At 34.2% G+C, this 144,179-nt stretch overlaps 1 pseudogene; it reads left to right on the forward strand.

Moving 5' to 3' along the window:
* The first annotated feature begins 24,011 nt into the window (after positions 1-24,011).
* Positions 24,012-116,053, forward strand: LOC103236716 (pescadillo homolog pseudogene; annotated as a pseudogene).
* Positions 116,054-144,179: the final 28,126 nt, after the last annotated feature.

A 144,179-nucleotide genomic window follows, 5' to 3' on the forward strand; every position in this document is an offset into this window, starting at 1 on the left:
ATAGTTTTTGTCTCTTATGTCCCTGGTCCTTATGGTTGAAAATTATGGATTCAAGTAGAGTGTGATTGGGGAAAGGTGAATTTTTAGCTCCAGAATCGATACACAGCAATTCTGTAGCAAAGGAAAGAGAAGAACAAACTCAGTACCCAGGAAATATCTCATAGTTCGGAAATTATAGTGAAGAAAGGAAGATCAATGATAACTGTCTTTCAGAATCACCCTGAAGAGCTGCTCATGATGGGAAAAAGAAAAAAAAGAAAAAAAAAAAAAAAAAAGTACTCCTTGGCATGCCTCTCCCAAACTGTGGAAAGTGCTTTCAATTTAAGTGACGGCAGAGTCTTTCATCCTCTATCACATGGAAATATGACCATGATTTGAATGCTGCTTTCCTAAAATTCACTGTGAAGTCAACTGGAAAACAGCAGAGGATGCCCTAGTTCCTGCATTCCCCATGCAAAATAACTGTCAGCACCTTGGATTGTTTCTTGCACTCCACATTCCGCAGATATTATTCAGTTATTCCATATAGTAGATGAATGCCACCTTGCTGTTGGCACAGACAAAATACTATAAGTTGTATTATAAGATACTATAGAGTTGTACTACAGTATCTCACACTATCGTACTATAGTATCTTATACTACAGATATACAATCAATACTATATTCTTATAGTATAGATACTATAAGAATACTATAAGATGTGTCAGGTAAACCCTCAAGAAACTGAGGGAATTTGAACTGAATTGAGAATTCTAAAATGTGCCAGCCAGCTGGAAGGACACATCAAAGGCACTATCAACTTGTGACCCTCATGATATAAGTCCCATGTGGGGCACAAAATTTGTAATTATACTTTTCTCTATGGATTCTATGTAAATCTGTGAGATTGTACTTCTGCTTACAAGTCAGGCATTAACTTGACTACCCTCTGAACACATGGTAACTTGCCTTTTATGAATTATCATAAAATATCTTCAAGTATTTAACAAAATTACATCAGTATATCATGTAGCTTTGAAATAACTATGGAGAGTTCCCCGAAATGAGGCAACCCTTTGGTGATTTTTCCAGAGATAAGTGACTTATTTATGTGAAATCTGTATACAATTATTCCTATAATGGAAGTTATATAATTTGAAATGGTAATATGAAATTTGCTCCTGATTTTGTCTGAAGTGACCAGTAACACTATTTTGGCCCTGAAAGATATTCAGGCCTCACTTCACTGTCCAAAGTTGTTATGGAAGAAAGAATTACCTACACTTTGTTCTTGCAAAGCAAGACAGTTTCTGTGCAATCTCACATATATTCTACTGCACTTGGATTAGTGCCTCAGGCCAGGAGGAAAGGTCAACATGGAAAAAAAAAAAAAGAAGAAGAAATTTTTTCTTCATCTCAGGTAGACCCTGGTACTTAAAGGAGTTGTTGAGTTGGTTGGCTCTAGAACCCTGGTATACAAGGTTGAAAGTGATACCACAGGTTTACTTCATCCTGTTACTTGAAGTCCTGTTGATAGTAACCTTTCTATCAACAATAAATATGGGACAAACTGAGCAGCCTGAATTTTCTCCCTGCTTCTGTTACTTAGAGTGGCCAACAGAGTGTTGTACTCATAGGAAAATTTGCCAAAATACAAGATAATATAGAAATAAGAGGTGGGTATTAAAAGGGAAAAATTCTCCATGGTTCTTTTGTGTTTCTGTATGACTTATGAGCAGAATCACTGACTTCATTTTTTTTTTTTTTTTTTTTTTTTTTTTTTCAGATTGTCTTTTCTAAGATGGTTTCATGGTAAACAGTCTGGAAAGATTGATGGTGCCTCCATCTAAAGAAAGAACAAATATTTTTACTATTCCTTATAAAAGATCTGTGTTCCCTAAACTTAGGTTTCCCTCTCTTAACGCAGCCTACTAAATAGATAGGTGTCATCTGGCTCTCTTCACATGGCCTTTTGAAAATTGTGCTTGAGGAACTGGCACAAGAAAATACTTATATTCTGGCTTCCATTGTTGCTGTGAGTGATGAAGTTCTTTGTCTCTGACTCAGAAGTCTCATGTCTCCCGGCAGTATCCAGGCTAACTTGGTAGTTGGTAAGTAGGGTAAAAATATCAAAGTCTTCACAGTTCTTGACATTGAACAAATAAATGAATGAATTAAGGATAATCTCTCATGTTTAGAGCAGAAATCTCATGACGTTGAAAGAAGATCACATTTATTTTACTGGTATTATTTTCTCTTTCTTCTGTATTACCGTTATATCTCCACATCCTCATACTACACTTAGCAGTACTCCTGTATCCCCAATTCTGGAAGTAGTAATGGACTTAAGATTTTATCAGTAACACAGGAAGCTGCCTGGTGTGCAGCCTATTATCCCTCTTTCTTTTGTAAGTTCCCCATATCGCAAGTTTAACTAGTTTTTTAAAACTTCCTTTGTTGCTATTGCTCTTAGTAAAATTATCTTTAGTCTGACAACAAAATTAAAAACAAATTGGATTTAGAGAGCATTCTTGGTGTTTTCTACTTCATCAAAAACTTACATTAGAGCAGTCAAATATGATGTTTAGCTGTCTACAACAGTCTAAGAGAAAGACTTGAATGTCTCCATAACATTCTTGTTTTATAGTATCTGGAGCACTTCATTTCAGTCTCTAAAGCCAAGTATCTGCTAATACGCCCTGTAAAAATTCTGGACTTTTGCAATTGGATGACATCAAAGAATGTCTGGTTGCTTATCCTATTTCCTTCCCAACACTGATAGCAAATGATCCCTTGGTGAATGGGGTACAATCCAGAGTTAACTGGAATTCTTCCGTTAGCTCTATCATTGCCTACATGTCACTTGTTTCTTTTCCCAGGAATGAGACATTGGAATGTCTTTAATGTCTGTAGTCTTAGCATTACTCATCGTGGACTCCCTCTCCAAATACATCATGCAGAAAATGTACTTTATGGCTCATCCTAATAAACAAACTAAAAGGTACAGTCTTGGCTGGCTTTCTAGTTAAAATCTAGTTAGAAAATCCTTTTTTAAAATCTACATAACTACATCTGTCCTAGTGCTAAGATATCTGCTTTTTTAGATTCCTCTTTCCTAAAGAGTCAGAGATCATACTTTCTAAGGCCTAATCTACACCTCATCCTATGCATCATTATTGTAATAGTTTCTAACAATTGTAATTAGATTCAGGACAATCACTTACTGCATCAGAGTTTAACAATCCCAAAAGGGAGACCTGACAAATACCAGCCTGCCTTTATGTCATACAAGTCCAGTATATTACCAGAAAAAAAACGTAGTCATGTCTATAACCAATGATAATCGCCTTTCAGGAAACACAGAGTCAGTCTCAGAAGGAAAGCCAGAAGTCGACTTTCTCACTGATCTCTCTCTCTCTCTTATTTCGTATCTATCTCTATTTCTTCAGAATCCCAGTTTATCCTGTACAACTGTTTGTCAGGGCCAGAAAAACCTGTTGTGCCTAGATCCTGATATTCCTCCAGGAGGAACACATGTGAAACAAAACAATTTTTTTTCATGCGAATGTTGATTTACTCTTAATATTATAATATCTTTTAGACTAACACAATGTTTCTTCATTGTTAAAGACTTCACCATACCAGGGGTGAGGATGGGAAGAACAAAATCCTAAAGAGATATAGAACCTGGGCCAACCAGTCATTTGGATAATGATTGATAAAGGCCTGAATTAAGGCAGTAGCAATGGAAATTAAAATAATTGGGTTGCATATGCAAGAGTTAAAACTGGTATATAATCTGAATTTGTTTCCTAAAATTACCCTGCTAAAGTTGTAGTATTTAACTAAAAAAAGCAACTACCTATTGAACATCATCTATGTCCCAAACACTGTCATATAAAGTATTAAACACAGAGTAAGTACTCATACAGCACTATTAAAACAGTATTATATTGTTATATCAGTTTTACATAGTGATATCTACTCATTTCTGGCAACAATCTTAGGAGATTTTAGTCTAACTGTTTTTGATTTGGACATCAGACTCAGAAGCTTTAACTTGTCTAAGTAATCAGAATATTTAAAAAAGGCAAGTATTTTAGTCTATGTCTCTCTAATTTCCAAAATCATGCTTTTATACTCATGCTTTTGTTTATACTGCATTCACTTTAAGAATACCTGTGATGACTCAGTGAATATGTCTTTCTATTTTTAACAATATCTAAGCTGCCTAAGCAGACATTTTCACAACAAAGCCAATAAAACAGTTTCAAGTAATTTTCATAGTTTCTGCCACCATTCTGATTTGTATTCCCACTTGTTGACTCAATCCAGTTGACATTTACAATGTCCTGTATTTATTCTTTATACTTTTATTCTCAGTATTTCTCTAATTTATCTTCCTCTTATATCTTGACAACACATCTCTCCCTCTCCTCAGATAGCTAATTAAAAATTTGCAAGACTAAATAATATGAGTTCCCAATAGACAGTGTGTCAAGGAGACACTGGAGGCCATGGATGAGGTGTAGGAAAATTCTGGGAAGACCTGCCACTTTGATAGACAGGCATTTTGAGCTAATAAAGTCCTTAGAGATCTCCCTGACCCTTTGGAATGCACATATGGATACAGCTGAAATCCTCTCCAGCTGTTGTGTTCCCAGAAGAGATATGGGCTAACTTTAAATGACCCACAAAAAGTCCTCTACTCAGGAAAATTTCAGAGGAGACGATCCAGAAGGAGAAAGAGTGTGTGGGAAGAAAAATTTAGAACAAATGGGCATGTTTCAGAAATACAATAAATGGACATGAAATATTTTAGAAGAATTTGGGGAAAAGGTTGTTTCTCTAGTAATGTAAGTCTAACCATGTTTATGAACTTCTCTGGGATTTTTTTTTTTTTTTTGCATTTGTGAAAAGGAAATTATGACACCTATATTAATGTAAAATTACCTGATATAATTATGAAAGCCAACAATTGCTGAATACTTACTAGGAACCGTACTATCTTATAAGCACATTACATTAATTATTGCATTTAATTTTTAATAAAATAGTATATGGCAAATACTATTACTAGCTCCACTTCCAGATGCAGGTAGTGAGGTTCAGAGAGTTTGAATAACCTGTCTCAGCTTATATGGATAACCTCGACAGTCTTACCCCAGGGTCAGATCTCTTCTCAGCATCATTGGTGAGAAATGTCATAGCAGTTAACCTTTCACTTCAGACACTGCTGATTAGCCATTCATTTTTATTTTATTTTTTCTCACAGAGGAATTTCTCTCAAGGGAATTCCTTTATGGAAGGATAAAGAGTGGACACCAGGGTCCCACTCTATCATCCAGGTTAGAGCCAGTGCAGTGGCACAATCACGGCTCATTGCAGTGCCAAATAGGCTCAAATGATTCTCCCACCTCAGCTCCTGAGTAGCTGGGATTACAAGCACATGTCACCACACCTATTTGTTTATTTTTATTTTTGTAGAGATGATGTCTGTCTATGTTGAGCAGGTTGGTCTGGAATTCCTGGCTTTAACCGACCCTCCCATCTTGGCCTCCCAAAGTGTTGGGATCAGAGGTGTAAACGATTGTGCCTAGCCTGATTGGCCATTCTTAATGGCTATTTCTGGAGAGGTAGGGCGGTGATAATGTCCACTATGCCCCTGGTTCTTTTACACTTTAGCCAGTATTGGCTAACAGGCTCTGACACAGAATCTACCTAGTTTACTTACCTATTTGCCTTCTACCCTCTCTCTGGTTTTTAAACCCTCTTTAGTATTCTGACACCCATTATTTGACTGGGGTCTTCTTTCTTACACTGGAGAGTCATTGAATTTTTGCCCTGGTCTTAAGGACAACAGTTTTCCTTCTCTAAGGGCCATCCTCTCTGATCTTTGCCCATCTAACACTCTTCAGCTCAACATTCATTGCTCTCTATTTCCTGAGTTTCAATTTTATCTACATTATCCTAATTCCCCTTGCCCACCTCAGTAAACAATGCTAACTAGGCCAGGCCAGACACTCAGGTCCTCTTACAGCACAGGAAAAAAGGGTAGTTAGAAGATTTACAGACAGTTTCAGTTGGCAGACATTCTAAGTAGTGACAACTTTTTTTAAAATTAGAGTACTTATTGATTTTTTTATGTCATGTGCATTTTAAAATGTCATCAACAACCCTCCATCTCATCTTTCACTGATGTATTTTGTCTTTAAAAGCATTTCAACCTCTTACTTTTCCTCTTGTAAACTACACTTTATTTTATCTTCTTTTATTGATACTTTGTAGGTACTTTTTGTTTTATCGATAATTTAATCCTTTTACGACCATTAGAGTATTTATTTAAATTGCTGTTTATTTCTACTCACTTAAATAAAGAAACAAACAAAAATATGCATTACCTGATCATTGACTTACCTCACTCATCCTGCATGCCACAGTCTCATTTGTGAAGATGTAAATCCCTTCTAGTAACTCAGCTCAAAGAGAAATTCTCGAATGGTTCCTATCACATTTTTATTTTGCTAACAATCATAAAATTACCTATCCTTTCTGTGTTTCTGAACTATGATTTATGTATTATCTAAGGGCTTTTTGCAATAACAATTCATTTAGCTGTTATAAAGCTCAAAAATTCTACAAAAAAAGCACAATTTTGGAAATAATAGTCTAATTACTGCAGTTAATATTTGCCCATTTTAAGCATTAAACAGTGATGAGTTTTTTCTTCTTAGAAATATTAATCATTATGACTTATTAATAAGTGAGAGTAGAACAAGATAAAAATGAGACTTATCATAAGAAAAAAAAATTGGGGGAACAAGAGATTTTAGCTTGAAAACCAGGAGATTAATGGGTAATCTTAAAATTGTCTGGAGAAATAAGTTTTGACTTAATATCTTTGTGTTAAAGGACAGAACTAGTAACTGTTATATGAGGAACATTATAGCATAATTTGAGAAACCACTAAAAATTAGAAGAGTTTAAACATGAAAATTAGCTGATTTTTTTATAGTAACAAGTTTAAATATTTGAGACATATAAATATATAGCAGAAGTATGACAAAGGGAATTCCTTTGTGGCACGCTAAATAGATAACCTTTGAGATTGATTCATCCTTTCTTGTTCATGACATATTTTACAATGTTATAGAGGCATGATATGAAATAATTAGAATCAATCAAAATTTGTGGAAGTTTAAACTGTGTACAGGGTTGATTCATTTCTATGTGATGTTTTGAATAGTTACAGTAGAAAGATATTTTTAAGAATGTTCAGTATGTAATCAGTACATATTATTTTTGTTGTTAATTATACCTATTTATCTGTTTATGTCTTTTTAGTAAAGATGAGCAATAGATGCATATTCATAATTTTTCTTAAAATATCTATAAAAACAATAGCACTGATAACTATCATTAAAATTAAAATATGGTAGCAAAATTTTATTTCTATTTTCTCTTCATTTTCAGATATACCAGGAAGGAATATCAACATCTATAATTCTCAGAACCTGCATTTAAATATCTACAGATTACTTGAGTAAATATTGATTTTGCAAGGACAATTAATATATTTCTTCTCTCAAGTATAGATTTTGGGTTTAGAAGAGCAAAAGTCTTCAAAAATGTATATGCATTTTTTTATTATGGATATTTATATGTTATATATAGCTATATGTTTGTATGTATATTTTTACATTGAACAGGGCAAAAAATAGGAAATGTACAACTGTAGTTGAATGTCAAATCCCCTGTTATTTGAGGATATGTTATTTAAAGTGATTTTTAATACATATGTAAAGTAGTTTTAATCAACTCAGGCAAGCTTCCAACAATGTTTGGTACTTGTCAAGAATTGTATTAAATACTGGAAAATAATGATGCTAGACACAGTTCTTACCCACAGGTACATATAGCCTAGTGAAAGGAGGGAAACAAACATAAATACCTAAATAAGTAAGTTATAATAAAATATTAATTAATATTTCTGAATTAGTAGTACTTATCACCCATTCACAGATAGTTTAATATGCTTCCATTTGTATTCGTCTATTGTAATCATCAGTGCTCAATTGAGTAACCTAGGCAAAGTAGATGTCTAAGTAAAATTATTGATTAAGTTAACAGCTAAGTTATTCAAGTTGTACTTTTTTTTATATTCAGCAAAGCTGATAAAGAGTATTGGTGAATAAAAATAAATAAATAATATAGCTTGATCAGTTAATGTGTTGTAAATTATTGGTAAAAACAGGTTTCTTAAGGAGGACACTTAGATTTCTCATTTAAAAATTTTTGTCTTGCAATACTAAATTAGTCTCAAAAGCTACAATGTAGTACAGTATTAGTTGAAAAGAATTGTGAGCAGTTTATCTTACATAGAATAGGAAAATGAAAGTTTATCTGTAGGAAAGAAACATGAATGGATTTAACTTACAGTAGCTAACTCTGGCTGAGAAACAAACAACAAATTCCAAATATTATTCTGTCTACTGCCATGGAAATCTATTATCCTCCAGCACCTTTCCCCAATCCACTCTGTTGAAATTGTCTCTTCATAGCCCTCTGATACTTATTTTATAAAAAGACTGAAGATTCCAATGACTGACAGTAACATAAAAGGTTAAAAATAACTTATATGAGGGGTGATGAAATTGTGGCAACAAAAATATGTGACTTTCCAAGCAATTTAATTAAAAATGTGTTTTGTTTTCCCTGAATGATAAACTGTTAGTTCAAAAATGCAGTCTTCGAAATCGAAATGTCCACAAAATAGCAGGGATTGGTGTATTAATTTAATTTTTCTCAATTGCTGACTCTCGTACATTAACTAATTTAACCCTTCAGCTCTTATCAGAAACAAATAAGTATATTCAAGATTTTGAATATGCTTTGTTGACAATAAGTAGCTTTTTATGGCAGGAGAAAAAAAAAGAAGACATGGTATTTTGGGGGTTCATTTCAGAAGATAAAGGCTTTGAAACCCTAAAAGTTTTTAAAAGTTCTTAGTCTGCAACTCAACTCAACACTTGTGAGCTATGTAACCATTGGGAAGTCACTTTACTTTTGTAAGCCTCACATTCCTAATTTGTAAAATTAGGTTAGTGTCAGCCCTTCTTATCTCATGCACTATGTTTGTCATGGATATCGATATAGATCTAGACATAGATATAGATATAGATATAGATATAGATATAGATATAGATGTGTGTGCTTGTGTAATGCTATATAGGAACACACACACACACACACACACACATATCCATATGTATATGCCAAACATAGTGCGTGAGATAGGAAGGGCTGAAACTATCATAATTTTACAAGTCAGGAAGGTGAGGCTGAAAAATGTAAAGTGACTTACCAATGGTTACATAGCTCACAGGTGTATATACTGTATATATATAGCATTACACAAGCACACACACATACACACACACATCAATATGTTACATTTAATCCTTTTTACTTGAAATGTGCCTCATACCCCATACTCTCACTGAAAATCTAGCCACACAACAGTTAAGTACAGTGACTAACAACACATTGAGTGCTTCGTACGTAGAGGAACTAGGAGTCTTTACTGAAAGCAAACAGTGACGTAAATTTATCAATGTCAGCCTAATTATCTGGCTATACTTCAAACTAGTGAGTTAGGACTTGGATTTCTAACAAACAGAATAAGAATCTATTCAGAATTCCACCATTTTTCTTTTCTTATAGAACAAATAACATAAAATGAAAGGTGCATATCTGTCTTTTTAAGGGAGAGAAATGGTAAGAAAGTAAATTTAAAAAGAAAGAGGAGGAGAAGTGAGAAAAACAATGATAGAGCGAAGTGGAAATGACCTTAACGGACCAGATGATTTATGGGGATTTCACTGAAGCTGTACAACAATTGGGACATAGTCAGGAGACCAGGGGGATGGAAAAATCACAGTAATTGTACTTCATAAATAAACTTGAAACATGCTCTTTTTTTATCTACCGGGGTAAGAAAATCAAATCAAAACTTAAAGAAAATTGTATATACTTGGCAGATGTACTCACTAATATGCCAACAACATTGTCTAAGTTTCAAAATCAAAAAACAAACAAACAACATCAACAACAAAAACAACTCTCCTTTCACAGGGCTTACTCTAGCCATCGTAAATATTTTCAACTTCACGAAACCAAACGCTCACACCAGGATGGTTTGTAAAAACCGTCTTCACTTCCACTCTCCTAAATCTATGCACTGAATACTTCACTACAACAAAGTAGCAGTTGGTAGTAGTAGTTGGCCTTTTAAAGGCTTTCATACTTCCATCACACAAATTCTATGGTCAGTTTTCAGTTTTACTTTTCCTCGGTCTCTCAGTAGCATTTCATACACTATTTTCCATTCCTCCAGCCCAAGTTTCTGTTTCTGGTTTCTTTTCCTTTGTCCTACCTCTAGTAAAATATATTTTTAAACACATTTGTTCATCATTTATTAAATATGATCAATAAGTAAATATATACTGAATGAAATTACAAGTGAAGCTAAAACAATTGAAATCTATGAGTCCATGTTGTATTACTCACGATAGGCCAGATTACCCAAGATATCCACTGTAAATCAGTTATCTCACATTGTCTTAATTCTTGGGTGTATCTAATAGAGTGGCCTCGATCCAGAGCATTCTATAATAATTCCTTCAGCTAAGAAAAATATGCCACTAGCTCATATTTCATTGACCAAAACTAATAATATAGCTCTCTATGAGTTCCACAGGGAGAATATATATAATCCTCCAGCAGGAGGATTTGGTGAGCAATAATACAATCAACTAACATATATGCATAAACAATGTCCAGTAGAGATAATTATTACAATATTTTTCCCCTGAAACTTGGTAATTCAAAAAAAAATCAATAATTTCTCTTCCTTTTAGGACCAACTGTAAATTATCTTCATTGTTGGAGAAAAACTCCATTACAGAAAAATGCCTGTTAATAAATGCAGAAGGAATATTTGCATTTCAATGACAGATTCAGGCAAGGATTACAAATAAATACTAAACGGAGTAGGTCATGTTGTTAGGAAACAATATATGTTCAGTTCCAAAGTAAGGCCTCACACATCTCTTAATAAATTCAAAGTGAAACACTGTATCTGTAAATTAGAGAGGTTTGGATGTTAGTCTGAATAATCCTAACAGCACTAATAAAAGGACACTCAATATTACGTTTCTCTCCTATTGTGTTGCAAAATGAAGAGGGATCATAGCATATGAAATATTTATGCAAAAAAATGTTTAACCTGAATAAAGCCTTGAGGCTTAACTTTTAGTTTACAAGAATAAAGTTTTAAAGGAACATGGAATGACACCACAAAGGAACACTTAGATAAATTCACTGTGTGAGGCATTTTATAGAAAAACTGGCTAGGACTTTTCAAAGAGTTAATGTCATTTTAAAAATGTAAAAGCTAACAAGATTTCCCTCCATCAAAAAAGACAAAGAAGACACACATGTGAATATGTTATATGAATTTTCATTGGACCCTTATTAGAATTATACAGTTATAAAATACTACTTTGGAAAAAAATATTTTCAATACATATTTGATATTAAAAATAACTTCAGTAAAGTTTCAGGATAAAAAAATCAAGGCACAAAAATCAACAGCATTTCTATAGACCAGCAATGTTCAAAATGAGTGCCAACTGAAGAACACAATGCCATTTACAACAGGCATAAAAAAAATCTAGGAATACATATAACCGAAGAGGTAAAGATCTCTACAAGAAGAAATACAATCACTTCTGAAAGAAATCAGAGTTGACACAAACAAATTGAAAAATGTAGTCCCAGCTACTCGGGAGGCTGAGGCAGGAGAATGGCGTAAACCCGGGAGGCGGAGCTTGCAGTGAGCTGAGATCCGGCCACTGCACTCCAACCCGGGCGACAGAGCGAGACTCTGTCTCAAAAAAAAAAAAAAAGAAAAATGTTTCATGCTCATGGATTGGAAAAATCTGTATCATTAAAATTGCCATAGTGCATAAAACAATATAGAAATTCAACAGTATTCCTACCAAACTCCGTCCTTTCTCACAGAATTAGTAAAACTATTCTAAAATTCATATGGAACCAAAAAAGAGCCCAAACAGTAAAAGCAGTCCTAAGCAATAAGAACAAAACTAAAGGCATCACATTACTTGACTTCAAACTATACTATAAGGTTACAGTAACCAAAAGAGCATGGTACCAGTAAAAAATAAACACATAGACCAATGGAATAGAACAGGGACCTCAAAATAACACACTTACAGACCTCTGACCTTTGACAAAGTCTACAAAAAATAGGCAATGGGGGAAGATTCCCTATTCAATAAATGGTGCTGAGATAGCTGGCTAGCCATACGTAGAAGAATGAAACTGAACCGCTCTTTCATCATATACAAAAATTAATGTAAGATGAACTAAAGAGTTAAATGTAAGACCACAAACTACAAGACTCCTAGAAGAAAACCTAGGAAATACCATTCTGGACATCAGCCATGGAAAAGAATTTATGACCAAGCTCTCAAAAGCAATTGCAACAAAACCAAATTTGACAAGTGGGGCCGAATTCAAATAAGAGCTTCTGCATAGCAAAATAAATTATCAACAGGGTAAACAGACAACCTACAAAATGGGAGGAAATATTCACAAATTATGCATACAACAAAGGTCTAATATCCAGAATGTATAAGTAACTTAAACAATTCAATAAGCAAAAAACAACCCCATTAAAAAGCAGGCAAAAGAAATGAGCAAACACTTCTCAAAAGAAGACATAGAAGTGACCAACAAACATAGAAAAAAATGCTTCACATCACTAATCATCAGAGAAATGCAAATCAATACTACAATGAGATACTATCTTATACCAGTTAGAATGGCTACTATTAAAAAGTCAGAAAACAACAGATGCTGGTGAGGCTGCAGAGAAAGGGGAACACTTACACACTGTTGATTGGAATGTAAATTAGTTCAGCCACTCTGGAAAGCAGTATGGTGATTCCTCAAAGAGCTAAAAGCAGAACTACCACTTGACACAGCACTCCCACTACTGGGTATATACCCAGAAGAATATAGATCATTCTACCACAAAGACACATGTGTGTGTATGTTCATTGCTGCACTGTTTTCAATAGCAAAGACATGGAATCAACCTAGGTGCCCATCAAGAGTGGATTGAATGAAGAAAATGCAGTCCATATACACAATGGATTACTATGCAGCAATAGAAAAGAACCAAAGCATGTCCTTTGCAGTAACATGGATGCATCTGGAAGATATTATAGTAAGTAAATTAATGCAGGAAAAGAAAACCAAATACTGCATGTTCTCATTTATAAGTTAGGGCTAAATATTGGTAAAAGTGCACATGAAGATGACAACACTAGACACTGGAGAGTGCTAGAAAAGGAGGAAAGGAGGAAAGGAGGGAGGCAAGTGATGAAAAATTAATTATTGGGTACTACACTCACTACCAGAATAATGGTGTCAATTGTACTGCAAAGCTCAGCATTACACAATATACCCATTTAACAAACCAACACATGTACCTTACAAATTTAAAATAAGTTGAAATGATTTTAAAATGGTATTATTGTTTATTTTCTCTTGGAATTGAACTGAGATCAAATCCTGATTATTATAATGTCATATTGAAATATTTGTAGATGAAGTTCTATAAATTTGCACTAATTTTCATATTCGTTTTAAAATAAATTTTAAAAATAAAAATAATATGGAAAAATAACTTGAATTTAGGTGCTAGATCTATAAAATTTCATTTTATTATTTGATTACTTTTAGGTATGATTAAACATTTCAACAGTAAAAAAATAGAGAACAAACTACAGTGAGATGTCACCTCTTCTAATAAGACTTGAACGGCTTTGAAAAATCTCACCTTGTCTAGTTATGGGAAGAATGTGGCCAATAGAGCAATTCTGTATATCAATAGCTGGATTATACATTTTCACGAAAAACAATTTTTGAAAATCTTGTGAAAACGATTTGATAAGAATATTCATTTCTGCTTAATTTATACTACCAAACAATTAGAAATAACTAAGATATCCACAAATAAAAGGATGCTTGAATGCGACATGATCCATTCATATGATAGATAAGGAAAAATACACATTTTATTAGTAAGTAAAACAAAAAAAACACACATGTTTAAGATTAATACCTCTATTGTAATACTAGGGATAAAAGTGTTGGTATAAATAAGTCTATATATTTTGGGAATGGAAGTCTAGAGAGAGGACAGTTTTATTTTTATATTATACTTCTTTATATATTTGAAAAAATCAAGCCATGAAACACTGTATAATAATGATCACATGCCAATCTAAGGGTCAGAACTGGAACGATGTCAAAGAATATCTGCATCTTTTTTTTTTTTTAATTAAAACAAAACTATGTGAAAATAATAATAAAACTTAAGCCCAGATTTTTTATGTCTTACTTTACATTGCCTTGCTAGAGTTTTACAGCACAAAGAAACCAGGTCCTATGATGCTTATGCTTTTATTGTGACATGATAGCAGTCTGCACATAACATTTCAAGCTGCACAGCTAATTACAAAATAAAGTTCAAGATAAGATGCTTTTGTCAACATCAGTTTAAAAAATTTACATTCTGATTTCGAATATGCTTGCTAAAATAAGCAAGTTTATTAAAATATAATACTTTAGAGTTTCTATTTAGTATTTGAATACAATTTTAAAATTGAATGACATTTTTAAAAATGTCAAGTTTTATTTTAAATAAGTAGAGATTAAGGTTTTTTTTTTTTTTTTTTTTTAAGGGTTTTCTTTCAAATTGCCTAGCTATTTATCTTTGTTTTTATTGCATTTGCTTTTGGGTTCTTGGTCATGAAATTCATGCGTAAGTCAATGTCTAAAATGTTTTTCTGATGTTATCTTCTAGAATTTTTACAATTACAGGTCTTATATTTAAGTCCTTGAGCCATCTTGAGTTGATTTCTGTATAAGGTGAGAGATGAGGATCCAGTTTCATTCTTCTACATGTGGCTAGCCAATTACCCCAGCAACATTTGTTGAATAGGGTGTCCTTTCCCCACTTTATGTTTTTGTTATCTTTGTTGAAGATCAGTTGGCTGTAAGAATTTGCGTTTATTTCTGGGTTCTCTATTCTGTTCCATTGGTCTATGTGCCTTTTTTTATACCAGTACCATGCTGTTTTGGTGACCGCGGTCTTACAGTATAGTTTGAAATCAAGTAATGTGATGCCTCCAGATTTGTTCCACCTCCCTGGTTCACACCATTCTACTGCCTCAGCCTCCCGAGTATCTGGGACTACAGATGTCCACCACCACGCCTGGCTAATTTTTTGTTGTTGTTGTTTAGTGGAGACAGGGTTTCACTGTGTTAGCCAGGATGGTCTAGATCTCCTGATTTCATGATCTGCCCGCCTTGGCCTCCCAAAGTGCTGGGATTACAGGCGAGAGCTACTGCACCCGGCCTGTTCTTTTTGCTTAGTCTTGCTTTGGCTATGTGGGCTCTTTTTTGGTTCCATATAAGTTTTAGAACTGTTTTTTTTCCAGTTCTGTGAAGAATGATGGTGACATTTTGATGGGAATTGCATTGAATTTGTAGATTGCTTTTGCCAGTATGGTCATTTTCACAACATTTATTCTACCCATCCTTGAGCATTGGATGTGTTTCCACTTCTTCATGTCATCTATGGTTTCTTTCAGCAGTGTTTTGTAGTTTTCCTTGTAGTGGTCTTTCACCTCCTTGGTTAGGTATATTCCTAAGATTTTTTTTTTTTTTCAGCTATCATAAAAAGAGTTGAGTTCTTGATTTGATTCTCAGCTTGGTCACTGTTGATGTATAGAGGAGCTAATAATTTGTGTACATTAATTTTGAATCCAGAAATTTTGCTGATTTCTTTAATCAGTTCTAGGAGCTTTTTGGAGTACTCTTTAGGGTTTTCTAGGTATACAATCATATCATCTGCCAACAGCAACTGTTGGACTTCCTCTTTACCAATTTGGATGGCCCTTGTTCCTTTCTTTTGTCTGATTGCTCTGGCTAGGATTTCTAGTACTATGTTGAATAGAAGTGGTGCAAGTAGGCACCCTTGTCTTGTTCCAGTTCTCAGAGGGAATGCTTTCAACTTTTCCTCATTCAGTATAGTGTTGGCTGTAGGTTTGTTATAGAAGGCTTTTGTTACATTGAGGAATGTCCCTTGTATGCTGATTTTGCTGAGTTTTAATTACAATGGAATTCTGTCAATCTTTTTTTGCATCTATTGAGATGATCATGTGATTTTGGTTTTTAATTCTGTTTATGTGGTATATCACATTTACTGACTTGCTTATGTTAAACCATCCCTGCATCCCTGATCTGAAACCCAGTTGATCATGGTAGATTATCTTCTTGATATGTTGTTGGATTTAATTAGCTAGTATTTTGTTGAGGATTTTTACAACAATTTTCATCAGGGATACTGGTCTGTAGTCTTTTTTTTTTTTTGGTTATGTCCTTTCCTAGTTTTGGTATTAGGGTGATACTGGCTTCATAGAACGATTAAGGGAAGATTCCCTGTTTCTCTATCTTGTGTTTTACTGTCAATAGGATTGGTACCAGTTCTTCTTTGAATGTCTGGCAGAATTCAGCTGTGAATTTATTGGTTCCTGATCTTTTTTTTTGTTCTTGGTAATTTGTATCATTTCAGCCTTGCTGCTTGTTATTCATCTGTTCAGGGTATCTAATTCTTCCTGATGTAAGCTAGGAAGGTGGCATCTTTCCAGGAATTTATCCATCTCCTCTAGGTTTTCTAGTTTATGTGTGTAAGGGTTTTCATAGTAACTTTGAATAATCTTTTGTATTTCTGTGGTTCAGTTGTAATATCTCCTCTTTCGTTTTTAGTTGAGCTTATTTGGATTTTCTCTCTTTTTTTGGTTAAGATAATATATTAATATTGAAAAGAGTTTAAAGTAACATTTTCTCCATAACAACACTTAATTGATTAGAGCATCATGCTGTTTTAAGTGTGTGTAGGGGTGGGGAACAATTATCACCTTTATTGTTTGGAGTAGGGGGAGTAGATGCCATTCTTCAGGGGGGTGCCATGACGGGTTTGGAATTCTCTATTCCTTTTCCACACTCTCCCTTATTTCCTCTTGTGAAAAGAGAAATTATTTATCTGATTGTGGAATTGTCAAGATACGGATATCCACTGAGTCATACCCATGGTATGTAGTGTGCATATCACTACATGAGTAGTGTGCATACCTATGGACACTAATTTATAATTTGTCTGAACAGCAGAAACAGCCACGACTCTGTTTCTTGTCCTACAGTACCACCAGAAGTTGTATGCATCAAGTCTGTGGAGCCTGCTAGGACTCTGAGAGGCACTCACCAGGCTAACCCTTTCCTTTTCTGTGCTTTCTGCTGTTACTTTTGTTAACTGCTGAAATCCTTCATAAGTTGTCTAGGTAAGTGTCTGCTATTCAGGTCCAACATTTTCCAAGGAGATAATTCCATAATTGCATTCACTTGGGTTTGATCATTTGGTAGGAGAACATATATATTGAAGGAAGATCTTCTTTTGAGTAGAATCCAAACTGCATTCTCCACTTTAGCTATAACAGGAAGCCCTTGTACTTTTAGTGTTATTGAGCTCTTACATTGTGTATTAATGTCACTAACAGAGTATACTATTCAATATTCTGCCCTAGTATTCATTTTTAGTTTGTAGAAATTTTAAAGGAAAGAGGAATTGATTCTTGAATAGTCACATAATTCTGCCTCTATGTAATGTATCTAAATATTCACCCTTCTTTTCTTTTCCTCCATCCTGAATATAAAATAAAAATCAAATTTCAGAATTTAGTATTTTATTAAGTAAGGGAGTAATATAACATTGGGAGAGTGATCTTTTTATTATTTATTCTTAAAACTTTAAAAATGTGTTATGAAGCTGACATTTTGATTTGTTGGATTGAGGGAGGGGATGGGAAGAAGGTACTATTCAATATATTTTGGATAATATTTAAACCTATTTATTTTCAAAATTTTACCCACATTTTTCTTAGGTTGATTTGTGATCAAAAGGAAAAAAGGCAAGCCAGAAAATAAAATATCCTTACAATTTTAATATCAAATATTTACATAGTCTAACATCACTCCATGCTAGCTTAAAGTGTAGAAACTCTTCTAAAACACCAAAACAATTACTGGTTTAGTTTTTTATATTCCAATAAACTGTGTAGTACATAGGAGCCAGTGGTGTTTTACAACTAGCAAGCAATTTCTGTAAAAGTAGGGTAAATGTTTTAGACAACATAAAACATAATTTTCAGATTAATTGGAATATGGAGGTGATATGCTCAGATAACACTAAAAGGAAAATAAGGTTCAAGAATCAGAAAATTCAATAAAATAAGTGTCTTATCTCTAGCAAACCATACAGGACCTTAAGCCATGAATCCTTAGGTGCTAACTTTACCTCTTGGTTTACTGAATTTATTTATTTTGCTTCATCAGAAACTTCATATTTTTCTATTGTGTGCATTTTCATAAATCACATCGTATTTTTTTATGGAATAGTATAAAGTTTAGTTGATTAAATATGTTTCCAATTTTAAGGAGTTTAGCTTGCTTTTAGAGGAGCTTTTTATGCTTTACACAACAAAACTAGTGCTTCAAAATTCAATCAACTTTACTTTGTAAAACTGCTTTAAATACTTGTTGTTTACACATTTTTTTCTAGAATCAATTATGTTACAGGTCTTTATATATGATTTACTCAGTAGTATGAGTAGAATTTTTAAGAAGTATAGAAAATATTTATTTTATTAGGTAAATAGAGCCGGCTTATTGATTCAAGTAATAGTACATATTTTCAATTTTTAAAGGGATTCTAGTGATTTTTTTCACTTAAGATTTTAACGATGTCTTCACAGAAAGAAAAACAGCATACAATATATCACAAACAGATTAACTTAAATATTGCCAAACAATGCTTACATCTTTCTAAAATGACTACCTTACAGAGCAATCTACCCAAAATTATATATAAATACATATTCTAGTTGTAGTATAGTTGGTATGGAATTATATTAGATAAAATAGCCGAGAAATGTTGTTTTATAATAAGTTTTCCTTTGTTCCAGGAAATTTCCAAATCAGAATTTCAGAAACATGATTCTCTTAACTTATTTGTTCATTTATCTTCCACAGAAGTACTTCCAAAATATGTGAATTTTCAGGATGACCCAGAATGAGAGAGATTTAAGATACAATTCAATTTGGGGATCTGACCTTGGTTTTCATAACTGAAGTGTTTGTCTCCATACAATGTTCTACCTTTGAAGAACTGGCTTTAAATCTTTCTCTCTCTCTTTTTTTTTTTTTTTTTTTTTTGAGATGGAGTTTCACTCTTGCTGCCCAGGCTGGAGTACAATGGCACAATCTTCGCTCACTGCAGCCTCCACCTCCCAGGTTCAAACAATTCTCCTGTCTCAGCCTCCCCTGTAGCTGGGATTACAGATACGCGCCACGATCCCTGGATAATTTTTTTTTTTGTATTTTTAGTAGAGAGGGGTTTTATGATATTAACCAGGCTGGTCTAGAACTCTTGAACTGGCTTTAAATCTTTATACTGAGTTAAATAACTCATTTGGAGTCAAATTACTCAAAGAATATAGACATGTTATTGCTAAGGGAATGTATGTACTGAGTTATTACTGTTTGAAAAATATATATAATATGAAACATTAAAAATAATTAATTACTGTTCTTTGAATAATTTTACAGAAATGGAGAAAAAAACTATTTGAATAATCCCTATGGGTCTGAGGCTCAGACTTCTGAGGATAGGATGCTATCCAACTGTTGGTATCTCTGAAAAGACAGGATAGGGTGCTTCTAGGTTTGACTCTAATTGCTAATGTCAGGGCAACACTAAGAGGAATATTAAGTGGAAAAGAGAAAGTCCCTTCTCTCATTCTCAGCTTTCATTTTTTGAGAGACATTTACTGGCAAAACCTAACAGAAAGTCAGTGCTCCAGCATTACCGAGCAGATAGAGGCAATGGTAAATAACTGATCTAGGACATCTCCCTGCTATTCAGTACCCATGGATATTCTTACAAGCATAATAAAACGTCCATCCAATATTTACTTTATGCTTCTATCTAACAAGATGTGATGATTCTCTGACAAATGAATTGTTACCATCAAAAGGTATAAAATATCTATCTCTGCATGATATTAATTCTTGTTCTAGTTTAATCATTATCCCAGTGAATCTCTATTAGAGTTTGAAAAAATTTAGAACAATATTGCCAAGGAAGTATTATTACAATCATTAATTTTTTAAAGAATGTCTATAATAAAAAAATTGCAAATCATCAGTAAGTCTTTTAGAGTTTTGGATGGGTGCCATCATCTATCACATTAAGTCCATATTAAAGTTTAACAGCTTAATGGAGTGGTGTTGAACTACTGGACATACAGATCTGTGCCTATTAACCATTTACCTAATTATCTATCTGTTTACTCTGCCTTCCCTCACTCCCTCCCTACATTGCTCTCTCATTTTTATTTTTTTCTAACTTTCTCACTTGCTGGTTCTTCTTCTAGTAGAAAATCTTAAACACTTTAGGAATTGATGAGAACAAGTTGAGGGGGAAACAGAGATAGAGTTAGTGTCTGCAACAGCTGAAAAATAAGAAGTTGACCAAATTTGTAGACTGTATGAAGAACATTAGACCCAATGTCAGCAACATACTCCTTAGCATTTTAGATACCTTATAGGGATTTTACTTGAATCATTATTTTTTGTAAAAAATGTATCAAATGAATAAATTTTAAATTACCTTCTCATTTTCCTTTTTGTATCACATTATGAGGCAGGGTACATTTAATAAAGGTATTAGAGTTGTAAAGGCAAAATAGAAACCATGTTTTAAATAATATCACAGCCTAAGTTTTTGTTCCTCTGCAGATGAATTACTGAGGTTCTAAAAAAAAAAAATCTAAAAATTAAATCGCATAATATATAGAGAGGGATTCTGGTTTCAGCTGGCAGATTTATAACTTCCATTTGCAAAAGGTCACGTTGAAGTCGTAGAAAATACGTAAAAAGAACTAAGCAAATAAATGTAAAAAATCATGAAGTACAAAAAAATAAGAAAATACAAAAGTTTGGAGGTATTCCCAGAAAAAAAGGCAGATGGTAGTTGATCCAATTAATCTAATTAGCCTTTACAATTAATAATATTTTTATAATTCTAATAAAGTAAATGCTACTTATCAATTTTTAATTTTCAAATGTAACATATAGAAAAATCCCAATGAACTTAATTATAGCTAAAGCACAGAATGTAAATATTGTAACCTGTAATTAAAAAGTAAAATAATAATAAAAATATAGTACAAAAAGAAGTAATATTTTGAATATCCCCCTCTTTTATATTTGACAGTCAATGTAATCTTTAACATTTACATAAATCAAGACAAGCATGTAAAGAATTATTTGTATACTAACAAAGATAGTAAATGAAAGAAGCAAAGTTTGTCAAAACAAAATAAGGGATGAAGACATTGAAAATATACTGATAAATGAAGAGAAAACTGAATATCATATTTGTACTTAAAATAATTACCACTTAAAGTATTAAAAAGAAGTATTTTATGTGGAAGAATTTGTCACTATCTTTTGTCTTCTTAACCCCCTTATGTTTGAGGAATACAGCAAGCTATTAAGCAGAATGACTCCTAATTATGGTTTATTGATGTGTCCTTATATTTAGATTCGGGTACCATTTTGAGTAGAATTTCCCCAGAAATACTATGTCATCATTTTAGGAAGTAATGTCAAATTTGTGTACAATTTGTTGCAGTATTATTGATGGTAATTTTAATCACTTATTTAGGGTGGTACAAATTAAGGTTTTCAACTGTGAAATCACTCCCTATTGTAAGAAATAAGTAATTTGTGGGTAGATACTTTGAGAATGTGCACTGTGAATTTGATAATACTGCATTGATGTTAAATTTCTAGATTTTGATAATTGTATTGTACCTATATATGAGAATATGTTGCTGATAAGAAATACATGTAAAGTAGTATATTAAGATGCAAAATGATACAATATCCTGAAATTAATATCAAACAGTTAAAAAACAATGTTTTATATGTATTAATATATATAGAGAGAATAATAAAATATCGATGTTGTAAAGAGTTAGAATCGATGAATCTGAGTGAAGGATACTTGGAATTTCCTTGTACTGTTTTTGAATCTTCTTTGTAAGTTTGAAAACAATATAAAAAACTACAAAAATAAGATAATAAAATAATGGTGACCTCTCAGATTTGAGACATTGTGTTGAAGATGGTAAAAGGGAAATTATCTCATTTTTTTTCTTATTACATGCATTGCATAATTCTTTTTTTTTTTTTGCTTTTGCTTGTTCTTTTTTGTTTTGTTTTGTTTTTTTGAGACTGAGTCTTGCTCTGTCACCCAGTCTGGAGTACAGTGGCGCGATCTCGGCTCACTGCAACCTCTGTCACCCAGGTTCAAGCGATTCTCCTGCCTCAGTCTCCCAAGTAGCTGAGACTACAGGCACACGCTACCATGCCCGGCTAACTTTTTGTAGTTTTAGCAGAGATGGGGTTTCCCCGTGTTAGCCAGGATTCTCTTGATCTCCTGACTCTGTGATCTGCCCTCCTTGGTCTCCCAAAGTGCTGGGATGACAGGTATGAGCCACCACGCCCAGCCGTATAATTCTTTTAAGTAAGCAAAACAATTTAATAATATGAAACTTTAAGCATTTAGCACAATACTTAGCACATAGTGAGGACTTAACGAGTGGTGTATGAGTAGTGTGCTATTCCTTGAAGGAATACAAAAAGAAATATTTGTTCTTCACATTTTCTAAATGAAGAACTCTAAGGTTGTATATTAATGGTTGCTTTGTACAAAACTGTACTCTCAGGCTCTCTGAACTAACACAAACCTTTTGACTGGTATCATTTCACAGGTCACACGGCAGTAACCTAAACACATTATTGGCATATTAAAATTAACTGTGGGAAATCTCAAAAGGGCTGCCAGGACAGGTTCAAATCACTGAACAAAATGAGGGTTTTTATTTGCATTTCCCTGATTAGTGATGTTAAGCATTTTGTAAATGTTTGTTGGTCATTTGTATATCTTCTTTTGAGAATTGTCTATTCATGTCCTTAGCCCACTTTTTGATGGCATTGTTTGTTTTTTCTTGCTGATTTGTTTGAGTTGTTTGTAGATGCTGGATATCAGTCTTTTGTCAGATGTATAGATTACAAACATTTTCTCCCGCTCTGTGGGTTGCCTGTTTACTCTGCTGATTATTTCTTTTGCTGTGCAGAAGCTTTTCAGTTTAATTAAGTCCCATCTATTTATCTATGATTTTGTTGCATTTGCTTTTAGGTTCATGGTCATGAAGTCTTTTCCTAAGTCAAGGTCTAGAAGGGTTTTTCCAATGTTATCCTCTAGAATTTTGATGGTTTCCAGTCTTAAATTTAAGTTTTTTATTATCTTGAGTTGATTTTTTTTTTTATAGTGTGAGAGATGAGGATCCAGTTTCCTTCTTCTATATGTGGCTTGCGAATCATCCCAGCACCATTTGCTGAATACGATGTGCTTACCCACTTTACGTTTTTGTTTGCTTTGTTGAAGATCAGTTGACTGTTAGTATTTGACTTTGTTTTAATTCTCTATTCTGTTCAATTGGTCTACATGTCTATTTACATATCAGTACCATGCTGTTTTGGTGCCTATGGCTTTATAGTATAGTTAGAAGTCCAGTAATGTAATGGCTCCAGATTTGTTCTTTTTGCTTAGTCTTGCTTTGGCTATGTGGGCTCTTTTTTATTAATTCCATATGAATTTGAGGATTGTTTTTTTCTAGTTCTGTGAAGAATTATGGTGATATTCTGATGGTAATTGCACTGAATTTGTAGATTGCTTTTGGCAGTATGGTCAACCAACATCTATTTACGATTAAAGCCCTCAGTAAAATCGGTATAGAAGAGACATACCTCAAGGTAATAAAAGCCATCTATAACAAACCCACAGTCAATATTATACCGAAGGGGAAAATTTTGAAAGCATTCCCCACCTGAGCCCTGGAACAAGACAAGGATACCCACTTTCACAACTGCTGTTCTTACCCAGAGCAATTAGACAAGAGAAAGAAATAAAGGACATCCAAATTGATAATGAGGAAGAAAAACTGCCACTCTTTGATTATGACATGATTGTAATACCTAGAAAACCCTAAATCCTCATCTGAAAAGCTCCCTGAACTGGTAAGTAGCTTCAGCAAAGTTTCAGGATACAAAATTAGTGTACACAAATCAGCAGCCCTGCTATACACCAACAGCCACCAAGCTGAGAATCAAATCAAGAATTCAACTTCTTTTACAACAGCTGCAAAATAAATAAAATACTTAGAAATACACTTAACCAATAAGGTGATAGAGTCCTACAAGAAAACTACAAAACATTTCGGAAAGTAATCATAGATGACAGAAAGAAATGGAAACACACCCCATGCTCATGGTTGGGTAGAATCAATATTGTGAAAACAGTATTTTAAAATGTAAAATGATCACTTTTTAATTTTAATCAAGGGTTATTGAAAGTGTATATTTAGTAAAGGTAAATATGCAGGGGAGATTAACAGGAGGTTTGTCATTTTTAGAGCCCATATCTGTTTAAATAAGTCTGACTGGGTTGAGTCAGGTAATACTGGTATGATAGAATTAAGACACAAGTGAAACTTGGTATTTATGGAAAGTAGTCATCATTTGTTTTGGTGAATGCAAAAAGGAAACCAATAATAGGACAGGAAATTATGTCTTAAAAAGCCCAGAAAATATGTAACAAATAAATTCTCACATAAGCTCTTATAAAGATCCATTTCTAGATTAAAGTTAGTATTACATGTAGTCCCAGCTACTAGACAGGCTGAGACAGGAGAATTGCTTGAACCCGGAAGGCAGAGGTTGCAGTGAGCCAAGATCGCCCTACTGCACTCCAGCCTGGGGGCCAGAGTAAGACTCCATCTCAAAAACAACCAACCAACCAACAACAAAAAAGTTAGTATTCCTTGGAATCACACATACATAGGCATAATGTAAGTAAATAAGGTTTTATTGGCTTTTTCAGAAACATCCGAAGACTTATACGCCACATGAATATTTCGTATCTCAATATACATGACCTGATAAGCTTTTTGCTTTTCCTTGTGAAGTATTTCAGAAACTATTTTAGGAGTGTTTTCAAAGCTACAGCATTTTACCTTTTGTAATATTTGAGTATTTGATATTTGTAAATAATTTGAATATACTAAAGGCTGAATTTAGTGATTACAATCTGAATGAATAAAGAATAAAAGTATATATCATAATTTGAGATAAAACATTATGTAAACATATAGTATTAGGATGGAATTTCTTGTTTAATTTATGAATTGAGACTAAAAGAAAAAAAGTCCTAATTTATTTTATTGTAATTTTGTGGGTGAATAAATACATTTTATTGCAAATCACTGCATGAAATTAAAGTGTTAAATAGAATATACCGTATAAACCAGTACATTTTTGAACATATCACTCTGGCATTTTATAGTTTATTCATTTAGTCATTCACAAATCATAAATTACATACCTACTCATACCAAACTCTGTACTAGTGGTGATTAGCTTTTACCTATTCCTTTCTTTTCTACATCAGACATTCTATTAGAAGCCTGTTTCTTCACACACATGAAGACTGAGATTTAGGTAAGTCATTTGTCCAGGATCGCATAGAGAGAAGTGATATAAAACAGATTTGAACCCATGCAATTTAATTTCAGAGTTGACTACATATAAACATTATATATACTTTCTAGGACTTGACATAGTCTCTCAAAAGGCTTACTATACTGAAGTAGAGAATAGAATTATAAACCAGAAAATCCTGAAAATAAGGGAAGTATGTACTAGTAGCACATCTTAATCAATTTTTTTTTAAACGAAGCACAAAGAGAGAAAGAAATTTGCGGGTATTAGTGTAGAAGTGATGAGTATTCACAGAGTCAGATTTGAGTTCCATCTTGTATCAACCACTTACTTGATGAGAAATTTTGGGCAAGTAATTTAACATTTCTAAGCCTCATTTTTATTACCTCTAAAGTGAGAATATTAATACCTACTCCATGGAACAGATTTGAAGATTAAGTAAAATGACACACAAGGCCAAAGCAGCATAGCAAAGACTTGGAGAACTGAACTAAACTATGACATAGACTACTGGCAATATCTCAGATTAATCCCTGAGTGGAATAAGTATGGGGCACACAAAACACAGCACAGGAAAAGCTTTAAAAACTGAAAAGTTATTGGAAACACAAATAGCAAAACATCAAAACAGCGTATGTAGTCTGAGTTGAACAATGTTGATTTCCTGCTAAACAAAACCAGGAAACCCCACAGCAGTTCTTCAGAGAATTTGGCAGGGCCAATAATCTCACCACATAGTGTTAAAATTTACTCAAGCTCTAAAGAACAATAAAAATGTTATTTATTCCAAAGTTATTTGCAAAAGGAAAGACCACAATTAGTTCAAAACCCTAACCCCAAGATAAATCAGATGCTGAAATTATCAATGAAGGCTTAAAACAGCTATAATAACCATATTCCTTGAGATAAAAGTAATAATCTTAAAATAAATGGAAGGATAGAAGTTCTCAGCAGAGTTAGAAACTATAAATTACAAATCGTAAATTTAGAACTAAAAAGAAATCTAATATATGTAAATAATTTTTGAATGAGGACCATATCAGAATGATGATCACAGTGAAATGTCAGTGAATTCAAAGAAAGATTAATAAAAATTATCAAATCTGAAGATTAGAAAGAAAATGCATGGAAAAGAAGCATAAATGAAGCTTCAGGAGTCAATGGGACAGCATAAAATGTATAGTATTTGTGACTTTGAAAATCTAGATGAAGAGGAGAAAGAGAATAAGGCAGAAAAACAACAAAATCTGAGCAAAACCTGGCCTAATATTTCCAAAATTTGGTGAAAGAAACAATATACAGATTTACTTCTCGGTGAATGCCAAAGAAGAAAAATTCAGAAAGACTATGGTCATACATAATGTAATTAAGTTGCTGAAAAACCTAATAAACTTTGAAAATACCCTGAGAAAAACAAGAAATTAAATATAAGACAACAATGATGTGAAAATCTGCAATTTCTCATCAGAAACCACAAAGGCCAGAAGACAGTGAAATAATAGGTTCAAATGGCTGACGTATAAGAATGCAAACCCAGATTTCTATATACAGAGGAAAGATCCTTTACTTAGAAAAGTAGAACAAAGATATTTTTTTAAGGATGAAAATTTTTTAGGAGATATGCTTTAATGAAGTGCTAATGAAGGTTCTTCAACCAAAATGGAAATGCTACCAGAAAGAAAACAAGCAACGCCAAGAATGAAGGAAATGATAGTGAGCAGATGTGGTAGATAATTTCTTTCCAGAAGTGTTTATTAACATATGTAGAACAGTTTAAACCATAAATTATATCATCAAATAGGGGGAGGTTTAAAATGTATGTAGATACAATACTTATGATAACTATAACATAATGAGGAGGTAGTAAAATATAGAATAATATCATTGTAACTCTTCTATATTTTATGTAAAGTAGTAAAATGTTAACTCTGTGTAAGTTTACTTATACGTATTTTAATCCATAGTACATCCATTAAAAAATAATGCAAAGAGATATTGTTAAAAGTCAGTAAATACGTTAAAATTGTTTACTAAAAACATCAACATAATCAAAAAGAAGGCAGAAAAGAGAGCAAAATACCGAGGATACAAACAGGAAACAAACCTAAATCCAATATTTCAATGTTATGTTAAATACAAATGATCTAAAACATCAAATAAAATCTATTATTAGATTAGATTTAAAAATAAAAGCTATGCATATACCTTAAATATAATGATATAGAGATGTTAAAGTACAAGTATAAAATAAATTACATTTTAATATCAAAGTATATTTCAGAGTAAAACTAATATGACCAGGTATGAAGGTCATTTCCTAACAATAAAGGTTTCAACTAATCAAAAGGACATAACAATTCTAAACACATATACCTTTAATAACATTACTTAAAAATACATAAAAAATTTGATAGAATTGCAGAAGATTTAGACAAATTCACAGTTAACAAATACTTCTTTCTCAAAAATTGACAGAGTATGTTGTCAGAAAATCAACAGAAATATAGTAGACTTGGATAATACTATCAACAAACTTGAGGTTATTGGTATTTTTAAGTATTTGCAGAACACTGTACAAAATAACAGCAGACATGAATTATTTTCAAGTGCAAAAGATAGAATATTTGCCAAGATAAACCATATTTGAGACACAAGACAAACCTCAATAAATTTTAAAAGCTTTGTCAGACAAATTACCTTTTCTGACTACAATGAAATTAAACTCGAAACTGGCAATAGACAGACCTTGAAAAAAGCACACATATTTTAAAATTTAAAAAAACTTCAAATAAAATATGACTTAAAAAGAAATATTAAAAAAAAAATTGAGCTGAATAACAATATGAATGCCCATACTAAAATTTGAGGGATGCAGTTTAGCAGTAATTGGAGTAAAATAATAGCATTAAACATTTATTAGAAAAGAAGAAAAGCCTTAAGTCAGTAACCAAAGTTAGGCATTAGCAAATTTTTCTGTATAAGTTCAGATGTTAAATATGTTAGCCTTATTGAGTCATATGGTCTCAATCACAGCTACTCAACTCTGCCATTTTAGTACAAAAGAAGACATAGACAATACATAAATAAATGTTCATGACTAAATTCCAATAAAACTTTATTTACAAAAAGTAGGCAACAGACCAGATTTGGGCGTAGTTTGCCAATTGTTGACACTCACCTTAAAGACCTTTTCATGCCACAGAATGCAGAAGGTAGTGAAGGCAGCGGCGGCCCATCTGGAGCATCCACTGAGGATGCCGGCTCCAGCATGGGAGGCCTAGCTGGGGCTGCATGCTCTGTGAAGCAAGTGGGAGCCAGGAGCAGGCGACAGTCCCGCCCCCTTCTGAGTTAGCAGTCAGGAGCCCAGAGTTCCCAGGCGCAGCTGCAGCCACTCAGCTTCAGCTGCAGCCACTCAGCATCCCCGTGCTCTTAGGGGCCCGGGAAGCCCACCTGCCCCTGCAGGCTCGGAAGTGCCTGTTTCCACTACTTGGCCTCTCCCTGCTTTTGGCGCCCAGTCCAATTTTGGAGCAAAGTTGAAGCCAAGCTTGGGTGTTGTTGCAACCTGGCTGAGTGTGCATGTGCTTGAGGGTGGTGCTGACACGCCAGCCTCCGCCCCCATGCCTCAGCCCCCTCTGGACTTTGGGCACCAACAAGCAGGAGGGAGGCTGAGGAGGACTAGGGGCGGCAGCGTGGTGCTAGCCTGCAGGCGGCCCTCAGCATAAACGGCCCTCCATTGACCCAGTGGACAACATGATTGATGGCAGCAGGAGGCAGACAGGTTCCTGGGTGGTAAGGGGCCGCCCTGGGAGAAGCCCCACCTTCAAGCCAGGTATGGATGGGCTGAAGCCTCGGGACTGGGCTGACAGTTCCAGGTGAAGTCTGAGGCCTAGGGTGCTTTGCATCATGTTTGTATATAGTAAAAGCACAGTTCATTTTACTTGAATTAAATGTCTACCTCAGAGATATTTTACCATAATAAAACAGTGTGCTTCACTCAAAGTTGGTTCACTGCATTCATTAACACATTATGTTTAAGAGACTCATTTGGAGTTGAAGGTGAGGAACAATGGCGAGTTGATTTTACGATGAATCTTGTACTCTGATGATGATGTCTAGGGTAGGCAAGACATACTAACTGAAAATTAAAACTATTAATATAATGAAGGAAATAAATAACAGCGAAACAACCATATAGACTAGAATTCTACCCAGGTTCATAAGAAAAATACTATAGACTTCTGTAGCCAAGAAATATTTTTTGAGGTTCTTCTGACACTATAGTTCTTCTGAAACTTTTAGAGTAAGTGTAATTTGTATAATCATGCTGAAGTTAAGAAAGAAAAATATATTCAAGGTTGGAAGAATGGAGTGAGTTTGAGAATAGTGAGTGCTATGGAGAACGTGTTTAGGGTGTTTTCAGTGGGTAAATAGGATTATTCCACAACCGTGTTGTAGTCCTCATTTTGGTTATTATACGACTTTTGAAGATCAGGGACAAATTTCACACAGGCAGCATCAGCAATTTAATTTTTGGAAATTAACCTCACGTGATAGGAAGGAGAGGAAGCATTTGCCTATTCAAAATAATCCCTCTAAAAACTCCATTCTCTTCAATGGTGGGCACAGTTGAACAGAGCAGTGACCAATAAACATTTGGTGAATAAATAAATGGTAAACATAAAACACGTATAGCAAACATATCTATTGCTTATCAAAATTCTAATGACATAATTACAAAAACATTTATTTTAAGTTAGTACTCTGTGGAAATGTAAGCTCCCATTGGAGCATGAATTTATTTTTCTACTCTTCAGCACCATACAACAATGTTTAGTGCCTCATCCATGATAGGAACTCTACGAATATTTCCAACATGAAGAAAAAATGAATGGCTGAGTAAAGGAAAAAAACAGTACTGTTCAGACAATGGCACCAGATAGAATTAAATTTATTTCCTTTCTTTTCTGGTGAAGGGGTTGTTTTGTTTGTGATTTGTTTTAAATTAGAATAAAATATCCAATAATTAATAAATACAACAAAGGCAAATGGAGAGAAGTACATTTTTTACCCTTTTTAAGTATTGTAAACAGTTTTGCATTTAAGATGTATACACAATACCACAAGAATAAAAGAAGGGAAGAAAGTGGAAATGAAAAGAAAATAATAACTAATATTTATAATAAAGGAAGGGAGACTTAAAATTTAAAGAGGTGACAAATTTTCTTTCTTCTGTTTTAATTCTTTTAAGCTATTACTAGCTGTATTGGTCACAGGCATAAATTGAGGTAATGATAAATGACACATATCCAAAAACCTTTTTAAATTGAAAAACATATTAACTTTAGATAAAATATGTAAATGTACCAATATTTTTGTAACTGTTCACTATATTGTATTTCATTTGTTCCTGTCTACAAAAAGTAAATATGAAGTATTAAATAATCTAAGGAAATAATATACACAATTCTCTATCAGCAAGGGTGGGAGATACATGAATTTTTTCAGATTTATCAGAGTAAATAGACGGAAAACTATAATTTCCAGGTAATTAATTGCTAACATAATGACCTGGAAAAAAGTTTATAATTTGTTCCTCTAGAAAAGACACATTTTGTATCCGCTCATAATGAGAGAAAATTTTACAAGTTTTAAAAACTCTTAACAAATTCTCACAGCCTAAATATTTTTCCCTTTACATATTATTCAGCTCCTTCACATTACCAAGAAATCCCCAACATTTACCAGTCTCTCATCTGAAAATGATTATTGCTATTGGCTTAAAATTAGCACTTAGAAATTTTAATAAGTAAAATTGAGTTTAAATGTGAAAACTTACTACATAAATATTAAATAAATATAAATGTGGACTCTATCAAGAACCCCTAAAATGTTAAGTATTTTTCTGAAGATAAGCTTTGCTTATTTTAAGATATTTTTTAAAAATTAAAAATATAAACAAGAGAAAGATCTGTCATTCACTATAAAATCTTAAAGTATATTGCATATTAATTTCACTCTTTGTATCTATGAATATACATATATACTATACATACCTATATAGATATATCAGTTTTTCATATCCTCACAAAGAAATGTTGTCAATATTTTAGGACAAAATCAATAAGCATGAGCTTATTGGTCCTCCGTTTCTTAATTATGTGTATCTACCATGTGTCCACTTTTATATTTGATTTTTAAACATTTTCTTATCCATTGTAATTTAGTAATATAAAGGGTATTATATCAAAGATTAACTCTTAAAAATGATCATAACTAATATTTACCAAATTTATTATGTGTTTTGCGATTCTAACTTCTATATCAAAGGAACACTACAACTTAGTGACTTAAAATCATCATTTAAATTTGTTCATAATTGCATGACTCAAGAATTCAAGGAGGACTTAGCTATATATTCAACTCTGCTACACATGAAATTAGCATGGTACCTGGGACTGGAGGACCTACTTCAAAGTTGGCTTCTTCACTCACAGTCTCACACTCCCATGCCCCTTGGCCTCTATATTTTCCCACATGGTGTTTCTCTTCCAAGACTTCTTCGTGGACTTGGGCTTTTCACAGCATGGCAACTTCATGTCAGTTATGTATATTGGCTTAATTTCTTTAGAGCTAACATTTCAATAACAACTATTACAAGTTGCCTGGACAGAAATTGAATCACTCATATATTGTTGGTGAGAATAAAAAATGGTATAGACACTCTAAAAAGCAGGTTTGCAGTTTCTATTATGAAACTAATAGTCAATTTTCATGCAATCCAGCACATTCACTCTTCAGTGTTTAACCCAGAAAAAAACGAAAATTTATGTTCACACAAAAACCAATGAAAATAAAAATTTATGTTCACACAAAAACGTTCATTGAAGTTTTATTCATAATAGTCAAACACTGTGTATACACCACATATGCTGTAGTACATTTTTACCATGAAATGCCCTTCAACAATAAAAAAAAAAAATTGACAAATGATGCAGAAACTTAGAAGAATCTCTAGAGAATTATGTTGTGGGTGAAAAGATCAGTATCAGAATTTTACATACAGTAGAATCCAATTTATAAAACATTATTTGAATGACAAATTATAGAAATGAAGAGCATATTAGTTACAGGGCTGAGAGATGAGGAAAGAAATGGTATGAGAATTTGTTATGAAAAAGTGACAGAAGAATCGTTGTGATGCTGGAACTGTTCTGCACCTTAACTGAGGTGGCGGCTACACAAGCCTGCACATGTTTTAAAATTTCATAGAACTTAATAGAAAGTTGTGCAAATAAATCAGTACTTGTAAAACTAGAGAAAGCTGAATAAGGTCAATTAATTTTGCTAATATCAATATCCTGGTCACGGTACTGTACTGGTGTTAAAAGGTGTTACCATAGGAAAAAACTGAATAGGATGCATTGAATGTCTCTGTATTTGTTCTTAAAACTGTACAAGTCTACAGTTATTTCAAAATAAACATAATTAATTTTAAAAAGCAAAGCCAAAATATACAAAAATATATATAAATGTTTTGTTATTTTAAAATAATGAATTTTAATATCATAAACAATAAAAGGATATTTCTTCTCAGCCTTTACATCAATATAAAATTGGTTGTTTAGCCATAAACATAGGAAAATATAAGGAAATAAAATTGATTAGAAATGAAAACAAAAATATCAATGTTCCCAGATGTTATGATTCTAGACAGAAATAAAACTCAAGTTTACAAAAAGTTTACACAAGCAAGTAATTAAAATTAATAAAGTTAGGCAAGTTTGACATACACAAGGTCAATATACAAAAATCAAATGAAGTTTGAACTTTAAGAATAGCATCACAAATAAATTATTAATAAATCTAAGGTTCTACAAAAACCTCTTAAATCAAATTATACCATATTTTATATTGAAAGACATGAAACAGGATATAAAATGTAGTATCATATTCATAGGAAAAAATACTACAAAGATGATGAATGTCTCTAAATTGAGATATAGATTTAATGTGATTATATTCATAACAACGTATTTTTTCTACTTGACAACTTTATTCTGAATTATTTGGAAAAGTAAAAGGTCAAGAAAAACAGAAGAATTCCTGAAAACAGACAAGGAAAAAGTAATTCTAGTTTTAAATATAATGACTTACTCAAAAGCTATAAATATTTAGGACAGTGTGGAAATAGCACAAAAAAGGCAAATAAAAAAAGGAGAACCGAATAGAAAGTTACGGACCTATATATTTATGGAAGATGGCTTGTTATAACAGAAGTGTTTGTGCAAATTAGTGGGACTGGATAGACTATTTAAATAATTGTAGATTACTTCATTATATAGATTTTTCAATTTAAAATAACATTCATGCCTTAAGCAAAATTAATTTCACATGGCTTAATGGATAAAAAATGATACATTGAAATGCATTAAATTTAAGTACTTATATTCATTAAAAGACTCATAAAAACAAAATGAACAACAAATCCCATGAATCTGAAAAGATATTTGAGAGACATTTAGCAGTCATGAATTCAAATTTAGAAAATATGAAGGACACCTAAGAAAAAACCAAAAAGGTAAATATTACAGTGGAAAAGTGGACAAGGAAAACTGAGAAAGCATTTCATCAAAAATAGAAGTACAAGTGGCCCATAAACAGCGGGAAAATGGCCAATTTTATCATAAAAATGAAATACAATGAAATAGCTTTTCATGCTTATCACATTGGTTGAAAAGGATGTCGAACAACGGAAGCTCTTTTTTTCAATTTTTAAACTGATACATAGTAATTGTAGATATTTATAAAATGCATATGATATTTTGATACACACATATAATCTGTTATGATCAAATCAGAGTAATTAGAATATCCATCGCCTCAAACATTTATCATTTCTTTGTGTTGAGAACCATCTAAATCTTTGAAATATGTAAAAAATTATTGTTAACTATGATTACCCTACTGTGCTATCAAACTCTAGAGCTTACTCCTTCTATTTAACTGTATCGTTGTGCCCATTAACTGGCCTCATCCCTCTCTTCCCTACACTCTCCAGCCTCTGGTTACTATAACAGAAGGTAGATCATTCTACTTCCCACTTCCAGGAGATCAACTTTTGTAGCTTCCACATATGAATGATAATATGTACCATTTGTCTTTCTCTGCCTGACTCACTAAATATAACATAATGACCCGAATTTCTAATTACATTGTTGCAAATGACATGATTATATTCTTTTTATGGCTGAATACTATGCCATTATGTATTTATACCACATTTTCTTTATTTATTCTTCTGTTGATGGATACTTTGGTCAATTTCATATCTTGGCTATTGTGAATATAGCTGCAGTAAACATAGGAATGCAGATATCTCTTCACTATAGCAATTTTTTAAACATATATCTAGCAGTAGGGATTGCTGGAAAGATCTATTTTTAGTTTTTTGTGGAACCTCCATACTATTTTCCATGGTAGGTGCACTAATTTACATTCCTACCAACAGTGCACTGGCATCTCCCTTTCTCTGCATCCTCACTAGACTCTTCTTTCCACAATGTTTATTTTCTTGGCGCCTTTGATATCTTTACAGAAAATTCACTGTTAACTATTTTGTATGTGGATTTTATACTATGAAACATTATGGGATTGGTTTATGTGTTGTTAACAGTTATATGTTTGACTCTTTAGTTTTTTTCTGTGTATGAGATCATGTCATATGCAAACAGGGACAATTTGACTTCTTTCTTTCCAATTCAGATGCCTTTTGTTTCTTTCTCTTGTCTAACTGCTCTAGGTTGAATTCCAGTACGATGTTGAATAATAGTGAAAGTGAGCATCCTTGTCTTTTTCAAGATCTTAAGCAAAGTCTTTCAGTTTTTCCTTGTTCAGTATGATATTAACTGTGGGTTTGTTACATACGGCCTTTATTGTTTTGAGGTCTGTTCCTTCTATACCCAGTTGAGAGTTTTTAATCATGAAGAGACGTTAAATTTTACTGAATGATTTTTCAACATCAGTTGAAATGATTACATGATTTTTTCTTTTTCATTCCATTAACATAATGCATCACAATATATAACATAATATATTGATATGCAAACTAATGGTCAGTGATATTTTTATTGTGTTGTTGAATTCAGTTTGCTAGCATTTTGGTGAGAAGTTCTGCATCTGTGTTCAATAGGGACATTGGCCTGTAGTTTTCTCTGAGTTATCTTCTTTTCTGGGTTTAGTGTCAGGGTAATTCTGGCCTTAAAAACTAAGTTTGAGAGTATTCCTTCTTCCTTAATTATTTGGAATAGTTGAGTAGAATTATTTTTCATTTTTATTCAATAGTTTGGTAGAATTTAGCAGTGAAGCCATAAGGTCCTAGGCTTTTCTCTGATGGAGGATTTTTTTACTACTACTTCAATCTCATTAGTTTGTATTGGTTCCTTCAGGTTTTCTGTTTCTTTGTGGTTCAATCCTGGGTGTACTTGTCCAGGAATTTATCAATTTCTTCAGGTTCTCCAATTTTTTGGCACATAGTTGTTCATAATATTAGCTAATAATTATTTGTATTTTTATGATACCAGTTGTAATGTTTCCCTTTTTTTGTCTCTGATTTTATTCGGGCATTCTCTTTTGTTTTCTAACTACTTGTAACTATCTATAGGTATGTCAATTTTGTTTATCTTTTCAAATAATCAAGTTTCGGTTGATCTTCCATGTTGTTCTTTTAGTCTCAATTTTATTTATTTCTTCTGTGATCTTTATTATTTCTCTCCTCCTATTAATTTTGTGTTTGATTTATTCTTGTTTTTCTACTTCTAAAAGGTGCATTGTTAGGTTATCTGAAGGCTTTCTACTCTTTTGATGTAGATGGTTATTGCTAAAACCTTCCAAGAACTGTTTTTGCTTGTTTTGATATACTGTGCTTCCATGTTCATTTGTCTCAAATAATTTTTTAAATGTCTTTTCTAAATTTCTTTAATGGTCCATTTGTTGCCCAGAAGCATGTTGTTTAATTTCCATAAATGTGTACAGTTTCTAATATTCCTTCAGCTATTGATTTATAGTTTATTCAATTATTGTCAGAAAAAATAATTGATAAGATTTTGATTTTTAAATATTTTTAAAGACTTGTTTTGTTACCTCATAGGTGGTCTAAAAGTTCTATGTGTTGACAATAAAGTGTGTATTCTGCAGCTGTTGGGTGAAATGTTCTGCAAATGTCTGTTAGGTCATTTCGTTCATGATACAGTTTGATTTTTCTTTCTTGATTTACTTTCTAGATGATTTGCCCATTAATAAAAGTGGGCTAATGAAGTCCCTCCCTTAGTATTATTGTATTGTGGTCGAATTTTCTCTTTATGTCTATCAGTATTATTTGTTTTACATTTTTGGGATGATTTGGGTTGAATGCAATATATTCATAATTGTTATAAGTTCTTGCTATATTGACCCCTTTATCATTATGTAATGGCTTTCCTTGTCTTTTTTATTTTATTTTATTTTTGCCATTCTTTTCTTAAAATCTCTTTTATCTGATATGGGTATAGCTACTCTTGTTCTTTTTTGGTTTCTTTGTATGGAGCTATTGTTTTTGTATCCTTTCATTTTCAGGCTGTGTGTTTCCTTGCAGGTGAAGTGTGTTTCTTGTAGGTAGCATATCGTTGAGTTTGGTTCTTACAGATCTATTCAGTCCTTCTGTTTTTTAATTGGATAATTTAATCCATTTCCATTCAAGGTTATTATCTATAGGTAAGGGTTTACTGCTACCCTTGAAGATCTTTTCTTCCTTTTCTCTTCTCTTTCTGTCTTCTTGCATGGTTAAGTGATTTTCTCTAATAATATGTTTGGATACGGTGCTGCTTATTTTTAATATGATTTTTATAGATTTTTGCTTTGTGGATACCATAAGGCTTACAAAAGGGTCCTATGGTTGTTACAAGTTTTTTTAAACTTATAATGACATAACTTTGATCTCAAAGAAAATAAAAGTCTTAAAAATAAACTCTATAACACAATTCCCTTCTCCATTGGGATTTAGCAGTGTTCAATTTACAAGTTGTTATATTGCCTATCTCTTAACCAATTGCTTTAGTTATTGTTGTATTTAAAAGTTTTGCCTTTTAGTCTTTCTACTTAATATATCAGTAGAAACTCTGGTTTATTTATCATGATTACAGTATCCAGAGTATTCTAACTTTATTTCTCTACTTTTACCAATGAGTTTTATACCTTCAGATGTTTTATTATTATCATTTATTCATTTTTAAAATGTCACCTTTTATTTTATATACCAAAGGGTACTTGTACAGGTTTGTTGTATGAGAATATTGCATGATGTTAAAGTTTGGGATACAGATCTCATCACCCTGGTGGTGAGCATAGTACCCAATAAGTAGTTTTTCAACCCATGCCTTCCTCTCTCCTTCCCCCATCTAGTAGTCTACAGCATCTAGTGTTCTCATATTTATGTCCATGTGTACTAAATCTTTAGCTTCCACTTATAAATAAGAACATGTAGTATTTGGTTTGCTGTTTCTGCATTGATTTGCGTAATATTATAGCCTTCAACTGCATCCATGTTGCTGCAAAGAACACAATTTTATTCTTTTTTATGGCTGTGTCACATTCTAAATGTGAATGTGTACCACATTTTCTTTTTTTCTTTTTTTTTATTATACTTTAAGTTCTAGGGTACATGTGCACAACGTTCAGATTTGTTACATATGTATACATGTGCCATGTTGGTGTGCTGCACCCATTAACTCATCATTTACATTAGGTATATGTCCTAATGCTATCCCTCCCTGCTTCCCCCACCCCACGACAGGCCCTGGTGTATGATGTTCCCTTTCTTGTGTCCAAGTGTTCTCATTGTTCAATTCCCACCTATGAGTGAGAACATGCGGAGTTTGGTTTTCTGTTCTTGCAATAGTTTGCTGAGAATGATGGTTTCCATATTTTCTGAGGGAGATCTGGTATTGATGAATTACCTCAGTTTTTGCTTAGCTAAGAAAGTGTTTATCTCCCTTTCACGGCTTTGCTAGATACAGTTTTGTTGGTTGGCAGAGGTGTTTGTTTATTTGTTTTGTAGTTTTATTTTCTCCCTTCAGCACTTTGAATGTAGCATTTCAGTCTCTCTTGGCCTACAGCATTTCTGTGGAGAAATTTGCTCAACACCATGTTGATTATCTGTTGAAAGTAAAATGTTTATTTTCTCTTGCTAGTTTGAGTACTTTTTCTATGTATTTGAGTTTTGCTAATTTGATTATAATGTGCTTTGTGGAACCCCACTTTTAGTTGAATTTGGTTAGTGACTCCTTAGCTTCCTGAACCTGGATACTGTCATATTGCTCTTGATTTAGAAACTTCAGCAATTATTTTCTTAAACGTACTTATAGGCTTATTTGTCTCTCATCTTCCCCAAAAATTCCAATTATGTGGAGATTAGTTTACTTGATGGTTTCCCATAATTCTTGTAGACATTCTTCATTATTTTTTAATATTTATTTCTTTTTGCTTCTCTGATTGGGTAATTTTATATATTCCATTTATAAGTTTACTAATTATTTCTCTTTTTGATCAAGTCTGTTGTGAAAACTTTCTAATGAGTTTTTCGGTTCTGTTATTTTAATTTTTATTCTTCGGACTTTTAATATTATTCCTATTTTTTTTTCAAGTTTCTCATTTTGTTAATTGATTGTTTTTTAATTTTTATTTAGTTTCTATCCACATTTCTTTGTGATTTTCTAAACTTTTTTAGAGGTTCTCCCGATTTGGAATGGCTGAATTTCCAGCCATTATTTACTTATATAAAGAGAGGAAGACTTTTTTCTGAATGCTCTGTCAGACATCTCACAGATCTTTAATTATTCTGGATCCATTGCTGGAGCCTCCTCGTTGCCTTTTGGTGATTTCATATCTCCCTGAGTTTTCACCATTCTGATGTGCTTATGTTGATGCCTGCACATTTGAGGAGACACCCACCTCTTCCAGTTTTTGCAGATGTTCTTTGGTGATGTTAGGGGTTCTGTCTTAGTATTAAATTTAAACACTTGAAAGTTGTTTTGATTCCTCGGAAGGACTTATAGTGAACGTCAGAACTAAAATACTGTACTGAAACTAAATTATTGAATTATTGCCTGTCATTTTTTTCTCAGTCTGAGGATGATTTATGTTAAGCTGAGCACTAGATCTTACATACTGCCCCAAACTACATTGCTGCCCTGACATTATTTCCCAGTCTAGGGAAATTTTATGGGGACACTGAACCATTTAGTTGTTTCTAGGCAAGGGTAAGGCTCTATACAAGCACCTGGGCTTTGTAGAAACTCCAGCTAGCAATGTGAACCTTCCCTAAAATTGGGCCTCCTGTGTTGCTATGGCTCCTACCAATCACCTCAACAGGGTATCATCACTGCCTACAGTACAGAGTAGCCATCAAGATCCATGCACCAGTCACTGCAATCAGCATGCTGCTTCTTCTTTTCAATTCACCTCAGATGGTTAGGCCTCCTGGCACTCCCATTAGTTTCCACAGGACAGGACTGAAGTAGATTACCTGTGAAGATTCGCAGAGCAATCGGGAGATTGTACTTCCACTTTTAATTCCTTCCTCTCACCTCAGAGACCACAGGTCTAGAGAAATTATTATTACATTTTTTAATTTTTGTTTTTTAGATGGAGTCTCACTCTGTCACACAGGCTGGAGTGCAGTCACACAATCTTGGCTCACTGTGACCTCTGCTTCCTGGGTTCAAGCGATCCTCAGTCTCTTGAGTAGCTTGGATTACAAGCACCTGCCACCATACCCAGCTAATCTTCTTTTTATTTTGTATTTTTACTAGAGATGGGGTTTCACCATGTTGGCCAGGCTGGTTTCGAACACCTGACCTCAAGTGATCCATCCACCTTGGCTTCCCAAAGTGACAGGATTGCAGGCGTGAGCCATTGCTCCTGACTGGTCTAGAGAAATTCTCTGTTGGAGGTTTTATGCCAGTTTTGGGGAGAGGGTAGCACACTTTGAAAAGACTGTTTATCTTACTATTCACGGCTTCTGTCAGTTCTATGAACTTAAAAGCTTTCTTGGCTTCTCCGCTGAGTTCCGGTTTATTCAGAGTTTATTTTGTCTTTAAATAGTTTCTAATTGTATTTTTGTTGGGGAAGTGATGCCAGGAGATTTTCTGTTTTACTATCTTGCTACATCACTAATGAAACTGCATCAGAAACATTTATACACTATTACTTAAAGGGTAGCATGCTAAAGGCACTTTGAAAAAATATTAGAATTGGTTTTGTGGAGTGGAAGACATACAGACTCTATGGATCATAATTTCCATTTCAGATATACATCTTGAAGAAATTCATTCATGTGTAACTCTTCATATCGCTCATGCTTTCAATACTTATAAGTATATAACAGTAATCCTTTTTTGGCACACTTTTAGACCCTGGACAATATTGTATAGTAAAATTTTGGATGTGAGCATATAATATTTTTATTGGGTAGAATGAAGAAGGCATGTCTTCAAAGCAGAGCTCTCAAGGAATTTTAAAATAGAATATGTATGGAAGTTTAGAATAAGGAAGAAAAACATTTTATTAAAATCCTGTGCCTATAAAACACTGAAAATTATTTCATTTATCCAAAATCACTCAAAATGAGTACTCAAAATTACTCATTTTTTATTTTTAAAGATCAATGTTCTAGGACAACCCTTTGGTTTTTTAAGCATCCCTTTCTTCTCTACCAAGATAAAGTAAACTCCCTGATAATTATGTTATAATCATTGATTTGTGTATTTAAATTGGGTAGAAACAACCTCTCATAGGTCCATGAGCACTGAAGAAATCTTAGATTTCATCAAACTAGTTTACTCTTTTAATTCCTAAAGAAAGTACCTTGTGAGGAAACATATATCTAACATATATCTAAAGGGATATATTAATGAACACATACAGTATTCTTTTCCTATTTTTTTCATTATTTTATATTCAAACTTATATAACTCACATCTTCTTCTTCTCACATCCTGAAACAAATTCTGCCTCTTAAGCAAAACAGTTTGATCCTCAAAAGGAAATGAAGTTATTCATCAAAACCTTGGCACTAAAAAGCTCCCAGAAATCCATAAATACTACATTCATTCTTACTTCATTCTTTTTACCATGTTCCCTCTTACTTTTTTCCCCTTTTTTTAACTTTTTTTTTAATTCCTCTTACTTTTTTACTCAAGAGAAATGGTTGAAGAAATAACTTCTTTGTCCACTTTCTGATCCCAGAGTAGATAATATCCTGCTTATAATATATATGTATTTTATTATTGTTAATTTGTTTTTCAAATTTTCATAGTAATCACATGCATAGTTTCTTCTATTTTAAACAGAATTTTAATTTTAACGATTTTTAAAAATATAACTAATATAGAGACACATACTCTGTATCCTGTGAAACATGGATAGATTTGCCTAAAATTGCCTCTTTTGAAGAAGTTAATGACTTCCCTGGATTTCTTTGGATTAACATAAAATCATGTTCTTGGAATATACTCTGGCCTCAAGTCTCCACAATCACATATGTCATTTTTATTTTGTGACATAATCATTGCAGAGAAAAAAACTCATTTTATTCACTAGTATCAATCAATACATAGGTAGCTAGCTAGATAAATAGATACATGATAGATACTTTTCAGACCAGAGTAGCTCAGATTTAAATAAAAGCTTACAGATACAATGAACGGTTTGTATTACCAAAACTCGAATATACTTCTCTCTCTCTCTCTCTATATATATATATATGTGTGTGTGTGTGTGTATGTGTGTGTGTGTGTATAAATATGTGTGTGTGTGTGTGTGTGTATATACATATTTTAGTTTGTCAGGTTTCATCATTACTCTGAATTCCCAAGGTCTGTTTTCCATGTAGCTGGGTCCTCACAGATTTTGCTACTCTTTCTCTTTCCTTCTGTTTATGCTCCATGTTAAAAGCAAAATTTACTCTTCTTGCCCCATACAGCAACTCCCCAACTGCTGACAAACAGGTCTTGGTGGAGGAGTTATTAGAGCTCAAGTTCACATTCTATCTTTACCATCACAAAGCAACCCTTTTGATAAACAAATATAAAAAAGGTAAGATAAATTCTGGTTCTTGTAGATAGAATATCCTTTCCTTTGTTGTAATTGTAAAAGTGATACTTGCATTATTTGAATTTTAACATATATCTAAAGGGATGTAGAATCATAAGTGAATATTTTCCTCCTCAGCCACTTTCTTTCTACCATATTATGACTATCCAGCACTTAACAATTTATTGTATTGTTGCATAAATTTTCAGTGCATATAAAAACATTTTGCAAGTTTTTTTTTTTTCCTCCAAATATGTATCTTGGATATAAATTTGTATCTACATCTAAAATTTTAGTGTTTAACAGTGGCAGAGTGTTAAATCATTTAATGAAACAATGACTAATGTTTACCATTATCCTATCTCCCTGTCCTGCTCTCTCTATTTTACTGTCTCATTATTTGGCAAAATCATGTGAATACTTGAAGAATGTCCTTGTGTGTCTGTGCATGGGTGTGTGCACATGTGTGTGTGTCTCAGGGAGAAAAAGGTCTATAAAGAGCTTGTGGCATAGGAGGATATCCCCAGAACAAAATGCTTTTTTCCAAACACAACAGACATTATTCATTAATTTAATTGCTTATCACAGGAAGATAAATATTGCAATTCCAGATCACTTCTCTGAAAGTTTCAAGTTCCCTTAGTACATCCAATTCCCAACTTCTCAAGGACAGAATTCCAGCTTTTGGCTCCTAGACAATTTCTGCCAAATCCTCACTAATTCAAAATAAAATATTTGGATGGAAAAAGTAAGGAAATAGCTGAGGGAATAAACGAATCAAGTTCGACTCTGCACAAAATCTTGAATGCCCGATATCATTCAGTACTTACAACACTCTGTGATACAGCTATTTTTAAACCAAATCTAGTGCAGGTGAGAAACTAGCCTTAGAGAGTTTAAGCAATTTTCTCAATGTCTGTGCATGTACTGTTTCTGTTACATTATATCATTTTCTTTTCAAAGAAAGAAAAACATCTCCTAAAAGTTATACCTAAAAATGCCTGAAGTTGTTGCACTATGTGATCTTCCCTTGTATTAGTCCATTTTCATATGACTACAAAGAAAAATCCAAGACTGGGTAATTTATAAAGAAAAGGAGGTTTAATGAACTCACAGTTCCACATGACTGAGGAGGTCTCATGATCATGACTGAAGGCAAAGGAGGAGCAAAGACATGTCTTACATGGTGGCACACAAGAGAATCTGCATAGGGGAACTGCTCTTTACAAAACCATCAGATCTCATAAGACTTAATCACTATCATGCAAATAGCACAGGAAAGACCTGCCCTTATGATTCAATTACCTCCTACTGGGTCCCTCCCTTGACATATGGAGATTATGGGAGCTACAATTCAAGATGAGATTTAGTTAGGGACACAGCCAAACCATATCATCCCACCCCTGACCCCTTCCAAATCTCATATCCTCACATTTCAAAACCAACCATGCTGTTCAAAAGTTGCCCAAAGTCTTAACTCATTTCTCCACTAACACAAAAGTCCATGGTACAAAACCTCATTTGAGACAAATTCCTTCCACATATTAGCCTGTAAAATCAAAAGCAATTTAGTTACTTCCTAGATACAAAAAGGGTACAGCCATTGGTAAATACACCCATTCCAAATGGGAGAAATTAGTCAAAACAAAGAGTCTACAGTTCCCATGCAAGTCCAAAATCCAGCAAGGCAGTCAAATCTTAAAGCTCCAAAATGATCTCCTTTGACTCCATGTCTCACATCCAGGTTAGGCTGATGCAAGAGGTGGGCTCCCATGGCATTTGGCACCTCCTCTCCTGTGGCTTTGAAGGGTACATCCCTCATCACAATTGCTTTCATGGGCTGGTGTTGAGTGTCTATAGCTTTCCTAGGTGTACGGTGAAAGCTGTTGGTGGGTCTACCATTCTGGAGTCTGGAGAATGGTGGCCCTCTTCTTACAGCTTCACTAGGTAGTGCCCCAGTGGGGGGACTTGGTCGGGGCTCCAATCCTCATTTTCCTTCTGCACTGCCCTAGCAGAGGTTCTCCATGAGTGAGAATCTGAAGCACAACTCTGTCTGGACATCTAGGTGTTCCCATACAACCTATGAAATCTAGGCAGATGTTCCTAAACCTCAATTCTTGACTTCTGTGCACCTGCCAGCCCAAAACCACATGTAAGCTACCTAGGTTTGGTGCTTGCACCTCTAAGGCAATGGTCTGATCTGTACATCGGCTCCTTTTAGCCAGTGGTGGGACACAGGGCACCAAGTCCTGAGACTGGACAAAGCAGCAAATCTTTGGGGTCTGGCCCATGAAAGCACTTTGTCCTCCTAGGCCTCCCAGCTTGTGGTGGGAGGTGCTGCCTGAAGACCTCTGACATGCCCTGGAGACATTTTCCCCATTGTCTTGGTGATTAACATTTGATTCCTGGTTACTTATGCAAATTTTTGCAGCCAGCTTGAATTTCTCCTCAGAAGATGTTTTTTCTTTTCTACCGCATTGTCAGGCTACAAATTTTCTGAACTTTTAAGCTCCGTTTCCCTTTTAAACATAAGTTCCAATTCCGAAGTATATCTTTGTGAATGAATAAAACCCAGCACTTTCAAGTTATGTCTTGAATGCTTTCCTGCTTAGAACTTTCTTCCGCCAGTACTCTAAATCATCTCTCTCAAGTTCAAAGTTCCACAGATCTCTAGGGCATGGGCATATTGCCACCAGTCTTTATGCTAAAACATAGCAATAATCACCTTTGTTCCAGTTCCTAGTAAGTTCCTTATCTCCATTTGAGACCACCTCAGCCTGGACTTTTTGGTCAAAACAATTCAAACAGTCTCCAGGAAGCTCCAGACTTTCCCCGCACCATCCTGTCTTCCTCTGAGCCCTCCAAACTGTCCCATCACCTACTTGTTACCCAGTTTCAAAGTCACTTCCATATTTTTGGGTATCTTCATAGCAGTACCTCAGTCTACCAATACCAATTTACTGTATTAGTCCATTTCTATACTGCTATGAAGAATTACCCAAGACTGGGTAATTCATTAAAAACAAAGAGGTTTAATAGACTCATTATTCCACATGGCTGGGGAGGCTTCACAATCATGGCGGAAGGTAGAACAACAAAGGCACTTCTTACATGGTGGCAGGCAAGATAACCTGTGCAAGGGTGTTGCCCTTTATAAAACCATGAGATCTCGTGAGTTTTATTCACTATCATGAGAGCAGCATGGGAAAAACCTGTTCTCTGATTCAATTACCTCCCACCGGCTCCCTCCCATGACATGTGGAGATTATGAGAGCTGTGATTCAAGATGACATTTGGGTAGGGACAGAGACAAACCATATCATCCCTTATACTAATTCAATACCTACATCATGGTTGATGAGAATGTTGGAGTAAACTGCATGTATAACTTTAAACGGTGCTTATCATGAGGTGGCCAAGACATTGACCCTCATTGATGTACTCAACAATACTCTCATTTGGTTTATGACAAGACTTAAGGATTGATAATGAAGTTTTGTTATCTGAAAATGTCATATAATGGAATCTTCTATTTTTATAGACAGGAAACTGAGTATCAGAGATGATGCGGCGCATCTATTTAAAGCAGACGTATTATATGGTGAAACTGTGATTCCTCTGTGGTCTTATAATATTTTCTCTGAGCAAAACCATGCTGATGAACTAAAATATCTACAAATAACCATGTATCTCATGGGATCAATCCTATAGAAACAGTGAACTGCATCAAACAATAGTCTAAGGTAAATCTAAATATGGAAAGATTGCAAGACTGAGAGATAAAGCCATCTCGTCTTCACTGTTTATATTTGAAGGATTAAACTGAAAGGACAATTAAATATGAAGCACTTGTTTCAACCAGTTTGTTCTCTCTTGTCTGGATTTAGTTTTTCTGCTAATCAACATTAGCTCTCAGAGATAAAACTAAAACAAAAGTAGTAACAAGTAGATGCTTGCTAGTATTCAGGCCATCAGGAGCTTTAAGAATAAATTTCTATAGTTGATACAAAAAACAAAGTGAAACAGGAAACAAAACATATGTTTCATTATGAAAAATAACCAAAGTAAACAATTATTATATTGCAAAAATGGTATGTATTTTATGAAAGGGCTTTTCTATCAAACTCCAATTATTACAACATATTTTTAATATTTTATTGTAATTAAGTTTTAACATATGTTAAAGTGATTTGAAGTGATTAACAAAGTCTGGTACTGCAATGTTTTATTTTTCCTTCCCATGTTTATAAATAGATTTACAAATCTCTTTAAATTATGGAAAATTTGGGAAATAATTGTTTATGTGCTGTGTAATGTGCTTTCTTTAGTGAAATCTTCACATAATGCCATGATCATGCAGTGATTTTATGTTGCAGACAAAAAGCAAAGGAGAAAGCATGGTAGCATTATTTTCCAAGGTGTTAGCACAGGCTTATTTTCCCATAATAATGGAGTCCAAGTAGCTGGCAGAAACATTATAAAATGTCAACTTTCAAATGTGGCTGCACAGATTAAATTCAGTCATATTTCACATCTCTGTTATGCAGTGCTGTCCTAACGGGGGTAGAATCCAGACCACAATCTGTGTTACAATGGCCTTGAAAGTAAAATGAGAGAACTCTTCACCTACCCACTGATGTTCTTTCTGCTGTACACAGAAGCAACAAACTCAGGTTCAAGTTGCTGAAAACAAACAATTAGAAATCAAATCAGAGCCCCTTTGGCTTCACAATTGAATGCTGAGATGCAATAGGAATCGTAACAATGCAAAGTAATAGCCTGCCGAATTCAATGAATACGGCTTAATACCTTTGGACCATAGCAAGACTTGGGTAAAATTAAAAAGTAATGTAAAGCTCTTTGGTATGCTCTACTAAATTAGTATTCTGAGGCATGTGTCCACACACCATCCATAATGAGGACTGTTGGTTTCATTTACAGACACTGGCTACATTAGCTAGCACTAATGTGTAAAAATGTATTGTATTCCGGTCTATAGACATACACCAAATTTTCATTATGTTTTAGTCAAAAAGTGCTTGTTTTGCAGGATCGAGTCCATGTCAATAAAATGGATTGGGTGTCACTTGAACCAAGTGACATGCTAATCTTTTAGAGGCCTCTGTCCTTAATCTCTACAGGACATAAGTCAGTTTAGAAGTGTGAGCTGTTCTCACAGGTAGCAACTATTGAGCTCTTTAATGTAAATTCTAAAGCAAAGCTTATCAGTGTGTTTCAGAAATTGCTTCAATGTGGGTTCCTGTCTATGAAAAAAAAAAAAAATCCTCCTACTTCCTCCAAATTCATGGGCAACTTCCAAGTTTTTATAGTGCCTGAGAGCACCATTTAATTATAAAGAAATTGGTTTTGGTGATAGCTGCCCTGTGACCAATTGGATTAGAGGCATTTCTTCTGGCTATTATTAAGGTAACTTTACTATTGCCTTGTATAGTTAGGCATGATCAAAATATTAAGCAAAGCAATGTCTCAATCCAGAATTTCAAGACCCAGTACCTAGATATTTTTAAAGTATAGCTATAACTAGCCATTTAATAACAAAAGAACAGAGTAATGGGATTGGGATTAATAATCCTTTAGTTTGTAGAGAGAGCTACAAAATGTGGGAAATGACACTAATTTAACTTCTAATATTTTAACATTGCATTTGTTATATCATGGGAAAGCTAGAAAAGCTCCAAGAAAAATGGAAAGACATTTCCAGAATCTAAGAGCTAAATTAGTTGACAATAAAATCTTTAAAACACAAAATTAAATAGAAGTCTCCATTCTGTAATATATATATTTTATTTTCTAAATACCGAGTAATATACATTTTCTGCTCACTTGCTCTAAATAGAACAAAATGCAATCATTACTGCAAGTTATTACTTCAGTAGAGTACCTTGGAAAATATTCTACTCCAATATAACACTTCCCACAAAAAAGTAAGAGTCTCACATCTATTATTTCTGGTATTACATGAAACTCTGTTCATAAATACACACATGAAATTTTGAAGGCATGCATTGAACTAAAATTAGAACCACTCACATAAAAAGATGTAATCAATGAATAAAATGATCAAATATTCCATTACTTCTGAGAGCAAAGCAATAGGCTAATAGCTAATAAGTAATGAAGTTAATGAGTATACTAGAATGCAGGGATATTTTCTTTAAATTGGAATTAGCAAATACCTTTTTTAAAATTTAAACTTTATTTTTAAGAGCAAATGTGCAAAATACATTTTTCACTGTTAGGAAATAAATATGCTGATTCAAACTTTATTTTTATTGGATAATTTCAGGAGTCACTGACTTGCCTTGTTGATGTAAGTATCATTTCTTTAAATTGCTTACCTATAAACACTGAAGGATATTGAATAGTATCTGTAATGATTCCAGGATAAAGTAATCCCATTTCTCTCTTTAATATATTTTTCATATTAACTTGTTTTATTCCCACATTCTTTGAATAAATAATGTATGTGTTGTTAAATAACTCAATGTGTATTGTGAGCTCTAGTTAATGAAAAATTAGATTTCCAATGATAAATTAGTTTGCTGGTAGCAGTAAAACACAGATTATTTTTACTTAGTTGCAAAATGATGACAAGTTAAATTTTTGAAACCATTGCCAAAGGATTAGTACTCTCAAAGCCATAATATAAATGCATCGTAATGACACATTTAAGAGGAAACATCTTTAAAAATCATTTTGAAAATAATACTTTACACAGCTAGAAGGATGTTGATTTTGTTGCAAGTATAACATTTAAGAAATATTTAAACACCTAAGTTAGTATGTCTTAATGAAATAAAAATATAAGTATGTGTAGAATTAAAATTAGTCAGCTTTGAACACTATACACACAAAATATTCCTTCACATAATTGAAATTGTTATGTGTCAGTAAATATATAAGTAAACATGAATTCTAACATAAGTTATGTAGTGTTTTTCTTGATTTTTATCCAGTGTTCTTAGGCAAGAACACTGAAATCTTTTTTATCTATTTTTATAGTAAAACACTTTATTAACTACATATAAAATACCCAATTGGTTTTGGTTTTTTGGTTTGTTTGTTTAAGGAAGATGATTATGATAGAATTGTTTGTGTTTCTTAAAAGAAACTTGGGATTAACATTTGTCTCTAAAATATATGAAGTTCATGTGATTCCTTTGATGTCTCCAAACTGACGTTCAGCTGTTGGAAAATGTTCTTTGTTTTGTGTGACATTTGCTCACAGATGCTTCTGCATGATTCTGTCCACAACTGTTTGTTCTTTTAAGTGTCTGCCAAACTGAGAGCATCAGTATATGTAATGCATGGCTATATATTAATATAAACAAATACTTAAATGATAAATAATTTAAAAATAGTTTGAAATAAAGTATACAATAATAGTTGCTTTCTACATTCTGTGATTAGAGTTTAAGGGATATTTAAAATGTGTGAGCACAAAAAAACATATATTTAAAGAAAATGAAGAAAAAAGAGAAGAAAAAGCAAGAATTGAATACAAAACTATATTTCCAGAGGAGACACTTTTTTTTTCTTTTGGAAACTACTTACATAAATTTCTTTTCTTTGTATAAACAAATGAAGAAACACCAAATTAGGAAATAAAGAAAAAATAATAATACTGGGTAATTAACCAAAAAAAGTCATAATAGAGTGCTGCAAAATGATATATTTACATTGCAAGTTTATATATGTATATAAAATAGTGTAGATAAGGAGTATATTTATTTATTTTCCCTATAGGTGTTACAGTTTTATTCTGGAAACTATTAGGGTAATTCAGAAAACTATCCCTCTGCGTTGCTACATCAAAAGTATCATTGTTCTGGAATAGACCTTGGGGATAAGTAGAAAAGGTAGTGGAATTGAAATGATATCTCCAGCTTACTGAATTGTGATATATCAATATTGCTTTTCTTAGTTTGAAAATGTATCATGGTAATATAAGATGTCAACATCAGGGAAAATAGTGAAGACTATATGGAAAACTGTTGTAAATCTAAAAATATTCCAAAATCAAATGTTTATTTAAACATATATCATATTTTGTTGTATTAGAGATATAGCCTTTAGCCATTCCTTTAGCAGAGATTGATTCAATGGCTACTGGTGCTGGTCCCTCAATTTGGCACAAAGTGGGCAGTGAGATAACTAAAACCAAACTACATAACTTGGAAAATACAGAAACCAATCTGGGTGCAGTGGCTCATGCTTGCATTTCCAGCGCTTTGAGAGATTCAGGCAGGGGGATTGCCTGAGACCAGGAGTTTGAGACCAGCCTAACACAGTGAGACTTCATCTCTATTTTTTTTTAATTAACTTGTCACAGTGGTTCACACCTGTAGCCCCAGCTACTAGGGAGGTCAAGGCGGGAGGATTTCTTGAGGCCAGGAGTTTGGGCTGGGTAAAAAACAAAAAAAGAATTAAGAAGGAAAAGAAAATATAGAAACCAAGGTTACTGCCCTCATGAAACTTACAGCCTCATACAGGAAAGATTTGCTAATCATATGAAAAAATACAGATATACAATGATAAATTCTAATTATTTCAGTGTTAAATTTTAATGATAATTTTAAAATGGGAAATGCTTGTTGTTGAGAGAGAAAATTAAAAAAGAAGTGCCACTGTAATTTTTAAGAGATTTTTTGAATTGTGGTAAAATACACACAACATAAATTTAACAATTTTTAAGTGTACAATTCAGTAGCGTAAGTGTATTCACATTGTTGTGGAACCATCATCCGTATCATTCTCCAAAACTTTTTTAACATTGCAAACTGAAATTCTCTACTCCTTAAACCATAACTCCTTATTTCTTCCTCCACACAGCTCCTGGTCACCGCTATTCTACTTTCTCTATTTACCTTACATAAGTGGAAATATGTAGGATTTGTTCTTTCATGTCTGGCATATTTAATTATCAATGTTTTCAAGATTCATCCATGTTGTAGCACATATCAGAAATCATACCTTTTTAAGGCTGAACAATATTCTATTTTATGTATATGCTATACTTTGTTTATCCATTCATATGCTGATGGGCATTTGGGTTGCTTCTACCTTCTGCTTATAATAAAGCTGCTATCAACATCAGTGTACAAATATCTGTTCATATCTCTGTTTCCAATTTTTTGGGGTACTCAGAAGTAGATTACTGGATCATATTCTATGTTTATTTATTTATTTATTTTTTTATAAATTGACACGCTGTAATCCACCACTGCTCTTTTTAAGCAAAACCAAAAGTGTACAATGAGAAGGTTAATTGAGTATGTTAGATAGTGATGAGGGGGTGAACGGCATTGGAGGGAAGAGAAACTTTGCAACAGAGGTGACATCATGATGCAGAGGCCCTGAGGCCACATTGGCTAGTTCTGAAGATGCTGAAGGCTTAAAGAAGGACAGCATGTGGTTGGTCATGAAGACAAGAAAAGAATTGGGTTAAACATGAAGTGCAGACCTGGTTAGGTGGCAGATAAGACAAGACCATGTAGGCCACTGCAGTATGTTTTCATTTTATTCTATGTACAAAGAAAACACTATGACAATTTTTTAAAGTAGGACTATCCTAGGGCTTAAATTTTATCATGTGAAAAATAGAAGTAAGGCAAGAACATATGAAGTGAGACACCTTAAGAGGCTATTGCCAAAGTTCTCCAGGTATGACTATATTATTGTCTTGCATGAGGAAGGTGGGGTTTGTGATATGGACTTAGGAAACTTGGTGATGAATCCAGTATAGGAAGTATAGGATGTAAGAGAGAGAGAGGTGGCAGGAATAACTTACAGCTTTTTATTTGTAACAGCTCAATGGATGTTTGCATCCCTTACCAATGAGGAAAAGATTGTGGGGGAACATGTTGGTTTGGGAAATTTCAAATTAGAAGTGCCTATTAGAGATATGAAAATACTATAATTTAAAAAGTCTCTCCTTGACTTTAGAGTTACCTGAAGAGGAAAAACTTTAGAAATTATTACTTTTTTTCAGATTTGACTTAACCTGCAGATATATAGTGATCCTATAGAGTAAGCGTTTTTCTTTATTATTATTTTTTTTTCTGTTTTCTTTTTTTGTTCATTTTACTCTGGAAGTCAAAGATGACTCTATTATTAAAAGGAAAGAGAGAAAACAAAATGTACCTAAAACCTTCCTTCAAAAATGATTTTATTTCATAGAGACATTCAAATTTGTTTGTACTACCTTTTCAATATATTAATACAAAGTAACCTGACTATATGAAACTAATTCACTGTATATATCTGGAATCTCACAGTTGACTTTGTTTTATAGATTTCTTCTCAATTTTACTATCCTCTGCCTTAGTAGAGTCTTCTCTGTATATTACTTTTTAGTCATTATTACTGTTTGGTTGGACTTTGAGAAGTCTTTTTTTTTTTTTCTTTTTCCTCATGAATAGAAGTGTCGTGGGAAAGGAAATCAATTTGTCAACCATTCTTAGTACTGTAAAACTGTTGCCAATTGGTCACTTACAATCTTAGTGTGCTTTGAATATATTGATTTTATTCCACCTCACAAGTAGCTCTTTGTCTTTGATATTTTATGATACAATTATATAATCTGGTGATACTACTTCATATATTTCTTCTAGAATACATTTCAAAAAAAAAAATCAGCATAGGAGCTCAGAAAGATATTAAATAAGGCTAAAATATACCGTAGTTCTCCTAGGATTCTTGTAGGAAAAAATATAAGATAGTTTACATTTGGTAATTTATGTGCCATGTTATCATTACTAGAAACATTAGAAAAAGCATAATTGACATTGCACTAATATGGTAGCAAGGACAAATTATCACTTTGATTTTAGGGCTATGATTTTTTTTTCATATTTTTATGGTTATATGAGTCTATCATGTGTTTTGTTATGTGTTCCTCCAACTATGCACTAGCCAGGAGAAAAATAAAGCTATTTAAGGAAAAAATATAGAAGAAGAAGGAGAAGAAATGAAAGAGGAGGAAGAGGAAGAAGAGGATAACTTGAATTAAATTTGACAGTCATATGAAACTGTTTTCACTGGTTATAAATATAATATATAATTCATAATAATATAATATTATTTCCAAAAATTAGAAAATAGAAAAAAATAGAAGAAGGTAATGCCAATGGTAATTCTTCTCACAAGAAGTAAACATTGTTAACATATTCCTGTATATTCTCCAGTATTTGATGCATAATGAGATTCAGCTGATTACTTGTCTTTTTTCATTGAAAGCCAATCATAATTTAAAAAATAATATAAACTACTTCCAAATACTGTTTCACCTAGTGTTGAATAGCGTTGTTATTTTCATACATTTCTGGTAAATTTGCATTGTAAAACTTGTCAGTCTTGATTATTGACATAAAATTTTTGACTCTCTGCATTTACCTTTAAAAGTGGCATGCTTATACCGATTATTTTAGACATTGAGAGGACAAAGATGACCCATTTCAGATAGAAATAAAGGGGCAAGAGATGGCCATGATGACCCTGCCTAGACTGAGTTGGCTGGACAATAACAGTCCTCTGACAAATCTGTAAAAATTAATTCATTGAGAATTAAGAGTGCTAGCAGCCATTTAAAGAACAAAAGAAAGATATCTAAACACATATGCAAGATTGTAGAAAGATACAAAATATATTTCTTGAAAAGAGTCAAAGGTAGACAAGTTGACCCTTAGTAGAGGTTTCTTTAAAATATTCTAATATTAATGATATGATATACATTGTGATAGGAATGTACTTGTAGTCATACAGGCTTGTGTTCAAATTTTGAATTTACTTCTTATATTTGTATAAATTGCAGCATGTCATTTAACTTCTCTAACTTGGCTCCGTTTACTCATCATTAAGATGATATTAATTATAAGATTTCTTCATTGGATTCTTGTTATTATTGGATGAAATTTGTATAAACAGCTTAATACAGTGAGTGACATATAGTAAATGATTAATTAATGGTACAAGTAAATGGTAGCTATAGAGATATTTCTTTCATCATTGATTTTTTCTCCTACTTGAATTGCTATATTACCCAAATAAACAGATACCATATATTGTATTCATATTGCTAATGTTACAGTAAAATGTATAACATATTTAAATTATACATGATGCTACAAATGTGTAAAGAATATGCATTTTCATCTGCTCTATGTTGTGATTTTTAAAGAATACAGGCATGTCATGTTTTATCGAACTTCACAAATGCTCCTTTTTTTTTTTTTTTTTTTTTTTTTTTTTTTTTTTTTTTTTTTTTTTTTGAGAGGGGTTCTTGCTTTGTAGCCCAGGGTGGAGTGCAGTGGTGCGATCTCAGCTCACTGCAAGCTTTGCCTCCTGGGTTCAAGCGATTCTCCTGCCTCAGTCTCCTGAGTAGCTGGGGCTACAGGCACATGCCACCATGCTGGGCTAATTTTTGCAGTTTTAGTTGAGACAGGGTTTCACCACATTGGTCAGGCTGGTCTGGAATTCCTGACCTCAGGTGATCCACCTGCTTCAGACTCCTAAGTAGCTCGGACTACAGGTGCCCGCCACCAGGCTTGGCTAATTTTTTTGTAATTTTAGTAGAGACGGGGTTTCACCATATTGGTCAGACTGGTCTCAAACTCCTGACCTCAGGTGATCTGCCTGCCTCCGCCTCCCAAAGTGCTAGGATTATAGGCGTGAGCTGCCACGCCTGGCCAAATGTTGCATTTTTAACTAATGGAAACTTTGTGGCAACCCTGTGTGGAGCAAACCTCTCCGTACCTTTTTTTTTTTTTTTTTTTTTTGAGACAGAGTTTTGCTCTTGTTGCCCAGACTGGAGTGCAATGGCATGATCTTGGCTCACTGCAACCTCCACCTCCTGGGTTCAAGCGATTCTTCTGCCTCAGCCTCCTGAGTACCTGGAATTACAGGCATGCGCCACTACGCCCGGCTAATTTTTGTATTTTTAGTAGAGACGAGGTTTCACCATATTGGCCAGGCTGGTCTTGAACTCCCAACCTTGTGATCTGCCTGCCTCAACCTCCCTAAGGGTTGGGATTACAAGCGTGAGCCACCACGCCTGGCTGGGCACCATTTTTTCAATAGCAGGTGCTCACTTCCTGTCTCTGTGTCACATTTTAGTAATTCTTACAATATTAAAGTGTTTTTATTATTACTGTATCTGTTATGGTCATCTGAAATCAGTGATCTTTGATATTTCTATTGTAATTGTTTTGGGGCTCCATGAACTGTGACCATATAAAGTGGCAAACTTAATTGATAAATGTTCTTAATTGACATATGTTCTCACTACTCCACTAACCAGCCGTTCCTCAGTCTTTCTCCCTCCCCTTGGGCTTCCCTATTCTCTGAGACACAACAATATTGAAATACACTGAAATATTTAAATTAGTCCAATTAATAACCCTCTAATGGCATTTAGGTGATCAAGGGAAAGGAAGAGCCACTTTAAATGAAAAGCTAGAAATAATTAAGCTTAGTGAGGAAGGCATGTCAAGATTGAAATGGGCTAAAAGCTAGAGTTCTTTACTTAAACAGCCTAGTTGTGAATGCAAAGGAAAAATTCTCATAGGAAATTAAAAGTGCTGCTCAAGAGAAGACACAAATGATAAGAAAGTGAAAACAGCCTTATTTCTGATATGAACTAAATTTGAATAGCCTGGATAGAAGATCAAACCAATCACAAAATTCCTTTAAGCCAAATCCTGATCTAGAACAAGGCCCTAACTCTTCAATTCTAGGGAAGCTTGAAGAGGTAATGAAGCTGAAGAAAAGTTAAAAGCTAGGAGAAGTTGGTTCATGAGGTTTAAGGAAATAAGCTGTTTCCATAATGTAAAGTGCAAAGTAAAGCAGCAGGTGCTGATGAAAAACCTTGAGCAAGTAATGTGAAGATCTAGCTAAGATAAATACTGAGGGTGACTATACTAAACAACAGATTTTAAATGAAGCTAAAACAGCCTTTTATTGGAGGATAGTGTGATCAAGGGCTTTTATAGCTAGAGAGGAAAAGTCAATGCTTACCTTCAAAGAACAGGGTTAATCTCTTGTTTGGAGCTAATGCAGCAGGTGACTTCAGGTTAAAGTCAATATTTGTTTGTTCTGGAAATGGAAAAACAAAGCCCAAATGATAGCACATCTGGTTACAGCATGGTTTGCTAAATATTTTAAATTCACTAGTGAGACCTGCTGCTCAAAAAATAGATTCCTTTTAAAGAATTACTGCTCATTGACAATACCCCTGGTAGCCAAGAGTACTAATGAAGATGTACAAATGATGAATGTTGTTTTCACACCTGCTAGCACATCCATTCTGCAGCCCATAGATCAAGGATTAATTTCAACTTTCAAGTTTTGTTATTTGAGAAATATCTTTTGCAAGGCAATAGTTACCACAGAGAGTGATACCTTTGATGGATCTGGACAAAATAAACTGAAAACCTTCTGGTAAGTATTAGCTATTCTAGATACCATTAAGACTATTTGTTATTCATGGAAGGAAATCAAATATAAATAGAGTTTGGAAGAAGCTGATTCCAACCTTTGTGGATGACTTTGAGGGATTCCATATTTTAGTCCAAGAAGTAACTACAGATGTGGTGGACATATCGAGAGAACTAGAACTTGAAGTGGAGCCTGAGATATAACTGGATTGCTACAATCTCATGATGAAATTTAAATGGATGAGGAGTTGCTTCTTAGAGAAGAGCAAAGAAAGAGGTTTTGTGAGATGGAATCTACTTCTGGTGAAGATGCTGTCCACATTGCTGAAATGCCAACAAAAGATTTAGAATCTTGCATAAACTTAGATGTGATAGAAGTGGCAGGGTTTGAAGGATTAACTCCAATTTTGAAATAAGTTCCATTGTGGGTGGAATGCTATCAAAAAACCTTGCATGCTTCCAATAACTCTTTCTTCAAAAAAGAGTTAATTGATATGGAAAACCTTACTGTTGTCTTTTTAAAAAAAATTTGCCACAGCTGACCCCAGCCTGCTACAATCATCACACAGACCGGTCAGCAGTCATCAACAGTGAGACAAGACCCTCCTGTAGCAAGAAGATTATAACTCGCTGAAGGCTCAGTTTATTGTTAGCATGTTTTGGTAATAAATTATTTTTAAATTGTTATGTACTTTTTTATACATAATGCTGTTGTACACTTAATAGAGTACATTATAGTGTAAACGTAACTCTTAAATGCACTTGGAAACCAAGAAATTTGTGTGACTTGCTTTATTGTGACATTCACTTTATTGTGGTGGTCGGGAACTGAACTTGCGATATCTTCGAGGTATGCCTATATGCTGCAGAAGATACTCCCTGTAATCCAGTGACTGCTCTTTATATCCAGGGACATGGCCCTTTCATGACAGACTTTGTAAAGAAAACACTTTTTCCTCGACTGCTCTTGGGAGAAAACATACTCACTAATAGGAAGGCAAGTATGGTTTAGAAAAGGCACTAACCGATGAAATGAAATTTCTAGCTTCAGACCTTGTTCTGCCATCAATAATTATACATTCCCTGACAAATTATTTATTCTGTCTGGAATATAATATCTTGCTTGGAAGTGAATGGGTTAATTTATATCTTTCCATTTATCTCCAATATTATCTTCTCTGTTTCCCGTGCATTGCCTTTCTCTTTGCAAATATAGAGTTCACGTAGCAAACTTTCTTAAACATTAAAAGGCTAATGTTGGTTATAAACTGAGTACAGAGATAACAAAACTAAATACATGGTAGAAAATGACACTTTCCTTTATTGAGATGTATGAGAAGCGCAAGGACAACATTGTGAAACTATCAAAGATAGATCAATGGGGAAGTTTTATTACCAGAGGAAAGAGATTTGATTTTTGGTTGCCAAAGTACTGTGAGAGCTGACAGAGGAGCCTGGACAAAAAGCAGATGAATAACTTCTTTCCGTTCAACGAACAGATTTCATTTGGACCTTGATGTCACATGCTTCCTTCTCACATGTGTTTTTATGCTATTTCCATGACTTAATTCATTTCTGACTAAGAGTGCTCTGTACGCCTATAATGGCCCTTTCCAATTCTGTTCCAAGTAGATCTGAACTTGGTAGAATGGGAATGAGGGATGGGTAAAAAAATGAAACTTATTGAATGTAGAGTATTGCCAAGGAATTTCCTAAGGAATCAACACTCCGATTTAATCATAGACACTGTCTGAAGCAGTTATCCTCATCAGCTCCATTTTTACAGATGTAAAAACTGAGTGTCAAAGAAATGAAATTACTTACCCAATATAATAGAGTTAGTAAGTGTCTGTACCTGGATGTGAGCATCTATTTTAAACAAATTAAACCTCACACCTTTAAATACAATATGCAACTCAGAATTGGTGCCTTTGATATGTTAGAAGTATGCCAAAATATTTTTCTCTTCAGTCAGTCCCTGGAGCTGTCACCTGTGCTCCAAGCCTGTTTGCTCCAGCCTCCAAAGGCCTTCTCCATTTTCTCCTGCACATAGTGCTGACATCATTTTCCATGTATGCATGATGTGATAAAGTTGAGAGGCCCAGCTCCACCATATGACTTGAACAAACACTGGGAATAGAAAGATTACACATGCTAAGTGACATACTTACGGCTTTTATCAGTTTTTTACTAACAAGAAAATAGCATGGGTAAGAAATTAAAATGAGTCCTAAGAAGGAATGTATACATCTGTGCCTTACAACACTGTTAAAATATGCCAAATTCATACCTGTGGAAAGAAGTTGGAGATAGCATCTTGGTGACTGTCTTTTCGGAAGTGCCGAAGAATGGAAGAGTGAGAAGATTAATGCGATACTTGGTTATATAAAATTATACAGTAACAGCTCTGACAATATTGTCTGTTAAATTATTTATTTAACATTAATACACTGTTTATGTCAACAACATTCAGATCTAAAGACTGCCTGTCATTTCTCACATATAATTTCAATGTTTTAAAATGTCTTTACAAAGAAACACATTTAAATCGAGAAATTTTTATAAGTATATTAGTACAGTCCAAGTTTTGAATTTATTGAGATATCTGGTTTCTAATATATATCTATTCTTTTTGGCAATTTTCAGAACTATATATAATACACTGACAGAAAAAAAAAACAAGTACACAGGAAAGATAAAGTACAAATAGTATGTTGAGTCACTAGGAGAAATTAGTTCTGAAAAATTGGGGGCATCCTAAAATTTTCTAATGGCTCGGTTTCAACTTCTTTCTTTGGCATATACATTAGTTCTCTCAAATCTGCCTTCTCTTTATTTACCTTGATATATCACAGTTTCTTCATTTAGAACACAGTAACAAAATTTCCCTTGCTTATTTGACAAAACTTTTGTACTGTCACACAAAGCGACAGATCACAAAGTTACAAATCTGAAAGTAATTATAAACACCTGTAAAACAATATTAATATACATTTGTAAGCTCTAAGGTATTAAATAGGTATTATAGTAGTTGCATATATACCAATTGTGTAATTTTTATTATAACTAAATCCAAAACTTTATTAAATTTAGGTTCTAAAAAATAAACAAAACCACATTATTCTACTAAAATGAATTCCAAAGAAAATCTAAAGATGTAGAAGACACTATTAATTTTTAAAATGTAATTTTCCCTTTAAAAATTTAATTTTTTGCTAGAATTTGTATAATCATATATGGTGATAATTGCCTATAATATACATTTAACCTTGATTTAACTTTGAAGGATAAACAATAAGAATATGCTCACCTGGATTTTGGGCTTCACACGTAGTTTTCCAAGTAGTTTAATCCATAAACACTGCTTGACCCTTTGTCTATATTTAACACCTCAACAATGTTTAAGTACAATTGACCTTTGAGCAACACAGGAGTTAGGGGTGGAGTCCTTCTAGCTCACTCTCCTACAGTCAAAATTCAGCATAAAATGTTAGACTTTTCAAAAATGCAACTGCTAACTGCCTACTGTAAACCAGAAGCTTTACCAATAACATAAACAGCCAATTAACGTATCCTTTTAATGTTATATGTATTACATACTCTTATAACAAAATAAGTTAGAGAAAATAAAATGTTATTAAGAAAATGATAAAGAAGAGAAAATATTTGCTATTCATTAAGTAAAAGTAGGACATCATAAAGGTCTTCATCCTCATTGTCTTCACATTGAATGGGCTGGGAAGGCAGAGTGGGAAAGAGGATGTTTTGACTTTGTTGTCTCGGGGTGGGAGAGGTGAAAAAGAGGAGTCAGGAGAGGCAGGCACAGTCACTGTCACTTTATGGAAATGCATTGTAATTTCAGTCTGATTTTTTTTTTTCATTTATTTATAAATGTTTCTATATAGTACCAATCCTTCTTCCACCATTTGCTTTAATTTTAGTATCCATCTAATAGAAGGATCCATGTCATAAAAGAAGTAAAAAGAAATCCTGAAAAATCAAACCGTCTGTCAGATTGTCTAATGCCAGTATGTTTTATGACACTGCTTCTTCTACATCTTCTTCCTCATCATCTGACTCTGGTTTGGAAGCACTCACTTTCAAGTTGTTTTCCTCGAATTCCTCTGGTGTGGTGTCTATTAGCTCTTGCATTTTTCTAAGAAGTCTATCTGGAAACACTTCAACTCCTACTTTTTTGCCATAGCCATAATCTCTTTCATAATTTCCTTAATTGGTTCTGTAGTAAATCCTGTGAAGTCATGCAAAACGTCTGGACACAGTTTTCTCCAGCAGAAATGTATTGGTTCAGGCTTGATGACTTTTATGGCTTTTTCTATAACAATGATGGAGTCTCAAGGGTGTAATCCTTCCAGACTTTCATGGTGTTCCCCCTATTGGGGTTCTCTTCCACATCCTTGATAAGCCTCTTCATAGAGTAATATATGTAATGAGCTTTAAATATTCTTATGACTTCTTGGACCAGAGGTTGAATCATAGACTTTGTGTTTGGGGGTAGGTAGACCACTGTGATGCCCTTAGTGTTGAACTCATGGGGTTCTGGGTGGCCAGGGGCAATATCCACTATTAAAAGAACTTTAAAATGTAGTCCCTTACTGGTAAGGTACTTTCTGACTTCAGGGACAAATAATTAATTGAACCAATCCAGTAAAAGCATTCTCATTGTTCAAGACCTCTTGTCAGATAGATAAAAGATTGGCAGCTGGTGTTTATCTTTTCCCCTTAATTCGTGGAAATTAATAGCTTTATAGATAAGGGCTGAGCTCGACAACATTTGCATTAAACAGTAGAGTTAGCCTATCCCTTTCTGCCTTAAATCCTGGTGATCGCTTCTCTTCCATACTAATAAACGTCCTGTGTGGCATATTTTTTTCCAGGATAGGCTACTTTAATCTGCAATAAAAATTTATTGAGGCAAGTATCTTTTGCCCTCAAGGATTCCTTTAGTAGTGTCTGGGAACTTTCTTACTGCCTCTTGGTCAGCAGAAGCTGCTTCTCTTGTTTTCTTGACAATAATTAGAGTCAAATCTCTTACTAAAATTATCAACTCATCCTTCGCTGGCATTAAATTTTCCAGCTTTAGATCCTTCACTTTCCTTTTGCTTTGTCATATAATGACTTTACTTTTTCTTAAATTTCGTGAGTCTACAGGTATGCCTTTCTTATAGCAATGTGCATCCACATAAAAGCTGCATTCTTAATACAAGATAAAAAGGCACATGTTTCACAAGAAGTACAAAGTTTTGTGCCTGCTGGAGTAATTGCAGCAATGGCTTTACAAATTTTCTGTTCTTTTTTACAATGGTCCTGATGCTGAATTTGTTTATCTTGAAATGGTGGGCAACTGCTGCAACTGCTGCAACTGCAGACATTCTATGGTACATATGAAGAATTCAACTTTTTTCTTATAAAGTCTTGACATTTCTCTGCATCCTGGAAGCACTTCTAGCATCACTGGTGGCACTGCATATGGATCTCATGGTGTTAAGGTTTACTCTATTGCACTAAACACCACAGAAAATACATGAGAACTATGAGAGATCACTTTTTACTGCAGTATGCAATTTGTTGGAGAGACAAGTTGCTCACAGGGAGATGATTAGCATCACATGGTGTTTTAAGTGGATACAACAAGAGCTCACTGCAGTAACAGGAGGTGGCTACAAAATTGTTACACTAGTATAATATTATTATAGTTAATTTTATACAGTTATTATTTAATACAGTATTTTTACATTTTTTTACATTTCTCTCAATAGCCAATGGCACCATTACTATCTGTAAGTGTCTGCACAAGTTTAGATTTTAACTTTTTGTAATTGATTTATGTATACTTTATGGTAATAAATGATAAAATATATGCATGAATATTTTATGCATTAATGACATATCTTACTTTTTCTTAATTTTTAAAAATATTTCTAGGCTATGTGGATTCATCTATGAATTTTTTCAAGTTGTTGAAAATCTTCAAAAAGTTGATATATTCATTGAAAAAAAAAATTGTGAAAGTGGACCCACACAGTTCAAACCTGCATAGTTCGAGTCAACTATTTTAGTCAAGTATTTTAGAAAGTTTACCGATCTTATTTCTTCAAATAGAATAATAACACTCACTCATGACTTTGTCAAAGGTAGATAAAATAACTAATGGTAGAGTTTTTTTTTAGTGTATACTTTTGTAAATTTTCTAATTGTTAACAATGAACAAGTTTTACTGTGTGAATTAGAAAGGAAAAAAGTAAAAAGTCAAGACAAAGTAAAACTTTGTAATGTGTTTTAAGTAAAATGATTTGGTCATTACTATAATTCTTAAAGATCAGAATAACAGTAAAACACTCTAAATGAGTCATTCTTTAAAAATCATATTAAAATGTTTGGATTTAAACTGATAGCATCTCTAAATTGAAAACTTTGATTTACAGCTTCATACATTAGAAGTTGTTTTGTGTTTAGCCTTTTGAGATACAATGGCAGTTGTTCCATGGAGTCGGATAGACAATTTATAATATATAGAGACACAGAGACACAGATAGCACTTTTGCACTTCCTAATAAGGATGTCATTTTACTCAAGCTATCTACTTGTAAATTTTAAATGAAAGACCAAACTAGCTAATAGAAACTGTCTTATATGAATAATGTTTAAATTTTATAAGGATGATTTCATTACATAGACTTGTGCTTTCCAATAGGCATTTAATTTCCTTTAGATTTGTGGTGATAAAGCATTGTGTATTTCATTTTAGCAACTGTCCACTTTCCTAACATAGAGTAACATGATTTAAAATAAAGCAAGTGTATATATGTAATCATTTTACTCATTTTTGATGTTGCATATTAATATAAGTATTAAAATTCATTGAAATATTAAAAAATAAGCTACTGATTATACTGTCAACACACATTTGATATAAAATATTGATATGCTAGTCACTTTGTATTTATAATCTTTCCATGGATAAGCATTTTCCTATTTCTTTATACATGAACATATTAAGAGATGTGTGCATATATATAGCTAGTGCAATGGTACTGGAACCAATAATATTGATAATAACAAACATTAGTAACAATAATAATCATGTATTGAGTGCACCTATGTTCTAGTCACATTACAGGGGTTTTTTTAGCCCTCATAGTAGCCCTGCAAAATACAAATGTATTTACCCATGAGGATGCTCTTGCTCAAAAAAGTCAAACAACTTACACTCTTTTTCTTATCTCACAGCCTCTGATTCTACTGTTTCATTATAATATCGGTGCATTTTCTACTGCATGAAGTTTGTAATCTATTCTCCACAATAAATAGATTACAGTTTATTTTAACTATCCTACTTACTAAAAGGTATTCTATGTATACATTATGTGCCTTAAATTGATGTGTTGTTTTAATACTTAAATTTTATGAAGACACCTCATTATTTATACCCGTGCATTTAGAACCATAAGAGCAATTTTATTCTAAATTTCCAGATGATAATAATCTTTATAACAAAAAGCCTTAGTTAAACAGATATGATGTAGTGGCTGGCAAAATAGTTCTCATATCTTGGCTTACAAAATGAGCATTTTCATTTCAAGATATCACAATGTTTATTTAAATTATACAGTATTAATTAAATACATACTTAACTGGAATATATTTTCCATGTAACCTGTTTATATTTAATTCACTACTCTAAATACTTATTAAGGATATACTATGAGTAATGTATTGGAAAGAAAGCCTAAAGGAGTGAAATGTACATACTGTCCTAAAAGAAACTGATCTAGTAGCAAACAAATAAAGTAAACGTAAAACGTAACCATAACATGTATTATATTACACATAAATAAGGAAGATGAAACAATAAACATAATTTAAACAAAATTCACATAGTTTTAATGCTTACAACTGAGAAAAATTAAGGTTAAAGAAAGTTTATATTTGAGGGGAATTTCACTGATGGATTTATAGATACTGCATTCTAAATCAAGGAGAAAAGATTAACTGGCTATTCAGGGAATATCTGATTTTTCATTTGCACTGTAGCATATAGTATGTGGAAAAAACTCGGGGCAGATAAGATTTGAAAGCCATGATGTAGCCTGGAGTGCCAAAGAGTTTGTATTTCATATGGCATTAAAAAAATAAAACAGCCAAGGTACAACATAATCTGAGTTTGCATAACAAAAGTGTATCTTACAACAATGTTGACGCTACAGTCAAGTGACAAGAGGCTCTCACTGAACTTTATTCTCCCCCATGGTCTCTGGAAATAGACTAGACACATTTACCGATTTTTAATGCCTATTTCATATAGCTCCTTATGTCAGACATTATCAATTTAAGATTAGCGGTCAAATTCTTTTCCTTACTCTGCAAAGTCAATTATTCTTGAGGAAGCTTGCTCACGATATTCACTTGACATTCAATTGTCTACTGAAACCTCAATGTGCCCAAAAAGAGATTCATTTTCCAGGATCCCAGATAAGATTCTTCTCTTATTCATTCTCTTTGATTAGTATCTAGTTGCTGAGAAAACAAATCAGGCCATCATCTTAAGTATTTTTTTTTTTTTTAATTCACAGCCCAAAGCCAATATTTATTTCTGCTTTCAGTTCAAGTCCATTTCTTGTCTCTCATCATCACCAGCTTCTATGTTTGCTACACCTTCTAGGTTGTTTATATCTACTATGACTTTCTAGCAATTTTACTCATTATGCTGTCATATGAATACTTTTTTCAAAGCAGTAATCTGATACTATCATTTCTGTGTTTCAAATCCTTCAAAGAGTGGTAAAAAAAGAACAAACAACAACAACAACAACAACAACAACAACAACAACAACAAAACACTCTTTAGCTTTACACAAAAACCATGGGATTTCTTGGCTTTCCCGGCCTCTATGTTTCTTTCCTGCTCCTGCTCTTCTTAAAGTTTGCTTTCCAACAACGGTGAACTACTTTGAGTTTCCTGAAAAGCAACACCCAATTTCTTATCACCATTCATCTGTCTTTAGAAAGCTTTTATTTTTTGTTATCTGTCCTCATCCTACAAAATGCTGCACCTCCTTCATACCACTCATAATCTCTTTGACTTGTATCTCTATGACCTCAGTGTAATTAAAAATTAACTCTAAAATCTCTTCGACTTGTATCTCTATGACTTCAGTGTAATTAAAAATTAACTCTATGAACTACTTCTTCTTGACATATTTTTATTTTTAAGCATGTCACAATCTAATTGGTAGCATATACATGTTCTTCTTCTTATTATTATTATTTTTTCTACTAGACCAAAGCAACATGAAGGCAGGGAGTATGTGTGTTTTTTCTTTATTTCCATAGCATCTAGCACAATACCTGAAATAAAAATGGTGCTCACATAAACCCTTCTGTAAGGAAAAAAAAAAAAGGCTTTGGAGAGTAGACTTGAAACAGGAAAGACAAGAAAGAAATAATAACATTGTAAATATACAATGAATTTTATGTGTAGTCTTGACTGTAATTTCTACTGTAGCCCAGCCTGCAATAAAACCTTAGCAAAAAAATATTTAATGACAGGAAATGTTTTTCCTATGTAAAAAGAAATGAGAATTTGAGTTTTTCACTATATACTGTTTTGCTTCAACTTCACAGTTAAGGTTTAAGTGCAGATAAAACAGAGTCAAATGAGAGATCAAAGAACAGTGGAGTTTTTTTTTGTTATTATAAACATTAAGAATTCACCCATTAAAATTTGGGTATATTATGGATTTCTTATCACCTGGTAAGTTAATAAATTATGTATTTGGTGACATCACACATTCTCAATACAGACTTACATTGTTACCTTATGGTGACATCACACATTCTCAATACAGACTTACATTGATACTAGTATTTAAAAATAAGAATATCTAAACACACTATAATGAGTAGCCTTACTGTGTAATGGAAGTAGAATTATCATTGAATATGGGTAAACACTAAAGCAGTCATATGACAAAACATTTTTTAGGCTTTTAAATTTTATTTTAATCTCACTTTAGAAACAGAAGAAAGAAATAATAATCAATTAATGCTATATCAAAATATATAAAATATTCACATAAAAGTATGGTTTATATTAAGAATAGAACAATTTTGTCTCAAAAATGTTCCTTGTTGAAAGAAGAAACAAAATGCATCTGAAATTTATTTCTTTAGCTTAATTCATAATATCTATTCTGAATCAATTCAGCAAATTAAAATCATCAGGAAGGTATCAAAAGTACAAGCCATAAAATGTTAAGAATTGAACATAGATAAAATGCTCTTTGAGGAAGATCGCAGATCTTTAGACTGATTATTAAGTCTTGTTAAATAAAACTGTAGCCAAAAAGCAAAATTTGAAAAACTGAAAATAAATCAATGGCATTTAGCTATTATTATTGTGACTTTAATCCCAAATTTGAAATTTCTGTACTATTATTAATAAGAATATGTCAGTACTTTTTATTATGAATGTCTATAATATTAAAAAGAAATTTCCATTTTAAAAATTTTACCCATTCATCTCATTTATATATATATATATATATTTCTCATTATCTATCTATCTCTTTCTTTCATAAATCAGATACACAGGCCATAGATTTATTTGGAAGGAAATTTACATGTGAATTTCTTTCTCTATTATGTGAGATGGAATAATTATAATTTCTGATATACTAAATTTAATTATTTAAGATAACATTTTAATTTTTGCACCATACTTTAAAATTTTAATCTTGAAAAACAGTTTGTAAGCTCAAGCAATACTTCCTGAGTTGACTGATTTTACACTATAAAGATTTCTTAAAAATCAGTATCAGTTATGTCTTAGTAACAAGTCACAGATCACCAGATGTAACAAGTCGCCATCTTCATGAGATCAGATTATTGAATATTGAAAATCATGATACGCATTATTTTACCACAAGATATACAAGAAAGCGAACTCAGAAAAAATGAAACTGTCAATTCAAGGAAGAACTGTGTATATAGACTTGATCACAATAAGTCTGAAGTATATTATTAAGAAAGAAACAAAGAGATAAAGTGTTGAACACTTTGCTATGTCAAGTCAGCAATGCAAAATTAAGCATTCACTCTATTCATGCTTCTGATAGAAGATGATTTCAGAAATCATAGAAATAGACTTGCAAGAACATTTTTTAAACTAAATTAGGAGAATTATTGCACAATATTTTAGGAGATTCTGAAATACCAAAAATCTATAAAGGAATTCAAAGAAAATATAAAAAGCATAAATAAGAAGAGAGTGGTATGTAGATTTACATCCACTTTAACTCTGTGATCTTAGGCTTGCTGAACTTCTTGGGATTCAATTTTTTTTTTTTTTTAATCAAACAGAAATTTTATTTGTTGTGTAAGTTATTCCAAAACCATAGTATGAATACACCTGTTGAGATTTCTATGATGATTTAACTATACACACTGTATTATCTTTATTTGGTCATGAAGAAGTTCAACCCTCTCTTACAATTTACCTGGAAGGAAAGAAAATGTTCTATGTGAAATATGTAACACAATACCATCCATGTACAAATGACATCCTATGACAACGTAAACAACAATTATAAATGCATCTAATGTGTTAAAATATCAAAGATAGTATAATATAATTAATTATGTTATTAAATGACCCACAAGGTAATAATTAGACAAATAACACAGAATTGAGGGCAATTCATAAAGTGATGAATCTAATATACGGGTAGCTTTTAGGAAAACCACCAATGGTGGTGTTTTATTCATCATGGGCTAATAAGGAGAGTGAGGAGAGCTGTAACTAACCCTAAGTTTGAAGGGGAAGTGGGAAAGTGATTACTAAAAACCAAAAATGGGAGCTATATGAAGAGGGATATTTAAAATGCACTGTGAACCTAGATCCAGTCAACTAATAATGACCTGACAGAAATTGAACAGAGGAAGTGAGTATCTTGACCTCACTGTTCATCTATTCTTTTATATTCTTCTAATAACTGTTGGCCAAATCCTTTTGCAAGACTGAAGTGATACAGTCTATACAAGACAATTTTTTTAGACCTAAATCAGTGGAGAAGGGTAGAAAGTGGATCTAGAGAACTAATCATTTCAGGAATATATTATATATTCATCACATATTTTTCCAAATATTTAAATCTTTAGCAGTATACACCAGCGGAAAGAATGAAGATTGCAACCAACACACCTATATTTGAATTTAAATTCCATTGTTTTCTAGCTGATTTACATTAGGCAAGTTAATTATCTTTTCTATATTAGTATCCTCTATGAACTAGGAACAATAGCACTTTTTAATATGTGAGGTCACCATATTCTGCTTGTAATAGGTTATAAATAAAAACCATCTACACAGAATTTGGTACGTAGCAAGCACTGGAAAAAAAATATTTTATCTTTCTTTTTCCCTACAAATCAGATTTTACTTAGATTACTCAACTCCATGGCACATTGCTTTAAAAAAAAATTTGGATAACAGCTAAGTTCTGAGAACATTATATTCAATCAATTTCACATTCTTTGAAGGCAAGACAGAGTCTGATGCATTTGAAAATTCTGCTATAGTAAATATTCTTAGGGAAATCAGAATTAATTTAACATTATAGGACATTTATTAGTCATATACTATAATTTTATTCTGGATTTTATGATACTTCGTCTTATGGAAATAATTCTCAACAGAGGAACAAAGCAGACTAATATATGATAACCATGGCTGTTTGATGTCATCTTGAATATGTATTCACAAACTCCATAGAAAGCAGGAATTGGTGCTAGGTTTGAAAGAAGTGGTGAATCATCTCTTTGACAATGATTGCATTACAAATTCAAAAAGTTATCAAAAATTGTCATGAATACGCAAGAACTGGTGTCTTCACCCATTTTCTTGTTGCTAAAAAAGGAATACAATACCTGAGGGTGTGTAATATGTAAAGAAAAAATGTTATTTGTCTCATGGATCTGCAGGTTTTATTAGAAACATGGCACCAATTGCTTCTTGTGGGAGGCTCAGACTACTTCCACTCATGGCAGAAAGCAAATGGGAGCAAGAGTGTGCATAGATCATGTGACAAGAAAGAAAGTGAGAGAAAGAGGGGAGGGAGGTGCCAGTCTTTTTTTAACAGCTAACTTTTTTGAGAACTAATAGAGTGAGAACTCACTTATTACTGAAGTACAGCACCAAGCTATTCATGAGGGATCTGCCTCCATGAACAAAACATCTCCAATTAGGTTCCACCTCCTAAATGATCAAATTTCACCTTGAGATTTGGAAGGGTCAAATATCCAAACCATAGTAACCGGTAAAAACAATATTGACAAATGATAAAACTTTGTCCTAAAACTAAGTGTGCAGTATATAGTGTTTGTAAGTGTCCCATATTTTAAAAAAATGCATATTTAAAACTGTAAACCTTAATTAAGTCAGGAAATAAACAAGAATCACACTTTTGTCATAATACTTTAACTTAAAAGAATGTCATTGATTACTTAAGTATTCAGTTGTGTGAAGAAAAACATCTAACTTTCAACTTCAACTGAAATCAACAGCCATAATGCATTAAATTTAGAAAACCATTAATTGATAACCAATATGCAGTATAAAGAATTATCTTAATAGTAACTTAAATTAAGTATACAACATTTGAGCACATTTTGAGTGCTCATTCTCTGCCAGGTATTCTGTTAAATGTTCCAAACAAATTACCTTATGTGATCCTAATCTATATGCTATTCATTATTCCCATTTTATGAATGAGGAAAGTGACTCCTAAGGGAGGTTAAATAATTTGCCTAAAACATTAGGATCGTAAGTTTTGGGGTCAGAATTTGTATTCAATCACCATGACTCTGAGACTCTACTCTCATTCACTATATCACACTGCATTTTTCATGCATTTTCAAAGTTTTACATGATAAGCCTGAAATAACTAATGAAATTCTAAAAAGTGTAAGTGCCAAAGATGTAGTAAAACAATATATATAGTAAAAACAGAAGATGACAGGATACAGGTCACAGGGAGAAAAAATATTGATGGCACATACATTCAACTGAGATGTTCCTGAGTGAACTACTGATGTGATAAGTCAACAATGACAACAAAATGCAAAAAGGAGATATATAATCAAGGTAAAAAATAATGATCTTATGATTTTCTGTTTGGGAAAAGTCCGATAAATAACATAAGTTTTCTACCATGTCCAATAATAAGTTTAGAAGTTTCTGATCACAGAGGGTGAAGTACTTCTCTAATTGATGTTGTTACTCTTTCTTTTTTGAAAGATTGTAAAACAGGTTGTTTAAGAATGGAGTTTGAGGCCGAGCGCGGTGGCTTATGCCTGTAATCCCAGCATTTTGGGAGGCCGAAGCGGGCAGATCACGAGGTCAGGAGATCGAGACCATACTGGCGAACACGGTGAAACCCCGTCTCTACTAAAAGTAAAAAAAAAATTTAAATTTAAATTTAAATTTTAAAAAAAAGTGGATTTTGAGGCTGTGTGGTTCAAGGCTATTTATTTTTTTAATTATTATTATTATTATTATTATTTTTTTTTTTTGAGACGGAGTCTTGCTCTGTTGCCCAGGCTGGAGTACAGTGGTGCAATCTCAGCTCACTGCAAACTCTGCCTCCTGGGTTCACGCCATTCTCCTGCCTCAGCCTCCCAAGACGCTGGGACTACAGGCGCCAGCCACCACGCCCGGCTAATTTTGTTGTTGTTGTTGTTGTTGTTGTATTTTTAGTAGAGACAGGGTTTCACTGTGTTAGCCAGGATGGTCTTGATCTCCTGACCTCGTGATCCGCCCGTCTCGACCTCCCAAAGTGCTGGGATTACAGGCGTGAGCCACCGGCGCCTGGCCTCAACGTTATTTTTGCTTTTGTTATATACAGGTGTATTATGTAAACTATGGTGCAGATCTATATTACTCATCCGAAATTGAGGGAAAGAAAAAAAATCAGTGGTTAAGGTGAGATAATTTACTAAAACTTAAAATAAACACATTACAGGTTTTGGAGGTAATATCCCCTGTAACATTTGTGAGGCAAATATCAGTAGGTTTAACTCTTTGACTATATCAAATATGATATTCTTATGATTATCAGAAGATTTTTATTATAATATTCCATAGTGGTTAAGAAATTAAAACCTGGAATGACTACCTGTATGATTTAACTGTGTCTCACTTTCCTTATCTCTAAAATGAGGGAATAATATTAATATTTTACAGACCTTTAGCTATACATTGATGAATCTCAAATTTATTTCTTTCAAATTTATCTCTCCAGCTTTGACTTCTTCTTTGAGTTCTAAAACATATACATAATAACCTATTTATGCCACTTAAAATATTAGTCATTTTAATCTTAACATATTTATTATTAAAGTTTTTATTTATCACCTAAGTTAGGTACTTTCAGTCTCTCCTCTCTCTGTATGCATCATACCATCTGACCTTCTGCTTAAGAGTCTTAAGCGTCATCATTATTACCTCTCACTCTCTCCTTCACTCACCATAATTCATTGGCAAATCAGCTCCTACTTCTCTCCATCTTCTTTGCCACTACTTTGCTTAAAATCATCCTTTGTCTTGACGAAAATATTACAATATCCTCCTAAAAGCAACATTGCTATATCTCAATGTTAGGGACAAAGAAAGAAAAACTAACCGAATGAGAAGGTGATCTACAGAGAAAATATTTGCAAACTACACATTAGACAGAGGGTTAATATCCAAAACTTATAAGGGGCATAAACAACTCAAAAGCAACAAACAAAACAAAACAAAACACAAAACCTTCAAATTATGTAATTAAAAAATGCACAAAAATACTCTAATAGAAATTTCTCGATAGAGAACCTACACATAACCCACAAGTATATGAAAAAATGCTCAGCGTTACTAACCATCAGGGAAATGCAAATTAAAGCCACAATAAGAGATACCATCTCATTTTATTAGAATGGCCATTATAAAGAAGATCAAAGAAAACAATTGGCAAGGATGTGGAGAAAAATAAACATGTACACAGTTTTGGAGGAACTGTAAATCAGTACAACCATATGGAAAACACTATGGAGGTTCCTTAAAACACTAAAAATAGAACTTCCATATGATCCAAAAGTCCCACTACTGGGTATATATCAAAAGGAATGAAATCAGTATGCCGATGATACATCTACACTCTCATGTTTGTTGTGGTACTATTTACAACAGCCAAGTCATGAATCAACCTAAGTGTCCAACAACAGATGGATGAATAAAGAAAATGTGGTATATATACACAAAGGAATACTATTCAGTCATAAAAAATAATGAAATCTTGTCATACACAATTACCTGGAGGATATCATTCTAAGTGAAATAAGTCAGATATGTAGACAAATACCACACAATCTTCTTTATATTTGAAACCTTAAAAAAAAAAAGTTCATATCATAGAGGTAGATTAGTTACCAGAGACTAGGGTAAGGGGTCAAGGAAGAATGGGGAGAGGTTGATCAATGGGTGTGACATTACAATTAGATAAGATGAATAATTTATCGCATTCTATTACTATGGTTAACAGTAAGGTATTGTATATTACAAAATAGCTAGAAGAAAGGCCTTTGAATGTTCTCACTATAAAGAAATAATAAATGCTTGAGGTGATGGATATGTTAACCACTCTGATTTCATCATTATACATATATGTATCAAAATCCCAAATTGTATTCCATAAATCGGTACCATTACTATTTGTCAATTTAAAAATTTAAAAATTAATATGTACCCCCTCCCTCAAATTCTGACGTAAAATAAATAAATAAATAAATAAATAAAATTAGGGGTATGTGAATTAAAAGTGTGTGCTGCTAATTGCTGTGCTCTAGAGATTGTAACTTTAATGGTTGATTTCAGAGACAATTGTCAGTTGGAGTAATAAGGGCTAAATCCACAAAGATTCCACACAGCTAGATGTCAAAGGAAATATTAGCTGATAAAAGAAAGGAAGGCACTTCATTTTTGGTGAGATTACAAGAGCAAAGACCTGAAGGTAGAAATGGTCCCACTTCATATAAAGAATAACCAAGTGCTCTAGTTGGAGAAAAATGAGGGAAAATTAATTAAATGACAAATCCATTGACTATTCTTTGCACTACTTTCAGAAAAATTTCTATATGTTGCTAATATAAAATGCTATGAGTGACTATTATTAGGATTTCAGGAAACAACTAAAATCATAGCAAATAAATGTTATTCTAAATCTTAGATCACTTAAGACTACAGGTTCAGTCTGTGTTAGAGCACATACATATTACATTTGAAAGAAGGGAATGAGACAACATTATACAAACACATTGCTCCAGACTACTTTACATTAAAAATTTCAAAATATTTCAGTTAGAAATAGCAGTTTCAGTAGAATTTCAAAGTCCTTCTTTAACAAAAGTGAAGTTTCTTTTGAGCTATTGTTAACTGAACATGAACAAAGTAATGAAAACATAAGCAATTAGTATTTGTCTTTCCTCAATAATCCTCATCAGACTTTCTCAGTAATTCCTTTTCCTGCTCTCAACCAAAGGGTTGTGCTACAGGGAAAATGATTTATTTCAGACTTCAAAATGTAGTAATAGTGATTGTGAATTAAAAATAGATAAGAGCATAAACACTTTGCTAGAGACTGTTTATTCTTCTTTACATTTATTTTTATAGTAACCTACTGACAGATTACTTTAAATGTGTTAAAAGAGACGTATCCAATAATAAAACTTAAGAATTTCCCTATCTAAAATATAGTATAAATTTTCAGAGAAAACAAGGAAAAGGAAACTTCCAGCTAGCACATTCACACTATGATTTTTTTAAGGTGAATGACTCTTATGAACTTCTTATGCAACAGACAAAACACAGAATGAGAAATATACGTTAATTTAGAAAAATGAAATATAAAATAAGACATTGATTAGTTGTAAAATTTTAGCTTGGTTAGTGCTAATATTCCAATGTTAATGTACCATAATTGTGTAAAATAAAATATTAGTTAAGTCTTTCATGAATTATTCAATATATCGATTTTGCTATATGCAATTTAGAATCAGTCTGGCAATATAGTGTTTTAAAATGGTTTTAATACATTATAGAAAGACATCTCCATTTAACTAGGACAAATTTTCTAATAACTTCTACTACAAAACATTGTTCTTGCCTATATTGCATAAGACTATGAATGAGAAAACCATTGTTTTTAATTGCATTGTTTCAACCGGGAAAATAAGTTCCATTTAACTTCTTTATTATATTTTAATTAATCTTTTTTCAAAAAAGATAGAATAACTCATTTTCAATGCTTTATTAAACAATTTGAGAGACAGAGATATTCTGGTTTTAAATGGACTTTGGTATCAATTTTCAAAGTACTTATAATTAGTGTAAAATAATAGAAGTCTATGACACGTTAGATGTTCTTGCAAAATAACCCACCATGTGTTTTGTATTTAATTTATAGCTGGGAACTCACTAGGGTCTATTTCAATGTTTCTATATGAAGCATAATATAGTGATTTTGACCAATAATGTTTTGTTTTTAATAATTTTCATCATAAAATAGGTTCTCTGGGAGCTTTCAAAGAAGTACATATCCCTATCCTCAATATTTTTTAAACATAGATCAAAGATAAAGACCTTGCAAAAATTTCAGTTTGACCACAGCTTTCAAATAATTAAAAGAAAAAACATCGATTTCTACTGAAACATATAGTGAAAAATAAGTAATGGAATTTACACAAACACTTCTAAAATAACTAGGCTCAAATGAACATCTTTTTGGGTTTCTAACTTCATGAATTATTTGCTTCTGTCCAGTTGCTTGAGAACTAATTATTTATCATTTCAGAGACTTTGTCTTAATTTTTAAGGCCTAGAGATTTGTGAGTAAAAGTTTTACACATAAAAGAATCCTATAAAACTGTACTAGATACTATAATGTTTTACTAAATATATACTTAACAGATAGAAACAATAGCCATGACTTACTTATTTTAAGGGTGGATATTACTGGGGGAAAATAGACTGCATGTTGAATTAGACTTGCCTTGCTTTTAAAAGATTCCAGTCTAAATTTGACTATCGTTTTAATTAAAATATATATTCATTGGAAATTATTCATTCCTATTTCGAAAAGTAAATATCGTGAGAATATCATATTCAATGTTAATAATCATTTAGTTGGCACTTAGCACAGTTCCTAGCGGGCTTTGTTTTATAAAATATGGGTAAAGGTGAATAAGGCATAATAAACTCAGTTTTCTGAAAAAGTAGGAATATGTACTCTGTGAAATGGGAAAATAATTAAGAAATGTTGTCTAATAAGGAATTATTGAAAATATAACCAAAGCATATCCAGAATGGCATTATGGAGAATGGCTAGGGGTATTTCAGAGGTGGAAACAGTGGAACATCATGACTAAATGGAAAGGAGATAGTGAGGATTTCCATAGAATGTGGGATATGTAACAGCCTTAGATCTACCTCCGGTTTAGTTAAGAATAAAACACAATGGCAGGTTTTTAGGTCTGGAGGAGAAGGGATGATACACAGTATGTAATTTTTGTAGATTTTGAAGTTAAGTTGCTTGTGGAACATCTAAGATTTAATGCTCAGAAAGATCTAGGTACAGAAGAGAACAGCTACATGGATTAACGCCAGCACATTTTTAAAAAGGCAACATGGAAGTTAGTGACTTTTTTAATATCAGTAAGTATTACTCAGTAAATGACTATTTTGTATTAAATCTAATTGTGTGTAACCTAACACCAGCCTCATCCAAACTTAAAAACAGCCAAATATCAGGATAAGGTACAGTTTTCCCAAGGCAAATATTCAAATATATTTTGGTTTAAAAGGCTATTGTCTTAAACTTGAATAGAAAACTAAAGGGAAAATTCAAGAAGTTAATCATAATAATATATAATAGATAACCAAATTAGAAGAGTCTGCAGTGATGATGATGGTGATAGATAATATTTATATAGAGATCAAAACAAATACAAATATTTTAATTGACTAAAAATATCTACGAAATCCTAATAAAAATTTGAAACTATTTGTTCATATTTGAGATCATTCTTGATATTTAATTTTAAAATATTTTAGTAGGATGATATTAATATAAAGATAAAAATAATCAAAGTTATACACCTTAAAAATCAAGTTAGAAAAGTTATATGGCTGTTAGAAAATATGTATACCTCCTATGTGCTAGGAACATCTATATAATGTTCCAAGGACTTCACATAAATTAGTTCATACATCCTCAGAGTATGCTTATGAATTCTTGCTTTACTAAGCAGACATTGAGGCTGAAAAATGTTTCCATTGGAGTTGGAATTTCAACTCTATTAATATATTTTATCAAGAAATGTTATCTTAAAAGGACTTTGAAAAATATGAGTTTTCTTATCTGATCACATAACACAATACTTTTGTGTTTTTGGCTAGTATTTATGAAACCTAATCTACATTTGAAGTGATGTACCAAGAAGCCTAATCTAGTACACACAGCTACCAGGCAGGATCCACCCCACCTCAAACCCCTGGTAACAGGCCTGTGGACCTCACTGCAGACTCAGCAGTAGCCATGTGAACTGGCTTCAATTCTATAAGACCCCTATTCTGGAGGTAATCCCATCAGCCTATGGACCCAAAAGATCTTTACCCACCAAAACCAGTCTGTAAAGACTGGAAGAGGTGTTTGCTCCTTCAAACGCACAGACACAAATGCAAGCCTATGCAGGTCATAAAAATTCAGGCCACTGTCACACAATCAAAGGAAAGCAATAAAATCGTAGCAGCCCACTTCTACTAGATCTCTATAGAACTACAGATCTATGAATTGTCAAAAAACAAAATAATCATCTTAAATAAGCTGAATAAGATGCTCAAAACAGATAGACAACTAAATAAAATTAGGAAAACAATGCATGGGTAAAATAAGTTTAATAAAAAAAATGGAAACCGTAAAAAGAACCGAATAGTAATCTTGAAGCTAAAGAATGCAATAACAGAAGTGATAATTTTATAGATAATTTTACTGGCAGATGTATTCATGCAAAATAAATTATTTAAATTGTTAATACTATGATTTTTTTCAATACCATAGAATACTAGAAAACTTGGAAACAGTACAAAGTAGACTTTCATTGACTGAAATAATAGTAACATATAAAAACCTAAGAAAAATTGGAAACTCATTTTCTCATATTTTGAGATCATTCTGGATAATATTTAATGACTAAAAACATCATTTTAAAGTGTCAGTTGAGTGGTAAAAATATGAAAATAGGAAGAGTCCATATGATATATAAATGATATGGCTTATATAAATGCTATGGCTATTAGAAAATATGTCCAAATGGAAGCTGAGCACATTGGCTCATACTTGTAATCTCAGTGCTTTGGGAAGCAAATGTGGGAGGGTTGCTTGAGCCTAAATCACAACTAAAAGAACTTGAGAACCAAGAGCAAAGAAACCCCTAAGCTAGCAGAAGACAACAAATAACCAAAATCAGGGCTGAACTGAAGAAGATAGAGACATGAAAACCCTTCAAAAGATCAATAAATTCAGGAGCTGGTTACAGTGAGCTATGATCATGTCACTCCATTCTAGCCTGGGTAATAGAGCAAGTCCCTCTCTCTCTTAAAAAAAAAAAAAAAAAAAAAAAAAAAAAAAAAATCTGTAAGACAGTAGCAAAATAACTCTCAAAAGAATCACATTGATTTCAGGTAACAAAGGAGAGTTAAACTTTGTATTATGTATTCCTGTTCAAATCATAGTCCCCTTAATATTAGTCTAGTTCCCTAGTATGAAAAATTTGCATAGCAATCCCTCAAATAATTGAAACCTATAGAGTATAATTCATCCAATTTTTGTTATAATATTTCCCACCAATAGTAGAAAAATATTCCTAGTGAAACTAACAAGTAGAAATTACTTGGAGCTATTAATATCTCATTAAGTTTATGTTTTACAAGTACATATCAATATTAACAATTTCAATCAATATTCTTTAAAGAGCAGTTTAGGCCTTAGCTATCAATAGTCAGGAAGACTAACGAATATTTTTTTCTCCAATGCCCACACTGAATTGTATAGTCCCACAAACCATTAAAAAAAAAAAAAAAAAAAAAAAGGGATTAATAGGGACAGAAAGTGAAATAGTGGTTACCAAGGACTTGGGGAAGGAGGAATGGGCAGTTATTGTTTAAAGGATACAGAGTTTCTGTTTGGAATGATATAAAAGTTCTGGAAATATATAATGGTGATGGTTGCACAACATTGTGAATGTACTTAATGCCATTTAAATATATATTTAGTAATTTTTTAAATGCTATATTTTATGTCATGTATATTTTGTCATAATGAAAATACAAAACATAAAACACCACACACAAAAGGAGCATTTCTGGAGTTGTTCCAAAATATTCCACATGCTAATAAAGCATGAAAATTGAATAACCTCCTCTTGAATGACTTTTGGGTAAATAATGAAATTAAGACAGAAATCAAGAAGTTCTTTGAAATTAATCAGAAAAAAAAAAGATACAACATACCAGAATCTCTGGAACACAGCCAATACAGTTTTAGGAGGGAAGTTTATAGCACTAAATGGCCACATTAAAAAGTTAGAAAGATCTCAACTTAACAACCTAAAATCACAACTAAAGGAACTTGAGAACCAAGAGCAAACAAATCCCTAAGCTTGCAGAAGACAACAAATAACCAAAATCAGAGCTGAACTGAAGAAGACAGAGACACAAAAACTCTTCAAAAGATCAACAAATTCAGAAGGTGGTTTTTAGAAAAAAATTAATAAAACAGACAACTGGCTAGACTAATAAAGAAGAAAAGAGAGAAGATTCAAATAAACACAACCAAAAATGACAAGGGATATTATCATTGACCCCATAAAATATGAACAGCCATCAGAGAATACTATTAAGACCTCTCCGCACATAAACTAGAAAATCGAAAACAAACACATAAATTCCTGGACACATACACTCTCCCAAGACTGAGCCAGGAAGAAATTAAATTACTGAACAGACCAAAACAAGCTCTGAAGTTGAATAAGTAATAAATAGTCTACCAACCAAAAAAATTCCCAGGACCAGAGGGATTCTACCTGATGTACAAAGTAGAGCTGATATCACTCCTGCTGAAAATATTCCAAAAAATTCAGTAGAAGGAACTCCTCCTTAACTCATTCTACAAGGCAAGCATCATCCCGATATCAAAATCTAACAAAGATCCAACAAAAAAAGAGAACTTCAGGCCAATATTCTTGATGAACATCAATGCAAAAATCCTCAATAAAATACAGGTAAACCAAATCCAGTAGCACATCAAAAAGCACATCGAAAAGATTTTCTCCATAGATGCAACAAAGTCTTTTGATAAAATTCAGTACCTCTTCATGTTAAAAACTCTCAATACACTAGCTATTGAATGAGTATACCTCAAAATAATAAGAGCCATCTATGACAAATCCCCAGCCAAAATCCAACTGCATGGGCAAAAACTGGAAACATTCTTGGCAAAAGACAAGGATGCCCTCTCTCACCACTCCTATTCAACCATAGTATTGGAACTCTGCTCCAGCGCAATCAGGTGAGAAAAATAATAATAATAATAAAGAGTATACAAATAGGAAAGGAGGAAGTTAAACTATCTCTGTTTGCAGATGACATGATCCTGTATCTAGAAAATCCCATCGCCTCAGCCTAAAAGCTTCATAAGTTAATAAACAACTTCAGCAAAGTATCAGGATATAAAATCATTGTGTAAAAATGTCTAGCATTACTATACAGCAACCACAGTGAAGCTGAGAGACAAGTCAGGAGCACAATCCCATTCACAATTGCCAGAAAAAGAATAAAGTATGTGGGAATATAGCTAACTAGGGAGGGTGAAAGATCTCTACAAGGAGTACTACAAAACATTGTTGAAAGAAATCAGAGATAACATAAACAAATGGAAAAACGTGCCACGTTCATGTATAACAAGAATAAATATCAAAAAAATGGCCATGCTTCCCAAAGCAATTTATAGATTCAATGCTATTCCTATTAAACTATCATTGACATTCTTCATGGAACCATGCAAAACTATATTAAAATTCATATGAAACCAAAAAAGAGCCTGAATAGCCAAGACAATCTTAAATAAAAAGAACAAAGCTAGAGGCATCATGCTACCTGACTTCAAACTGTAATTCAGGGCTACAGTACCAAAAACTGTATAGCACTGATACAAAAACAGGCACATCAACCAATGGAACAGAATAGAGAGCCCAGAAATAAGTTCACACACCTACAACCTACTGCCTATCTGATCCTCAACAGACCTGACAAAAATAAGCAATGGGGAAAGGATTTTTTATTCCATAAATGGTGCTGAGATAACTGGCTAGCTTTATGCAAAAGATTCAAACTGAACTCCTTCCTTGCACCATATACAAAAATAAACTCAAGATGGATGAAAGGATTAAATGTGAAACCCAAAACTATAAAAACCCTGGAAGACAACCTAGGTAATATCATTCAGGACATAGGCACAGGCAAAGATTGCATGATGAAGACACTGAAAGCAATTGCATCAAAAGCAAAAACTGACAAATGGGGTCTAATTAAACTAAAGAACTTCTGCACAGAAAAAGAAACTATCAACAGAGTGAACAGACAAACCTACATAATGGGAGCAAATTTTTGCAAACTACGCTTCCAACAAAGGTCTATTATCTAACACCTATAAGGAACTTAACAAATATACAAGAATAAAACAACCCCATTAAAGAGTGGGCAAAGAACATGAATAGAAACTTCTCCAAAGAAGACATACATACAGCCAACAAACAAGGAAAAAACCTCAAAATCACTGATAATTAGAGAAATGCAAATGAAAACCACAATTAGATATCATCTCACACCAGTCAGAATGGCTATTAATAAAAAGTCAAAAAATAACAGCTGCTGGCAAGGTTGTGAAGAAACATGAATGCTTATGCACTTTTGGTAAGAGTGTAAATTAGTTCAACCATAGTAAAAGACAGTGAGGTGATTCCTCAGAGACTTAAAAATAGAAATACCATTGACCCAGCAATCCCATTATTGTGTATATACCCGAAAGAATATAAATCATTGAATTACAAAGACACATACACCTGCATATTCGTTGCAGCACTATTCACAATAGCAAAGACAGAATCAACCTAAATGCCCATCAATAGTAGACTGAATGAAGGAAATGTGGTACATATATACTATGAAATACTATGCAGCCATAAAAATATAACAAGATCCTGTCTTTTGCAGGGACATTGATGGTGCTGGGGGCCAATATCCTTTACAAACTAATGAAGGAACAGAAAACCAAATACCACATGCTGTCACTTATTAGTGGGAGCTACATTATGACATGATAATACAACATAGGGGGAACAACACGCACTGGGGCCTGTCAGAGGGTGGAAGGTGGGGGGAGGGAGAGGATCCGTGAAAACATGGGGTCCTAGGATGACGAAGAAATCTGTATAACAAACGCCCATGGCACAACTTTACCTATTTAACAATCCTGCACATGTAGCCCTGAACTTAAATAAAAGTTAAAGAAAGAAAATTTCAGGGAAGTTTTCCAGAATTGTCTGAGCAATTACTCCAAGCCATTGCTCAATAAGATTTCTGTTTAACCTCTGCTTACTATCCAAATGCAGCTCCACTTTTTAATACAGACCCATATCTAAAGAAGCCCATTAAATCCCACTATAAACCAAATTTCTTAACAGCTAGCTGTGAGAATCAGTTGCAGATAGCTTGTTTTTCAGTGGAGTTAACTGCTCACAATCAAGAGAATTTCCAAGAATCCCAAGTTCAAAGGTAAACACCTACTTCAGCTTCATGCTATCTAGAACTTGATAGAAGAGAGCTAGGAGGCTTTTATGATTTTCCTGTGCACAAGAAATAAACTGACAGGCTTTAAAATGTATAAGTGAAACTTCAGAGGGTTATATAGCTCTGAAGCAATGGTAAAAGACCTAGCAGGGGAGGTGAATGGTGAAAAAAAGGGATGATTCTAAGGGGATCTCTGGTAACTATCGCATAAACTGACTTGGCTGCTGAATTACTTGCTGTGTCTGAACATCAGTCAAGAAAGGCAAAAAAAAGAAAATGCATTTTGATTTTTTTGGTTAAAGTACTGTGTTTAAAATTGAAGACATCTAATGTTATTCTAATTCACATTCTCATTGTTTCTTCACATATCCTAAAAAATACTACAATTGAACATTTAGCTCTTTTTAACGAAAAATTATAAAGGGACTTGTTTATAAGCACAATAAACTATTCTGTGTGTGAATTATGGGGTAATAATAATTCACACCTTCTGCATTAAATGGAGCTCAGTATGATCTTATGTCTAACCATGCAAAGGATGTGAATTATTACATCATCATTCACATCCTGTTGTGTTGTGTTTCTTAAATATCATCTTTTTGCAGAAAAAAATGCTTTATATTTATGTGTTTTAGTTTTAAATTTGAGTTTGGATATATGGCCTTGGAAACTGTACAAAAATGCAAGGCAAACACTACTTTAATGGTTTATGAGAGGCACTGTTTATTTTACATTTGAAATATTGTTGTTGGCTAATTTTCATCAAGCTCTATCATCATACTAGCAAAGGCACTGCATAGGTATTACACATTTCTTTTACAGAGCAGACATATTCATCTGTTTGATTACCTTGATTATTGTCTTTAAAGTTAAATTTGTCTATTTGCCTCTTATCTTGTAAATTGAGGCAAGAGTTGTAAATTAATTATTTAATGTTATCCAGATGGTAGAGATTCTTTCACATTTAGGGTTCCATCTAGGCAAATACTTCAAAAATTTCTTTTACTTGTTATTTCTAGAAGTAGAAGTACACAAATTTGGTAATTCTACCAATTTTGTTAAATATTTTTTTATCCAAATATTTAGTAATGAGATTAAAAAGTGAAGATTAATTTTGTTGTGGAAATTCTTATTTATATGTGTCTGTGTTTATCTTAAACAGAAACATATGATTTCAAAATTGAGGCTTGTTAGATGTTTCATTTTATTAGAATCTACAGAAAGCAGCAGACCTAGAATTTGCTTGGCCTCACCTGCTTTTTGTCTAATTATTTACTTGTTTAACAAACTAACTTAATCCTAGGGAGATTAAACTTAACAAATTTGATAATGGAAGATTTAAACATTTCAATTTTTCAATTGTAAGTTTTGTAAGATTTTTTAACAGTGAAACAGCAAAGTAACTCACTCCAGTTTTGTTTAAGGGGCCTTTACTCATTTCTGCAGATAGGCTAGTATAATTTTAGAGCACTAATATGTAAAAACAGTCATTATGTAGTTTTTAAAACTAACTCTAACATTAAAGGAGAAGTATATAAACAACTATGTTTTGGGAAAGACTTACAGGAGCATTATGACTTGACCAAGGGCAAACATGTTCCCGGCCTCCTCAGACCCTCCCTGGTGCCCAGATGTCTGTGGTTGTCAATCACCTCTTGATCCCAACCCATTCTTCTTCCCCCTGCTAACCTTAACATTAAAAAAGCCTAAAATTTGTTCTGACTTAAGATGGTATTTTAGTATACTAGTCCGCCGTCTTCTTGGTTTGCTGGCTTTCTGAATAAAACTGCCTTATTTTCTCACTCATTATCTCCTCTTGTGTTTGACTTTTAAGTGGTGAGCAGTTGAACCTGGACTTGCCTTATTCTGTTGTAATATGAACCTGCGATTATACTGTTTAGTATCATTAAATATATATATATATATGTGCACATATACATATAAGCATATACCTGTACATTATATATAAAATACCAACATAAATTTAGATTATTTATGTACATTTTATACATAATTACATACACCAATTTATAGATAAGCTTTGCTCTCCAATATGATATTCACGAACTCCATCTGTTATTTAAATTCAAATTTTGGTTGATTTAAATTAAATTAAAATTTCAGTTACTCAGCTACACTAGGCACATTTTAAGTGCTCAATAGTCCTCATCATAGAAAGTCCTACTGAACTGCACTTAATATGTATGTACACACACATACACACACACACACACACAAGATATATATATATACACACACACGCTTATATATATGCTGTTTAAATTTAAATATAATCCATACATACACATGCATACTACATAAACATAAGCTTTATAGCAGATTCTTTATTTATTGACCAAATTGAGTAGGTCACAAGAAATTACTAGAAGCTCTACCAAAAAAATCTGTAGCTCTCTTGAAGTCAAATTTTATTTAAAAAATTATTAAAGAATTTATATCATTTGCTAGTATATTGCTTTTGTAAGTTTGTTTCCTTGTTTGTGTTTGAATACTTCTTTTTAACCCAAACTACCATTGAAAATTTTTACTGTAAACTCCAAATTATTTACTTTTAGAAAAAGAATCTGAAAAATATTTAGTGGATGATTATCTCTCCTAATTTATGTCAAATGTAGTCATTTCCATTTTCCTTGTCTTTTTGTTGTCTAAATATTTTTATGCTATTATTATATAAATTTATTTTTGTTAATTTGTAAATATGTATTATAGTTTTGATTCCATCACTTAAGTAGGCTATGATGTAATTGAATTTGATGGCAGTTGTTTTTATAATTAATTTTCATGTTTATTTGCTGAATGTATTATGTACACTTTTGAACGGTGTGCCACATGCAATTAATTGTAGAAGATTTGACTTGGTATGCTCTTTTTCATTTAATTAAAACTCCAACTTAATGCTATGATGAAGACTGGCACAATAGGAGAGGCAAATAATCTAGAAAAGAGTGAAAAGTAACAAGCTTCAATGAAACATATGCAGTTTGGAAATAAGTGAGAAAATGTTAATATCTCTTATCTTGTGCTCTAGTTTATGAAAATTGTCGTGGCATATATTCATTTAAGCACCCTTCACTAATCACTTATTTAGTACCTACTATGCATGAGGTACCATGTTAGGTTAAATTAGGTTGAATGCAAAACTAGAAAATCGTGGTGCCAGAAGAAATCCAGAGAAGCACAAAGTTATTAGAAGAGAACTCTTTCCAGACCATTTTCAAGTAGACATGTTTTGCTTAATCAAAGGAAAACTAAAAAGAGGCAAATTTTTAAATGTATGCTTAGTGACTATTCTCCAATTGTTGATGCCTGCTACACAGTGAGTCTCGTTCACATGTACAGACCTGAATGCAGCTGATTGAGAGGTGCAGAGAGATCACTGTTGTAAAACGGGATGTGTATAAACATCTCATGAACAAAAAGCATTTGTTATGTTGTGTATTCATTTTCTAGGGTTGCCATGAAAAGTACTGCCCCACTGAGGAGCTATTTTCTCACAGTTCTAGAGGCTAGAAGTCCGAGATCAAGATGTCAGTAGGGTTAGTTTCTTCTGAAGACCTGTCTCCTTGTAAATAGTTATATTTTCCATGTATCTTCACACCATCTTTCCTCCGTGTGTGTGTATCCTAATCTCCTCTTCTTATAAGAACACTAGTCCCATTGGATTAGGGCCCACACCAATGACCTAATTTAACCTTAATGTCCTCTCTAAATACATTTTCTTCAAATACAGTCACATCCTGAGGTAATGAGTGTTAAGATTTTGACATATACATTTCAGGGCACATAATTTAGCCCATAGCACACTGACAGACTATATATATTTTATGTGTGTGTGTGTGTGTATATATATATTTATTTATATTTATATATATATATATAAAATATATAATCTTATTAGATTCTTCCTAGTCTTACCATCAAGTCCCTGTTCCATGGTTACCTCGGCCCTGCATCCTCGTTACTCTTACTTTGTGGTACTTTTACCTTCAGATTTTAACTTAAATCTGATTCTCCCTGGAGCACAGTGCTTTTTATGTATCCCTCAAAGTGGCAGATGTTTGGGCCATCTGACTAAAGCCTCTCTCCCACGTTAGGCACTCTTCATTTCACTAGTGAAGTGGCAGGTAACTGGCAGTGTTCCCTTTCAATATAAGTCTCATCTCATTCTTGCTAACTGTGCTGTCCACGTGGGCAAGATAGCCAATGATTTATTTCTTATTCATTGAACTCTGCAACTCCAAAGACCTCATCTACTTCAGTTACAAACTCCCATGGACTTTCATCACCAAAATTACTGTGTCCTTAAAGTTACAAATTCTGTTCATAGTCCCCCTATATCTTTCTCAGTAGTTATTCACTTAACAAATTAAGAGTGAAATATCAAGGTTAGGCTTTATTCCAGGGTCTTAAAAACATTAAAGGATATATTTATATCTTACAAAAGTAAACTGCCCATAAAATACTATACTATGCTAAATAAAATGTAGTACTTTACAAACAAGAAATTTATGAAACATTGACTATTCACCTTTCTAGTGTTTCACATTATGGGAGATAAGCATATTAAGAATGAGCAAAACTAAAACTCTAGCTATCATAAAATTTACATGAGGCTATTAATTTTTGAAACTTTTTAATGTATCTATTTATTTATATATATATATATTTATTTATTTATTTATTTTGAGATGGAGTTTCACTCACTCTGTTTCCCAGGCTCAAGTGCAGTGCCACGACCCCATGTTCAAGTGATTCTCCTGCTTTCAGCCAACAAGGTAGCTGGCATTACAGGCACATGCCATCACACCCAGCTAATTTTTGTATTTTTAGTAGAGACAGGGTTCTGCCATATTGGCCAAACTGATCTCAAACTCCTGGCCTCAAGCAATCCTCCTGCCTCAGCCTCCCAAAGTGCTGGGATTACAAGCATGAGCCACCACACCAAGCCAGACTTTTTTTTATCTCAATGGCTTGAAGGGTGCAAGTGATTTTTTGGTTACATGGAAAAAATATGGGATTTTAGTGTACCCATCACCTGAAGAGTGTACATTGTACCCAATAAGTAGTTTTTCATCCCTCACCCCGCTCCAATCCTCCATGCTTCTGAGTCTCCAATGTCCTTTACACCACTCTTTAAAATAGAATCTTGCAATAGTTGGTGAGCCTTGTTCTTGCAAGGCAGTACAGAATTAGGTTACTTATTTACATGGGAGTCCATCTGCAAAATGTATCCCTTTCTGCTGTGCATGTTTTTTGCTACCACCCTTGGCAGATGGATGACTGTAAGAGCCACAAATGCTTCCCTGCTCCCTTGTTCCCCAGCTGACTCCCATTTTTTCTCTACATAGCAGGAAGTTGGTCTCTTTAAATCTCATATATTTGATTGTTTCCCCACACTACTTACAGAAGTTCAATAACTTTCAGTGGTCTTCGTTTATGAAAATGTATTCTATACAATGAAAGGGATGTGTTACACAACACCTAAATGTCTCTCTTTTTTAACTTTTGTTTTAGGTTTGGGGATACATGTGAAACTTTGTTACATAGGTAAACTCATGCCACACAAGATTGATGTACAGATTATTTTGTTAACCAGGTACCAAGCCTAGTACGCAGTACTTGTTTCTTTCTGCTCCTCTCCCTCCTCCCAACCTCCACCGGCCAAAAGTCCCCAGTGTCTGTTGTTCCCTTCTTTTTGTTCATGAGTTCTCATAATTTAGCTCCCACTTATAAGTGAAAGCATGCAGTATTTGAGTTTTTGTTCTCTTGTTAGTTTGCTAAGGATTGTGGCCTCTAGCTCCATCCATGTTCCTGCTAAAGACATGATCTTGTTCTTTTCTATGGCTGGATAGTATTACATGGTGTATATGTACCACATTTTCTTTATTGAATCTGTCATTGATGGAGATTTAGACTGGTTCCATGTCTTTGCTATTGTGAATAGATAGTGCTGCAGTGAACTTTCGCTTTCATATGTCTTTATAATAGAATACTTTCTATTCCTCTGGGTATATGCCTAGTAATGGGATTGCTGAGCTGAATGGTGGTTCTGTTTTTAGCTCTTTGGGGAATCACCATAGTGCTTTCCACAATGATTGAACTAATTTACACTTCCACTGACAGTGTATAAGTGTTCCCTTTTCTCCACAACCTTGCCAGCATCTGTTATTTTTTTTACTTATTAATAATAGCCATTCTGACTGGTGTGAGATGGTATCTCACTGTGGTTTTGATTTGCATTTCCCTAATGATCAGTGATACTGAGCTTTTTTTCATATGCTTGTTAGCCACATGTATGTCTTTTTTAGAAAAGTCTCTGTTCATGTCTTTTACCCACTTTTTAATAGGGTTGTTCATTTTCTTCTTGTACATCTGTTTAAGTTCTTCACAGATTCTAGATACTACACCTTTGACAGATGCATAGTTTGCAAAAAATTTGCTCCCATTCTGTAGGTCTGTTTTGTTAATAGTTTATTTTGCTATGCAGAAACTCCTAAGTTTAATTAGATCCCATTTGCCAATTTTTGTTTTTGTTATGATTGCTTTTGGCACCTTTGTCATGAAATATTTGCCTGTTTCTATGTCCCAGATAGTATTTCCTATGTTGTCTTTAAGAGTTTTTACACTTTTGGGTTTTATATTTAACACTTTAATCCATCTTGAATTTATTTTTGCATATGGTATAAGGAAGGGGTTCAGTTTCAGTCTTCTGCATATGGTTAGCCAGTTATCTCAGCACCATTTATTGAATAGGGAATCATTTCCCTATTGTTTTTTGTTTTGTTTTGTTTTGTTTTTTGCTCAACTTAATTGAAGACCAGGAGGTTGTAGGTACGCAGCTTTATTTCTGGGCACTCTATTGTCACCACTGCTGTTCAACATAGCTATGAAAGTTCTTGTCAGAGCTGCCAGGCAAGAGAAAGAAATAAAGTGCATCCAAATAGAAAGACAAGAAGTCAATCTATCCCTCTTTGTAGACAACAACTAGACAACAACTTTCTATATCTGGGAAGTCCCACAGTCTTGGCCTAAAAGCTTGTTAAGCTGATAAACAACTCCGGCAAGTTTCAGGATACAAAATCAATGTGCAAAAAGCACTAGTATTCCTGTACACCAACAACAGTCAAGAGACAAATCAGGAATGCACTGCCATTCATAGTAGCCCCAAAAAGAATTAAATACCCAGAAATAATGCAAAAGGTCTCTGCAATATGAATTACAAAACACTGCTGAAAGAAATCAGAGATAACACAAATGGAAAAACATCCCGTGCTTATGGATAAGTAAAATCAATATCATTAAAATGGCTCTACTACCCAAAGCAATTTATACATTTATTGCTATTCCTATCAAACTATCAATTACATTCTTCACAGAACTAGGAAAAGAAACTATTTTACAACGCACATGGAACCAAAAAAGAGCCCAAATATCCAAGGCAATTCTATGCAAAAAGAACAAAGTTGGAGGCATCACATTACGCAACTTCAAACTATTCTACAGGGCTACGGTAACAAAAACATCATGGCACCGGTACAGAAACAGACACATAGACCAAAGGAAAAGGTGTCTTAAATTACTGTATTTGTTGACCTACATATATGAATTTTTATGTACTATGATTTTCAATTTTGATTTATAAATACCAGATATCTATTTTTTGAATAAAGTACTCAATTTCAACTAACTTGGTTAGTTGTTGCTTTGTAATTTGTAGAAAACCAGTTTATAGAGAAAATGAAAATATACATACTTGCACTTATGTCATTCTAACAACAATTTCATGAACTAGGTATTACTATACCATTTACAAATGGAGGCACAGAAAGTCTCAGCAACTTATTCAAAATCATACTGCCTAGGATGGAGTATTATCCAAATGAGGCTAGCCCACTTTTGGGGCCCATAACTTAACCTTCATGCAACGATCATGGAAGAAGATTTAAGAGCAGTTTGTTTCTTCTCCTCCATTTTTCTCTTTTTCAGAAAGAAAACTTTAGTATTCTTAAGAAAAGTATCCACTTCCAAAATTACTACAAGAACATTACTGTAAGAACAAAATAGAATGATATAAAATATTATGTTTTATATAATTAAATTGAAATAAATATGCTTCTTTAAGGCCATATATATCTTAACCCACTTGCACTCATGTTTTCAAAGGTGTATTTATCCCATATTACTATTTATGTTCAAGTTTATACATTTCTTAATTATGTGGACTCCCTAAACATAGTGCATTTAGTTTATTAATATAAAATGAGAGCTGGTACACTTTATTGCTTACTTGTCTTCTAATATAGCAACCTATCATTCAGGTAAAGAAAACATGTCTAAGATTAATTTAGGTCACACTAACCCAAGTATTTTGATATTTTTGGAGTAAACAGAACCAAAAAGTAAACAGGCAAAAAGTCAATCCTTAAGCCAGCAAAGATAACAGGATATGTGTAAATGAATGGTTATTATAACTTTTTTTTTTTTACATCAAAAGAGGCAAAATAAAAATTTCAAACCCTTTCATAAGGCCATGGGCCAGATAAAGACAGGAGAAGTCTAATTGCAATATATCCTGTAACGGAATCACTGTCTGTGTAGAGGCTGATTAAGGTTAATTTGAATCACATCAATTTGAATTAATGTGGCCTTTGCAGAATGAACAACACCTTCGTGCCAACATGATCAATTAGTACTTTTAACTCCATACATCCGCCTAGAAAGGTTAGATTTATTAGTTTTCAAGATAACATTTTAGAATGCAAATCCATGTTACTTCATTTTTCTCCATCCCACCTCACCTGAACACCTGGAAGTTCTCAGGACAGATGTGTCTTAGAGTGAATTCATTTATAATGTGAAGCAAACAAGAATGTATGGAGAAAAACAGCCCAATAGTTTTGCCTCTCTTCCAATGCTGGACAAACAAGTTCAAGTTACCAGTTAAGTCAAAGATCATAGTTTAGAGAAGAAAAAAATAACCGGTTATATTAGATATAGAGTCATGTGTTACCCATATGGATTTCAAATCTTAGAGCTCAAAGATCCTTTAAGGTTTTAAGGATAATTTATTTTAATTCCCTTATTTTATGGATTAAAACATACTGCAGCCCAGTAAATTTAAGTAACTTGCTTGTAGTCGCACAACAAACTGGACCAAAAGTTTAGGCCACACTTTACACTTTATGATCCCTGCTGAATTGGATGTTTTACATTATTTGCACACACATGCAAAAACATGTTACTGGCAAGATACAGTATTTCTGTCAACTGTTGTGATATCAGCAACAATCTTAGCAATTAAATTTTCAGAGATGAGATATCATCTCTTTACTCCTAGAAAATTTAGTTTTTGTTTTTTGTTTTTTTTTTTTAAAAAAACAGCCTTTTCAAGTTAATCATCGTATCACTAACCTCTTTGACTAATAGGCTGCTGGAATGTATTCAGGCATATAGAGTAGTTTCCTGTTTCTATGCCTTTATTTCCACTCTTCCCTCTGGAATGTCCTTTATCATTGTATCTTAACTGTCTACTCTCCCTATTCCTACATGGAATATTCACATTTTCACTGGTCTATTGTTACATAACAAATCATCACAATCAATTCCTTCAAATGGCAAAAATATATTTGCTCATGATTTTTCAGCTTAGGCAGATAAGCATAGCTCATGCAGGTCTGCTTCACATGGTGAAATCTGAGACAACCCACCTAAAGCTAAAGGATGCAAGATGCTTCATTGGCAGGTCTATTGCTTTACCTGGTATTAATGAAATGGTTGTGGGACTGGCCGGGTTTGTCTTCCTTACTTCTTAATCTGTTATTATACAGGGCCTCTCTGTTTCCAAAGGCTAGCTCTCAATCAAGATATTCAGATTTCTTTATGATGACTACCTTCCAAGAGAAAGGAATAGGCCTCTTAACTTCTAGGCCTAACAGTCATACAGTATGAACTCTGCCACTTTCTATTTGTCAAAGCAAGACTGAGAACCAGACTGGGTTCAAGGGAATGGAAAATCAACACCCTGTCTGGCTGGAATGAGTGGCATATACTTTTTGGAATGGGAGCATTTGATTATGGCCTCCTTCTGATCAGTTGACATCAGTTAGACTAAGCCGAGTCCTTTTCCAGAAGCATCCCTAGCATACCCATCGTCAACTGAAGGTAAGCCAAGAGTTCCCCATTTTGTACCTTTTAATCCCTTATCATTGTACTTATCACATTCTTATATGATTTAAATAATATAATTTACATAATATAATGATTTGTGACTGTTTCCTTGCAAAATGATAAGAAACCAGAACATGATCAGTTCTTAATCATCCTGTGTCATTGGTATTTAGAGTATGTCTGGCAAAGCAAGAGCCCAATAAAAGATTGCCAAACATAACTCAAAGTTTTAAAAGTACTGAAAGGGGAAGAAGCATGATTCTCCAATATATTCACATGGCTGAGGAAAGTTGAATTTGAGAATAGGGATACCTAAAAAGATGTAACAATGTAACTGGAACATTTTATGAAAAAATTTCATAATAAAAAGAAACAATGAGACAAAACGTGCACAGAAGTTTGTTTCATAATAGTTCATTGCCCTATGTGGTGATAAACAAGACATTAGATTCTGTTTATTTTATTTGTATCTTCTTTATTTTTTACCTTTTTTTTTTTTTTTTTTTTTAAGACAGAGTCTTGCTCCATCACCCAGGCTGGAGTGCAGGGGCGTGATCCCAGCTCACTGCAACCTCTGCTTCCTGAATTCAAGCCTCCTGAGTAGCTGGGATTATAGCTACTCAGTGACGTAGCACCACCACGCCCAGCTAATTTTTGTATTTTTAGTAAAGATGGGATTTCACTATGTTGGTCAGGCTGATCTCCAACTCCTGACCTTGTGATCTGCCTGCCTAGGCCTCCCAAAGTGCTGGGATTCCAGGCATAAGCCACCATGTGTGGCCTATTTGTATCTTCTTTAACTGAAATAATTCATATTGGTTCATTAAATATGTGTATCTGCATTTGACATTTGTTTATAAGTATTTATTCTTATACTGATAAATTTTCACAAATCTAAAAATTTTGGGAAATCTAAGAAAGGTAAATATTGCATAGAGTGAAATTTTCCTGAGGGCAAAATTCCAAGATGAAATGTTTAAGGGAAAATTATTTATCAAAATCCACAGCCTGAATTAGTGTATATGAAATATGTGGAGGCTTCCTCTCCCTCTAACATTTCCATCTGTCTCTTATTTCCTTTCCTTACTATTGGTTATAGCTGTGAACTTGTTGAAACAATCCAAATGGACTATTTCAAAGCAGTGAGCTGACTCTGCATAAAGCCATTTCTTGAAAATGCTTAATAAACACCAATGCTTTTATTTCCCCTTTTTAAAAGGCAGTAGAGGATTTGTTAGAACCCAGGGGTGGCTCATACAATGTTATTACTCTGGAAAACCATGATAATAATGGATATTATATGGGTACATTTAAAGAATCTTTTATATGTCAAAATTGCTTAGATAAAATAGAAATTTTGTTTGCAACTAGGAATCACAATGAAAAATAGATAAGTCATTACTCTCCTTCAATGGTAGCTTTATTTATATTCACCAGGATTTAAGTTGTTAGTTTGTCAATTAATTTCATTAGCTTTGTATTTCTGTTCATTATGTTGAAGGCTTTGAGAAAGGTCTATTTGAAATGTGTCTCCAGAGATATCTTTTTTTTTTACTAGAAAATTAATGTGACATTTATCTACTAGACACAGAATCACAAACACAGTAAATAAACTTACAATTTTCTTCCAAATATTCCTATGTCTAAGTCACATGGTTAGAAACTATAGCAGAAGTAGGACAAAAATGGAGAGCAGAAAAGTGTGTGTCCACAGATTTTATTAGTAAGGCAGGAATTGTTACGCAAGCTAAAAGCAGAACAGGAGGGAAGGCTGGGTAGGCCCTTCCCACACAGTTGGTACAAAGGTTGAGATGAATGAAGCAGCTAAAAGCACAGACATTTTTTCTCAAAACTAGTCACTAAAAGCAAAATGGTTGGCCGGGCGCGGTGGCTCAAGCCTGTAATCCCAGCACTTTGGGAGGCCGAGACGGGTGGATCACAAGGTCAGGAGATCGAGACCATCCTGGCTAACATGGTGAAACTCCGTCTCTACTAAAAAAATACAAAACACTAGCCGGGCCCGTGGCGGGCGCCTGTAGTCCCAGCTACTCGGGAGGCTGAGGCAGGAGAATGGCGTGAACCCGGGAGGCGGAGCTTGCAGTGAGCTGAGATCCGGCCACAGCACTCCAACCTGGGTGACAGAGCGAGACTCCATCTCAAAAAAAAAAAAAAAAAAAAAGCAAAATGGTAAATGAGAGAGACTTGACTATAAGGAGACTATTTTCTGAGACTCACCCCTGTGGTTGATATAGGAGAAAAATACACGGCTACACAACAATATGAATAATATTACTCTCTCTCAAACACAGCTTTTCTAGCGTTGGTCATTACAATCAGTCTCAGTGGTCAAATGCCCATCTTTAGAAGCATCTAAGCATGTAATTACTTAATAAAAAACAAAACAAGTTACATGATTATAACTGTTTTTTACTAACATTACATGTTTTATTACATTGCTTAGCAGTGAATGTGAGTGCTATAAAAATATCATGAAAATATCTTTTAGCAAACATTGGTCTGTGAGTTTAAAATATTGACATCTAGTGTTAAAACATGTTGACATAAACTTACTAAAATTAAAAATATAACAGATATTCATCTGCATTTTGTTTAATTGAATATGTCTGTTTTCTTTTTAACTTGTGTCCAAATAAATTCTGGAGAGTTTTACAAAATCAATTTCCGGTCATTTCCATTTAATCATTATGTTTTGTGTTTATTCCTCTTAGCATATTTCCTATTCATCAATTAAAGTAGCCTGTTTTTATTTATGGAATTCTAAACAATGTTAGAGTAAACTATTGGGTGCTCCATTCCAATTAATAAAGGATTGCTGTGCATATGTCTGCGGTTAATATCCTATTTGAACATGTACAATTTATATGTGTGTATATGCATATTGAGTCGTATGTCATTTCACAACAGAGATATGTTCCAAGAAATACATTGTTAGGCGATGTTTTTGTTCGAGCATGATAAGGTGTGTTTATACAAACCCCAACATTATATTACTACACACCTAGGCCACATGGTCTAGCCTATTGCTCCTAGGCTATGAACTTATACAGCATGTTACTGTACTGAATACTGTAGACAATTGTAACACACTATTAAGTATTTGTGCATCTAAACATAAAAAAAGAGTAAGAATGCAGTATTATAATGCTATGGGACCATGAGCACATATGTGTTCCACTGTTACTGAAAAGTTATTATGTAGCACATGACTATATACATAGATATTGTGTATATATATACACATATATACACACACACTTATATACATTTTAATGTATTTGTGTTCTGTTTTCACAATTTGCATTTAGCATATACTATTTGGTATATTATGATTTGATATAGCAATACTGTAATAGTAATGTGAAATATTTGGAAAATTTAGGATGAAATGAGAAAATATTTGATCTTATACAAAAACTTTAAAATTAACCTGGAAAAAATAATAAAATTGAGAAAGAGAACCAACTGTGGTGTTCAAGACAGTTGTTAAATTTGTCAATTGTATTAGCTTAAAAAGTGATTTAAACTCTTGATTCTAAATAATCTTTAGATTCGAGAATATAAAATTGTCTCACATGCTTCTGTGATTAAATTCATAAGAAAATTCTGGCAGATAGGAGATGCTCAATAAGTAGCGGCTTCTTTCCTCAGCAATTTTTCAAAATTGATACAAGGCTTTGCTCATTATTTTTAATCTAGGAAGAGAATACAATCCAGAGGACAGGAATAAGAGTTTCTATGTTTGGGAAATATAAATTGAAATCTCAGTCTGTGCTTAGGATTTAATGTGAATTATTTATATGGTTAAACTGAGTATCAATTTGATTGGATTGCAGGATACACAGTATTGATCCTGGGTGTGTCTGTGAGGGCATTGTCAAGGGAGATTAACATTTGAGTGAGTGGGCTGGGAAAGGAAGATCCACCCTTTACCTGGGTTAATCTGGGTGGGCAGAATCTTATCAACTGCCAGCTAAGCTAGAATATAAGCAGACAGAAAAATGTGAAAGGGAGACTGGTATAGCCTCCCAGCCTACATCTTTCTATCGTGCTGGATGCTTCCTGCCCTTGAATATCGGACTCCATGTTCTTCAGTTTCGGAACTCGGACTGGCTCTCCTTGCTCCTCAGCATCCAGATGGCCTATTGTGGGACACATATATATGTATACATATATGTACATATGAATATATATGTATACATATATATTCCTTTAGTTCTGTCCCTCTAGAGAACCTTGACTAATATAATGATCTTTTTAAGTCTAATTTCCATATCTGCAAAATGTATTTCAAATTTTCTGTTATCTAAAAATGCAATGATGGTCAATGGGGCAATATATATCATCCAAAATATAATTTGACACATAATTGGCAATAACCATATGTATTATATATACATATATATGTACACATATACAGCTTTTGCTTTCTAACCAACACTGTACTAAGTACTTTAAATGCATCACCTAGTTTATTACTCAATAATTTAATTATTATTATCTTTATTAGTTTCACAAATTTTAAAGAATATTTAAGCAAGTTCAATAGAACTTTCTTCAATAATAGAATTTTTTTTGTCTTTTCTGACATGGTAGCTACTAGTTATATGTGGGACATAAAATATGACTAGTACAACCAAAAATTTGTTTTTAAATCTAATTTTATTTAATTTGAAACTAAATAGCTTCATGTGACTGACACATATTGGACAACATGAACATAATCTGTATAGATATAATACTAAGTATATAAATAAAAATTAAATTTAACAGTATCTCTGTTGGCTAGGCTGGAGTGCAATGACATGATGATAGTTCGCTGTAGTCTTGATCTCCCAGGCTAAAGTCATCCTCCTTCCCCCGCCTCCCAAGTAGCTGGGACGACAAGTGCACATTACAGGACCTGACTTTTTTTTATTGTTATTACTTGTTTTGTAGAATTGAGCTCTCACGATGTTGCCTTTGCTGGTCTTGAACTCCTGGGCTCGAGCAATCCTCCTGCTTCAGCCTCCCAAAGTGCTAGGACCACAGGCATAAGTCACCATGCCTGACTTTGGAGTTGTTTTCTAAGATGAGAAATACTTAAAGTTTGTACCATAGAATTCACCACCTCATCTTACATCATTCTGTTGAATATTTTTTAGTGTATGTTAGTGTATGTCCCCAGATTGTGAGGTGAATTCCTGGAAAGCAATAGCTATGCTTTTTCTTTTTTCTTTTTTTTCCTGATACATGCCTATGCCAGAACGCCTTTGTACAATCCTGCCCAGTTAGGCTGAAAGTGCTTCCTTGTCCATTTGCCATATGACAATGTTTCCCTCATCGGTGAACATCTGGATTGGTAAAACTACCATGGTTTAGGGTATTGATTTACAAGAGGTTATTTATAACAAAGAAGGAGATCAGTTATGTGAGATTTTATTTATACAATGACATAAAAATGTTAATAGAATGTTTACTTTTTTTGTTTACTTTGTAATACTTTTTTCAAGAAATAAAAAAAAAAAAAAAAAAAAAAGAAACCCTGATACTCAGTGGCCCAAATAAGAAAAGCAATTAAAAAGTTAAAACTGGGTGGCATCACTGTTGAACATTTCATGTTTGAAGGAGCATGATATCCTAGGAAAGAGAAAATTGAGGAAAGAAATATTGGTCCAGAGAGCTTGTCTGGGATCAGATCCTCTTTTTGTTTATCGAAGTTGGGGAAGGTGTCAAATATCTTTGATTCCATTAAAGAAGAGTGAATTTATGAACAGAGCAAAGAAAATACAATAGAAACTATATCTTGTATAGCAGGTCACAATTATAATGGTGTTTTGTTACAGAGTCATTCTAATTGATGCCTTCCTCTTAAGACATTACTCACTGTCCACTCATGGTTTTAAAAATAACTCACAAGCCTAGGGGAGAGAATTGTCTAGCCAAGAAAAGTACTTGTCCCTTCATCTTAAACCAAAATTTACCTAAGATATTTTAACTTTTACTTAATGTTTAGAAAAGCTTATAGAAAAATAAATTTTTAGAATGGGAAAAATGGTAGGAATTATTCAATCCAAACTCTCTTCTATTATACAGAATAAACTATGATCCAGAAAATACAGACTTGTTTAATGTAAACAAAATGCTTAGCATCAGAGTCAGAATAATACTTTTTTCTTTGTCTGATGTTCTAAGTAATAGTGATGAATATTAAGATTACACTTGAAACAATACTATCTGAAGATTATAGAACTTTTAAAATACTCATAATATACAATAAGTAAGCAAGATGCACTGGAATTTGCTGCAAGTTATTTGAAAGACTTATCAACTTTATTCTCACTCAAGATGGCTATATGCTCTAAATATAGAACATTACAATCCTCTGACCTTAAAGTTATTATAAGACATGCTATGTGTCACTATGGAAGTGTTTAGTCAAGCATATAAAACTCTTAGAAAATCCAATTTAATTTTACCAGCAAATTATTAGGCCTACTAAAGTATGTTTTTACTTTTCTCAAGAGCAATCAAATCCAACAGCATATATCAAAGTTTGATCAACACATTTTTTTTTTAACTACAATACTGCCAATAGATAGAAAATGGGAGACTGACTTCTCTATCATTCTGAAAGCTTCTTGCGTCTGCTCTCCACGCTGTGTTATTAGGTATCACAGAAACACATAAAACCTATGCTAATAGGTGTCATGGAGACACAGAGTAAAAAGTAGATCGATTGCTCAAATGAGACTTCACAGCTGCCTGAAGAGGCTTTAAGGCCTCCCAGGCTATGCAGGTGAAACAACTCATTTTGCCAAGCAGTTTCCCTGTAGGGTCCTCAGCCTTGTATGACCGTCTAATCTGATTTTATCTTCAGCAGAAGTTATTGATTCAAATCAGACAAACCATCATATATGGAACATGGGCCAGGGAACACCTGCGTCTGGCTAGATAGCACATTTAAATTTCATTCTTGGCAGCAAGAATCCAGGATTTTTTAATATGTTTTTATAAATTTATAAGGTGTGACCACACATAACATTTTATATTATGGGAAAATATCTGGAAATAGCCATGTTTTCAAAGCCCATAGGGACATTGTGCTGTGACATTTATAATTCTCATTTAGATATAAATAATCAAGTATCTATTTAATAATGTAAATAGAATAATTCAAAAAAAAAAAAAAGAAACTAAAAGTTCCTTTTTGCTTTGTTTTTGTAATTTCTACCAATTATGGTTGTTACTCTAAGGAGAGTCCACAGAGCTCCTGCTACTACCATTCCAAAAATACTGTCTTTCTCTATCAATATTGTATACCAAAATGTAATAAGTGTTATTTCTTAACATGTTTCAAGTTGAATTTATTTTGTGCTCTAATTTAGGGTCACCCTTTTACTTTGTGCTCTTTCTTTAATATCATTACTTGATAAAATATTATTTGTTTTCTAGATGAAGTTTAAGCATTATTTTCTTTAAGGAAGGTTCTTGATTTCTCAACTTGGTGTGCTCTCCTTAATATCTTAATCCATAAACCTTTTATTTCAAATATGTCCAGTCACTTACCTTTGCTTTAGTTTGTTATTTTTTATTGTTTTCCTTGCCTTTGATTTTAAGTTCCTCCGGGAAATAAGTTATGTTTTATCTATCTTTTTATTTTATTTTATTTTTATTTTTATTTTATTTTTTTTACATTTTAGCATCTATAACAAGTAACATCTAAATAGTTGTCAATACATACTTAGTTGTAGAAATAAATTAATGAATGAACAAAATGAAAATAGCTCACAATATGAAATACCATATCATAAAACCACACAGTTAATCAAACTGCATCTTACAAGGTTCCATAACATATTATTTTAGACTTCTTTTGTCCTAATGTCAGCTTAGCAACATTCCATATTCATAAAAAAAGTGAGCTGAGAGAAAAATATTACTACTATAATGTATTTAGCTTGGCCTTAATGTAGGAGGGGATTATTAAGCTATTAGGAAAACATAAAATGTTAAATTTGTATTTAATAGTTCAAGTGAAAATCAATCAAGAAGTTTAATAAGATTTTCCAGAGAAAGATATTAAATGGTACAACAGTGCTCAATGTTTTTAAGTGAGGCCTGCAAACATGTATTTTAAGTTATATTAGAATATTTTGAATTTATCACTGAATATTTCCCTCGGTTTTATTTATCACCTTGGAAATGACTCAAAACTTTAATCTCACAAAAGGAAGGAGAAGGAAGACAAGGAAGAAGAGAGGAAAGACTAACTTTTTTATTAAGTCTGATATTATGAAAAAGACGAACTGAGATATTGTGATTTCAGATTCAGACCACCACAATAAAACAAATATCACAATTGAGTCATTTTTTTTTTTTTTTTTTTTTTTTTGATTTCCCATTGCATATAAAAGTTATATTGGCCGGGCGTGGTGGCTAATGTCTGTAATGCCAGCACTTTGGGAGGCCGAGGCGGGCAGATCACGAGGTCAGGAAATCGAGACCATCCTGGCCAACACAGTGAAACCCCGTCGTCTACTAAAAAATACAAAAACATAGCTAGGCGTGGCGGCGGGCACCTGTAGGCCCAGCTACTCCGGAGGCTGAAGCAGGAGAATGGCATGAACCCAGGAGGCGGAGCTTGCAGTGAGCCGAGATCCGGCCACTGCACTCCAGCCTGGGCGACAGAGCTAGACCCTGACTCAAAAGAAAAAAGAAAAAAAAAAAAAAAGTTATGTTTACATTATACTTTATAATAAGAGTGCAATAGCAGTATGTCTTAAAAAAAAGTACATACCTTAATTAAAGTGTATTTTATTACTGATAACACTAATAATCCTCTGACCCTTCGGCCAAGCCTAATATTTCTGCTGGTGGAGGATCTTGCCTTGATGCTGATGGCTGCTGACTAATCACCATGTTGGTTGCTGAAGGTTGGGGTGACTGTGACAATATCTTAAAATAAGACAGTGAGGCTGTCACATCAATTGACTTTTCTTTCATGAAAGATTTTTCTGTAGCATATCATGCTGTTTGATAGCATTTACCCACAGAACTTACCTCAAAGTTGGAGTAAATTCTCAAACTCTGTCATTGTTTTATTAACAAAGTTTATGCACTATTCTAAATCATTTGCTGTCATTTTAACAAGGTTCATAGTGTCTTCACCAGTAGTAAATTCCACTCATGAGATCATTTTCTTTGGTCATCCATAAAAAACAACTCTTTATCCATTAAAGTTTTATCATGAGATTTTAGGAATTCAGTTACATCTTCTAGTTCTATTCCTATTCCCACCACATCTATACTTATTATCATATCCTCTACCGAAGTTTTGAACACCAAAGTCAACTCTGAGGGTTGGAATCGACTTCTTCCAAATTCCTGTTAATGTTAATATTTTGTCCTTCTCCCATGAATCATGAATGTTCCTAATGATTTCTAAAATGGTGAATCCTTTTCTGTAAGTTTTCAATTTACTCTGCCCAGATCCAGCAGAAGAATCACTCTCTATGGCAGGGATAACCTGAACCAAGGGCATTTCTTGAATAATAGGAGTTGAAAGTCAAAATTACAGCTTAATACATGAACTGAAGGATTGGTGTAGTGTTAGAAAGCTTGAAATCATATATTTATCTTCTTATACATCCCAAACAGAGCTCTTGGATGACCAGATGCAGTGTTGGTTAGCAGTAATATTCTGGAAGAAATCTTTTTTTCTGAGCAGTAGGTCTTGACATTGGATTTAATAGATATGCTGTCTTTCAGGTTTTGTTATTCCATTTCTAGAGCACAGGGTAGATTTAACATGATTCTTAAGGGCCCTAAGATTTTCAGAATGGTAAATGAGTATTGATTTCAACTTAAAGTCAACAGTTGTATTAACCAGTAAGAAAAGAGTCAACCTGTCCCTTGAAACTTTGAAGTCATACACTGACTTTTCCTCTCTAGCTATGAAAGTCCTCAATGAATTCTTCTTCCAGTATTAGGCTGTTACATTCACATTGAAAATTTGTGGATAAGTGTATCTACCTTCATTAATTATCTTAGATAGGTTTTCTGAATAACTTGATACAGCTTCTACAACAGCATTTGCTGCTTCACCTTGCACTTTTTGTTATAGAGACTATTTCCTTAAACTCATGAACCAACAACCTCTCCTAGCTTCCAACTCTTCTTCTGCAGCTTCCACACCTCTCTTAATTTTCATAGATTTGAAGAGAGTTAGGGTCTTGCTCTGGTTTACAACTTGGCTTAAGAATTTAACACTAAATCTTTCTTCATATCAGCAATAAGGTTGTTTCACTTTGTTATTCGTGTGTTCACTGGAGTAGCACTTTTACTTTCCCTCATGAGCTTTCCCTTTTCATTTACAACATGGATAACTGGTGCAGGAGGACTACCTTTTGGTCTGTCTTGGCTTTCAACATGCCTTCCTCACTAAGCTTAATAATTTCTAGCTTTTGAATTAAAGTGAGAGATATGAGACTCTGCCTTTCACTTTAACGCTTAGAGGCCATTGCAGGGTTATTAACTGGTTTAATTTCAATACTGTTGTGACTCAGGGAATAGGGGGGGTCTGAGAAGAGTGAGAAAGATGGGGAGAACATCTGATCAGTGGAGCAGTCAGACCACACGTAACATTTATCGATTATTTTTCCTGTCTTATATGGGCGTCGTTTGTGGCTTTCCAAAACAATTACAATAGTAACATCAAAGATCACTTATCAAAGATCATCATAGCAGATATAATAAAAACTTTTGAAACATTCCAAGAATTACTAAAATGTTATACATGTTAGGCAGGGATCTAGACCCAACATGGTGGAGTTACCCGGCGTAGCAGGCCTTTTGTTAAAGACTCCCTTCACCCTCGTACACACCCGCAGACTTACATGCGTCAGAGTTCCGGCTGGGCAACCACACCCCCATGACCTGCAGCTCACCTGCATTCCCCAAGTTCGTAAACAGCAGTTTCAGTTGACAGTTTCCAAAGACCCCTTCGTCATGACCCTTACTCAACTCCTGTCCTAGTAGTTTCAAGACCCCCCAGGCCCTGTTTGCACAACCAGCTTCCGTACCTCTCGGGCTATACAAAGCCCCTACCCTCCTCCCTCAGTGCGACTTCCTCGGCCCACGCCTTTGGACCCCCTCGCCCGCAACCCCTAATAAAAGCTATTCTCACTGCCATTTGCCTTGTGTCTTTGTTCCCAGTTCGGCTCCAGCCTCAGTTTACCTTTACAATACAGAGATACACAGTGAACACATACAGTTGAAAAAAATGATGCCAACAGACTTGCTTGACACAAATTTGACACAAATCTTGAATTTGTGAAAAATACAGTATCTTCATAGGGCAATAAAACGGGGTATGTCTGCATTCCCTACAATCAAGTGGAGCAGAGAAAAATGAGTATTCTCTGTGTAGTTGTAATATCATATATAAATTGAACTATTCATAAATTTTAATGTAGCATCAGCAATACGAATGGGATAGATGCAACCTGTTTATGAGGGTGGTGTCATAGGAATTCAAGTAAGAATAAGAAACAACAGTGTAAGAAATACTGCTATAGACACTATTTACTTATATCATTCATTTGTCATTTTCTATATGTATTATCTAAGACTCTCTTCACACAAAATTAGCAGAGTTGTGTAGCTGTGACTAAGATTTTACGGTCTATAAAGCCAAAAACATATATTATTTGACCTTTACAGAAAAAAAATTGATGACCCCATCACAGAACATGTGCTCAGTGAGTCAGATAAGTAATGCTTTATGAGGACTCTTCACAGCACCAAACCAAGAGAGAACACAACAGAAGGTCTGAGAAAGGGCTTTGTGCTCATATGCTGTATATTCTGTTTGATGATAAAAAATATGCATATTGCTTACTTCAAGAAGTAATAACACGTATCTAAAAACTGAGGCTGAGACAGAGATTTGGGTACTAGTTGAAGGTACTATATTTGGGTACTATGTTGAAGGATAGCTTTTAATAAAAAAAAAATAGTCTGAAGTGAGCGAAAGGAAAAGGGAAGGGTCAAGCAAGACTATTAATTCCAGTAAAGTATACCCTGGGCTGAATCTACACTGGAGGATGAGGCTTCTGAAACAGAAATCTTACTGTAGTGTTTTGCCCCTTTGAGGGAAAGGTGCCCCTATATCAGTCGTTCATGAATGGATACTGCCCCAGTATGAGTAGGTGGATACATAACATTCCAACAAAGTTTTTAGCTGAAGCAATTATCTAGGAACTGGGGTACCTGTTAGCCATTAGCAGGCAGCACTTACAATAGCTGGGGGATAGACACATCAGCCTGCTAACAGGAGATCTAATGGAGAACAAACAGCACCTACTACAGAATCTTACTCAAATAACAGTCAACTAAATGTCTACTGGATTTCAGTCTTGATCACTACCAAATGATGCATCCAGAATGATCTTTCCAAAGTGCAAACCTCAGCAACTGCTTGATTAGAAACCTTTGAGAGTCCTCTTAGGACATCTGTTGAGTCACCCATGGGCTGGCCTCTCTAGATACTCGTTACTTATTCATGGCCCCAAACCTCATTTTCTATGAACAAACCCTAATCTTACTTCCTTTACTAGTAGAGTATAAAAATATTAGAATTTCCCTAAAAATGTTAAGTTGCCTTATCCCTTAGCACTTTGCCCATGCTGAAACCTGTATCTTACGTCATATGTTGGCATATACATTGAAGAATTCAGTGCCCCTCCTACTCTCAAGTGACCACTTCAATACAGGAACTGCTGAGACTTAAATATTAAATTCCTAGTGGCTTTATTCAAAGGGAATATGGTAGACTGGGAAAAAAAAAAAAAAAAAAAAAAAAAAAAAAAAAAAAAAAAGATGAATGCTCTGCAGCTTTACTTGTCAAGAAGTCAAGTTTATCTATGTTAAAATCTCTTGAAACTTGGCAAGGTTTATGACTTGCTTAGGCCTGTGAAACAGTAGAAAACCTGATGCAAATGGATATTTAAAGTGCTGGCACAATAAGGCTTTGGAACTCTAGGGTTACCATGGGAATGAGTCTAGGCAAGGCTAATGTAGGATTGTAGGATAAAAGAATACATAGAGAGAAAAGCAAGTTGGTCCCAGATGTCCCATCCATCATAACCAACCAGTCACAGCTGGTCCACCATTTAACTGCAGATGCATGAGAATAAGATAATCCATGCCTGGTTCAAATCAGAACTGCCTAGTAAACCCAGCCCAAATTACGTACCTACAGAATCATAAAGTCAATTTTTCAGCCACTAAATTTTTTGGCAGTTACTCCTATAGAGAGAGTTGTCCTATAGAAGATGTTCCACTCATTTATCAGGCTCTATCAAGTATAACTAAAATATTGAGAAGCCCTTAAACTGGAGAGAAAAACAAGTTAAAGTGAAAAACATAGGAAAAAATATTCTTAGAGACTAAATCAGTGAGTTACATTATTCCTCTGAGAAGGTTTATACCCAAAAGATTATAAATCATTCTGCTATAAAGACGCACGCACATGTGTTTTTATTGCAGCAGTATTCACAATAGCAAAGACTTGGAAACAACCCAAATGTTCATCAATAATAGACTGGATTAAGAAAATGTGGCACATATGCACTGTGGAATACTATGCAGCCATAAAAAAGGATGAGTTCATGTCCTTTACAAGGACATGGATGAAGCTGGAAATCATAATTCTCAGCAAACTATCACGAGAACAGAAAATCAAACACCGCATTTTCTCACTCATAAAAGTTGAACAATGAGAACACATGGACATAGGGAGGGGAATATCATACACAGGGGGCTGTTCGGGGATGGGGGACTAGGGGAGGGATAACATTAGAAATACTTAATGTAGGGACAGGTTCATGCATGCAGCAAACCACCATGGCACATGTATACCTATGTAACAAAACTGCACATTCTGCACATGTACCCCAGAACTTAAAGTATAATAATAAAAGAGATAAAGCAAGAGAATTGACTCCAAAATGTGTGCATCTGTTTTCAGATAACTTATTTCAACACTATTCCCATTGTTGTACATTTCTAAATTCTATCCTTCACTCAATCAAATCTGGGGACTGAAATTCCATCAATCTCATTATTTCCACCTGGTTCTCGCAAAAGTATGGTAAAGAATCACACCAAATGTCAGAGCTCTTCCAAAAGAGTTGAGTTTTTGTTGTTGTTGTTGTTGTTACAAGGAATATGGTTCATATGAGAAAAAAATAATAATTTAAGAATAGAATCCTTCTAAGCTCTATGAAACTGTTTATAAGAAACATTTGCAGGTAATCATCTTTATTGCCACATAATAGGCATTGGGTGTTTACTACATAAATTAGCTTATCATCATCAGATAAATGAAGTTACTTTATTGCCTCTGTAATTAAGTGGAAAGATGGCAGGATGAGAAAGTAACTCTTGCTTCTTTGGTTTGCAAAATTCAAAATGTTGAGCTTGATCCATTTGCTTCCGATGACCAAAACCTTTAGCTTCAATAACACTCATAAAACCTATCCCTGCCAATGCTACAGTAATGTAAGCATAATATTTATTTTATCTTGTTTACACTTGGAAGGTAAAAGAGATAAAAATTGTCAGAAAATCTCAGCAGTTCACATAAATTCATGTCTTCTTAAACATCTTTTCCTACAACATAACAAAAGCACAGGGCATCATGCTATATTTTACTGACATTGTAAATAGTGATTTTTAAAGATTTCTGGCTTCATGACTTCCTCTCTCCTGTTGCTTTCCACAAGTTTCAGGAATAATGTAAGAATATATGTAGTCAAATATTTTTTCCTTCCACACCCTGGACCATACAATACGTCTTCAATGATATCCTACAAAACACTGTGTTAGACTATGAACAGAGATGACAGCCTAAAATGAAACAAACAACCCCCAACCCCCCAAAAACCAAATATATCTAAAGTAAGGATTTATAAAGTCATTGCAAAAGGAGTCCCAAATTGCCATTATTGGATAATATGGGATTCTGGTGCATGGATTTTAAAGCAATATAGAGATATTCACTACACATGTCTTCAAATGTGCATACTTTTCCTTTAGTTGTGACAGCAGTCATCTGATATTGATGAACTCCGAATGATGCTCAAATACAGAAAGATGCTCTTAAATGTGACCAGTTGAAGACAAGGTATCTTGGTCACTATGGTGGTTATTATAATATTTGCTATTGCCTATATATTTTAGTACAACCAGAAAATATAAGAACATGAAATATTTTCTATGCCATGCTAGAATTTAAGTTCCACATATGTACAAATTGTTGTTTAGCTCACCAATGTATCCCAAGCATCTAGGATATGGTCTGACATGTAACTGGTGTTAAATTAGTGACCGGATGAATATATGATGAGATAGATTCTGGTTATTTTCTGTACTGCTGAAGTGTTAGGGGTTCTTTTCTCCTTCAGTGTTTCAAATTATTTGCTGTTCTGTATATTTTGTCATAAACATAACAGAGGTCAGTTTAAAATATCTACTGAGATGTATTTTACAGGCATTAAGAGGAGCAGGACAAATACTTGGGGAAACTTTGCAGCACGGGACAGGAGTCTGAACAGCTATCAGAGTATAATTTTAGGTAGAAAGCAAACAGTAATGCTGTGGTCAAGGCCTGCTCTTGCTTTTAGGTTTTCCTGTAATGCTAGTCACTCACATTCACAGTCCTCTTCAAGAAGAGTGAACTCTCTGTGTCATTTTTAGACAACCAGAAAGGCTTAAAACAAAAAAATGATTGACTCTTTATCCTTTTTTTATTCCAATAATGCACTGTTCCTTTTATTTTATTGTCCATTAACCTTAACATATTCAGCATTAGAATTTCAGTTACGAATCTCCAGTGTATTTCAAAAATTCAAATAACTGATACTTTGATCACATTTTCAACTTGTATATCAGAGCATTAAGGATGTTAGCTGAAGTCTGTTCTCTCTCTAACCCCATATAATACAAACACACATATGCACACACATATAAATATATATAAATGTAAAAAAATCATATATAAATATATAAAATAAACGTGTGTATATACATAAATATATAAAACATATGTGTACATATAAAAATATATAAAGTGTGTGTGTGTGTGCTTAACACTTTAGGAAAAATCATAATGCTTTCTTCTCAAAAGGAGACTCAGATTTTTAAATACAAATCCCATTCCTTTGAAGAAGAGTTAATTGTATTTCCTATTTAAAATTTAAAGTGAAATCACCTATTAAGAAGAACAATACTTTTCCTTCAAATAAAATACAATTCTTACAAAAATATACTTGAATAAATCTAAATTAATAAAACGGTAAATGAACTAATTACCTTCTTCTTTTATTAAAGATTAGTAGACGTCCCAGGGAACATTAAGCTTAAATTTGAACAAATTATTGAAACTTGACCAGCAATTTGAATGGAAACTGTATGTGTGGAAAATTATACAATGTAAAAAGGTAGTATCATTTTTTTGTACTTTTTGGTGAACTATGTGGTAGTTTTTATTACATATATTTTTGCATTATTACCTACTGCAACAAATCAGAGGGATATAATGCTTCATGCAGGGTGACAACACTGTGAGACAGCAGTCATAAATAACAGAAGTGAAAGCACACTTTTGACTTTTGAATAACATGTCTTTCCACTGATTCGGAGTAAGCGTCAAAGCTCTGCTTTGAGAAATCCTATCTTTGAACTACTCTACATGGAGTAGAGTAAATATGGCCTTATCTGGGTTCAGTTTTCAAATAAAAGTTAAAATAAAAATGAAATCATCCATGCATTTCTAAATCAAGCTATGTCATATTATCCTCTCACCTTTCTTCTTTTTCACCAATGTACCATGAATTGAAGATTATTTTTGTTGTCATAAAGTCATATTTATGAAATGCAAAATATCAAAGAAGGAACTCCATAAGGTGGGCTAAAGGTTATTTTTAAAACACAGCAAATAAAAATAAACACCAAAACTTTATATTTTAATTTTCTTTGTCAAAAAATTCAAACATGCTAAAATAGTATTTTAGCAGTCTCTAACTGTTTTTATATAGACTTTTAGATAATTACTTATCTACGGGAAGTTTTAGAAGGAACCATAGTTTCACAATTCTATGAAAAATTTTGTTCATACTCCTAATTCTCCATAAGTTATTGTTGTATATTTCAATTTTTGCTATTTCTTGAAGCTAGAGTTTTCAAACTCCTCTCATGCATATGAAAACCTACTGAATTTGAGATCAGTGTATACAGCTACTTATTAAGCATCTACAACTTGGATTCCTTAAAGGAACCCAAAATCCAACTACATATCTGGGCTCATTATCTTTTCAATCAAACCAATCTTTGTTCTCTCATCTGTTCAGATATTAAAGCCAAAATCTAAAAAGGTGCAACCAATCCTTGCCAAATTATCTTTCCTTGATAGCCCCATATTTAGTCTCATATCAAGTCCTGCCAATATCACCAATGTATTTAAGAACTTCTCTCCATCTCCATTCTTACTACTTGTATCCAAATTATCATCCCATTTTTTTTCTGTATTGATGCAACATCCTCCTACATTCCTACATTTATTTTTACCCTTTTCACCTTCTTTCATATATTACAGCTGGAGCAATATTTTCAAAATGACAACCCGAACATGTCCCTTCAGTGTATAAAAACGTTAAGCTGATCTCACTGTTATTAGCATAACCCCTCAAACTGTTACATACAAGATTTTGCACAATATGGTAACTGACAAATTATGTCTCCTCGTTATAGGTTACCATAATGCTCCAGTTTTTCTTAATAAAATATATGGACATGTACACATACATACCTATGTGCTTGCCTCTCATCTCTTTCACTTAAGATTATGAGGACAGAGAGCTTGCGGTTCTGACCCTAGCCTGCTTTTTCCAGCCTCTAGCCCAATTGGTTCTGAATTAATAAATGAATTACAAAAACACAGAGGGGAAAATTACCAGGCTATGCATAAAGGAAAAAGTAAAAATAAGATAGCAATGGTTAATTTTGACAACCTTAACTAAGAGGAAATGAATGACAACTGAACAAAAGTAACTTGGTGATGAGAAATTCATTTATTCATTTACCCTTGAACTCAAAATACATTTCCTGAGAGTAGATAGTGTTTCGGAAACTCAGTTGCCAAAAAAGAACTCATTCACTAGTGTAGCGTATAACTTATAAATACATCATTGAATTGAAGTGAGAGATGTTTTCATGGAGAAATTCAGAAGAGACATCGAAAGCATAAATGAGAATAAGAGAATCCTACATAGGATTTTATAAATGTTTAAGAATTTGACCATAGAAATTTTCTAGTTAATACTGTATAAAAAATCCTGAACGTTTGGTATAGAAAACAATAAATATTTATAAGTAGAGAAATGATTCAGTAAAGTATGCTCTGGTCATAGTAAGAAATACTCTCGAACCATTATACACAGCAAGATAGATGGGTAGTACTGACCTGGAAATATATCAATGGTATTTTGCTCAACATAAAAGAGAAAGTTGCAAAATAAAATATATGAGCATATGTGTGCAGAAATCGTGAATGCAATTTAAATGGTCTAAAAGGTAAACATTACATGTACCAAAATGCTAACAATGGTTAACTCTGAGGAGAAGATTTACATGGCAAATGAGATAATCTAAAGGGAACTTTCTAATTATTGCATGCTATATATTATGTTCTTATTTGTGTTTCAGTATATGCATTGTTTTTGCTTTTGTATTTGTTAAATAATTGTTCTAAAAATAAGTTAAAGGTGCTCACCTATTGGGTTAGATATAAAGGGACGAGTTCATCATTTATAGATTTGACTTTTGCCCACATTTGTTCTGTACTGTCCTACGGCTGTCTAGTTATCTCTTTATGTGCCCAGTGGGATAGAAAACAAAAACAAAAACTACTTGCAGTTTCAGAAACACCATGACATTGAATACTACGTTGTTTGAACATAAGAAGGAGACTGAGAGGTGACAACATGCTAGCAGCCTTGGCTCTCAGCGCCTTCTCGGCCTTGGCATCCACTCTGGCTGGCTTGAGCCCTTCAGCCCGCCTCTGCACTGTGGGAGCCGCTCTCTGGGCTGGCCGAGTTGGCAGTGGGCTCCCTCTGCTTATAGGGAAGTGTGGAGGGAGAGGCTGGCGGTGGGGGGAACCGGGGCAGTGTGCAGAGCTCACCGGCCAGCGTGAGTTCTAGGTGGGTGCGGGCTTGGCGGGCCTCACACTAGGAGCAGCCGGCGGGCAGCACTGGCCCTGGGCAGTGAGGGGCTTAGCACCTGGGCCAGCAACTGTGGAGGGGACGCCGGGTCCCACAGCACTGCCAGTCCACCTATGCCACGCTTGAATTCTCACCAGGCCTGAGCTGCCTCCCTGAGGTGCAGCCCACCATACCTGAACCCCCAGTGGTGTGTTCCCATGCTGCCCGAGCCTCCCCCACGGGCACTATCCCCTGATCCCCGGCACCTGGTGCTATCCACCACCCAAGGGCTGAGGAGTGCCAGGGCAACTCATGGGACTGACAGGCAGCTACGCCCATGGCTAGGCCCGGCCGGGCACGGCATCCATTAGGTGAAGCCAGCTGGGCTCCTGAATAGGGTAGGGACTTGTAGAACTTTTATGTCTAGCTGGAGGATTGCATATGCACCAATCAGCACTCTGTGTCTTGCTCAGGGTTTGTGGATGCACCAATCAGCACTCTCTATCTAGCTAATCTGGTGGGGACTTGGAGAACTTTTATGTCTAGCTGGAGGATTGTAAATGTACCAATCAGCACTTTGTGTCTAGCTCAAGGATTGTAAATGCACCAATCAGCACCCTGTGTCTAGCTCAGGGTTTGTAAATGCACCAATCAGTGCTCTGTGTCTAGCTAATCTAGCGGGGACTTGGAGAATTTATGTGCCTAGCTAAAGGATTGTAAATGCACCAATCAGCACTCTTTGTCTAGCTCAGGGATTGTAAACGCACCAATCAGCACCCTGTCAGAACGTACCAAACAGCTCTCTGTAAAATGGACCAATCAGCTCTGTGTAAAATGGACTAATTGGCACTCTGTAAAATGGACCAATCAGCAGGATGTGGGTGGGGCCAGATAAGGGAATAAAAGCAGGCTGCCGGTGCCAACAGCCACAACTTGCTTGGTGTGGAGGCTTTGTTCTTTTGCTCTTTGCAATACATCTTTCTGCTGCTCAGTCTGGGTCTGTACTGCTTTTATGAGCTGTAACACTCACCGTCAAGGTCTGCAGCAAGACCATGAACCCACCAGGGAGGAATGACCAACTCCAGACCACGAACGCACCAGGAGGAATGAATAACTCCAGATGGGAGGAACAAACAACTCCAGATGTGCCTCCTTAAAAGCTGTGACATTCACAGTGAAGGTCTGCAGCTTCACTCCTGAAGTCAGCCAGACGAGGAACCCACCAGAAGGAGGAAACTCCGAACACATCTGAACATCAGAAGGAACAAACCCCGGACACATCATCTTTAAAAACTGTGACACTCACCATGAGTTTCCATGGCTTCATTCTTGAAGTCAGTGAGACCAAGAACCCACCAATTCTGGACACAAGACCATTAAATAATTTTTTTTTCAATAAAGTAATAGTTACTTGAACCATAATAAAGTAGGCTATAGGTCATTAAAAGGCAATGTAAACTTTTTTGTAATGCATTTTTATCCCCGAAGTTGAAATATATAATTAAGTGCTAAAACTGAAGACTAAATGTTATGAAATTAATTAATATAAAGTTTGGTTTATGTTTAGAGAGTAAAAGATTTTTACAAGAGGACAAACACAGACTTCGGGAGGAAGTGGCACTGTCAGTCTGCGGCACTCATGGGATGCTTAACGTGGAGCTACAGGAGGCCTTGAGCAGCAGCAGCAGGAAGGAGGCTCACCCGCCAACTACATCACCGGAAGCAAAGCCAGGAAAGAAGCTCCCACTGAACATGGCTGACTTGAGGCCACGGTGCCTCTTGATGGGCATTTATCCTCATGAACCTAAACACAAGAAGAAGGTTAATAAAGGTGGTACTGCGGCCCAAACTTGTTACCTTATGGAAGACATCAGGTTTCTCCTCCAAAAATTCATCTTCAACAAGGTCCGGGAATACAAGGAATCTGTCTGGAAGCCCCGGAAGGCCTATAGGAAGAGCGAGCGGAACACCGAGGAACGTGTAAAGGACAATAAGGTTGACCACAAACATGACCATATCATCAAGGAATGGTACCCCACATTCACTGACGCCTGGGGGGACCTGGGTGGCGCTGCCTTCTCCATGTGCTTCCTCTTTTCCACCTTCCCCTGGACTGAAGTCCCATGTAGAGACCATTCAGCTGTGCTGCGGGCTGGCAGTGGAGTTCATGCATTACGTCATCGCTCCCTGTGCCCTGAGCAAGGTCTTCCTGTCCGTCAAAGGCATTTACTACCAGGCTGAGGTGCTGGTACAGCCCATTGTGTGGATCACCTCCTATACTTTCTCCCACCACCACCAGACAGACGTGGACTCCAGAGTCACGACCACCTTCACCTCGTTCTACACCACCCTACTGGGCTTCATCCATGAACTTCAGCCTCTATCAGTCGCTCAACGTTCACTATTCCCTCAAGCTGAGGGTCAGGCCCAAGCAGAGGCGAAGGCCAGTGATGGTACCTACGCGCTGGACTCGGAGCAGCCAGTGGAGAAACTGGAGGCCCTCAGTGTGAGCCTGGCCCACGCTGCGGTGCTTGCCACAGAGGAAGAGGCCGAGGTGGATGGGTTTCCCACCGATGGGGAGTTGGCGGTGCAGAAGGAGGACCTCAGGAAGGAGCTGGAGGTGCAGGAGCACCACAAGAAGCTTTCTGAGGGCTTAAAGTTTTTCCTTAACTGACAGGTGTCCCCTGAAGCCCTAGCCTTCGTCATCAGGAGTTTTTGGGGAGACATATCCTGGCAAAAGCCTTTGTGCATCAGTCTCAAGTATGCAGCACCCACCAGATTGTCGACTGGCCTGGGCAGCAGACGTCAGTTATTAGCAGGCACTATGTGGAGCCCCAGTAGGTGTTTGACTCCATGAACGCTAGACTGCACTTCCCTGGAGCAGAGTACTTTCCTGCAATGCAGCTACCCCCACACCCTTCACCCTTTGTGACTGAGGAAGAAGGAGATTACATCCCACCTGAGAAGCTGAAGCTTCTGGCTCTGCAGCTGGGAGAGGACCCAGGAAACTTGAATGAGTCAGAAGAGGAGGAGGAGGAGGAAGACAAGGTGATGGTGATGAAGGGGGAGTAAACGAAGAGGAGGGTAGTTTGGAGCAGCTGCTGGCCCAGGAGGAGGAGAGCGAGGCCAAGCTCCTGATCATTATGATGAAGAAGCTGGACAAGTACCTGTACCAGAAGATCATGTTTGACAAAAGGCAGAAAAGCCAAGAGGCCAAAAAGCTACCAGAGTAGCAGAAAGCCCATGATGAGGCAGTGAGATCTGAGAAGAAAGCAGAGAAGTCAAGGCCGGTTTGAGTGCCAGTGGCCCCTCAGAGGGCCGAGGCCAACTCCCCAGCAGCTGAATGTGGCAGAGGCAGGTCAGAGCACCTAAATGTGGTGACAGATCAGAGTCGCTTCTCTTCTTCCTTCCTCCAGCCAGTCCTGACCCCTCATGCTCCCTGACTAGCGTGGTGGGGAGACCTGACTTTCTTTGGATGGAGCTCCCCTGCTGGTTCGTGGGCAGAAAAGAGGCCTCTGTACCCAGCCTGATTCTGTGCTCCTAGAAGCCAGGGACACGAGGTGCAGGGGCCTGACCAGGCCCTCACATGCTGTCCCCATTCATCTTGGCTTTCCATGGCTCCCTCCCACACAGTGTATCCCATGATTCTCAGGCTGTGATGGGTTGAGGGTGTGAGTAGCAATTGTGATTAAACGACTGGACTTTTGCAGCCAATTGCGAAGAAAAGAAATGGATTCACTAAAAGTAAGTCATTTAATTTATTCACTCAATTAATTTAATTAATTCATTTCCCTGTTATTGAAGTATAACAAACCTGTAGCATATTGTACATTTTTAAAGAATAGAGTACAATAAAAGTTTAAAAAATCTAAGCACCTATATAACCATGATGGAGATTAAGATTAAAAAAAATTACCTCTATATTAGATGAATAGGAAAAAATATGTGTGTGTGTGTGCACGTGTGCGTGCGTGTGTGTATGCCTGTGTGTGTATGTGAGTCTATTGGGTGCAAGAGTAAGATAACTAAATTTTACCTTAGCCCCCAAATAGTTGATTTTCTATCTGTCAAACTCTGCAGTGAATTCAAAAAAGTTGTTAAATATATTATTTAAATATGTTGGAAGAAATTGTCTGGACATACAAATTTGCATGGTGAATGGAATAGCCATGTCAAATTATTGGACTAAAATTTATGTATATACATTTGTTTAATAAATTTAAATTATAAATTAAAATATAAGCAATGCATATTTGTAGTTTGTAATAAAGATACAAAAATATTAGGTATGGCGATGAAGTATATTAAAAAGATTAAAAAAGAGGAAATATTTAGTAAAAAACAAGCTTGTCTTCACACATATACCCACCAAAAGAATCATTTTTTTTAATGCATAAACTACTAAGGTAATCCCAAACATGCATTTAGAATCTAAAGAATAAATTAGAGAAACATAAATAAATTTTTAAAAAGTAAGATTGTCTTTATTGTACAGACCAAATGATTCTAAAAAATGAGACATTATGAATATTGCAAGGACATAAGTTTGGCATAATTATTAATGTTATGGCTATATCAAGACTATGCAAAAGCCATTCAAGTTATACAAGTAAAACAAATATTTTCATAGGTACAAATAAAACAATCAAACCTGGATTAACCTAGATGTTCTCAAAACAAATATTTTAATTAGATGTTCAGAACTATACAATTAGTTCTGTTGCTAATAATTTATTATGTAATTTATCATTGGAAAATGGTGAGTCTCATGCTGTCCATATGATGTTTTGGTCAGTGATTGACTACATATGTGACAGTGGTCCTATAAGATTATAATGGAGCTGAAAAATTCCTCTTGCCTAGTGACAATGTAATTGTCATACTGCTGTCGCAGAAACTCATGTGCTTGTGATGATGCTGGTGTGAACAAACCTACTGCCCTGCCAGTCACGTAGAAGTATAACACATACAATAAAGCACAGTACCTAACACTTGATAATGAAAATAAATGACTATATTACTGGTTTATGGACTTACTATACTATGATTTTTATTGTTACTTTAGAGTATACTCCTATTTAATTAAAAAAAAATTAACTATAAAATAGCTTCAGATAAGTTTTTCCGGAGGTCTTTCAAAAGATGGCATTGTTATCATAGAAATTTGAGAGATCCATATGTGTCGTTGCCCCTGAAGAACTTCCACTGAGACAAAATGAGGAGAGGGAAGACAGTGACATTAATAACCCTGGCCCTATGTGGGCCTAGACTAATATGGGTGTGTGTTAATTTTTAACAGGAAAGTTTAAGAAGTAAAAAAAAACAAAAAAAAATCAATAGAAAAATGTTTATAAAATAAGAAAATACAGAAAAAAATTTTGTATAGCTGTACAATGTATTTGTGTTTTAAGCTAAGCGTCACTGTAAAAAAGGCAAAAGAAAAAAATACTTTATAAAGAAGTTACAGAAGCTAAGTTTATTATTAAACAAAGAAAATGTTTTTTGAATAAATTTAATGTAGCCTCTGGACAGTGTTTATAAATTCTGCAGTAGTGTAAAGTAATGTCATAGGTCTTCACATGCACTCACCACTCACTCACTCACCCAGACAACTTCTAGTACTACAATTCCCATCCATGATAAGTATACTATACACAAGTACCATTTTCTATCTTTTATATTGTATTTTTACTGTACTACTTCTATGCTTAGATATCTTCTATGCTTAGATACTACTTCTATGCTTAGATTCACAAATACCATGCCATCCAGGTTTGTAGCTGGGAGCAACAGGCCATACCACATAGCCTAGTTGCATGGTACACTGTATCATCCAGGTTTGTGTAAGTACACTTCATGATATTCATACAAGCAAGGATGTCACCCAAGGATTCATTCCTCAGAACTTATCTCTGTCATTAAGTTACCCACGAATGTACTCGTATGTGAGTGCACGTGTATGTGTGTGTGTGTATATATATGCATATGTATATGTGTATAATTACCATACATTGATAATATAATTTCAAATTTCCAATAAGAAATCTATGAACCCTAATACTGCTTGCTTTCACGTTATCCTTTCATTTGTTTTTACCTTCAAGCTAATAGCTGAATTTATTCTCTTTACTTTTTTTTCTTTGAAGATTAAAGACATGCCTAGCTTTGTACTTCAGTCGCCTGGACAGTTGACAGCCCATTAAACTGAAGTCATATAAGCTGTACATTTTAACACCTGGATTCCAAAGTGCAGTCAAAATGACTTTTTTTATATGTAAGAGCAGTGCACTTCTGAGATATTCGTAGATGGATCCATAATAGTTTCATAAAACCCTCTTGGCCTTTTGCCTTTTAAAAAAACATTGAAACCAACTAAGCTGATTCAAGTATTTGTTAAGTTGGCAATTCTGGAGAGATTTTAGTGCATATAAAGCATGTAATTTTGGTTTATTATTAACTCTAAATTAACTTTAAGAGTATATGTACAGTAACTGAATAATCTTGTATTGACTATAGGATTGCTTAGTAATGGTTGAAAACAATCACATCAAAGAGGTAACACATTTTAAAAATAAGCCAGTAAAAACCTAGAGATGATCTAGTCTAATTAAATTATGTTATCATGACTGTTATCCCCATTCCTAACTCATGACATTTACTTATCTTTTTGTTTTACATTAGGTACAATAATGTCATTTTATATGCATAATTTAAGTATGCTTTATACCATATTTTACCAATTAGGGAAGGTATTTTTCTACTCCATATCCCAAATTCTTCACCTCACAGAAACTTACAGGTCAAGCCCCTTAACATGTAAAAAAAAAAAAAAACTATATATATATATATATATACTCCCTAATGTTGTAGGACAAGAAGTTTGCTTCCTGGCGTATCTGTCCCACTCCTTTTAGCAGTGCTTTAGCTTGAAATCAAATCAGCAATAGAAAAAAGTCCAATGTGCATAATTCTGATGTGTTCCTAAAGTAAGTATAGATTTTTTTTTTTAGCATGGAGTTAGCTTTTATTCTCTAATTATCCTCACATATAGCAATTATAAACCAGTGAAGAACTAACAAATTAAGCCTTTCCCAGAAATATTCTGAAATTTGTGTTTTTCCCAATCCATGATTCTCCCTAAAGTAAGGATAGATTTTTAAATGGAAACATTTTTAACACCTCTTTAACAAGAAATGCCTATTTTAAAGATGACTAAAGTGTACATCCTAAACAAGAGCTCTCCCAGACCACTGTGTATAACAGTGATAGATGTTTGCTGTTATATGGTCAGATTGCTTATTCAGATCTGAGCAAAACAGCAGTATATTCTACCTCTCCTCCACTCAGACTCTCTAAAGAAAGAATAAATTGCATTGCCCTTTATGTGCATATTTTTCACTTAGAAGCAGCCTGCATCAATTCAAAAGTGTTAAGTTTTCATGTTTTGGCAATACATAGATAAAAATTTAAATAAGTGGATAAAAGAAGCTGTTTGTTTTTCACTTAAATGGGGAAGTGCTAAGGAAACAAGTAAATTTGACATGAATAGCAACACTTGTAAACACATATTTAACAAGACTAAATTGTAATAGCATATTTTCCAAAGCAAGGGAACACCCAAATTATTTTTTGATGCTCAAAGTAAATAGAGGACTTAAGAAAATAAGTTAAATATTATGCAGAGAATGATCAAAGCAGAACCTATTTCTATTTTCATTTTTATTTGTTAAATTAATAAAACAGCAATGATATGAAACTATTGAACACTATCTGGAATTTAGTGTATGTTAATTGTCACATATTATTCCTGGCTAAGTAATTTCATTCAGAGAGAAGATATATTATTGTATTTTGAAAAGGCAGTCACATTTTTTGACTCCATGAGTGTATTGACATTGATATGTAGTTTCACATCAATTTATTATATTAATCTCCATTTATAAATATTTTCTGAGTTTCTACTTTGTGCAAGTCATAATGTTCACAAAATTAACTACTAAAGTAGGTCTTCTAATTTTCTTGTTTCTGTTACAAAATTAGGTAGCAGTTACAATTAATGTTAAGCATACTTGGCAGTCCACTTTTGCGTGCAAATTGCCACAAATCTCATTCTCCCTGCAGCTTTCTTAGATTATAAAATGACCTAGATTTTTTCAAAACAAATATAAAATTTTGCCATGATCACATTTTATCTATTAAAAGTAAAGCTAGGTTTTAAAAATTGCGTTTAACATACCAAGATATTATTTTTTCCAAAGTACCAATGGGATGATTTCAGTTTCTTACCTTTTTGATAATTAACAAATTAATACATTACTAATTGATCATAATCATTTCTAGATATCTAACCAAGTGCCCCAGTTCAACAACTCATTATTTTACTTGTTCATTTTGATATTATTTGGTACAACTACGTAACACTGCTGAATGGAATATACTTATTAGCATGCAACTTTATGATTGTAATTTTGTTTCTGTTTTCTGTACTATTATTAAATTTAGTGCTCACTTGGTCCTAACTCAGTACCATTCTTTTTGAACTTTGTGACCTCATATGCTCCAAAATCCTAGCAATTAGTCAAAGCACCAAACTCAGTGGCCAAATCTTTTTTTAATACTCTAGAAATTCACTTGCCAACCAGTTTTCTTCATATGAAAATACAAAAACTACCAAACAAAAACTTGTAGCAGTTAATAATAAACCTTGTATTAATATTTTGTGTATTTGCATACACATTTTACAATGTCATGATTTCATGACATGAATATGGTTTATTAATTCATTTGAGCTATTGTCTACCTATTGTTTTATGTCAAAGTTTTTCCTCACCCTCCCACCCCTAGAAACATGCACCTTTCTTTAATTAGCAACATCCTTCAGAGAGTGTGCCTTTTCTCACTACAGTCTGTGAGTTGTGTGAATTCTACCACTTTCATACTCCTCTCTATCCATCCTCTCCACTCGCCTATCGTGGACAGGTTCATTCATCATTAGGACGTCGCCCAAACTGCATCTTCCCACTGAGTAAAGAAAATGATAGGTCTCTTTCTACTGGACTGCCCTATTCTTGATAAATGAAGGAAGACGCAGAAAAGCAGTGAGAAGGGAGGGACTTGGCTAAGCAAACAGAGAAGTAGGTGTGGAACTGAAAGTCTTGGTACAGTATGAGTCATAAAGACCAGTTGTTGCTGAAACTAAGTATATTCCTGCCCTTTCAATGAATGTGCAACCTTTCCTTGCAGTTTATGAGCAATTATGTCAAGGGCCATTCAATTGCATTTCTATTATTTTTAATACACCTGCTATAATTTCTTCCACTCAGGTATTCTTCTACCAGATTAACTTTTCTAAAATATCTCCTTCACAGTGATAACGATTTTCTGAAATTAGGCAGTTGTGATAGTCACATAACTCTGATTACATTCAAAATCACAAAATTGTACATTTTAAAAGTAAATTTTATGGTATGTGAATTTTATTTCAATAACATATTGAAAAATATGTTATTAAGTAATATATATACACATTATATATTGAATCTTATTTATATATATACACATATACAATTTATTACTTTATTTCTTTAAACAAAAATCAGGTCTACTTGTCTTTTAGATAAAATTCAGATTTTTCATTCTGTCATTTAATGCCCTTCCCCTTAAAACCAATGCAATCCCCAAATGTAAATTTTTCTACTGTATATTATGATCTCTTCATCTTTCTACAAGTATCACATGCTATTTCCCAACATCTTACCAATTGAGCCATACTAGTTTTTTATGATGATCTCTTGATCATCAAAGCAGCAGGCACTTTTATTTTTTTTTATTAAACAAATCAAGCAGCAATGATCTGAAACTATTGAATGTCAAGTAGAATTTAGTGTATATTTCCACGCTGTTTTATTTGTGACTCTGAAATTTCATTCAGAGAGTTTTTTTTTGTTTGAATAATTTTAAAAGGCAGTCAGTGTTTTGACTTCATCATTACATTGATATTCATATGTAATTTTGTCCATTCATTCTATTAAGCTGAAATTATATTTACCAAATATTTATAGGTTATAGAAGCCTACATTTATTTTGCTTTAATTTCATTTCAACCATATATTTATCTGTGCCAATTTATTTTGATACAGTATTACTTATCAAATATTGTTTAAAAGTTAAGTGCAATATGTATAAATAATTGATTTTTTCTTTTAAAAATTATTATTTAGTTGTTTGTGGATAGGAAGTAGTCTAGCTCCAGACCAAAACCTGTGTGTGTGTGTATGCGTGTGTGCATGTGTGTATGTGTGTGTGCATGTGTTTTCAAGCCCCTCTACAGGCAGTTGCAAAAACTTGACCTGGTAGGCCTTCCCTGGGGAAAGCTGCTACCTGCCTACCAGACTTGGTACATAGCCATGTAGTGTAGTCTCTTAAGAAAGTTGTAGTCAAGGACACAGGCACTACTGTACTCCTATGCCATATTTTTATGTATATCTGTCTTCCTAGTCCAGCTGCCTCTCCAGCTACCTCCATTCAGAGGCTTCTTTACAGAAGGCTTAGACCAAGGTCTTGCTCAGGTTCCTTCCCTGAGATCCCCTTACAGGAGGAGTGGGAGGTGGAGACATTTTTCTCCACTCAATCTCAGTATGTTTCTCTTGTAGCTCACCTCCCCTTCCTCTACCCCCTCAAGGCCTGTCAAATGGCAGAAGGAGGATGTTTTTCTGGGCTCCTTTATTAGTGAGACATTCTCTAGGTCTGTGCAGATCCTTCTGATCCTCACCTCCAGTCCATGTAGAGAAATGGAATGGTGATGGAGGAGGTTTTTCTGTGTAGACTCTTGCTTATAGTACGGCAGTGATTAAAGGCTTCACTGTCCCTTCCGTGCTGGCTTGGTGCTTTAATAAGCTACTCTAACACTTGGCAGCTCAACTCTCTCCAGCTCACCTTGGCTCTTGACACAGAGTATCATTTTGTAATAGTTAATTTAATTTTATTTCCCAGCATATGAACAGTAATAATTGGTACTTACTTGATGTGGTTTGACTGTTCCTCACGCACATTTCATCTGAAATTGGAATCTGAATTGTAATCCCCACATGTCCAGGCAGGGGCCTGGTGCAGGTGATTGGATCATGGAGGCGGTACTCCCCTATGTTGTTAGTGAGTGAGTTCTCACGAGATCTGTTTGTTTGATAAGTGTCTGGTGCTTCCCCCTTCTCTTTATTTCCCCTGATGCCATGTAAGATGTGCCTTGCTTCCCCTTTGCATTCCACCATGATTGGAAGTTTCCTAAGGCCTCTCAAGCCATGCAGAACTGTGAGTCAATTAAACCTTTTTTGTTTATAAATTACCCATTCTCAGGTAGTATCTTTATAGAAGTGTGAGAATGAATTAATACATTACCAGATTCAAAATAAATAATTTCTGAAAGCATGGAGAGGTATTTGCTCTTGTTTCATACTTTTTAATTTACCTGTGCTAACCTTTCCCTGTGTATTAGCTAGATTTGTACTATATTATTGGGGTGTAAAATATTAAACATTTTCTTTTCTACCATATTATAGGTCTATTTTCAGCTATAATATTTTAATTTAATATAAGTTTTTAACCTACTTTTTAGAAAAGCACTCATATCTTTTTTAAATATTTTTATTAAACTTTAAGTTCTAGGGTGTATGTGCACAATGTGCAGGTTTGTTACATAGGTATACATGTGCCATGTTGGTTTGCTGCATCCATCAACTCGTTTTTTACATTAGGTATTTCTCCTAATGCTATCACTCCGTCAGCCCCCTACCTCCTGACAGGCCCCATTATGTGATATTCCCCACCCTATGTCCATGTGATCTCATTGTTCAGCTCCCAGCTATGAGTGAGAACATGTGGTGTTTGGTTTTCTGTTCTTGTGATAGTTTGCTTAAAATGATGGTTTCCAGCTGCATCCATGTCTATTCTAAGGACGTGAACTCATCCTTTTTTACGGCTGCATGGTATTCCATGGTGTATATGTGCCACATTTTCTTAATCCAGTCTATCATTGATGGCCATATGGGTTGGTTCCAAGTCTTTGCTATTGTGAATAGTGCCACAATAAGCATACGTGTGTATATGTCTTAATAGTAGCATGGTTTATAATCCTATGGGTATATACTCAGTGATGGGATAGCTGGGTCAAATGGTATTTCTAGTTCTAGATCCTTGAGGAATTACCACACTGTCTTCCACAATGGTTGAACTAATTTACACTCCCTCCAACAGGGTAAAAGCATTCCTATTTCTCCACATCCTCTCCAGCATCTGTTGTTTCCTGACTTTTCAGTCATTGCCATTCTAACTGGCGTGAGATGATATCTCATTGTGGTTTTGATTTGCACTTCATTCTTATAGCGGAGATTTGCTCAAATAATATAGAAGTAATATAAATTAAATTATATTCACTTATCCATGGTGATGATTTTGCTAGTCGTGTTAGGTTATTTTGGTTTGTGTTATTCATAAATAATGTTTTGGTGCAGTTCAATTCTTTTTTTTTTTTTTTTTTTTTTTTTTGAGACGGAGTCTTTCTCTGTTGCTAGGCTGGAGTGCAGTGGCATGATCTTGGCTCACTGTAACTCTGACTCCCTGGTTCAAGTGATTCTCCTGCCTCAGCCTCCCAAGTAGCTAGGATTACAAGCATATGCCACCATGTCCAACTAATTTTTGTATTTTCAGTAGAGCCGCGGTTTCACAGTGTTGGCCAGGATGGTCTCGATCTCCTGATCTCATGATCCACCCTCCTCGGCCTCCCAAAGTGCTGGGATTACAGGCGTGAGCCACTGAGCCCAGCCTAGTAGAGTTCAATTCTTAAGTATTGCAGAAGTGCATTGAACTAAGGTGATGTAGATATCTGTCTTCATGTGTGATCTAAATATAATGGAAAGAAAAAAAAAACTTACATAAGAACACTGGTGTTAGAATTTCCTAAAATATTTAAAAATATATATCAGGTTCTGGCTTTCATTCAGAATAGACAGTATGCTAAAGTTGGTATTTCTGGATGGCTTACCAAGGGAAATAAAGTTCGAAGTACCTTTAGTTAACAGTTCCAGTTGAAAACCAAATCATGCAACAATTTGTGCTATGCTTTGATAACTTGCCCAAAGTCAACAAGAAGCAGAATGTGAAAAACAGAGAGAAAATCTTTCAGAGAACTTTTCAGCTATGTTGTCTTTGGCTCAAAACGGCAAGTGCTAAATATAATCTTCATGTCAAGCAATCTATATCCTGTCATCTACTTACTCAGTAATTCTAATCATCCAATATTCTTCAGAAACATACACATCAGTTTACATGCAGACATACATACACATACCCAAGCATGATTGTGTCAAGCAATCTATATCCTGTCATCTGCTTAATCAGTAATTCTACTAATCATCTAACATTTATCAGAAACATACACACAGTTTACATGCCGACAGACGTACGCATACCCAAGCGTGATCTCTAAAGCTCCATAGTGTTTTACATCTGCTCTCAAACTCTTTGAAGCCTTTGTACTCTTCTTATTCGAGTGTTTAGGACATCATTTCAATGAAGAGTCTGTTTCCAGCTCTCTGGCTGACACTTTAATGTGTACCTAACTTTGTGTGTGACTCAGCTGCCAGCTGTTTTCAGGAAGTTTCTTTTTAAATATTCATTTGGAAGTGGTTATGGCAAGTTATCTTTGCTGTAGTTTATTTGATGTTAGCAATTTTTGCTCATTTATATGAAGAACAATAGCAAAAATACTTATTAGAACACATGAATCTTTGCAACATCCTTCTAATTGTGTGCTGCTTTTCATATTATTGAAAGAAGTCCAATTTTCTTTGACTGTTTCTAATAAAGAATGGTTTGTTTTTACTATATGTAATTACCATAAATCTGAACCATCAAAAGTCACATATAAAAATGTGGCCAAAATCTTTATAATTGAGTAATTGCTCATTCAGAAAGAACCCCTCATCAAACCAACTGTTTGAAGGTTACTTCAAAAGGTATTTTTTTCCCTTAAGGGTTTTCAGTGTTAGTCATTTAACATCAAAACATTGATTTTTAAAAATTAGAACTAAAGGTCACGTTTATAAAACAACTGTATCTTAAATTAAAAAGAAAATCCAATGCATACAAAATCTTCATATCAGATGTAAGTACAAACAGAACATCTGTTCAAGGTTCATATGTCAAATTACATATTCTATTAGCTTAGTTTTTGAAATGTATACTTTCATACATTATGCTTTATTCAAGAGACAGCTACATTAAAAAAAATAAGTTGGCCAGGCATGGTGGCTCACGCCTGTAATCCCAGCACTTTAGGAGGCTGAGGAGGATGGATCGCTTGAGGTCAGGAGTTCGAGACCAGTCTGTCCAACATAGTGAAACCCCGTCTCTACTAAAAATAAAAAAAAAATTAGCTAGACGTGGTGGTGGGCACTTGTAATCCCAGCTACTTGGGAGACTGAGGCAAGAAAATCACTTGAACCTGGGAGGAGAAGTTGCAGTGAGCAGAGATCATGCCATTACACTCCAGCCTGGACAACAAGAACAAAATTCTGTCTCTAAAATATATATATAATAATAATTAAAAAATAAGACAAGTGTAGAAAGATATAAAGAATTAATTGATTATCTATATGTAAGTTTGAGATAGTGCAGAGCATGTATTAAATATGATATTTTGCATCACAGGAAAGAATGTGCTTTTCGACTTCTTATCCCAACTCTGTCCCTCACCCCTGTGCTACTTTAAATAAGTTGCTTAATATATCCATAACTTAGTTTCTTCACCTATAGCTTCTTAAAACCACCTAATACATTTGAAACACTCACAAATAAATTGACTATCTCTGTTCATTTGTGTTGATACAGTTTGAAAATAACAACATGAAGTACTTATACATGAAAGTCCCTATTTCATTAACCATACTTAAAATCAGTATATGTACATATAGAGATCAAACTAAATATATGCTTTCATCCAGTACCAGGTAGCTGCCATACCACTGAAACCATTTACTAAGAGACTTATGATTAATGCACATAGATGTAATTCTGTACTTAAAAAAGAGAAATATTAGGAAAACAAGCAAAAACTGACAGTGTATGACATACTGCATTTGGAAATCTTCACATGGATTTCAGTATTTATCAGAACTTCAGGCCTCAAGGTTTAGCTTAGTTATTTTTGTTTGTGTGTTTTTTAGTGATATGCACTTCAAGTAATGAGACATAAATCTAACACACAAAATTCTTAAGCTATTTTGTGGTAAACATACAGTAAGATGATTGTGTCATTGTTGATTTAAAGCCCAAGATCTCCCTAATATCCAATGTCACCCTGCCCAGTGCCGTATCAATCTGTGAACTCTAAACTAATGTCTGTTATAGGGTATCATTTATTAGGATAGATTAAGAGCAATCCTAGTGAATCATAAGTGTCAAAACAAGACTCACCAATTTCTGGATTTTCATCACTTTTTTGCTTATGAAATATGACTAATGACCATCCATGCTTGCTGGGCTGTTCATGGATGAGAATGGACAACAATTAAATCTAAAACTGAAAACTAAGCTTGTAGTTTCCTTGATGGGCATCCTCAAGCAATATGGCCTCTGTAATAGCTTGCTCAAAAACAAATGGTAGCCCATATATCATTTTATTTTTCAAGCATAAAAAGTAAAACCTTTGGGAAAGTATGTTTGCCTTGGTTTTAAATACTCTTCTCAGATTCTGCTACTAAATATATTTTAGTAACATGACTATAGTTTTTAAAATAACAATCATTTAGTCCATTTACTATGAGAAGCATTTTATCTATAACAAATTATATTAATATGTACTTAAAAACATACAGCAACTTCCTAACTAAATATTGGATACAGTCTTCCATAGCATAATGTAGAATTTTAGTCCAAAATAGCTCATGATGAGAAAGGAACCAGGGAATTTAGTATAAGAAAAGAAAGAGAGACCTGAAGGACAACTAAGTCTTATAGTTATGATTTCTTAAAGAAATGAGCAGCAGCAATCAAAGAAAGGATACAGATATGTAAGTCATACTTTCAAATGAAATTGAAAAAATCACATGTAAGTACTAATGTTTGTATCAATGATCACCAATTTGAAATATCCACTACAATGCATATGAAAAATGGAATGACAGCATACATTCTCAAACTATATCTTTACTCAGATACAATAAAATAGACAATATAAACAAACAATGTAACTGAAATCTAAAAATCAACATTTTACATTTTATCCAAAGTGAATTATTCCTTCAGTTCTTGTTATTAACTGACCAAAACCTAAAAATAGAATTTTTTTTTTCTTAAATTTTCCCAGAAGAGCAAAGTCTTAGCATCTATTTTGATTCTTTCCAATAACTCTGTTTCTTGCTTAGAAAGAACACATTAAGCGACAGATATTTAAATTAAGAAGACCAAAAGAAAAATAAGGGCAGTTTTAAACATTTAGTATTATTCATAGTAGATTATGAAAATCAGAATTAACACACAGATAATGAAATCTTCAAAGCAAACTGCCGACATTTGATTTTAATAGCTTGGTTGAGAAATGGGAAATGATGGGAATAATTAATTTTGAATTTCGAAAGTCTATGGGTGATTTCATCCTTTTTAATCTGTGAATCAACAGTTAAATTCCAGATTAGTGGTTCCTCCACTGGCTGATATTTCAATAAATACTGTTTTCTGGTTAACAGATACTCTGATTCATTAGAGTTCAGATGGTTCTAGAGATGCAGGGAATTCTGATAGACGGCTACATTGGGGGATGTTCATTTAGAAACCATAGCTGCGGAGGCGGAGCAAGATGGCCGAATAGGAACAGCTCCAGTCTCCAACTCCCAGCGCGAGCGACACAGAAGACCGGCGATTTCTGCATTTTCAACTGAGGTACTGGGTTCATCTCACTGGGGAGTGCCAGACGATCGGTGCTGGTCAGCTGCTGCAGCCCGACCAGCGAGAGCTGAAGCAGGGCGAGGCATTGCCTCACCTGGAAAGCGCAAGGGGGAAGGGAATCCCTTTTCCTAGCCAGGGGAACTGAGACACACAACACCTGGAAAATCGGGTAACTCCCACCCCAATACTGCGCTTTAAGCAGACAGGCACACCAGGAGATCATATCCCACACCTGGCCGGGAGTGTCCCACACCCACGGAGCCTCCCTCATTGCTAGCACAGCAGTCTGTGATCTACCGGCAAGGCAGCAGCGAGGCTGGGGGAGGGGCGCCCGCCATTGCTGAGGCTTAAGTAGGTAAACAAAACTGCTGGGAAGCTCGAACTGGGTGGAGCTCACAGCAGCTCAAGGAAACCTGCCTGTCTCTGTAGACTCCACCTCTGGGGACAGGGCACAGTAAATAATAACAAACGCAGCAGCTCTGCAGACGCAAACGACTCTGTCTGACAGCTTTGAAGAGAGCAGTGGATCTCCCAACACGGAGGTTGAGATCTGAGAAGGGACAGACTCCCTGCTCAAGTGGGTCCCTGACCCCTGAGTAGCCTAACTGGGAGACATCCCCCACTAGGGGCAGTCTGACACCCCACACCTCACAGGGTGGAGTACACCCCTGAGAGGAAGATTCCAAAGCAAGAATCAGACAGGTACACTCGCTGTTCAGAAATATTCTATCTTCTGCAGCCTCTGCTGCTGATACCCAGGCAAACAGGGTCTGGAGTGGACCTCAAGCAATCTCCTACAGCTACAACCTACAGCTGAGGATCCTGACTGTTAGAAGGAAAGCTATCAAACAGGAAGGACACCTACACCAAAACCCCATCAGTACATCACCATCATCAAAGACCAGAGGCAGATAAAACCACAAAGATAGGGAAAAAGCAGGGCAGAAAAGCTGGAAATTCAAAAAATAAGAGCGCATCTCCCCCGGCAAAGGAGCGCAGCTCATCGCCAGCAACGGATCAAAGCTGGATGGAGAATGACTTCAATGAGATGAGAGAAGAAGGCTTCAGTCCATCAAATTTCTCAGAGCTAAAGGAGGAATTACGTACCCAGCACAAAGAAACTAAAAATCTTGAAAAAAAAGTGGAAGAATTGATGGCTAGAGTAATTAATGCAGAGAAGCTCACAAACGAAATGAAAGAGACGAAAACCATGGCACGAGAAATACGTGACAAATGCACAAGCTTCAGTAACCGTCTCGATCAACTGGAAGAAAGAATGTCAGCGATGGAGGATCAAATGAATGAAATGAAGCGAGAAGAGAAACCAAAAGAAAAAAGAAGAAAAAGAAATGAACAAAGCCTGCAAGAAGTATGGGATTATGTAAAAAGACCAAATCTACGTCTGATTGGGGTGCCTGAAAGTGACGGGGAAAATGGAACCAAGTTGGAAAACACTCTTCAGGATATCATCCAGGAGAACTTCCCCAACCTAGTAGGGCAGGCCAACATTCAAATCCAGGAAATACAGAGAACGCCACAAAGATACTCCTCGAGAAGAGCAACTCCAAGACACATAATTGCCAGATTCACCAAAGTTGAAATGAAGGAAAAAATCTTAAGGGCAGCCAGAGAGAAAGGTCGGGTTACCCACAAAGGGAAGCCCATCAGACTAACAGCAGATCTCTCGGCAGAAACTCTTCAAGCCAGAAGAGAGTGGGGGCCAATATTCAACATTCTTAAAGAAAAGAATTTTAAACCCAGAATTTTATATCCAGCCAAACTAAGTTTCATAAGTGAAGGAGAAATAAAATCCTTTACAGATAAGCAAATGCTTAGAGATTTTGTCACCACTAGGCCTGCCTTACAAGAGACCCTGAAGGAAGCACTAAACATGGAAAGGAACAACCGGTACCAGCCATTGCAAAAACATGCCAAAATGTAAAGACCATCAAGGCTAGGAAGAAACTGCATCAACTAACGAGCAAAATAACCAGTTAATATCATAATGGCAGGATCAAGTTCACACATAACAATCTTAACCTTAAATGTAAATGGACTAAATGCTCCAATTAAAAGACACAGACTGGCAAACTGGATAAAGAGTCAAGACCCATCAGTCTGCTGTATTCAGGAGACCCATCTCACACGCAGAGACATACATAGGCTCCAAATAAAGGGATGGAGGAAGATTTACCAAGCAAATGGAGAACACAAAAAAGCGGGGGTTGCAATACTAGTCTCTGATAAAACAGACTTTAAACCATCAAAGATCAAAAGAGACAAAGAAGGCCATTACATAATGGTAAAGGGATCAATTCAACAGGAAGAGCTAACTATCCTAAATATATATGCACCCAATACAGGAGCACCCAGATTCATAAAGCAAGTCCTTAGAGACTTACAAAGAGACTTAGACTCCCATACAATAATAATGGGAGACTTCAACACTCCACTGTCAACATTAGACAGATCAACGAGACAGAAAGTTAACAAGGATATCCAGGAATTGAACTCATCTCTGCAGCAAGCAGACCTAATAGACATCTATAGAACTCTCCACCCCAAATCAACAGAATATACATTCTTCTCAGCACCACATCGTACTTACTCCAAAATTGACCACGTAATTGGAAGTAAAGCACTCCTCAGCAAATGTACAAGAACAGAAATTATAACAAACTGTCTCTCAGACCACAGTGCAATCAAATTAGAACTCAGGACTAAGAAACTCAATCAAAACCGCTCAACTACATGGAAACTGAACAACCTGCTCCTGAATGACTACTGGGTACATAACGAAATGAAGGCAGAAATAAAGATGTTCTTTGAAACCAATGAGAACAAAGATACAACATACCAGAATCTCTGGGACACATTTAAAGCAGTGTGTAGAGGGAAATTTATAGCACTAAATGCCCACAAGAGAAAGCAGGAAAGATCTAAAATTGACACTCTAACATCGCAATTAAAAGAACTAGAGAAGCAAGAGCAAACACATTCGAAAGCTAGCAGAAGGCAAGAAATAACTAAGATCAGAGCAGAACTGAAGGAGATAGAGACACAAAAAACCCTCCAAAAAATCAATGAATCCAGGAGTTGGTTTTTTGAAAAGATCAACAAAATTGACAGACCACTAGCAAGACTAATAAAGAAGAAAAGAGAGAAGAATCAAATCGACGCAATTAAAAATGATAAAGGGGATATCACCACCGACCCCACAGAAATACAAACTACCATCAGAGAATACTATAAACACCTCTACGCAAATAAACTGGAAAATCTAGAAGAAATGGATAATTTCCTGGACACTTACACTCTTCCAAGACTAAACCAGGAAGAAGTTGAATCCCTGAATAGACCAATAGTAGGCTCTGAAATTGAGGCAATAATTAATAGCCTACCAACCAAAAAAAGTCCAAGACCAGATGGATTCACAGCTGAATTCTACCAGAGGTACAAGGAGGAGCTGGTACCATTCCTTCTGAAACTATTCCAATCAATAGAAAAAGAGGGAATCCTCCCTAACTCATTTTATGAGGCCAACATCATCCTGATACCAAAGCCTGGCAGAGACACAACAAAAAAAGAGAATTTTAGACCAATATCCCTGATGAACATCGATGCAAAAATCCTCAATAAAATACTGGCAAACCGGATTCAGCAGCACATCAAAAAGCTTATCCACCATGATCAAGTGGGCTTCATCCCTGGGATGCAAGGCTGGTTCAACATTTGCAAATCAATAAACATAATCCAGCATATAAACAGAACCAAAGACAAGAACCACATCATTATCTCAATAGATGGCAGAAAAGGCTTTTGACAAAATTCAACAGCCCTTCATGCTAAAAACGTTCAATAAATTAGGTATTGATGGAACGTACCTCAAAATAATAAGAGCTATTTATGACAAACCCACAGCCAATATCATACTGAATGGGCAAAAACTGGAAAAATTCCCTTTGAAAACTGGCACAAGACAGGGATGCCCTCTCTCACCACTCCTATTCAACATAGTGTTGGAAGTTCTGGCTAGGGCAATCAGGCAAGAGAAAGAAATCAAGGGGATTCAGTTAGGAAAAGAAGAAGTCAAATTGTCCCTGTTTGCAGACGACATGATTGTATATTTAGAAAACCCCATTGTCTCAGCCCAAAATCTCCTTAAGCTGATCAGCAACTTCAGCAAAGTCTCAGGATACAAAATTAATGTGCAAAAATCGCAAGCATTCTTATACACCAGTGACAGTCAAACAGAGAGCCAAATCAGGAATGAACTTCCATTCACAATTGCTTCAAAGAGAATAAAATACCTAGGAATCCAACTTACAAGGGATGTAAAGGACCTCTTCAAGGAGAACTACAAACCACTGCTCAGTGAAATCAAAGAGGACACAAACAAATGGAAGAACATACCATGCTCATGGATAGGAAGAATCAATATCGTGAAAATGGCCATACCGCCCAAGGTAATTTATAGATTCAATGCCATCCCCATCAAGCTACCAATGAGCTTCTTCACAGAATTGGAAAAAACTGCTTTAAAGTTCATATGGAACCAAAAAAGAGCCCGCATCTCCAAGACAATCCTAAGTCAAAAGAACAAAGCTGGAGGCATCACACTACCTGACTTCAAACTATACTACAAGGCTACAGTAACCAAAACAGCATGGTACTGGTACCAAAACAGAGATATAGACCAATGGAACAGAACAGAGTCCTCAGAAATAATACCACACATCTACAGCCATCTGATCTTTGACAAACCTGAGAGAAACAAGAAATGGGGAAAGGATTCCCTATTTAATAAATGGTGCTGGGAAAACTGGCTAGCCATAAGTAGAAAGCTGAAACTGGATCCTTTCCTTACTCCTTATACGAAAATTAATTCAAGATGGATTAGAGACTTAAATGTTAGACCTAATACCATAAAAATCCTAGAGGAAAACCTAGGTAGTACCATTCAGGACATAGGCATGGGCAAAGACTTCATGTCTAAAACACCAAAAGCAACGGCAGCAAAAGCCAAAATTGACAAATGGGATCTCATCAAACTAAAGAGCTTCTGCACAGCAAAAGAAACTACCATCAGAGTGAGCAGGCAACCTACAGAATGGGAGAAAATTTTTGCAATCTACTCATCTGACAAAGGGCTAATATCCAGAACCTACAAAGAACTCAAACAAATTTACAAGAAAAAAACAACCCCATCCAAAAGTGGGCAAAGGATATGAACAGACATTTCTCAAAAGAAAACATTCATACAGCCAACAGACACATGAAAAAATGCTCATCATCACTGGCCATCAGAGAAATGCAAATCAAAACCACAATGAGATACCATCTCACACCAGTTAGAATGGCGATCATTCAAAAGTCAGGAAACAACAGGTGCTGGAGAGGATGTGGAGAAATAGGAACACTTTTACACTGTTGGTGGGACTGTAAACTAGTTCAACCATTATGGAAAACAGTATGGCGATTCCTCAAGGATCTAGAACTAGATGTACCATATGACCCAGCCATCCCATTACTGGGTATATACCCAAAGGATTATAAATTATGCTGCTATAAGGACACATGCACACGTATGTTTATTGCAGCACTATTCACAATAGCAAAGACTTGGAATCAACCCAAATGTCCATCAGTGACAGATTGGATTAAGAAAATGTGGCACATATACACCATGGAATACTATGCAGCCATAAAAAAGGATGAGTTTGTGTCCTTTGTAGGGACATGGATGCAGCTGGAAATCATCATTCTTAGCAAACTATCACAAGAACAGAAAACCAAACACCGCATGTTCTCACTCGTAGGTGGGAACTGAACAATGAAATCACTTGGACTCGGGAAGGGGAACATCACACACCGGGGCCTATCATGGGGAGGGGGGAGGGGGGAGGGATTGCATTGGGAGTTATACCTGATGTAAATGACGAGTTGATGGGTGCAGCACACCAACATGGCACAAGTATACATATGTAACAAACCTGCACGTTGTGCACATGTACCCTACAACTTGAAGTTTAATAATAATAAATAAATTAAAAAAAAAAAAAAAAGAAAAAAGAAACCATAGCTGCATTATCTGGGTGTTGCATGTAGCAAAAATATTTTATACTTTTCTAGATATTAAGGAATTATATTTAATATGAACAGGCATGAAAGTTTTTGTTTGTGTTTTTTTTATTTGTTTAGTCAGTTTGTTGTTGTTGTTGTTGTTGTTGTTGTTGTTGTGCCTGGTTTCTAATGAAGGTTCTTGTGGAAAGTGATACAAAATTTGTGTCATTGACAAAGTCTAAAGAATATAATAAATAGTTAACACGAATAACTATTATTCTCAGACTTTGTGATTATAATCACTAGCTCTAAGGTTCTGACAAAGTTTGGAAAATTAAATTAGAATCTCAAAGATGATTAACATCTTTGAAATATGACAATCAAGCAAGGTGAAAATTATTGAGTATTACATTTTTTAAAGAAAAATAACTGAAGGGAAATTTAAACAGTCTCCAAGCATGGTAGAGATGGGAGGCTCACTCTTTACTCTCTAAGACTTACTATTTGTAACTTATAAAGTGGTAGAATTGAAATAGGTATTCAGTAGAACATAAATGCTTACAGATAGGGAGTTGGTGTTTTTTACGCCTGTTACTCTAGAGCCTAGTATAACCTCTAACACATGGCATGTTCTCGATAAATATTTACTAAATGAATGAAACTATATGTTGTTTAGGTACAAAAAATGCAGGGTTACATCTTCATCCATTGTGAGCTAATGAGAAAAAATGTATTTTTCCGAAGTTTTGGAAAGTTGTATCTGTTTGTTTTGTTTTGTTTCTTTTTTTTTTTTTTTTTTTTTTTCACTTCAGCTCTGTTGCCAGGCTGGAGTACAATGGCACGATCTCAGCACACTGCAACCTCTGACTCCCTGGTTCAAACCCTTCTCCTGCCACAGCCTCCCGAGTAGCTGGGATTACAGGCATGCACTATCAGGCACAGCTAATTTTTGTTTTTTTAGTAGAGACAGGATTTCACCATGTTTGCCAGGCTGTTCTTAATCTGCTGACCTCGTGATACACTCACATTGGCCTCCCAAAGTGCTAGGATTACAAGCGTGAGCCACCGTGCCTAGCCTAGCCGTATCTAGTCTTTTTTAAGAAAGAGTGATAAATTGTATCAGTTATGTTATTCACAATATACAACATTTATAGTTAAACTTAATATTATGTCTTTGCTTTCCCAAGTTATATTTTGCCACCTGTATTAGTCCATTCTCACACTGCTATTAATATAAAGAACTGCCAGAGACTGGGTAATTTATAGAGGAAACAGGTTCAATTTTCTTGCAGTTCCACAGGATTAGGGAGGCCTCAAGAAACTTACAATCTTGGTGTAAGTGGAAGCAAACACGTCCTTCACATGATGGCAGGAAGGAGAAGTGCTGAGCAAAGAGGGAAAAGCCCCTTATAAAACCTTCAGTTCTCATGTGAACTCAGTCACTATTACGAGAAGAGAAGCACGGGGGTAACCACCCCCATGATTCAATTACCTTTCACCGGGTCCCTCCCATGACACATGGGAATTAAGGGAACTAAATTTCAAGAAGACAACTGAGTGGGGACATAGTCAAACAATATCACTGTCCTTTTATTCAAAGTTAAAAGATAAATGTTTAAAGGGTATAAATATACATACTTCCCCTTTGCAGATTTATTGTGCTACTCAAAAATTTTAATTTCATACTTGACATTTCAAAATACATTCAAACAATCATTTGAATATATAAGCCAACACATTTATCTCAAATATTACTCAAATATTAAATTTTATTAACTCAGCAAAATTTATATAATTACTTTAACATGTTCCAGTTAAGTGGGAGGAATTTAATATAACTTGTAAACCTATGCAGAAGATGATAAAGAATACCGAAATCCCACACTCCCCAAATTATTTATTCATCTTCTTGGCCACAGGAATTCTTGAATTCTTTCCAATGGTGTTATTGTTTGCATTCTTTTGAAAAAACATTGCGTTGTGGCTAGGTTAATTACTATAACATTCTTAAACAGTAATTAATGTTGGTTTGCTTTCAGTTTATTAGTCCTCATTCTCACCCGATAGTCTACAAAGAAGGTGGAAAAGTTGAGAAACAGGGATGGATCTGGACCCAATTCTATAGAAAGAGTGGATAGTTATCACTGCCAAAGAATCATTAAAGAAATTGTTCACTCCTTGCCCTTGTTACCAAAGGCAAGCAAGAATTTTATTTATGTATAAAGTTGATGTGTGAGTAAATGTTTTACCACCTGGTAAAGAAAAGCCTTGATCTGTAGTGTTTGCTGATTTCCGTGGAGAAAATATTCCCAGGATTTTTCCATGTTAACTATTGTCAAGCAAGCTCACTTAACATTATGGACTGTTTTTCTACCGACTTATCATTTAATGCCTGTTTCTCATGCTATAGTATAAATGATAAACCCAAGGGAAGCACAATATAGATAATAAAAGAGGAAACAAAATCTCACTGTTAGAAAGGTAGGGTTCCAAGTAAATGATCGTACAGGTACATTATTATTTTATGGTAATGTAGCCTTGAAGGCATCACTAAAAGGAATAAATTCCAGAAAAATATCCTGCAAAACCAGCAGTGCCTGAAGGAGTTAGTAATTAAAATGTGCCAGAAAGACTGTGCTATAGAATTTCCTACATATTAACTCTAAAAAATGTTTTCATTGAAGAAAAAATGTTAGAAAGAAAAATCAAATAATAATTGACTTGAAAACTTGTAGGCCAATTTTTTAGCTGGGAGCAAATATGTGATATAGATATATAAATCTCTCCAAAAGGATGTTTAACGATGGAAACCCTTGGGGATAAAGTATACCTATGGCAATTCACTACTCCATTTAAAGCATTGCATTGTACTTTATTTACAACAAGTAGTGTATAAAATGCTCAGACATTCTATGAAAAAAGTAAGGAGAAATAATAAGAAATATAGGCTTTTTTTTTTCCTGCGAGTTGTATATAATTTTAGCTTTACCTAAAAATGCACTGGTTTTCCTTTATCATAGTCTTCCAATGAAATGATCAAGAGTATACTGGAGAGAAAAGGTATAGACTTTGAAAACACACACTAGCTTGAATTCCAGTCTAAATTATTTGCGTTGTCACTTTAAGTTGCCTAACATCTAGCTTTCAGTTTCCTTAACTGTAGAATGTGAACAGTAATAGTAATAGTTACTATGTAGTGTACTCTTTCTATTTCTTAAGTTTTGCTAATCATTTCAGAAACTTTTCTCTTTAAACTTTCAAACAACATGAAGATCCAGGTATTATATACCTATTTGTAACAGATGAAAAATCTGGGACACAGAGCATCTTACATTCCTTCCTGAGAGTCACAGAGCAAATGCGTGGCTTAAAAAAGATCGTACTTGGATATCTGTTTCCTAAACACAGACTTGCAACCTCCTCTCTAACTTCATAACATTTGCAAAATAATTAAATGGAAATGAAAAGCTAGCAATGTGCTGAGTATCTAGCAGGAGATCAGTAATTATTAAATGCATCCATTTTTTCCTTACATTTCTAAAGGTACTATGAAGAAAGGATGTATAGCTTTTTTAGTCAAAAATAATTATCACAAATATTCTGCTGGGTATTTTGTATCCTATTGATGAGTTTCCTTATTGGTGGAAGTGGAGAAGAATAAAAAGAATTAGGAGAGAGAGAGAGAAGAAATCTCCAGATTGAACTTAAATAAATAGCAGGAGCTGTCCTTCAGAACCAAGCCTGCTATTAAACTAAAAAGGTGTACACTGGATGCACATCGATCTTTACTGTCACCTTCTACAAACTATGATTGAGTAATAGATGAGTATTTGCATACAGCACTGTATTCCATCATTGGCATGTCAGCTCTCAGTGCTGACTAAGTGAATTGTGTTGCTCTCTGATTAACTTGAAATAAAGAGGACGATCATTTCCATCAACATTTATCAGAACTCTGTGGTACAGACTAAACAGTTTGTGTCACAACTATTCTTGAAGTTAAGTTCAGAAATTCCAATTTATCAGCAGAATTAGTTTCCCGGATTTTCAGAGCTGTATTCTTGAGTATATTTTCTGATAATTTCCGCAGAATATTTTCAAGTACATTTGTTGAAAATTTATCTTGATACATAAAATTACCTTGGTCAAACGTGTAATACAAGTATGACTTTGTTTTCATCATTATTTAATAATACAATTCTCAAAATAGTTATTAAAGCATTTTTTGTTTGTTTGTTTGTTTTTTTGAGATGGAGTTTCACTCTTATCTCCTAGGCTGGAGTGCAAAAGCACAATTTTGTCTCATCGCAACCAACGCCTCCCAGGTTCAAGTGGTTCTCCTGCCTTGGTCTCTGGAGTAGCTGGTATTACAGGCAGGCGCCACCAAGCCAGGCTAATTTTTTTTTTTTTTTTTTTTTTTTTGTATTTTTAGTAGAGATGGATTTTCTCCATGTCGGTCAGGCTGGTTTCAGAATCCCGACCTCAGGTATCACCCGCTTAGGCCTCCCAAAGTGCTGAGATTACAGGCGTGAGCCACCGTGCCTGGCCCCATCAAAGCATTTTTAATACTGTGTTGTTTGTGGGGAGGGGAAGAGAAACAAGTAAATGCCACCAACACTGATCTACATATTTGTTAACAATCAACTAACAAATCATAAAATACAAATATTATGATGACAGAATAACCATTTCTCTTAGATTTTACTAAACTTCAAATTATACATGGTTCGAGTGCCTAGTTTAAAAGCAACGGGAAGAATTACACTTGGAGATATTTCAGAGATACATTTCAGAAATGAAATCTGAGGGTACAGATTCTAACTCAAAGGTTTATGCATCAGACAAAACAATCTTCCCATCTAGATCAAGGTGATTACAATCTTTCTCCAAAATCCAAAGTGGTAGCAGACTCCATTATCTCACTAAAGTCTTAGGTGATCTCCTTTAACCTTTTCTTGTGATGTAACTCACTTAACTCTTTTAGTACATTTATTCCTTTCAAATCATATGGAATATTTCTTTTCTTTCTTCTTGGAATGCATAGTATCTGACATTCTTATCATTTATTCAGAACCACAAAAATACTAAAAAGGGGTATAGGGATCCTCTAATTATTAGACAGTTATTTAATTTTTTACAACATGTCTGATATTAGTCACTGAACGAAGAGGCTTGGTTGATGGTGACAAATGAGAGCTGATTATTATGATCAATGACAGCAATGAAATGGAACAATGGAAACCATGGATAAAAAGAAAACTCCGCCCCATCTGAAGGTGGTCATCATACACAGTGCTTGCCAATTACTGAACAGACAGAATGAAGGTTCAGGACATCCATTGTGGAACAAGTTGATCAATACTTCTTTTTTTAGTAAGGCGCTGTGTTAGACGTCTCAACACAGTTTTAAATACAGTATTGATACTAACCCCACAATTAAAAAAAAGTCCAAATTAGGGTAAGCCAAATAACTCCCCAATGTCCAAGCGGGAAAGGCGTGTATTCTATAAATAGCAGATTTTAACTTTGAAAATTCTCTAGGAATATCGGTTAAAATAGAAACATACTACATAAATATTCAAGAATAAATGAAGTTCTGATATACTCTGAATTTTCCTGAATAAACAAGAAAGTGAATATTTGATATTTAATTACAAACAATAAAATATAGATTTCTTTTAATGCAAGAGAACATGAAAACAAAATTCACAATTGCATAATCCCCGTGACACTGAAAAGAAAAATCATTCACAATTCCAGAATTAAAATTACATTATCTGTATTGTCCTCAGTATTTTACGTGCATTATGTCATTTAATCCTTACAGCCCTGTTCAGTTGCTTCTATTCTGACCTCCAATTTATATACGAGAAAACTCAGGCCCAGGTGAGAAAAGTGGCTTGCCCAAGACCAGACAACAATAAAATTCTAGAGTAGAATTTGAGCATGCTCCCTCTTTCCTTTCTTTCTCTTTGTCTCTCTTGCTATTTGTCCTTTCTTTCTGTCCAACTTAATTTTAAACAACTTGTACATATTATATACACCTGCATCTTGTTTTTTCAAATGATATTAAAGTCTGGAATTATTTTATACCAACCTATCCAGATCTACCTCATTTCATAACAACTACATAGAGGAATCATAATTCATGCAAAATATTCTGAGTAGCAGCATAGTGTTGTGTTTTAAGACACAGACTCTAGAGTTCAACTTCTGGGTTTTGGATCTTAGCACAGCACTCATGTCACCATTGCCCTTACTAGCTCTATGATTGTGGTGCAAAATGGGGACAATAATAGTAATAGCTCACAAGGTTATTATGAAGGTTAAACAAATTAATATTTCAAATCATATTGAATAGAGCCTGATGTAATTAACAAACTATATAAGCACTGTTAATACACATTGAGGAATTTTTTATTTTTAAGTTGTTGATATCCTGAACAATTGAAGTTCATCAAAGGACATAGCATTTCTAATTTTGAATATTGCCATGATCAAAAATGTGCTACCTTATAGAATAAACATTATCAACATTTTTAATATTGGTTAATTTTTAAGTGGCAAATTATAATTATTTAATTATGAGAAAGATGAAAAGTATTTTTGGTTATTTACATTTAATTTTTAAATATTATCAGATCTATTTCATACTTTTCTAATGGATTTCATTTCTTTACTTAATCTTCAAAATATTTTTAGAAATTTGTATCTTGTATTCCCAATTTTATCCTTCATAGTTTTACTGTATGTATTGCTATGCTGAAATTTTTTAAAAAGTACCTATTTTTGTAAAATTTAATTTATTGATCCAGGGAACCTAGCAGAAAAAAACAATTTAATTTTTTTACTATTTTTTAAATTTCTTTATTTTCTTGATAATTGTAAATGCAAAATAGCTCTGTTACTTATAAAAATACTTTGTGGAACTTAAATGATCATGGATTATATTTAACTTACCGGTCATATATAATGAACTCAGTATAAAAGACAAATATTTCATAATGAGACACTTTAAAATATATGCGCACCTTTTTAAAAAACAGTATACAATAAATTAGTTTTCTTTAGTTTCTCTTAATGTAATAAAAATAGAAAAACCAAAATTATAGATTAAATATTTGAAAATCAAAGTGGACAATATTTTTACATTTATTTTCTCAATCATGATAAAATAACTCAACTCAGCTGAAATTCAAATGTATTACAAATGGTTCTGGTCATTTTTCACTTGTCAATGAGCCATTAGATGCTGCATTAATTTATTACAATCTGTTGTTGCTCTTCTGTGATACTTAAGTTCCTAATAATTCTTTTTTGCAGTTGACAGTCTCATCATTCCTTGAAACAAATGATAATTGTAAATCTTTGGCCAAGAGTGTATCATGATCATACCTATCCTTTATCCTGTCTTGCATTAGTATATTCCTCCTCTGCCTTGTTTTAACAGAGAACAGGAGAAGAATGATTTGATGTTTATTGAGTATAATTTGAAGGACAATCAAAAGATTCACTTGTGACAGTAGTCAACACTAATTGAAGTTATAGCAAATTCTTCTTATTTGGAATGAGATGCTACTTCACATACTGTTTTATGGGATAATTTTATGGTAAAATAATATGTTGAAATTATCCACAAATCTATTCTTAAAATACTCAAGATAATATGGAATATTTCAAGATCATTTTCTAATAGCTGTAACCTAACATTGAACAGAGGTAGTGCTAGATTATGAAATCTTTGATGTACCATTGAGCATTCAAGCACCAAAAGAAACATCTGGAATACAAAATTCTAATACCAGAATGACTACAGAGATGTAGAAGGAGAATAAAATAAAATTAATTCTTTGTGTAGGGCAATGAGGGACCTGAATCATGACAAGTATGTGAGATGTACCTAGAAAAGGAGCTTAGAAAAGTCAACTATGACAAAACATAGAGGACTGGGGCATGTTAAAAAAAAGAAATATAAATATAAAATAACAGTCCAAAACATTATCAGACAGATGAATTTTAAGACACATAAGCAAACAAACTTTGTATTAAAGCCCAATTTAGACACTGGACTAAATATAGGGCATGTTCAATCACACAAAAATATTAGTTGCTACAACAAAGGTCAAGAAAATTTATAAATGAAAAGAGAGAAATCTTAAAATTTTATTTATGCTTTAGGTCTTCATATTAAACTACCATGCTTATGCTTCATTTACTTTAAAAATCTCATTTGCCAAATTTTAGTTACTGTTTCCTTATTTTGACATGCTATGCTAGTAATTTGTACTCTTTTGTTTAATCAGTAGTCCCCCAGTAGAAATAGAGATGAATTTTTAAATAATTTTTATAAAGGAAATAAAGAAAATGAAAAAGT

This window comes from Chlorocebus sabaeus, chromosome 7 (genome assembly GCF_047675955.1).
Source record: "Chlorocebus sabaeus isolate Y175 chromosome 7, mChlSab1.0.hap1, whole genome shotgun sequence".
Classification (NCBI taxonomy): domain Eukaryota; kingdom Metazoa; phylum Chordata; class Mammalia; order Primates; family Cercopithecidae; genus Chlorocebus; species Chlorocebus sabaeus.